At 44.9% G+C, this 143,888-nt stretch overlaps 1 protein-coding gene across 7 annotated transcripts; it reads left to right on the forward strand.

The window, feature by feature from the left end:
* The first annotated feature begins 14,519 nt into the window (after positions 1 to 14,519).
* Positions 14,520 to 117,060, forward strand: SUSD6 (sushi domain containing 6). 7 transcript variants are annotated; one of them, XM_049897333.1, is made up of 6 exons: positions 14,520 to 14,793; positions 64,157 to 64,361; positions 105,265 to 105,462; positions 106,500 to 106,638; positions 110,032 to 110,459; positions 112,902 to 117,060. In XM_049897333.1, the coding sequence occupies exons 2-6, from the start codon at positions 64,241 to 64,243 to the stop codon at positions 112,925 to 112,927; spliced, it is 912 nt and encodes a 303-aa protein (XP_049753290.1). In that variant the 5' UTR covers positions 14,520 to 14,793; positions 64,157 to 64,240; the 3' UTR covers positions 112,928 to 117,060. The 7 variants fall into 7 exon arrangements, with proteins under 7 accessions (XP_049753290.1, XP_049753287.1, XP_049753284.1 ...); XM_049897330.1 differs by lacking the exon at positions 112,902 to 117,060 and adding an exon at positions 19,695 to 19,823 and having other exon boundaries at positions 110,032 to 112,883; XM_049897327.1 differs by lacking the exon at positions 112,902 to 117,060 and having other exon boundaries at positions 14,520 to 14,881; positions 110,032 to 112,883.
* Positions 117,061 to 143,888: the final 26,828 nt, after the last annotated feature.

Genomic DNA, 143,888 nt, shown 5'->3' on the forward strand with positions numbered 1-143,888 from the left:
ATGTTGTCACTCATGTATCACTAATACTCCTATTATCTTTTAAAAGTAATAAAATATTTTTAAAGGCAAAAGGTTTATATTCTAGTATCTTTAGTAGCATTTTTTTTCCCTGCTTTTTGAACAAGAACCCCTACATTTTCATTTTTCAGTGGGCTCTGCAAATTATGTGACCAGCCCTGCCTGCATGCCTTGAAGCCTATAAAATACATACAAACTTTTTATTTTTCATAATAAGTTTACTAAGCTGATTCACATAATATGACATATTTCCAAAGACTAAAAACTCAAAAGGAAATATAAAATGATATATACTAATTTTAATTGCCATAAAATCATATAAGCTTGGTATAATATATGACTATTACCTTGAGATTGACAGTGTACTTGTATTACATATGTACACAAACATCAAAGGACTTAGATAGTAGTGACAAAATGCTTTTTGATGCAAAATGTAGAGAAATGCAAGTATTGTGACTACTTCATCTAGACCTAATCTCTTTTACTCAAATAAATAGATTCAGTTATAGTCTGGGGTCAGTAAGTTTAAAATTAATTATAATAAAAATAGATTCTCCCTCTATTGGGTATTCCCTGAGTTATAAGTGGCTGCAAGTTTTCAGGTTCACAAGGAAACACGACAGTGGCTTTTCTTGACAAGTAAGAGTTGTATTCAAATTATAATATGGTACCATGTCATTGAGCCCTGGTGGCACCAAAACCCACAGTGGTTGGTTAAAAGGTTGGCAGTTCGAACCCACCCAGTGGCTGAACCTCCACAGGAGGAAGAGCTGGTAATCTGCTTCTATAAAGATTATGGCCTAGAAAACCCTATGGGGCAGTTCTATCCTGTCACATGGGGTCAACTATGAGTCGGAATAGACTCGATGGCACACCACCGCCACCACAACAACATATTCTTACTCTCTCTGTACAGCACTCCTAAAAAACTAGAAAATGAGATAATTAGTCACTGGTGAGACTCTGTTATACTGTCTCTAAATTTATTTGTGGTGCTCCTAAAGAGCACAATCTTTTCTCAACATTCAGCACCTTTCAGTTCTTTCTGGCAATCCCAAACCCCTCACTGCAGCCCCCTTCCCAGATCTGCTCTTAGTACCCCAGATTCCAGACCATTGCTGCCTCTAAATTAAAAGTTTAACTATCAGTTAGAAAGGTAACCAGATAATTCAAATCCGCCAACAAGTTAATGACCTATAAAGCCTCAACAGGTGGCCTCTCTGAGGTGGTTGTATTTGGAAAAAAAAAAAAAGACTTTAGGTACAAAAATGCAGTTCTAAGTACAGAATTCCAAGTAATAGGTATGATTAAATATTTTTATATGTGGTGGGTATAGGACTCTTTTTAAGAAAAATTTTGGTGAAAATATACACATCAGAACATACATTCATTCAACAATTTCTCCACATACAATTCAATAACATTGGTTACGCTGTTTGCGCTGTGTTAACCATTCTCGGCGTCTCTACCCATATTGTTTTACCGCCATGGACTTAGACTCGCTTTCACCTAAACTTCACATCTATGCTTTAAAGTTATGTTGTCAATTTGATTTGGACACTTACATTTTAAGATTTCCTCTAGGCTCTAAAGCAGTGGTTCTCAACCAGGGGTGATTTTGCCACCCAAGGGACATGTGGCAATGTCCAGAGACACTTGTCACAAATTGATGCTACTGGCATCTACTGGGTAGAGGCTAGGGATGCTGCTAAACATCCTACAATGCACAAGATAGCCCACATAACACGGAATCCTCTGGTCTAAAATATCAACAGTGCCAAGGCTGAGAAACCTTGCTCTTGAGGCTCATACGAAAAGCGAAAAGCAAGGTCCTTGGACTCGCAGAACAGCATCCCTGGTGAGTTGTTTGAAATGCAGACTCTCAGGCCCCAACCCAGACCTGCTAAATCAGAACCTGCATTTTAAAGAGACCCCCAGGTGATTTGTGTCCATAGGAAAGTTTGAAATGTACTGAGCTATAAAGGGTATGAATCCTTAAGGGCATTTCAGAAATGTGGAAGGGAGCCCTCCTCTGTCCCTTTAGCCAGACCATGTTAGGCAGCCTGTACGGACCCTAAGGACCATGTTGTCTTGTGACTTTCGTTATTATGTTTCTTGCTTCTCTCAAGCCTTCCCAGGCATGCGATGGGCAACCTGAGGCACCAGGACACTGGGCAGTGTCCAGCAGCACCTCGGCCCAGGTATTCACTCTGATTTTGAACTTATACCTCCGTCAAGCAAGGATGCAGTGAAGGAGAGCAGGGTGGTCTCAAATCTGGGTCCTTTAAGCTCTGGCCTGTCTGCCAGCTGGTCCCAGGCCTCCTTCTGCTGCAGGGGGCTTGAGGACTGTGTCACGTGACTCAGTGTGGGGTCCAGTCCTGGGCATGCCACTGCTTTCACAGCACGGGGGCTTCAAACGCACTGTTTTTTTCCGCCAGGATTGCCCTTCCCCAATTCCTCTTCCTCCTGCTGCTCTTTCAAGGCTCATTCAGCTGGCCCTCCTGCAAGCTTTGCGGTTTCCTCGGAGTTCCCATAGCTACCAGGAGAAGCATCTCTGATGGTGGCCCCAAGCTCCAGGGTCTGCCAGGGGAAGTAAATGAAGTCCAGGCGGGGCTGTGGCAAATGCAGGGCCCTGACCATGCAAACACAAACAGGCTCAATGTTTATAAAACTTTGGATTTTTCAAGAAAAGCAGGAAATCTCGACTTTTTATGTAAAATCTGATTTTCAAATATTGGCAACTGAATAATACATTAAAACAAACAAACCAACCAACCACAAGGCCAACCAAACCCCTCTCCGGGAGGCTGGAAACTGAGAGCCAATTTGCTCCTCTGGTCTATGTAAATACTTACTACGTTTCTTGTCATTATTTGTGGACACCTTTGTTGCCCATTCAGCCTGCTGGCAATTCGAAGGCGTAGGCTGGCACAAAGCCACCCTTGGTATATACTTGGTGAAGGTATGAATCAATGATGTTGCTGCTTGCCATATCTCTGATCATCCAGTGGGTTTAAAATTATGGTTAATAGGCCGTGCTGCGCCTTAGGGGATGTTTGGACATCTGTAGGGGTATTTGGAATTGTTACAATGACTGCTGGGCACCATCAGCATTTAGTGGTGGCAGGGGCCCAAACCCAAAACCAAACCAGTTGCCATCAGTCGATTCCAACTCAAGGCAACACTGTGTGTTGCAGAGTAGAACCACGCTCCTTAGGGTTTTCACGTTTGTGACCTTTAAGAAGCAGATTGCCCCGCCTTTCCTCTGAGGCACCTCTGGCTGGGTTGGAACCACCAACCTTTCAGTTAGTAGTCCAGCACTTAATCGTTTGTGCCACCTGGACTTCTGGGTGGTGATCAGAGTTGTAAAAATAACATCAAGAATTATTTTGTCCTTGCTGTGTGCCAGATGCTGTGGCATGCCCTTTATTGAAATGAACTCATTAATCTTTACAACAGCGTCATGAGGTAGGTACTGCCACCATCCTCAGTGCACAGATGAGGAAGCTAGCCAGTTTGCAATGTGCAGATAGATTGCTTGCAGTGTGCACAGCAAAGAAGCATCCTGTGTCCCCGAGACTAATGCCCTAAAACAACCTTGTAATTTGAAACTGAAGATACTCTCAGAGGCCACTTTTCAGCCAAGTAATAGACAGGGTATAAAATAAACAATAACACCTGTGAAGAATGTGTTCCTTAGAACCATCAACTATACAAGACCAAGAAGGCAACATTTGCCCCAAATCAAAAATGAGAAGGCAGGGAGGGGCAGGGAAACCTGACTAATGGAAACGGGGAACCTAGGGAGAAAGAGTGCTGACACATTACAGGAATTGCAACCAACGTCGCAGAACAATTTGTGTAAGAATCATTGATGGAAAAGCTGTCAAGGACTGAATTATGTCCCCTAAAAATGTGTGTCAACTTGGCTAGGCTATCATGCCCAGTATTGTGTGATTGTCCTCCATTTTGTGAGCTGATATACTTAACCCAAGTGTTATAAATCCTAACCTTTATGATGTTAATGAGGCAGGATTAGAGGCAGTTATGTTAATGAGGCAGGACTCAATCTACAGGGTTAGGTTGTATTTTGAGTCAATCTCTTTTGAGATATAAAAGAGAAAAGCCAGCAGAGAGGGGTGGGATCTCACGCCACCAAGAAAGCACCAGGAGCAGAGCATATCCTTTGGGCCCAGGGTCCCTGTGCTGAGAAGCTCCTCGACCAGGGCAAGATTGATGACAAGGACCTTGCCCCAGAGCCGATAGAGAGAGAGAGAAAGCCTTCCCCTGGAGCCGGCACCCTGAATTTGGACTTCTAGCCTCCTAGACTGTGAGAGAATAACCTTCTGCTTGTTACAGTCATCCTCTTGTGGTATTTCTGTTATAATAGCACTAGATGACTAAGACAAAAGCTAATTTGCTATGTAAACATTCACTTAAATCACAATCAAATGTAAAAAAAAAAAGAAACATACATGCGGTCCCCATGAATTGGAACTGAAAAAAAGAATCATCCTGTCTTCTACAGATCACCAAGTGTCCCACTGGGTATTTATGTAGGAAGGAAAAAAAAAAAAAAAAAGACCTGTTTATAATTATAGCTGCCATGAAAATTGCAGGAAAAGTGTGCTTAATTTGCTCAGCGCTGTACCCAGAATTCACCATTTCAGAAAAATCATGAAACAGGCATCAGCATTGCTCAAGGCATGTGAGTCACTAAAACCACACACCTACATCTGTTTGCATCTGTAGCTGCCTCAGCCATGGTAATTCAAGGTACAAGCAGCTTTTTCTTTCTCCTTTATATGATAGTTAGGACATTGTACTGATGGATTATTTTTTCATAAATGTTTTATTGACATGATTACATACTTCAAAAAAGTGAATGAATCCTAAGTCTACAGCTCTCCGACCTTTTGCAAAATGAACACAGCTGCATGAGCAGCACCCAGATCAAGAGAATGAACGTTTGGAGCCCCCAGAAGCCCCCTCGGGCCCCCTTCCAGTCACAATCCCTCCTAAAACTACTATCCTGACTTCTAACATTTTTAATTAGTTTTGCCTGTCTTTGAACAGACCAATTGGATCAAAGAGCGTGTACTTTTTTGTGTGCCTGGCTTCTTTCAACCAGCGTTATATTTGTGAGGTTCACGCACATTGTGTGAGTTGGAGGTGCGTTCATTATTCTCGTTACTCTGTAGTATTCCGTCGTGTGGACGTACCACACGTATTTATCCATTTACTGTAGATGGCCGTTTCTGTTGTTTTCAGTTTTGAGCTGTTGAGAATAATGCTGGTGTGAAAATATATGTATTTATTTATATTTTGTATTTTTTAAATTTATATTTTGGAATTATTTGTGTAGGCAGATCTATGATTCTATCTACCTCTCTCTCTCTATCTAATCTATATGATTTTCATTTCATGGTGGTAAAATCCAAAAAAGTTAAACCAGTTCCTTTGGAGTTGACTCTGCCTCGTAGTGACCCTGTAGGACAGAGTAGAACAGCCTCATAGGATTTCTGAAGAGCAGCTCGTAGATTCGAACTGCCCACCTTTTGGTTAGCAGTCAGACTCTTTACCACTGTGCCACCAGGGCCCCATGGTATTAAGGGAGGTGTTAAAAAATACTTGCTATTTAAAGGAAGGAGCCCTAGTGGTGCAGTGGTTAAGTGATAAGGCTACTAACCAAAAGGTCGGCAGTTCGAATCCACCAGCCGCTCCTTGCAAACCCTACGGGGCAGTCCTACCCCTATAGGGTCGCTGTGGGTCGGAATCAACTCGACGGCAATGGGTTTATTTAAAAGAAATGTAGGTTCTGAGAGAATGGTTAACACTCAGATTTGAAGCAGGTTTTGCCGCTCATGGTCCATCTGTCTATCTCACAAGGATTGCCCCTGTTGTCCCGTGACGCATGCGGGGGGCACCGTGACCGGGCATTGTGGAGTGGGAGAAATTGAGAATCTTCCATAAAGTCGAGGGCAGAGGCCTGCATTCTCACTCTGACCACCAGAGGTCAGGCCTTCACAAGGGCGAAACGCTGCCTCTTCTTCCAGGCAGGATCCCTACCTCTATCGGGCTCCTGTCTCTTCTACCTTGGTAACTGGGAATGCAACTCAGAGGTTCATAGGCGCTGTGGACTCATAGCGACCCCATGTGACAAAGTAGAACTGCCCATTGGCAGGGGCGGATTATCCAATGGCACGGTGCTTACCTTGCTGACCATATGATCTGTACTGAACAATTCCACGTTTTTTCATCACATCAACGATTCTGCTTCTAGGTATGGCTGCCATCGGTCTCTCTCCCAGCCCCTCAGCGCCTCCCTCAAAGCCTCTTTTCAAATGTACAATCCCTGACAGGGACAGATTACCCAATAAACAAGTTAAAATGGGCTTACTTGTGTGTGCTTACTAATCCATAGTGACCAGTTTCAAAGATGTGCTGAAATCCATGTGAAATTGGTCACCACAGATTAGTAAATACGCAGAAGTAAGCCTGTGCTTACTTTTCTTATTGGGTAATCTGCCCCAGCCCATAGGGTTTTCTTGGCTGTAATCTTTATGGAAGCAAATCGACAAGTTTTTCTCCTGCAGTGCTATTGGGTGGGTTCAAACAGTCAATTTTTAGATTAGCAGCTGAGCACTTAACAGTTGTGCCACCAAACCAACCAAACCCATTGCTGTTGAGTTGATTCTGACTCACAGTGACCCTGTGGGACAGAGTAGAACCGCCCCAGGGCTTCCAAAGCTGCAGTCTTTACAGGAGCAGACTGCCACGTCTTTCTCCTGTGAGGCACGGTTTGGTTAGCAGCAGAGTGCTTAACCACCAGGGCTCCTTAATCCAACTTTACCGGGGGAAAAAAATCTTCGCGGTGTGCCTCCTTGGAGGTTGCCGAAACAGATGGACGTTTTGGGCATCAAACATTTCTCACCAGGTCTGTGGCCCCACTTTCCCTGCCAAATGGAGACTCATTAGGGTCTGGCTGCCTCCAAGGGATACTAGACATGATCCTGACCCTCACTCACTCAACTGACTTCGCTGGTGGGCTTATCCAGCCCAGGGGCATGCATGCTGGCTTCACCTCCCCAAGGCTTCCTGCAACTGGCTTCTGCAGACACCTGTGATAGTTAATGATTAACAGCTAGTTCTGTTGCTGGGGCCTGATTTGTAGCACTCGCTAATTTCCTGGGAGTAAATGCCTTCGCCATAGCTAATTTCAAGCCACCGATGTCATGTTACTGAATGTGGAGTTGGGAAGAGATGCTCACTAGCCAATAATTTCATATAGTATTTCCACCATACAGATACAGTAGCTAAATAGCTCTGAGAATAAAATGTAGCAAAATAAGCAGGAAGTGATAAGGTTTGGGTACTTATCATTTTAAAATGTAATCTATTTAATTTTAAATGTATATAATTTCATTTTTAGTAATGGCTGTATTTAACAGCTGCCTCACAAAAATCCTGGAAATTTAACAATTGGCTCTCCTGAGACAGTATGGGAAACCCTGGTGGCATAGTGGTTAAGAGCTATGGCTGCTAACCAAAAGGTCAGCAGTTCTTGGAAACCTTATCGGTCAGTTCTACTCCGTCCTATGGGGTTGTTCTCATTCGGAAATGACTTAGCGGCAACAGGAGATAATACTGCACATACCTATTCTGGTCCTCTTTTAGCGATCACATTTGCCCTTTGCAGTGCCAATTGCATTTGTATTCTGCAAGAGGCAGGCAGATCTGGCCTTGCAACTTAGTAACTGTGACCTTGTGGCTTTATTGGTTAACTTCTCTGTGTCTCAGTTTCCTTGTCTTCAAAATGGAGACAGTAGTACTAATACCTGCTTCACAGGTTACTGCAAGGCTTAAATGAGATCATGTATGTATTAGCACAGTCCCTCATAGACAGTACATGCTCAGTGAATTGCAGCTTTTTGGGTGGTGGATTAACGTGCCAAGGGGATAAAGCTGTCCCTTGGGTTCTGTCTCCAGCACCTTCAAAATACCCTGAGTATGGCCTGACCAGCCTAAAGATGACCTGACTGTACTGAGCCAGCCAACAAGCCCTGGAGCTAGGAACCCTTCTGACCTCCCCAGACAGTCTGAAGGAGGGGGCCCCAGCATTCCTCCATCCACCCGCATCAAAGAGCTAGCAGAGCCAATTTACAGCCCTCTCCTCTCACCATTAAATCATGCGAAAATGAGCCATCAGGGAGGCCCTGAGGAGACAAGGCACTGAGAGAATGCAGCCTCAAGTGACTGGGAATAGCAGGGTGGGGCTTGTGGGCTGGTTGTGTGTCGAAGCACTTGCCTCTAGTCCCTTCCTCCTTCCCTCCTGGCTGCCACCCAGAGTCACTGCCTGGGCATTTGGGCAAAGGGCAGGAAGGAGAAACAGGTAATCATGCTGGGTGGCACCTGGGGGTCCGGGGGGAATCTGGGCATTCTTCTTCCATTGGGTTACCATCTGGGGACATAAGCAGTTAGAAGCTCCCTTTTCTACCTTGATTTTTCCTTGTGCATAAAATGGTGCCAACACTTTTACCCAGCTTCACTGGTCTGTGTGTGTCAGGGACAAAATTATGCCAAAGATTTGTCAGTGCTTCAGAAAAGCAGGAGGGGCTGGCTGCCCTCTCATGCATACCTGCTGACTGGGCAGCCTCAGGTGTGCATTTTCTAGGGCTGGAGTCCAGGGTAGGGTGGGCAGAGAATCAGAGTTGCTGCTCTGGGTAGCCCCGCTCTTAGCTCTGAGCTGTGACCTCCGCCAAGCCCCCTCAAGCCAAGAAAGGTTGGGCCACTAGGCCTGGTCTTACAAGTCCTGACATGCTGTAAGGAAGGCTGCCCCAGGTGATGGCACAGGCTCTTGTATTCAGGCAACCGCCTAAGCTCAGGATCTTCTCTTGGAGCGAGAGCAGCCCCTCAGCTCTTGCTGGTCCAGCCCCGCCTGGCCCACCCATCTTGGACTCTGACCTCTTGTGATGAAGGTGGCCTGGATACTTCTATCTTCTCTAGGGTTAAGCAGGTTTACTGTCACAGGACTCTGAAGACTGCCTGAGGAATTTTGAATTGAAATAGGAAGCCCCATACTACTTCCTGTATGAGGTTAGACACACCAGGAATCTGCCCTGTGCCTCAACTTCCTTACAGGTAAAATGGGATATAATAATGTCTCTTCATTTTATAGGGATGTTGCGAGGATAAAGTGAGCTAGTGTGCAAAAAAGCACTTTAAAAAAAGATCAAGAGATACATAAAGGCGATTTGGGTCATTGTTACTGCTGTTGTTGTTGTTGGCATTGAGTCAGTTCCAACTCAGAAACCCTAGGTACAACGGAATGAAATGCTGCCTTTTCCTGTGCCATCCTCACAGTTGTGGTTATCCCTGAGCCCATTGTTGCAGCCACTGTGTCAATCCATCTTGTTGAGGATCTTCCTCTTTTTCACTGACCCTCTACTTTACCAAGCGTTTGGGTCATTATTATTTGTTATTATTATTGGAGGGGCCCTGGTGGCGCTCCTCCAATAATAATAACAAATAATAATGACCCAAATGTAGGAGGGACTATATGCTTTATTCAGAAAAGTGTGACCTTTGGAACAAAAAAGAATGAATTCCAGTTTTGAACATTAATGCTATGTGGTTTTTGATATGTCATTAAAAATAAAAATCTCTCTGTGCCTCAGTTTCCTCATAGGTAAAATGATGGTAATGATAATGAATTTGCAGGACTGTTGTCAAAATTAGAGGTTATGTATATAAAGTCCCTACCTGGTACCTGGCACATAAACCTGTTGTGGTTGTGTCGATTCCAATTCATAGTGACTCTATAGGACAGAATAGAACTGCCCCACAGAGTTTCCAAGGAGCAGCTGGTGGATTCAGACTGCCAATCTTTTGGTTAGCTCTTAACTTCTGTGCCACCAGGGATCCACGTGGCACATAGTAAAGGAAAAGCTAAACCGGTTGCCGTTGAGTCAGTTCCGTCTCCTGGGGACCCCATTTGTTTCAGCGTAGAATTCTGCTCCATAGAGTTTTCAATGGCTGTGATCTTGTGGAAATAGATCACCAGGACTTTCTTTCAAAGTGCCTCTGGATGGATTTGAACCGCCAACTTATTGGTTAGTAGCCATAGCAGGTGTTCAATAAATGGCAGCTATCATTACCGCTATTATAAATAATAATGATAGCAACCAAGATACCATTCACTTATTTGAGCCTTTTCTGTCCCTCATTTTCAGGGAGCCAAACTCTATCCTACCCTGTAAGTGGTAAAGGCACAGCCTCTTGTTAGATTCCTGGGATAGTGAGAAGGAATACCATGCACCATGACCAGTGGGTGACTAACTCGTCCTGGTTTGCCAGGGACTGTTGTGGTTTTGCACTGATGTTCCACATCCCAGGAACCCCTTAGTCCCAGGCAAACTGGCCACTCTACTCCCCACCAACCTGGGCTAGTCTAACTCCCATGCCATTTTCCAGTGCCTAGATTTAGAGTACCTAGGTGGTTTGTACTGGAAATCTGGAAAGGCTCAGGAATATTAGCTCCATGAGCCATTTGAAGTCCTTTAGAACAGGTAGGATCTGAATAAATAAGTGAAAAGAAAAAAAATGAGCTCTGGCCTTAAAATTCACTGTGCTATGTGTAAGATACAAAAAATCAATTATGAAAACCACATATTGTATGATCCCATTAAGTGAAATATCCAGAGTAGGCAAATCTATAGAGACAGTAAGTAAATTAGTGGTTGCCTAGCACTGTGAGAAACTGTCCTAATTCTCCTGGAACCCAGATTTCTGGGTCCCTGGAGTTGAGGTGACCAACCCAGGCCATCCACTCTTAGGTGTACTTTTGAACCTTGAGACTTTAAGGAGCTGTTTTCATAAAGTCATCTTCAAGTCAAACAATAACCTAGTTAGCAGCTTAGTGGAGATCATTTTGTCTTAGGCATTGGGCTCTTTTGGAGAATTACAATGACCTTCAGTAGACTATCCTCCTGGGACCCCACCTACGTAACCTGCTTTCACTATTGGAATGCTTTCCTGATACCTTTGGGTTGACAGGGCTACCCTAATTCGAATGGGACCTACTCACAATAAATATGTTCTGTTACCCTAACACATTGTGTTTCTCTGCGCATTTAGGTTTTTGACAGCTGGAAGGGGGCTTGGGGGAAAATGGGGAGTGACCGCTAATGGGTACAGAGTTCTTTTTGGGATGGTAAATGTGTTCTAAAATTGATTGCGGTGATGGTTGCACAACTCTGTGAATACACTAAAAACCATTGAATTGTACACATTAAATGAGTGAATTATATGGTGTGTGAATTCTATCTCCATAATCTATTAAAATTAACAACTCTTTAAAAAAAAAATTAATAGCTCCTCCCCTTTGAGAATATCTAAATTAAAATTGTTCTTGACCCTCATCTTGGGGATTCTGTCTTCAATAACATGAAAATAATACTTAAACCTAGCCAGGAAGTCCCCATTTTGTAGGTGAGAAGAGGAAAGTCCATGAGGCGAAATAACAAGAGCTTTTGCTCAGCTCTACTAAGGACTGGGAAACCCTGGTAGCATAGTGGTTAAGAGCTATGTCTGCTAACAAAAAGGTTAGCAGTTCGAATCCACCAGGTGCTCCTTGGAAACTCTACGGGGCAGCTCTACTCTGTCCTATAGGGTCGCTATGAGTTGCAGTCGACTCAACGGCAATGGGCTTGGCTTTTGGGTACTGAGGATTGATGCCTTTAATTTATGGTGTTGGTGAAGAATATTGAATATACCACGGACTGTCAGAAGAATGAACAAATCTGTCTTGGAAGAAGTACAGCCAGAATGCTCCTTAGACACAAGGATGGTGAGACTTCATCTCACATACTTTGGACATGTTATCAGGAGGGACCAGTCCCTGGAGAAGGACATCATGCTTGGTAAAGTAGAAGGTAACAGAGAGGAAGACCCTCAAGGAAATGGATTAACACAGTGGCTGCAACAATGGGCTCAAGTGTAGCAACAATTGTGAGGATGCGGCAGGACCCGGCAGTGTATTGTTCTGTTGTGTAAAGGGTCGCTATGAGTTGGAACCAACTTAATGGCACCTAACAGCAACAACAACTGATGAGGCAGTAGAAAATTCAGGTAGGAGGGTGAGGGGGCAGAAGAGTGGCCGGGGAGCCAGCATTTATTCACAAAGGGAGAAAAGAGACGAATCCTGATCTTGGCAATATAAAACAGAAGGAACTAAATGCTAAACTGAGGCTCAACCAAAGTGCCACAGAATGGCAAGAAAAGGAGCTATTGATACCCACGAGGGGCTCTGGAAAGGATGCAAAAAGTAAGTCTGGAGGGCATTCCAGGTAGAGGGAACAGCATGGGGACAGGCTCTGAGATGTGAAAGCAGGTGGCTTATTAGAGGCTGTCTGGTGGTGTGGAGGAATGGAGAGGGTTTGGGCCAGGTCGTGGAGAGCACTGGACACAGTCCTGGCTTGGCAGTTTGGATTTCATTCTGCGGATGCTTGGAATCTAGGGAGGATGTTTAAGTATGACTCACACATCAGTAACACACAACTGAGTGATAGATCTGTATAGGGTCTCAGAAGCCATTTTACAGATGTGAGCGTCTCGTACGAGGTCACTGAGTGGGTTAATGGCCAAGCTACCTGTAATGCAGAGCCTCCCAACCTGTCTTCCACTACACCAACCTGCCTTCATGGATGATCTGACCTGTGTGTGTATGCCACCTTCTTCCCTTTCCTCTCTTCTTTCATCCTTCTCTCCATTTATCTTCTCCAATTCCTGCCTACCATTTCCCTTGCTTCCTTCCCTGTTGTCCCCTTTCTGAGCTTTGGGTCTGCCTGGGGTGTTTCTTCTGCCCACACAGGTGTTTCTGAGCTCTGCTGCTGTCCCAGGCAGTTCTGGAGATTGCTCTCCAACCCTCTGGTGGCCTGAGCAGTGAGCCCAGAATGGGGGGGGGGGATGGGGGAGAGATGAGCAAGGAGGTTTTGGGGCTTGGGGCATGCATGGGCTGTGTTCTTCTCAGGTGAATCTGGACTCAGCCAGTCAAGGAAGAAAGAATGATGAGCAAGGATAGGCTTACAGAAAACGTAGCAACATGCCATACATTCTGTGGGGCAGGGTAGCGGGGAGGGTTCTCTTGGCGATCGCTGTGTGCGCATGCGGGAGGGGCACCCTGCTTACCTTGTTTGAGCTACCTCAAGGACAGGCCCTGTAGATTCACAGCACTTTTACAGAGAACCTATTTTTTTTTTTTTTCTATTAGAGCTAGGTCTGGTGAGAGGCCCTGAGGTGTGCATTCTTGTCCAAAGAGCAGCTGGGAGGAGGGGCCTGCCAGACTCTAGCTTCAGGAAGGCAGGAGTGTGTGGGTCTAAAAGCAGACTGGGCTACTGATTTTCAAGTAGGAGTGCCTCAACATTTATGGAGCACCTGTGAGGCAAGCAGTGTGCAAGGTCCTGGGGCACAGAGATAAAACCAGAGTAACTGCCATCAAGGAGCCGCAGGCTCTGCAGACATGTAAACCAAGGACTTATCTCTTAGGCCACAGTGAGAGATCTCCAGTAAATGATGTAGCCGTAAACGCGCACACTGCTCACAAAGTATATACTGGAAAATAGCTCCAATGAGCCAAGGCTCAGGATGGGAAATAAGGTTAGGAGGGTGGCGGGGTTCTAGCCTAGGCTCTGCCAGTCCTAGCTCTCAACTTCAGTTTTCTCATCCTTGAGGTCGGAGGTGTGCTTTTAGGGCCTCAAGAATCACTTTGGAATGCTCCTTGGAAAGAAAGATTGCAGAGTAGAGTGACCCCACTGTGCAGAGGAGAACTGCTCCACAGGGTGTCAAGGCTGTAACCTTTTGGAAGCAGATCGCCAGTCTCAAGACTTACTGAATCAGAAAAGCTGGAGGTATGGCCCCGAATCTGCATTTTTACACACACTCCCCGGGGCAATTTTGAGGTTGGTAGGGTATTTTTTTAGGATACATACTGTAGTTTGAGAAGTACACTGTACTGCTTAACAGGGAGACTATGAGCTGCTTCGGAGATAAGACCTGGCGAGTGATTCAAGAGCTCATAAAGTCACAAGCGTGAAAAAAAAAAAAAATTTTTTTTTGTAAACCAGAGAACAATCCAATTCTTTATACTGAGGACCTAATAATAATAATAATAATAATAATAATAATAATAATAATAATAATAATAATAATAATAATAATAATAATGAACAAAATAATAGTAGTAGAAGTGGAACCGCTCTGCGAACGCACAGCACCCCGAGCAGGTTCCACGGCCCCGTCGCTCCAGCACAGTCAGCGCGACTGTCCCTTTAAAGCCCCCCCCGCAGCCTCCCGCGGGGCGTGCGGCCCGGCCAGCGGCGCGTGCGTGCTGACTGCCGGTCGACCGGCGGGGCCTCCCAGCGGGGCGGTCGCGGCGGCGAGACGCCGGCGCTTGTTGCGTGTGTGCCTCGCCCCGCCTCTTTCCCCACCCCTCCCCCTCCCCCTGCGGGGCCCTCCCCTTTCCGCGCGTTACAGCTGGGCAAGTGACGCGGGCGCCGCCGACGCGTTCCATTCTCCGAAGCCGGCGACGGTCTCGCCCCCTCCCTCGCCTGCGCCTTCTCTCCCGCAGGGCCGGCCAACACGAGCCAGACAAGGGCACGCGGGGCCTCGCTTAGACCCGGGAGGGCTGCGGGCGCGTGTAGGCGACGGAGCGGATCTCGGCGCCGCGGAAGCTGCGAGCGCCCCCTTCCCGGAGGTCGCCGCGCCGTTCACCGGGTGAGTTGTCACCGCGGCCGGGGGGCGGCGAGGACCAGCATTGTGTCACTTGCGCGCCCGGCCGGCTGTCAGGGGCTCGGGGACGGAGGTCAGTGTGCACTGCCCCGGTGGGGATGCCGGCCGGGGATCCGGCCTGTAGCGGCTGCTCCACCCGCCGGCCCCGCTGTCACCCGGACGCCCGGCCGCGAGCACCGCCGCCGGGTGCCCTGCGGTGGCCGGGCGGGGCGCGGGGCTGGGAGGGCGGCCGGCCGGCCGGCAGGCAGACGGTGTGGGATGTGCGGAGGCCGGGAGGAGGAATGGACGGCAGGTCGGCGGCCGGGAGCTCCAGGGCGCGCTGTCCCGCGTCACTGCCCGGGCAGAGTCGGAAGAGCCGGGCGTGTAGGGCCGCGGTTCCTACCTGGAAGTTAAGGTGGAAACCGCACTGTGCGGTCGGCGGAGAGGAGGAGGGACGGAGGTAGGCAGAGGCCCTCTTTATTACTGTTAGTTTGCACCCTCCAGCCGAGCAAAGCGCGCAGGTCCCGCGCTGGGGCAGCGCTGGTTTAGCGATGGTGGATTTCCTGAGGAAGCCGTGGAGCCGGTGTGTGCGCGCCTGAGTTTTCTGGAGCCCCCGCGCCTTGTCTGCTCTTTAGTCTCAAAAACTTTTCTTATTATCTGAGCTGCAACTCATCGAAACCACTTCCTGTTTTACATAGAGAGACAGACTTTCTTTTTTACTCCTGGTGTTGAGACTTCAAACATTAGTGTAGGTCTGACCCCCACCAGAGTGGTGACTGTGGGGCTGCAGAAGTGGAAAAAGTTACCTGTGAAGGGATTAGGAGGGGGAGGCGTTTATGGGAACAGCAAGGCCCAAGAGAAAAGAGGCGTCAGAATCAAGTCGCTGACGGGTTAGAGCGAAGTTCACGTTTCAACAAAGAGGCCTAATGCTGTTTCAACAGAATTTTCTCTCGTGGCAGCCAGCATGCTGGGCTGTGTTGCTCTTGCTCACGGGGGTTGTGTGTGCTCTGTTATGGAGGTGCAGCGAGTAAAATTACCCAGTTCAGTTAAACTACAGGTACTCCAGGTGTATACTCCCCAGACCTACAGTGGTGGGAGGAATGTCTTTTCACTCTTCGCAGTAGTTCATTTCTTGTTGCTTTCGTGTTTGTATGTATACAAATGCATACATATACATATATAATTTTTTGGTGTAGAATGGATTCTGACTCATGGCAACCCCCTAGGTGTCACAGTAGAACTACGTTCCACAGGGTTTTTGATGGCTAATTTTTTGGAAGTAGATCACCAGGTCGTTCTTCCAGCATGCCTCTGGGTGGACTCCAGCCTTCCCCGAATTCGTTAACCCTTTGCACCACTCCGAGTCTATGAATATACACACAGGTACACATATTAACATATATATATTATAAGTGTGTATATATAACCCACGAACCTATCGCTAGATAGGATAGAGTAGAATTGCCCCATAGAGTTTCCAGGGCTGTAATCCTCATGGAAGTAGACTGCAGAGCCGCTGGTGGGTTTGAATGGCTGACCTTTCGGTTAGTAGCTGAGCGCTTAACCACTGTACCGCCAAACCAAAAAACCAAATCCCTTGCCATTGAGTCAATTCTGACTCATAGCGACCCTATAGGACACAGTAGAACTGCCCCATAGAGTTTCTAAGGAGTGCCTGGTGGATTTGAACTGCCGACCGTTAGCAGCCGTAGCTCTTGATCATTATGCTACCAGGGTTTCCACTGCACCACCAGGGCTCTTTAAACATGTTTATATCTGTGAATGTAACGCACGTACACACCTTTACACACCTTTTCTGTTTTGGGAATTCCACACCCAGATTGTAACCATCAGTGGAGGTTAGAAGAGACATGTGCTCAGCATTGAGTTCTGACTTTGCTGGGTTTTGGGTTTTTAGCTAGAGGTGCATTCAGCCAGAAGTGAAAATTTTTGCATAGTTGGGGCGGGGTATGTCTGCTCCTCAGTAAAGGAGGTATTTAATAAAGTAGCAATAGTAGCAGCACCCTTTGCTGTTGAATAGATTCTGACTCATAGCGACCCTATAGGATGGTGTAGAACTGCCCCTAGGGTTTCCAAGGATCAGCTGGTGGATCCAAACTGCCGACCCTTTGGTTAGCAGCTCAGCTCTTAACCACTGCTCCACCAGGGCTCCAGTAATAACAAGAATAGGGAAACATTCTTGAGAACTTACTGTGTATAAACCTTTGTGCTGAGAACTTTACTTTCTTGATCTCGTTTAATAAACAAACTTAAGGTACATATTGTTGTTAACCCTATTTTTCCAGTTGAGACCAAGCCTAGACAAGTTAGATAACTTGCCCAGGGTCACACAGTTTGTTCATTACACTGTTAGTTTCTAGTGTGTTTACCTTTTGGTAAAATTGAAACCAGATTCTTTCTGGAACCTTCTCAAAGCATTATACTTCCTCAGCCTGTCAGATCACGAGCCCTGGTGGTGCAGTGGTTAAGAGCTCAGCTACTAACCAAAAGGTTGGCAGTTTGAATCCACCAGCCACTCTTTGGAAACTCTATTGGGGAAGTTCTTCTCTGTCCCATAGGGTCGCTATGAGTAGGAATTGACTGGACGGCAGTGAATTTTTTGGTTTGAGCATTTCCAACTCTTCCTCCCAGATACACACTTCTAGTATGTTTGCACAACCTTCATTTATCCTTCCTTCCTTTCATCTTTCCATTTAGTTTGTGATACAAAATGTGTGTCGGGTGCTGTGCTAGGCATTGAGGATACTGCAATGAGTAAGAACCCAGCCATGCTCTCATGGAGTTCCTAGTCCAAGTCAATTTATTTTGGTTTATGTTGTTAGCTTTAAGGAACTTAAAGCTAGTTGCTGCTTAAGGAACTTCTGTCCAGTTAGTTAAGCAGATGACACTACTGGTGTGAGCCCTAATAGATAGGACTTCCTGTCTGCAGGGTGACTTTTTGGATCCCGTAGTAGAAATGGCAGATGAAAACACATTCTTACTGACAACCAGATGGGGACAGGTCCCTGGGTGCTCAGAGCAGCGCTTGCCCAGCCTCTGCCCTGCAGTGTTTAAACTCTTGAGTGCAAGCTTACTGTCCAATGGCAGAGTTTGACTTATTTGCTGAGGCCAGAATTTGGGTGGATTAAAAGAAGAGGAAGGAAGGTAGAATGAGGTGTTACAGATGCGGGCTGGCGGGTGAAGAGACCTCAGCACTTTGTCTCCTTTCCTGGCGGCCTCCACTGTGTGGTGAAGGAACTTGGGCTCTTATGTAATGATGTGTCTCCTGGCAGGGAATTTCCTCCTTTGCTGCCGCTGGGGCAGCAGTTCTTCCCGCTCCCCTTCCCCTCCATGCACGCACGTGCACCTTCCAGAGGTAATAATTCTCCTGGCTTCTTCAAAGACCTTCTTTTAAGTTTATAGCTACTAAGTACTCTTACACTCCCTCCATGACTTTCCACCCACCCACCCCCAAAACTTGCATTTTGTTTCAGACCTTTCCTTGTGCTCTTTTTCTGTATCCTTAGCTCTTCTGACAACCAGCTTACTTCTGGTATCCTTTGTGACCTCAGAGAATTACAATATCTTAAAAAAAAATGAGTGAGCCACATAATCTTCCTGATTTTCGTACCGAAACAGAAGTGAGCCAGGAGGATGTCTGAAGCAGAACCGATTGCCAGCAGTGAAGGAAGGCCAGAGAACACACGCACTTGTCTTTCCTCTCTGGGCTTCCAGTTGTTGTTGTTGGGTGTGCTCAGCCGATTTTAAACTCATAGTGACTCATAATCTTTATGAAAGCGAATCACCAGGTCTTTCTCCCACAAAGCTGCTGGGTAGGTTTGAACGGCCAACCTTTTAGTTAGCAGCTGAGCACTTAACTGTTGCACCACCAGGGAGAATCTCACTGGGAGGCATGTTATGGAATGGGCCCCTTGTAGCCTGAACGTCAGCGGATTCATGGGGTAGATTGTGTAATTGCCATGCATGAAGCATTTTACTCACCTTCTGAATTGACATACGATGTCCTAGTTGAGGCTAACAAGCGGGATTCATTTTCCATCCTCTTTCTGTCTGGACAGTAGGGAAACCTTGTTTTGGGGGCATTTTTTGGTGGTAGTGGTCTGAAGTTCAGGCAGTAGGAGAAAGATGAGAAGGAACAAATAGAGGAAGGAGGCCTGTGTCTTTTTTTTTTTTTTTTTATTTATTTTAAACTTTGAAAGGCCTTGCTTACCAGTCAGGGCCAGAAGTTAACTTGCTAGAAAAATACTGCTCTCTTGCAGACTCAGTACTGAGGATTAAGATAACTTGGGTTAAGGGTGAGCATTGGGACAAATGCATATGTGATCATAGAAACTCTTTTCCCCTAGTTTCTCCTCAAGATGGCTTCAATCTAAGGGTCACCCACATATCTCTTCTTAGTGAGATTTCATTTCAGGAATGATTTTTTAAAAAATTAACGTTTTAAAGTTATGTTGCCACATTGCAGAAAATCTGGAAACGAGCAGTGAGAAATATCACCTGTAATGTGGGAGGGCTGTTTCCGTGTTAGTGGGAGTGAAAGCTAGAGCTTGAGGTTGGGCGGGTGAGGGACTTTGTCATGGGAATTTGAAGCTGCTAACAGATGTGGACCTGAGACCCATGAAACAATTTCAAGTACCCTTGAGCACCAAGTTCTGTTCACTGCCACCCTGGCCTGGCTTTAAGGCAATAGCCTTGTCCCCTTGGGTGATTTTCAGTTCATGAGTGTCTGTAAAAACCTTTCATCTGAAAACTAGAGATGCTGGGGAGCAAGATACCTCTTACAAGGCTTAGGTTGTAGTGGCAGAGCCTCTCAGGCACCTGTAGGTGCGTCCTTCTACTTGTGCTCATGCCTGTCTGCGACGGTGTCCTTTTTCTTTCCTTCTTAGTTTGTCGGCCTAGAAACAAGCAGCACTCCTCCATCTGCTCTCTCATCCTCTTGGTTCTTACCTGAGTATGGACGTCTTCATTCTGCTGGTAGACCTCGCAGTGGTGCTGGGCTGGATCAGCTGTGAAAGGTGACCTGTGCCACTGTTGGGGCAGGGGGACAGCCAGTCGCTGTGAAGGTATTGGGGATAGCAACAGCAGGAAGGCAGCAACTTCAGCGAGAACTGAAGCGGGTTTCGCAGACACTGGTGTGGCCCGTGTTGTACCCTCCCTCCTGGATTCTTATATCTCGAAAAGGAAAATAGCCACCCTTGAAACATCTGAAGGCTGCATGCCAAGAATCCATGCTGTACTCCAGAAACAGGATATTACTGAAGCATTTGTCTCAAGCAGAAACAGATGTAGTTCCCTGTTACTGTGGCCAGTGTTAGTAGATCTTTAAAATTACCTGATAGCAATGTCCATTACATGTTCTCTTTCCCATCCCCTCCACATATGCACATACATAAACCTTATAATTTTTGGGGGGTGGGGGTAGGCCTGGCCCTATTGCCAGACTTGGAGGAAGTTAGCCTGGGATTCCTGATGACAGTAATAGGTTCTCATGTGGTTTGCAGATGGCAGAGGTGGTGACTGACAGTTCATTAATCAGAAGAAGGTCTTCTGTGGTGAAAAGTTAAATGATTCGGGATTCTTATTCTCCTCCAGCTGGAGATTGAACACAATACCATAGAGAAGAGATGCGAATAGGGACTCCTTCTCAGCCTCCCCACTTTTTACCATTCTTTCTTAAGGAGGAGGAACATTTAATCTTTCCAAATCCAGCCTACTGCCAACAGTGACTTGCCTTCACCCACAGAACTTTAAGACCAGAGTGTGGAATTGTCCTTTGTGTAAACTGTCCTTGCTGAAATTTTGGTTGACTAGATTAGGGTTTGGCTTCTGACAAAGCCAGTAAAATGAAACTGGCACCTTGGAATGGATTAACCCCAAAACCCTTTGCCGTTGAGTCGGTTCCGACCCATAGCGACCCTATAGGACAGAGTAGAACTGCCCCGTAGGGTTTCCAGGGAGCGCCTGGTGGATTTGAACTGCCGACTTTTTAGTTAGCAGCCGTAGCTCTGAACCACTATGCCACCAGGGTTTCTGGGAATGGAATAGGAGGCTGTTTATCCAACTCGTCCCTCTTTGGGTTGTTCTCAGTAAACTAAGCGGGTAGAAGGTTCCCATCAGTTGAAAAGGGGAACAACGTGGTTTTGCTTATTTTGCATTTTAAATCGTAGTAGCCTAGGCAAACTGTCTAATACAGGAAGGCTGAGGGGAATTTTTTTTCTTTTTCTTAAATTGTCAGTACATCAGGACAAGATTACAGAAAGCTTGGAAAATAGAAGGGGAAAATCACTGATTCAACCACCCTAACACAAAGCCATTTCCATGTATTCCCTTTTTTCTTTTAGTTGGCAATTCCTGTAATTCAATTTTGTATTCTGTTTTTTTCCATTTAGCATTATACTATAAATATTTTCCTATGATGATATATAACCTTTATAGTTATTTTTAATGGCTTCGTGATGTTCCATTGAATAAGTGCTCTTAGATTTAGAGATCCTTCATACATGTAGATTATTTCTAGTTTTGCTCAAGGAGATTTTTTTTTTTTTTATATTTTGTTGTCTTTTTTTTTAACAGCTTAATTGAGATGTAATTTACATATTCACCCATTGAATGTGTACAATCCATTACCATAATCTAATTTTTTATTGTGGTTATACATGTGTATATATATAAAACAAATCATTTGCCAATTCAACATTTTTTATATGTACTATTTAGTGACATTAATTAAGTTAATTATATTGTGCAACTATCACCACTACCCAAGCTATTCCACCACCATTAACAGAAACACAGTGTGCCCTAAGTGGAGCCTTCCTCTTTCCCCTTCTCTCCCACCCCTGATAACTACTAATCAACTTTGGTCTCTGTACATGTGCCTGTTTCATATAAGTGAAACTGTACAATGTTTGTCCTTTTATAATTGCCTTATTTCACTCAGCATAACCTTTTTAAGGCTAATCTATGTTGTAGCATGTGTCAGGACTTCATTTCTCTTTATGGCTGAGTAATATATCATTGTATGTATCTGCCACATTTTGTTGTTGTCTGTTGATGGACATTTAGGCCATTTCTACCTTTTGGCTCTTGTGAACAGTGCTGCAGTGAGCATTGGTGTACAAGATTCAGTTTGAGTTCCTTCTTTCAGTTCTTTTGGGTATATACCTAGGATTGGAATTGCTGGGCCATATGGTAGTTCTGTGTTTAACTTTTTGAGGAACTGCCAAACTTTTTTAGAACACTTTTATTACCTGAAAAAGAAATCCTATTTGTAGTCATTCCCCATTCCTCCATAATCCCCTAGCCTAGCTGTAGGGAACCATTAATCTACTTTCTATCACTTTCGATTTGCCTATTTGGGCATTTCACTATAAATGGAATCATGTCATATGGGGTCTTTAGTGACTGACTTCTTTCACTTAACATAATGTTTTTGAGGTTTATCCATGTTGTAACATGTGTGAATTCTTCGTTCCATTTTATTGCCAAATAATATTCCATTGTATGGAGCCCTGGCGGCACAGTGGATAAGCACTCAACTGCTAACCAAAAGGTTGATGGTTCAAACTCACCAGCTACTCTGTAGGAGAAAGATGTAGCAGTTGGCTTCCGTAAAGATTACAGCCTTAGAAACCGTGTGGGGGCAGTTCTACTGTGTCCTGTAGGGTCACTATGAGTCGAAGTCAACTTGATGGCACTGGGTTTTTTGATGTACCACATTTTATTTATCCATTCATTAGTTAATGGATGTTTGAGTTGTTTCCAATTTTTGGTTTTTATTAATTATCCTTCTATGAAGATCCATGTACATGTTTTTGTGTGGAAATATGTTCTTATTTCTTAAGGAAATATTTTAAAAAGCTACATCAGTATTTCTGCTTTGGAATTAACAGTCTATTTGGCTGTACAGTTTGAGGAAGAACGGTGTTTAGCAAAATCTGTTGGTCCTTTGGTGTTGAGGATGTTGCCCTGAGTCAAGAAAAGATGCCCCACTGTCCCCTACATTTTGTGTTTATGAAGTTTGAACTCTCCAATGGCATTGTTTCCAAATCTTTGGTGCAGAACTTTAAACAGTGGTAAGAGTTCACAGATGCTGTAGTGCCTAAATTCAGTGCACATGTGCTGTTTCTTTAAAAAAAGGATTTTCACGGTGAAGCCTCAGTTCTAAATTGAGTCATCGTGTTTTATGGAGAGAACTTTACTGTGAATCCCACAGAGCCCTTCTTATCAGATTTAATTTATAGTTCTCAGAAGCTTTTCCGTTCCTTGTGAAAAATTCCATGCACTGGATTGGAGGCTTCTGCTAGGCTGGGAAATGGAATCCTTACTGAATAGAGAGTCAACCAGCAAGGCAGGGAGGAGGGAGAGGGGCTGTGAGTGTGGGTAAAATGTAGGTCTGAGAAAGAAAGCGGTTTAGAACAGCTCTCACAGGGCTCTTACAGGTGGACCTTGGTTACATCCGATGTTAAAAATATAGATCATGCCAGACACAAAAAAGAACAGATGGTGCTGCTGGGAGTGTCATTTCCTCTACAGAACCTACCCCAGGGTGGTTTTACATCATGCCAGCCATAATACTGAAACAATGCAACAGCATGTCTCCTTTTGCCCTTGCCCTAATTGGAACTACTACCATTTGTGATCAACAGCTGGTCTTGCTTTCCCTGTTCCTGGGTCCTTACCACAAGTTCTTCAAGGTGTGCTAATTGCTTTATCAGAGGGTCAAGGTGATTCCACCCTAGAGAGAGAATTGGGATAGGGCATATGCCCTTTGTCCAACAAAAACCCGTTGCCGTTGAGTCGATGCCAACTCATAGTGACCCTACAGGACAGAGCAGAACTGCCCCCATAGGGTTTTCAAGGCTGTAGATCTTTTAAGGAAGCGAACTGCTATGTCTTTCTCCCACAGAGCGGCTGGTGGGTTCGAACTGCCGACCTTTTGCTTAGCAGCCTAGAGCTTAACCACTGCACCACCAGGGCTCCTTCTTGTCTAACAAGCTGCACAAAAACAAGAACTTGGATTGTTTTCTCTAAGTTCCCGTACCTACACCCAAGCCAGGGACCAGTCCTTGAAAGTTCTTTCCTCTGTGTGTGTAAATTATGTGAATGCAGCCATAACTTCCCTACCAAAATTCACCGTCCAGCGTTTGGGATTTGTGGCAGCTCTGTCAGTGCAAATTGTATTCCCAGATCCTGAGAGTCAGATAAGGCAAGACCCTTATTTGACGATTCGACTTCTTGACTGTGGATATAAAAAAAAGCCCTGTTGCCACTGAGTCCATTCAACTCATAGCAACCCGAAGGACAGAGTAGTATGCCCACAGGGTTTCCAAGGAGTGGCTGGTGAATTCGAACTGCCGACCTTTCGGTTAGCAGCCGAACTTTTAACCATGGAGCCACCAAAACTCCTTCCACAATAAACCAAACATGAGAAGAGAGAAACTCTGTAGGTCATGAAATTTTTGAATTGGAAAGATGGGACTTCGGAGATATCTCATCCTATCTCCTGTTTTACAGAAAGGAAAATTGGGAAATGAATGCGAAGAGCTGACTTGCTTTGGGTGGTGAAAAGGCCAGGGGAGAAGCCAGGACTCCTGGCTCCTAGTCTAGTGCTTTTTCTACCCTGGTGTGATCAATTTTTCTTCTCCTCTGTCCTATCCTAGGAACGGGGGTGGGGTTCTAAATGGAGCGAGCAGAGTGTGTGGTTCATGTTGTTAGAAACAAATTCATGTTCCTTCTGTGATTGTGGTTTTGAGTCTAATAGTGAAATTAATTACAAAGGGGAATTAGTCCCTAAGTACAGTTTTTCTGAGAAAAAACTGTTCTTAACCCTTTAATGGGCCAATTATTACTTTTGGGGGGAGGAGTTTTTTTAATGATGCCACGTTTTTTTCACTGATGAAATGGATGCGAAATCATTGTTTATTAATAGTTTTTCATTATTTGAGAAAATGGGGTGCCTGTTGTAAGTGGGCCATGTTGGTACCATGTTACATGAAGCACATCACACAAGCGGTACATATTGGTACTATCGCCCAGGAAGTGCATCACACTTCCTGGTTACACTTGAGCCATAAAATATCTTACTCAACTTTCAAAAAATACACACAAGATACTAAGTAAACATTGTGCTTGCTGCACATAATTGTTATCAGTTTGATTTAGAGTGGGCCATATCAGTACCATGTTCCATGAAGCACATCGCACATGCGGTACGTATCGGTCCCACGGCCCAGGAAGTGCACCACAAACTGTTTTCACCCCTAAAATAACTCATTTACTTGAATATTCCCAAATACCAGTAACCGTACCTTCCCAATAACACAAAGAAAATAGTAAACATACTTGCAAGCCTTATCTTGCTGTACAGAAGCCAAAACACACAGAAGTTTCACGCAGTCACTCCTCTAGGAAGCATCCCCTCTTACAATGGCTCTCTACACTCAAATATGGCACAGACGAACTTCACTGTTTTTTAGACAGTTGCACCAGTATCTGCCACAATGCCAGAACATACCAAAGTGGCTTGGATGCCTGCAAACACACCTCCGGGGGTGGAAAATATGAGTGGGAGGCTTATCTACCCTTAACCATTAAAGGGTTTAAAAATGGTTTCAGCTGTGCTTAGACTGGGCCTGCTTACCTATTTTATTTCTGTGTCGTTCTTTGCAATTCAAAAATGCCACCTGACCCCAGGCCAGTAAGATGTGTTCTCTGAGTCATTTCCCTTTGTGTTCCCACTGCACCAGATGGGGCCAGTGGCAGGTGCTGGTAGCATCCTCCATGTAGGAGGATTCACTGATGATTGAGAACATGCTGTCTGGGAGGGCTGATCCCCCCCAACCCCACCCCATAAGCAGGCCAGACCCCTGCACAGCTGTGGTTCTAACTTCCTCAGGCCCATTTTATGCAGGATCAGCCCACCATGGAAATGCAGTGTGAATGGGCATCTCTAACTGTGTGTCTCTAACCAGCCAGGAAGGAAACAAGCTCTCTCTGGGGCTGAGGTTATACGTGCTGGCTTTCCCATCCCAGGAAGTCAGAGAGGAGTTTTTTTTGTGGGTGCTGCTGTTTCAGTTGGCATGCTCACAACATTTCTAGAGAATGAACAAATGGTATGTTGGCTGGTCCACAGCTTTTTATCAATCCTTGATTTCCCATCCACCAGGTAGAAACTCTGCCATGGAAAGGCCATCTACCTCTTTGTTTCAGTTGTGTGGAGATTTCATTTGTTACATAGCAGGGTGGCAAGAAAAACAGGTTTCGGTTTCATAAGAGCTCACTGGTCAACTTTTTCTCCCTTTACACCTGATAACCTGGTTGGTTTGTGATGTCAAGCTAGTGGGAGATGGATAGATGTTTGCTGCAGAAACTAAAAGGAAGTAAATCTCATCGTTTGTTTGGCAAGTATTTATTGAATGATTGTACTTGGCTAGGTGCTAGGTATACAGTTGTGGACAAAGAATAAAGAACAAAATAGACATAATACTTGTCTTCACGGAGTTAACAGTCCAGGGGAACACCCATGAATTACAGGCAGTCCCCGGATTATGAATGAGTTCTATTCCTAAGCCTTTATATTGAATTTGTACCCAACCCCAGTGCTGTCGAGTTGAAAAACTTATGTATGGTTTATATCTAACGTCAGTTACTCAAACGTTTATCTTAGCATATAGTGTACCTTTCTATGTGTAAAACATTAAAGAAACACTTCCAGATACACTAAAACATCTTTAAAATAATAATACGGTAATAATAATAATAGTGTTTTGATGTGTGTTGCAAAGTAGCACCCATTTGTTATTACAAACCATTGTATGTACCTCAAATTTTTAATATAGGCATTATGGGGGTTGGTTCGTAACTACAGGTTGTACGCAAGTCAGATGTTTGTAACCCGGGGACTGCCTCTTAATTTGAGAGTAGTTTTGGAGGAATCTGTTCTACTTGGAAGGAGTCGCTTTGGCTTTTTCATTGACATCTGCGCACCAAACCAACAGTCACCCTGGAAGGGAAGAAGGAGGCTTGAGAAATATCCTTGGAGAATTCTCCTGGCCTCTTAGCAAGAGAAGCAAATTGCCTTTCTCTGCAGAGTGAGCTAGGTCTAGGAGTTTGGTCTGGTGTGAGGATTTCTGTTTTCTACCTTCGGTTAGTCTGTCAGTCTTTAATATGGAAATGTTTCCAACCCTGAAATATCCTTTTTTTTTTTTTTAAATTAGGAGAGGAAAACAGTTGTTGGTTCAACACTGAGAAGAGGAATAGACTGGCATAGTGGACTGAATCCTTAGGGAACCTTTATCTTCCCATCTTCCCCAAGCCTCAATTTTGGAAGTAAATGTTGACTTGTAATACCTCTTTTTCTGATACATCAGTGGCTTTATAACCTGCCGGGGGAAGAAAAGGACCTAGTACAATACTGGCACAAATAAGGCTCCAGTAAAGAATATGTCCCTCATGTATTTTACTCTATTGTTGTTAGTTGCCATCAAGTCAATTCCGACTCATGGTGACCCCATGTGTGCAGAGTAGAACTGTGCTTCCTGGGGTTTTTAAGGCTGTGACCTTTCAGAAGCAGATTGGCAGACCTGTCTTCCAACGGGTGGGTTCAGACTGCCAGCCTTTCAGCTAATAGTTGAGTGCTTATCTATTTGCCACCCAGGGAGTCCTATGGGTAGCCATCTCTGCGTGAAGGCTCAAGCTGCAGGCTAAGATGGAAAGTTCTCTGAGGTCAGCGATCATGTCTTCTACTTCTTTGTACCCAGATTCTGGAATAATTGGTTAGTTAGCGCGTAAGTGATTGACCAGGTGTAGTGCATTAAAATAAAAAGGGTGGGAGGGCAAAATGTCTTTGAAGGTGTGAGCCTTGATGACAAGGAAGAGTGTATCATTGATGAAAGGAGGTGCAAGCAGTTTGTGATTGGCTGCTAACCTAAAGGTTGGCAGTTTGAACCACCCAGTGGCTCCACAGAAGAAAAACCTGTTGCTGTTGAGGCGGTTCTGACTCTATATAGGACAGAGTAGAACTGCCCCCATAGGGTTTCCAAGGAACAACTTGTGGATTTGAACAGCTGAGAGCTTAATGACTCCACCACTAGGGCTCCCCCATGAAAGAAAGGCCTGGGTGAACTGCTTCCAGCCTAGAAAATCCTATGGAGCAGTTCTACTCTGTAGCACATGGGGTCGCCATGAATCAGGAGCTGATTGGAGGGAAGCTAACAATATAACAACAACATCATCATTGATGAAATCCTAAAAACTGAGCCATTTGGAGAGAGGCCTGGTTCAAGTGGAAAACAAATATAAACAAGATGATAAAAACTGCTAACATTCACTGAGTTCCTGGTGGCAGGAAAAGAACACAGCTCAGGAACCATGGAGGTGGAGTAGGGAGAAGGAAAGAGGGAGTATTAGAGGTTGTCCAGAATGTTTCAGCAAAGCCAGTCGGAAGCAGACTATGGGGTCCCTTAAGAATTGTCATTGAAGAGCAGAGTCATCCCTGCTAAATTTCAGGAGCAGGTCTTTGTTTCCAGAGCTCTGTCATTTTAAAAACCTCAGGAGGCATCAGTCACGCCCTGAAACCAACTTACACATGTGCCTCTGCGGTCCAGCCATATTTATTTATTTATTTATAGCATCCACTGTGGATCAGGTTGCAAGAAAAGAAGAAGTTAACACAGGGTGGCTTGTTTCTGTTTGTTCTCAGAATTGATCTCTTTTGGGGGTGATTTTATTACCTCTGTAATTATAAAAAATAAGTCTGTTGGTCATCTTATTTGAAGTCTGTGCATTGCTGTTTTGAAAGCACATCTTTGAAAGAAGGGCTGCTCTGTACAAATGCTGAAGTGCTTTTCTTGGGATGTATGCGAGTGAGCAGCGGTAGAATAAACATTTCAGAGCCTTTGGTGTTAGCCTAACTTTCTGTGAATGGTGAAGATACTAAGTCCGCTGCCATCAAGTTGATTCTGACTCATAATGACTCTATAAGACCGAGTAGAACTGCCCCATAGAGCATTCAAGGCTGCAAATCTCTATAGAAACAGACTGCCACATCTTTCTTCCGTGGAGTGGCTACTGGGTTCACACCACCAACCTTTCAATATCAGTCGATCACTTAACCACTTAACCACTGCTTCACCAGGGCTCCTTGGTGAAGGTATGTGTTGTTGTGTGCCATCCGGTCGGTTCTGACTCATAAAAACAAAAAAATTCGATGTCGAGTCGATTCCAACTTACAATAACCCTTAGGGCAGAGGAAAACTGTCCCATAGGGTTTCCAAGGCTGTAAATCTTTACAGAAGCAGACTGCCACAACTTTTCTCCTGTGGAGCGGCTGGCGGGTTTGAACTGCCAACCTTTCAGTTAGCAGCCCAACACTTAACCACTGAGCCTCCAGGGCTCTTAACAACCCTGTGTTTGTTGTTAGGTTAAGGCACCAAGGTGAAGTAGTTTTCAAGCAACACATCTGCACTCATTCATTAATTGAACAACTACTTATTTTTAAATGAAGATAGAGTTGCCAGGCACTTTCCCATACAATTACTTCTCTGCACGAATTCTTTGCAGAGCATTGTTTAACACTTCATTATTCATTTTTTGAATTATTCTCCAGTTTTTATTTAGTCTTTTCTCCCTGTAGATTTCAAATCCCTTGTGGATGGAGGGGCTGGTGTGAGCTTCCTGTGTTTACTAGCAGTAAGGATTTCCTATTTTACAAAGTGTTTTTACATAAGACATATTGTATGATACTGCAAGGAAGGTTTCTGTCTGATTTTATAAATGGGAAAGCCAAGGCCTTTGGTCGCCAGTTGGCATTTAGCAGCGACTCTACTTGTATATATAATAGTGATGCTGAGTCAGCTGGGGCTCAAAGGCAAAATCAAACATTGATAGCTTATGCTGGGAAATAGACAACCTCCGAGGATTGCAGACTTGATAAGTGTTAACTTGCCAATGAAAAGCAACATTACATCCCCTTTCTGTGTCCCCACCCTCAACCTCAGCACAGGTACCCTCAAGGTCAGTATGTGCAGTATATTTCTGTGTACTGATGGGACAGAAATGTGAAAGTGTTCATAATTTTAAAGGGCAGCTTTCATCTCTTAGGAAAAACCGTGCCCATATAGTCTGAGGGGCTTTATTTTTACTTTTTGGAGGAGCAGGTAGGCCACAGGGACAAAACTCTGGTATTTAGAAATCCATGCAGTTGATGAGTTATTAGAGGATCTAGGTGGAAGTAAGCCCAAACAGAAATTCTGAGTTACTTAGGAGCTAAGGATTCTGTGATGGGGTTTTTAGCAGCTCTGTAAGCCTACCCCGTATCAGGCATTGTTGGAATCTTCATTCTAACTGTCCTTCTGAAGGCCCATTCTGACTCTAGGCAACAGTGGTGGGTCCAGGGTCTCTCTGAGGTATCCCTCTTGTTGTGTCTGAGGGGTGCTGTGTTTACCTCAGAACTTACGAGGGCTCCTGAAGGAGCTTTCTTCCTTCCGCTGATGACATGAGGAGCCCAGCATCTCATGTGGGCGAGGCTTAACTTCCTCTTCCCTGTCTTCGAATCCTGTATTTGTTTTCAGAGGCTGACTATGAATGAGTCTGTGTGGGCAGTGAGGAGGTTGGAGATGAAGGCCCCACCTTGCCCATACACTTAAATTTAAGGAATGTAAAGTAGTGCTAATGTTCTTGGGGCTGCCTTGTCTGTTTTTTTTCCATGTGGTAGTTGGGAGAGTGGAGGAGGAAAATTGGCTGTGTCCCAGACACAGTTTTTCCCCTTCAATATGGTGAATGAAAATGGGCAATTGTTTTAAGAAGTGTGTTCTGAGTGGGAGGCAGTGAAGTATTGGAACCAGACTGACCCTGGTTTGAGGCAGAGCTTGACTACTTGCCAGCTGCATGACCTTGAGTAGATTTAACCTCTCTGATCCTCATTTTTATCATTTATAAAATGGAGACGATAGTGTTAATAATAGCTGTCCCCAGAAAGATAGCCATCAAAATATGAACAATTGCCTGGGGTGGTGGGATTCTGGGATGGTGAGGAGTAAAGGGAAGCTATAACTTCTTAAACTTTCACTGTCATTTAAGTTTTTTCACTATTGGCATGTGTTATGGATTGAATTGTGTCCCCAAAAATGTATGTCAACTTGGCTAGGCCATGATTCCCAGCATTTTGTGGTTGTCCTCCATTTTGTGATCTGATGTAATTGTCCTGTGTGTTGAAATCCTAATCTCTGCTTGTGGTTAATGAGGCAAGATTGTTGTTGTTAGGTGCCGTACAGTCAGTTCCAACTCATAGCGACCCTATGTACAATGGAATGAGACACTGCCTGGTCCTGTGCCATGCCCACAATCGTTGTTATGCTGAGCCCATTGTTGCAGCCACTGTGTCAATCCATATCATTGAGGGTCTTCCTCTTTTTCATTGACCCTGTACTTTACCAAACATGATGTCCTTCTCCGGGGATGGATCTCTCCCGACAACATCTCCAAAGTATGTAAGACATAGTCTCGCCAGCCTTGCTTCTAAGGAGCATTCTGATGGTACTTCTTCCAAGACAGATTTGTTTGTTCTTTTGGAAGCCCAAGTTACATTGAATCTTCTTTGCTAATAGCACAATTCAAAGGTATCAATTCTTCTTCTGTCCTCCTTATTTATTGTCCAGCTTTCCCATGCATATGATGGGATTGAAAACGCTGGGGCTTGGGTCAGGCGCACTTTAGTCTTCAAGGTGACATCTTTGCTTTTCAACACTCTGAAGAGATCTTTTGCAGCAGATTGGCCCAATGCAATGGATCTTTTGATTTCTTGACTGCTCCTTCTGTGGGTGTTGATTGTGGATCCAAGTAAAATGAAATCCTTGACAACTTTAGTCAGTCTTCTCAGGCAAGGTTAGATTATGTTAAAGAGGATTAGGATGGGATGTAACACCCTTACTCCGGTCACAGCCCTGATCCCATGTAAGAGGAGTTTCTCTGGGTGTGGCCTGTGTCACCTTTTATCTTAAAAGGGGTAAAGGAGAGAGAAGCAGCCCTCCTACCACAAAAAAAGAAGAGCTGGGAAGGGAGTGTGTCCCTTGGACCCTGGGTTCCTGTGCAGAGAAGCCCCTAGACCCAGGGGAAAATTGATGACAAGAACCTTCCACCAGAGCCGACAGAGAGAGAAAGCCTTTCCCTGGAGTTGGTGCCCTGAATTCGGATTTCCTAGCCTCCTAAACTGTGAGAGAATAAATTTGTTTGTTAAAGCCATCCACTTGTGGTATTTCTGTTATAGCAGCACTGGATAACTAGGATAGCATGTATAACTTGAATACTTTATAAAATTATTTTAAAAGTTACTCTCCTTATAGGATTATTAGGAAAATTAAATGAAATGGGATATTTGAAACACTATGTACAGTACCTGATGACTAAAAGATACTCAAATGACAGTTGGGGAGAGAAGTGATGCTAACAACTAACTCTTGCTTGAGTAGTGATAACTTTTCTTTCTGGCTATGTGGTTTTATGTAAGCCTCTTAACTTTGTCAAACCCAGCTTAGTCAATTGAAAATGAGGTTTAATAATAGTATGTACTACACATGGGTTGTGAGGATTAAATGAGACATGTAAAGCTGTTAGCCTGGTATCTGACATGTTGTAAGTGCTCAGTAAATATTAACAGTTATCAGGTATTGTCCTCATAACAAATATGCTTGAAGTGAGGTGGGAGTTATGCCCTCTTACAGTTACAGAAAGTGAGGCACAGAGTAATTAGGTGACTTGTCTTAAGGTCAGACACTGGGTTAGCAGCAGAAACGGAACTGCGTCGTCTCACTTGTATTTCAGTGCTTGCTCTTCCAGCCGTAGCAAACCACGGAGGTCTTGGCAGGTGGGCAGACATGAAGCACTGGCCAGGACTGGGGGATGAGAAATATAGCTGAGCACTAGTGGTCTGGATGGAGAGGTTTAGCCAGAGTAAATTTGAGGAGGATATCAAGGGGGAGACGCTAGCTTAGGACCACATCCTTTTTCAAATTTCCAAAGCAGTTGGACCCTATCCAGAATGACAAAAGATAGGGGCTTGTTTCCTTGCTGTCCGTTTTCTTCCATTTCCTCTTGGTTTTGGCAAGTGGCATAGACTCCTTGTTGTAAGTTCAATTCTCTGACTCTGTCAGGTTCAGAAAATTAAGGTCTGGCTTTCTCTGTTAGACTGGCCCTGCTGCTGGAGTCTACACTGACAGCCACACAGCCTGAGTCTGCTCATTTTGTCTCTCTCTCATCCTGAAAGGCCTGCCCAAGAATGGGCTCAGCTTCTCTGGAGATGGCCTCGCTCTTCATACCACTTTTGTACCGCCCATGGCTTCCTATCTGCCTTGTTTGTGGGACTGAATGTTTGCATTGAAGCCAGCCTCGGTGGGAAGGAAGTTTTGAGATGTGATGTGGGTTCCTGTGCAGGATAGTCACATTTTGAGAGGGAAAAACCCTAGACAACTGAGTGATTTCTGCCCAAGACTGTTTCTAGGCTATGAGAGGTTCTTGCCCCCAAACACAGCCCTCTAGCCCGGGCTGATTACCCCCCAGTGTCCCACTTTGGGTTTTATGGTATGCTTCTAACTAACCCTTTCCCTTCCCTCTTTGTCAGACTTTTCTACATTTGCCCTGCTCACTTCTTCACAGGGGTCATGAGCTACTTATTAATTGGTGGAAAATATAGGTAATGCAATGTCAAAAGTTTTACCAATCTAAGTTTCCGTGATGGACTAGAAGAAAAAGTATGCATATTCATACAAACTCTTGCGTTGGATAGTTGTTGAATTACTTTCATGTGTTTCAAATATACCCTTTTCCAAATTGGCATTTAGGGGTGGCTGGTTGTTGGCATACACAGGGAGCCCTGGTGGCACAGTGGTTAAGAGCTTTCTTTGGTTTCCAGTTAGAATCTACCAGCTGCTCCTTGGAAACCCTATGGGGCAGTTCTGCTCTGTTCTGTACGGTTGCTATGAGTCGGAATCGACTGGATGACAAGTTTTTTTGTATACACTGGATGGCACAATGGTTAAGAGCTCTCCTGCTAACCATAAAGGTTGACAGTATGAATCCACCAGGTGCTCCTTGGAAACCCTGTGGGGACAGTTGTCCGTTCTATAGGATGCTATGAGTCAAAATTGACTCAGCAGTAATGGATTTGGGCATACCCTGTAGTCCATTTTTTTTCCTTTGGAATATCTCCTTGCTGTAGGTATTGGTTAGCAGCTGTAGCACTTAATTCAACGGCCCTGGGTGGGTTGTAGGTATTGGGCTCACCTCTAATATTAGAGGCACACCCCTTTTCATCACTGTAGCTCCTTCGACAAGCCTGCTCTGACTCCCATCCTGGTTTTCTTTTCTGTATTTATGGCACCCTGAAGGCCTTCAGTTAGTTAGGTAATGCACCAGAGTGCTTCCTGTTGACTTGGCAGTTATCTGTTTTCCTAGGAGGATCTTAAGGACCTTGTGGAAAGTATCCTTTTACGCTTTGCCACCTCCTTTTTTTTTTTTTGTAAAAGCCTCCGTCTAAAACACAGGTTGTTCAGGACCTTTCCTCACCTTTCTCTGGCATTTACTTGGTTTTTGAATATAGACTTGCTTAAACTAATTCTGGTTTTAAAGGTGATGATTGGAAATTTTGGGGAAAGTAATTATAGAAAAACCTGGCCCTGGATTTATTTCAGGCCTAATCATGAATTTGCAAGAACAGCTTCAGGGTGCCAGGAAAGAGGAATGGCATGTTGCCTTGGAGCTGTCGTCTAGGATGTCACCTTTTAGACACCGTATAAATTTTTTATTGTACACAGCCCCTGCCCTATGTAAAGTCATGCCTGGGCCTTATCAGAAATGAACCAGATGGTGTTTCTAGTAAAACTGGCAGATATTCTTGCTGTCAGAATTAATTAAAAACTTTTTACATGTAAATGTGGAGTTGTGGAAATCTTCCTTTTAGGGTTTTAGATGCGTATGGAGGGGCTTCCCTTACATTCCAGGGAGCTTTATTTATCCCTTGCGCCTTGCCAAAAGTGACGCTTAACGGTACTTTTTATCAGCAGATGGGCCACTTGGGATGGGGAATTTTAAGCAACCAGTTCCCTCTCTGTAATTTGCCCAGTGTCAAAGAGAAAAATTAATAACAGACATCTTACTTTGATTTTAGGGTTTTTCTTACCCACGAAACCAAATATTAATATAATAATTTCTGACCAAATCCTGCTGGGGGCTTTACTCAATTTAAATTTCAAAAGATATCAAGGCTGCAAGTAGGGGGAGGGCCAGAGACCAAGTATTGACCAGATATCAGTTGATCTGTTTTAGTAAAAGGGGGCACGCAGGGCTCAGTCAATCATGTTAGGATTAGCCACTAGCTGATCTTCTCTTCTCCCTCCTCTTCTCTTTATAAGCCTCCTTGTAATTAGCCTATTTCTAGCCATTTGCTTTTTTTTGGAATCAGAATGGTCTCCCTACGTACATATAGAATAACTGCTTGGAATAAACCTTATGTTTAGTTTTTTTTGAGTTTTGATTATCTTTGACATCAGAACGTGCCTGCTGTAGAGGTACCATTGGTGACAAAAGTGTTCATCATTCAGGTCACTTCTTTGGGTTAAGACATTTGGATTTAGCTGGTATGATACCCAGAAACAGTGACTTTATCAGAGCAGTCCTAAAGAAAGAAGACGAAAAATTTCTTCAGGAGTGGGACAAGACAGGAAGATTTGAATGCATGCTCAGCCAGGCACTGTTAGGGCTTTACCTTGGTCAGTTTACCTTCTATTTATAGATCAGAAAACCAGGCTCCGAAAAGTTAAGTACTGTAAATTTACTTTGTTGGAGCTAGAGCCAAAGTAGGGGTGATTGCAAAACTTGTGTTTTTTTTTTTTTTCATGGTGGGTAAAATATATGTGGATTAGGAAGTTAGGGAGCAAATCCCTGGAGAGAGGAGGGCAGGCCAGGTTGGAGCCGAAGTGGAGTGGGATGGTTCTGGTGAAGAGTATGGAAAGGAGAGGTTGGTTAACAAGAAATCAAAGTGGATCAGAAAAAGAGGTTAGGGTACCACTTGTGGGGTAGTGGGGTGCTATTGAATGATGGCAGCTCTTCCCTGAGGGAGGTTCCTGGTGGTTTGTTTGGGTCCTGGAGGCCCAGATAGCCTCTGTATTTAGGCAGGTGGCAGTTGGGCCCTGCAGGAAGCCTTTTAATCCTGGTATTTATAGACTGGCCCGCACTCTACTGGAAGGCAGCTTCCATTTCCTTTAGCAAAGGCAGCATTATCTGCTTTGAAACACTGTGTTTATAGATCCCCGTTTGGCCCAACAGGAGGGGCTTGGGTAATGCCCTGTTATATTATCCTGATTCCCTGCTGCCTCAGAGGTTGTGCAGGGACAGTCCTGCCATTTCCCTCTAAGTCACCTCCGGCTGCTCCCCTTCTGCACATGCTCCTTTTCCTCCTGGAATAAGTTGAGTTAGGACTGGGCAAGGTGGCTTCTTGTCTCTGCATTCAAGAACGTCCCAGAGTGATGGATTCTGATTCATCCCGGAGCTCCTCAACATGAGGCTGAGGTTCTTCTGTTTACATCATGGCAACCCTACAGTCAATCCAATTCAACACTGATTGAGCACCTGCTCTTGTGTGTGTGGAGGTGGGGGGGATACAGAGATGAATGAGGGCCTTTGACCTCCTTGTGAGGGAGACTGATATGTAAATGACCGTGATGGCTGGGCTGGTTCCTTTTCCTTTAGCAGGAAGTGTCCTTAAGCTTTCAGTGATCTCTAAAATGGAGTAATAATTCCGGTTTTGTAGAGCTTACATGGCTATTGTGAGGATTGAATGTACTTACAATGAATGGAAACTGCTATGAACAGCATTCAGCTCTGGATTCATGCAAAACTCTCAGTATTATATGGTAGGCTGATTTGATAGTAATAGCTAACATGTATTGAATGCTTTTTATGTGCCAGGCACTGTTCTGAGTGCTTTGAATGCATTAGTTTATTTAATCCTCACAGCTATTCTGAAGTAGGTTGCTTATATTATACCCATTTTACAGTTGTGGAGATTGATGCCAGAAGAGGATCAAAAACTTGCCTAGGGTGGCACAGCTGGTAAGCATTGGAACCAGGCAGCTTGAGCTCTTGGCCACACATTGTGTGGCCTCTGTAGGGTAAAGACACTGTGGAAGTCAGGGAATAGAGGAGGTCCCACCGCAAGGGGAGGCCACAGCCAGGAACCCTCCGAGACAGAAAAGGGAAAAAAGGGAAGAGGTCAGGCTGGTGCCCAAGAAAGCATCAGCATTTTTGCACAACTTAATTAAATTATTGAAACTGTTTCCGAGCTTTGAGCCATCTTTCTTGGGTAGTAATACAATTGAAATAGATAATTTAAGCCAAGAGGAAGGACTGAATTGGTGAGCTCACATTGGTACTCTCTGAGGAAAACACAGAAAGTCAAAAGCTTCAAGTAAATGCATCTTTATTCAACATACAAACAACTGGAAAGGCCTAGGGAACATGCTTGGTGTTGGCACTTTTAAAGGGCACACATTGTTTAAAAGGAACTCTTCTCAGCCTTTTCCACTGAAGAAGTTTTTATTAGTAGGATATCTGAATTTGATCATTAACATGCAGTGTATCTGTCTTGGGCAGTTTTTTTTTCCCATAGAAATCAGTGTCTTTTTTGAGGCAAATTCTAGCCAGGTTATTTCAGATGGGAAGGATTGGGGGCAAATATACGTGCAGGTCATGGAAAAGGCGGTCCTGTAGTCAGATGCACGTGTGTGTGAGACCTCTCAGTGGTAACGTCTCAGAATTCCCATTTCACTCCACTCCATTCTGTCAATAGCTTTCTTAACATGCGGTGCCTATGACCGAAAGTGATTGTCCCATTAGCAGTGCAGGGGAATTAGCCATCACCATCTAGTGGTCTGTGTTCCCAGACCTTGCAGTGGCTTCAGAAGTATCCTAGAATGCCCCCAAACAGGACTTGTCAAAATGGGCTTGAGAATCATTTGGCCCACCCTGTTGTTAGTTAGGTGTCAGTTTCGATTCATAGCGACCCTGTGTACCGCAGAACGAAACACTGCCCAGTCCTGCGCTATCCTCACAATCATTGCTATGTTGGAGCCCATTGTTACAGCTAGTGTGTCAGTCCATCTTGTTGAGGGTCTTTCTGTCTTTTGCTGACCCTCTACCAAGCATGACGTCCTTCTCCAGGGACTGGCCCCTCCTGATTACACGCCCAAAGTACGTGAGATGAAGTTTCGCCATCCTTGCTTCTGAGGAGCATTCTGGCTGTACTTCTTCCAAGATAGATTTGTTTGTTCTTCCGGCAGTCCGTGGTATATTCGGTATTCTTTGCCAACACTGTAACTCAAAGGCGTCAAGTAGATTCCGACTCATACCAAAACCAACCAAAACCATTGCCGTCAAGTCTATTCCGACTCATAGCGACCCTATAAAATCAGTTCCCTTGTTTCCCTTGTGGGCGGGGCGCTGGTATCTGCATCTTAAGTTTCCTTCTGCTGCGGTTCTGAAGTGACCTTGGGAAACCAGGTCCCATCCCCATCTCAAGAAGGTGTATCCATGCAAGCAACCGTGTGAATGAACAGTCTTCAAAGCCTCTTATTTTCTTTTTATAATGGATAGAAATTTTGTGTCCTATTCCATAATACAGAGCCCTGGTGGTGCAGTGGTTAAGAGCTCAGCTTTTAACCAAAAAGATTGGCAGTTTGAATCCACTAGCTGCTCCTTGGAAACCTTCTGGGGCAGTTCTACTCTGTCCTCTAGGGTCGCTATGAGTCAGAATCAACTCGATGGCAACAGGCTTGGCTTTTTTGGTTTATTCCATAATACATCCAGGATAATTTTAATATTAAAATTAATTACATTATATAATATGGAGTAAATTTGAACCTCTAGTAAGAGTATAGGCTTTCAGGTCAGACTCCTTAGTTTGAAACCTTGGCCCATCACTTATTTGTGTGACCATGGCTAGGTTATTTAGCCTCTCTGTGCCTCAGTTTCCTCGTCTAAAAATGAAGATAGTAATAGTATCTACTTTTTAAGGTTGTTGTGAAGATTAGATGGGATATTAAATGTAAAATGCTTAGTCCCATGCACAGTGACTGAGCACTCAGATGCCAGTTAGTAATAAAGATTTATCATTATTTTTATTATCCTGAAGACTAATGTTAACAGGAGTATGACCACCATCCCTCAGCATGATAAAATGTCCCCCTCTTTACTGACACATTGTTTAAGACTGTTTGCCATCTATGGGATGCCTAACACGAAGCACTGGGAAGATGTTTGAGGATGGACAGATATTCTCAGGATTTAGGTCACGTCTGTAGTTTTAATCCTCTGAGGCCCTTGTGTGGCTGTTCTTGAGTAGCCAGAGTCTATCCCAGGTGAGAGGGAAGTACTTGTTTAGAAAATGCCCACCAGGTTGTGAAAACCAGCGACTGTTTGTTCTTCCTTCAATCTTTTTTCTTTTTTTTCCTTCCTGTTCTTATTTTGTGGTTAGGAAAAAGGGCTAAATTGCACTTTTCCTTTGTAAAGATGTACATCTCAAATTCGTTCCCCCCATTAACTTACTCATTTAAAAAAAAAATTCAGAAACCACAAATTATACTTGTTTCTTACAGATTAGGAAATATAGGTTAATAGCAATATAAGGGGGAAAATCACCTGTAATTTCCCTTTCAGAAATCACACTTTTCACCATGCTGTAGTTGTGCTGCTTATATCTCTAGTCTAGAATGGCGAAGGGATGACAGTGTCCAGCAGGCTGTTGGGGTTCCAAGGGAGGAGCTGTTACCAAGCACAGTAGGTCCGCTGCTTGTACTCTTGTTAAGAATAAGAGTCAAGTGGATTTAAAGCAGGCACAGTTTAATTATACGAGTAGCAGACAGGGAGATCACTCTCAAACCACAGTTTCCCAGAACAGAGGGCTGGGAGAAGTTTTATACTATGCAGTAACAGGGAAATTATACATATTCATTACACTTCTGAGAAATAGCATGCATATTTTTAAAAAAAGGGGCTGGGCCAAGACTTAGGAAGGAAGTGGGTGTGGACTTTTCCTTTAGGACTTTTCATTTCTGAATTAGGTTCCGCTTTTTTTTGAGGGGGGGCGGTTAGTTTCCTGACACAAGTTTCTTGGTTCCTAGGCAGGACTCATTATGGGATGGGGACATCCAGTGGTCAAATCGTTTTTTTGTGCCTGTATGGGATTCTGGTTTTAGTTGGTTTGTCTGAAAAACAATCCTAAGAGGAAGTGTTAAGGGAAGTCTGGTTGCTTATCGTTTAAAATTTAGCCTCAGATTGAGATGCTGGTTTCCTTATGTCTGGCCTACACCATGTCATGTTTGCTTTGGAGTGTTTTTTTACAGCCTTTGTTCACAGGAGGGTTAATTTTACCTCAGGACCCCACACCTGTCTCAGTCTCATTTCTGGGAACCAGGCTGGCCCTTCTGCGGCTCATAGCCATACACCAGATGGCCCTACTTTGGGGCAAGCACTTGGCAACACCCCTGTCCCCATGCAGAGTCATCATGGAACACAGACTACTCGTTTCCTGTGACGCTGCCTACCCAGAAGCAGAGTTTGGTCCCATTAATGTTGATTCTGCATTCCTGGCTTTGTGCTCACTTTTTACATAGCCAGGTGGTGAGGAGCCTTGGGCTCTCTTCTCTGTAGGAACTGGTACTGGCTCTCAGGGTTGATACTTTCTGGTCTTATCCCTCCCCCCTCACCAAATGCAGTTGGGAAGGCTCCACCTAGAAGGGGAAGACTCATTGTGAAAGGAGAACACTGCCTCAGTCCTTTAAAATGTAATGCTTCCTTCTCCTTTTCTCCTCTTTCCAGAATAAGATCTGCCAGTCAAACTTTAGTGCAGGACTGTTCAGATTTATTTAACACATTGTGATGGACAAACGAATTGTCAACTCCACCTTATCTTCGTATCGATCGCCCCACCCCCTTGTAAATTACAGGAAATCATAGCTAGCATAAAAAACTGCGGGCAGATAGGAAGGGTGCAATGTAAAACCCTCATTCCCAGAAACAGGCAGAATGGCTGAGCTGACTGACCTTAGTATTTGGTGTTCACTGAGCCAAAGCATCGCCTAAGATAATGGCGCCATCTGGGAATTGAAAACCCAGCCTTCCTCCTTTCTGACTTCTGTGTTGTCAAAGAGTTCTCTCTTCTGGGCTCCTCCCATTAAGTCAGTAACCAGCCCTTGCCAAGTCATTCTTTTCCAGGTTCCTACACCACCACCCTGGCCAGACCTCATCATCTCTCATTTGGCCTCCCAGGCTGCTTTAGCCTCTCTTGCTAGCTTCATCTCCTGTGAACACTGTACATGTCTCAAGTAAGATTAAGTAAGATTAGGTGAGAGAATAAAGCCCTACGTGAATCAAATGCACTGCCGTCTTCCGACTCATAGCTACCCTATAGGACAGGGTAGAACTCTGCCCCATAGGGTTTCCAAGAGTGTATAGGAAGTAGTATTACCATCCTTTCCTGTGGTGGGGGTGCTCCTTCAGGGCGAGGACCAAGTGTTCTGGTACCTTTCACATAGCAGGCCTTTAGTAAATCCTTGTTGAATTGAATTAGGTCATGTTTTCTTGTTCGCAAACATTGGTTGACTCCCCGCTACATACTGATCCAAGGCTAAATTTCTCTGCCTATTTTTCATGGCTGTGCAAACTGGGGAGCCCTGGTGTCTCAGTGCTGTTACCCAAAAGGTTGGCAGTGGGAATCCATCAGCCGCTCCTTGGAAACCCTATGGGGTGGGCAGTTCTACTCTGTCCTGTAGGGTTGCTATGAGTCAGAATCAACCCAAAGCAATGGGTTTGGTTTTTGGTTTTTTGGTGTAAACTGGCATAACCTTAAGTATTCAGCTGAATACTTAACAGTTTGTGGAGTAAACAGAATCTCATATATGATAGCCACTTGAGAAACCAGTAAGAATTGTCCCTTGCCCTGAAGGATCTCAAAATGGAATTTATTTTCTGCTCTTTCCTGATCTTTGGCTTCTTTTCTCCTCCTTTCCCTATCCCCTTCATCTATCATGCTCACCTCAGAATTCCTGCCCCAGAAATTCCTTTTCTTTCTCTATACCTATTCAGTCCTCAAGCCTTTCAGGTCAAATCTCCCTTCCTTTGTAAGGCTTTGACTGTCATGGTTCAGATCCATTTTTCCCTTCTCTATTTTTCCCTTATTTTTGTCTATAACTCATAATTAGCTGTTACTCATTCTGCCTTATTTTCTGATTATTCAAGCCTCATTTTATTGCATCCACATAGAATGCTGAAATAGATACTCCTGCATTATCGTGTGTCTTGATTATTTGCTCTCTGGGTGTGCAGCCTCCCCAACTCTATTGAAAGCTCCTAGTGGCCTGGGGACTGTGCCTTCTGTGCTTTTTGCAAGTCTGTGTAGAGGACTATCAGGAAGTATTCAGGGGTACATGGGGCGGCGAAAGGTGAATGAACCATTGGAGGTGAAAGGAGATCTGACAGTGCTTTGGGAGTGTGGTTCCTCACAGAATCTTTGGTGGCATGGAGCAGATTAGGGCTGGAGGCCAAGAGACTATCCAGGACTCTGGGAATCAAGACCTGAGAGGAAGTGGAAAGGGTAAAAGGGTCAGACTTACCCTTTAAGAGTTCATTCCATTCTAAGTGAAGTTGGTTCTTGAAACTCTGGTTCATGAGGAAAATGTGTTCATCCCAGAAGTTGACCAGGGTTCCTGGGGAATTGTAGTGAGGCCAGGAGCCTCTGTGTGACCCAGGTTCTCTGAATGGCAAATCCCCTCCCATTTCATTTCTCAAATCTACCTAGGACTATGAAACAGGTTGGCAACATCTGTGGGCTGGGACTATCTAAAGCCAGCTACATTCTCTGTGATCCGGTTTCCATCTCTGGGGCACATCTAAACTTCTTGGAATTCTAGGTAGGAAGTGTGATTGCAAAGGCAAGCCCATGTCATTGTAACTTGTATGAAAATAAAACCATCTTGAATTTTCCTCTCAAAAACTTCTTTTAGATCTTTTATTTTTGGCTAATGGGTTTCGGGGTGGCAATCCCGCTACTACTATGATGGAGGGGTACAATAATACAGTGGGCAGTTTCCCAATGTCTGGAGCCTTTGAACAATGCTGGGCCAGGCAGCCTGTCCAGATTTATACTTTCTTCTCCTTTCAATTCTCAACTAGTAAATGCTGTGACATCATCTGCCTGAAAAGATATATTGTTGTAGTGTGCCATCAAGTCGATTCCAACTCATGGCAACCCCACACGACAGAGTAGAACTGCCCCGTAGGGTTTCCTAGGCTGTAATCTTTGTGGGAGCAGATCACCAGGTCTTTTCTTCCACAAAACCGCTGGGTGGGTTTGACTTGCTGAACTTTGGTTAACAGCTGAGTTAGCAGCTGAGCGCTTAACCAGTGTACCACCAGGTTCCATCACAAAGGTAATGGCTTGCTTGAATTTGTCTAAACATCTGTAGCAGTTTGGTAATGAAGTTTAGTCCGTTAATGATGGTGATGATGATGATGATAGACACCCAGAGGCAGGTACACTGGTGGAGTTCAAGCTGGTTTTTCCTAAGGCTCCCGGAAAGAAAATTGCTTAACTCACTTGTATGTAAAGGTTTTGTAGAGGAGGAAGCAGCCCTGGAGTGTAGAGAAGTCCTCAGCTCAAAGGTTACACTTTAAAGAAGAACTCTGAATAAAGTTGTGTGTTCTCTGTTTGAAATGGGGTGTGTGGCTTCTTTTGAGAAGGCCTTTTTTACTGTATTATAATGGTTCCTCTGGAACTCATAGCAACATTCTTTTTCCACCCTCTTGTATTTACAGCTGCTTTTTCCCTAGGGGAGCATTCATCTGTTTTAAGAAGCTGAGAGAAAACAAGAAGTTCTCTCAAACAGTGAGGTTTGGAAGTCAGAACCTCATTTGCCTCCCAGAAGGGCAAGTTCTAAAGGACTGTGGTTTGGGTGGAAGAGAAGGGCGTCTGGTTACACTGTCCACTCCCCACCCCCCCAAGCACTCCTCCACCTAGGGCTTCCTCTGGCAGATGTGAAGGAGTTTAGAACACAGGGCGCCCATACTGGTCCCTTTGTTGAATTAAACCAACATTGCTTTTCAGCCTCTCAATAAGTCAGCTTTTCTGACAGCCACCCTCTTGTCCTGAATATCCATGTCTAGGGTCCTGAAGGCCAGGGTCAGCCTATGGGATTGCACTTGAGTGTGCAGTCAGAGAGGCAGCATCCCAGGGCATTGAGGACAGGAGACATTTCTGACCATTAGGATGTTTTCATCACAGTGATGCTTCAAGTACTGGGGAACTGAGAATCCCCAGACATCAAGGGGAGGCTAGTAAATGGATTTAACCCCAGCACCCCTTAGCCTCTTTTCTGCTCAGTTACAGCCAGTTCCATGGTGTTCACATGCACCTTTGTTTTGTTATGAAAGAAGGTGGAGTTTTCCTTTGGCATTTGGATAACTGTGCTAACGAGCACTTCTTCCAGTATGGACACTCTGATTTGGAGTGGGCGGCAGGCTGAAGGCTGGTGGACCACAACAGAGCAGGTGCTCTTGAAGAAGGAGATTGGGGTGACAATAAGGGCAGCTCGCCCCTTAAATTCCAGTGGTTCAGCCCCCAGCTGATGGTCTAGGACTAGGCCAAGAAGACTGCCTTTGGCTTCCCTGAAATGTCTGCTTCTCACATCTAGGTTAGTGTGACCAGCAGGGGAGGGGGTGGGCTTCCTGGGGAAGAGGATGGGAGAGTCTTAATTAAGCCTGCCCGGTTTGGCAAAGCCTCAGAGTCGCCTGTTTTGTATTAGCTGATGATTTCCCTTAGTCCTGAGAACAGCGCTTCTTCATTTCCAAGGGAGACCCATTTTTGCTAACACAAACACAAAAAACCTACTTTGAGGATTGCTGTGTGTGCCTTTTGTCTTCTTTCCAGAAGAGGCAGGTAGACAGGTGTGCCCTCTTGTTGTCTTATGAACTGCTCCTGCCACGTTGCAGTCCCTGGAGACTGATGCAGCTGGATTTCCTAATCTGGCAGAGGCCTGGCTGTGAGCCATTCCCTGAGTCAGAACGGACAGAGCTCAGTGGAGAGCAGCCCTGGAGCTGGCACCCTGTCCGAGAGGGCTCAGCGGTCAGGTTCGGATTGGAGGATATGGAGGGAACTTTACTTACTGAAGAGTTTAGAGAACTGAGTTCTAGTTCAGCCATTAACAAGCCCTGTGTCCCTGGACTAGTCATGTTCCCCTTTCTAGGCTTCAGTTTCCACCTCTTAAAAAGGCAGTTTAGACTTTATAAGATGATCCCATGACAAATTCCTGAGTTGGCTCTGGTAAAGATGACCAGAAGCAGCACAGACTGGGACAGGACAATTTGCAGTTTCCAGTTCCCTTTTGCCGACAGGCTTTTTTGTATATGCTGTTCCCTCTCCTTGGAATGCCCCTTCTTCCCTTTACCCTGCTCTTTCTGCTCTGCCTGGCCAACGCCTTCCTAAAGTCAGGTCTCAGCTTGCTTGCCTGCATATCAATGTGAGTGTCCCTCCTGTGCTGCCATATCACCCTGTGTTCTGCACTTACCCCGTTGTATTACCCTCAGTTTCCTTGTTCTTCCTGACTCTACTGTGAATTTCATGAGAGCAGAGACTGTGTCTCCTACCACTGCCATATCCCCAGTTGCTGGCACAATGCCTGGAATGTGGAATACACACAGTAAATGTTGCATGATTGAATGACACGTCCTGGGCCAGCTGCTCTATGGGAGCTTTTCTGGCTCTTGCCCCTCCCCATGCCGCCTTCCCCAGTCCAGGGCTCTGTCTTTCTGAGGAGCTTTCCATGCCAGATAACCTTGGATAATGCTGAAAGTTGCTTTTGAGCTGCATCTCATTGTGGGAAAGCATTGGGTGGTGTTGCCATTCCATGCCCAGGACACTCTTGCAAGGTGTTGCTTCCACCAGAAGTTGGCCTTTGCCCTGCTCTCCTCCATCCCCAGCCCTGGATGACAGACAGGCAGATTGCTGTCCTCTGCCAGCTGCTGGGGCAGGGCCATCTGCTGCCTATGACAGCAGGTAGGGTGAGAGGGATAAGCAGCCCATGCAGGAGAGGGAGTTGAGCAGAAACCCAGTCTTCCCTGCACTGACTGCATGGTATTGTCCAGCCCCACCCCATCTCCCTATATTCTGTCCTCTGATCCAGTGCCCTGTTATGCTACACTTCATCGAGGTCTTGTTTTCCAGCTGCCGCCCCCCAAACCCACGCTGCGTTTTTGTTTCCTCTGTGTGTGCACCCGCTTTGCCCTTTTATCCATGCCCCCAAGAATCTTTATGTAATGTAAGACAGCAGCAAGAAAACAAAACCAAAAAAACCTTTAGAAATGAAACTTTGGGCCACCTGTTGGTCTCTGTTCAGATGCTAATGATGAGCCTCTTCCCATCAGAGTTTGTGCCTTTGGGTTCACCATCCATCCTGGAGAATGTTTGAACTGCGGGGGTGGATCGAATAACCTGGTCTGAAGAGCTCTTCTCATTTTGCCTGTGTGTTTTTAAGGCTTGCCCCTTCCTGGCCTTGTATGGACAGAGGAAAGATGCAAGGAGAAAGTAACCTACCGCCATCACTCTTGTTGACTCTGGGTTTGGAGGCTCTGAATTGGGGTGTGTGTGTGCACGTACGTGTGCATGTGTGTGCACGTATGTGTGCATGTGTGTGCACGTATGTGTGCATGTGCGTGCGTATGCATGAGGTGTGCCAGGAGGTGGGATTGGGGAGAGTGTGGACAGAGTCTTAAAAGTCACCTTTACCAAGTGAGGAGGTGACTAATCAGGGAAAGGAAGGGCAGTATATCCTAAGCCCTAAACCCTAAACTTTAATGTGCGTATGAATCACCTGTGAAACCTTATTAAAATGCAGATTCTGATTCAATAGGTCTGGGGGTTAAGAAAGGAGCCCTGGTGATGCAGTGGCTAAGCACTCCGCAGCTAACTAACGGAAAGGTTGGTGGTTCAAACCTGCCAGCTGCTCTGGGGGAGAAAGACTTGGCAGTCTGTTTCTGTAAAGATTTACAGCGTTGGAAACCCTGTGCGGTTCTGCCCTGTCCTATAGGGTTGTTATGAGTTGGAATTGACTCTAGGGCAGTGAGTTTGGTTTGGTTTGGTGGGGGGTTGAGATTCAGCATTTCCAACCAGCTCCTAGATGATGCCTGTGCTGCTGCTATGTGGACCATACTTTGAATATCAAGACCCTAGCCTCCTTCAACTTCAGCTTGAGGAAGGCAAGAGGGAGGCTAGTAAAGACCTTCACATTTTAAAGCTGAGAGCCTGGGTGGGCCTATCTGCCAATGTTTATAGAGCTTTTTCCTGGGTGCCTCACACTCTGGAGCTCCCCTTCGTCCAGCTTGCCTTCCACAGTGTAAGAGCTGCCCTTCACAGTATGTGTGCATACTCACAAGACCGGATTCTACTCCTTTCTCTTTGACTCATTGTAAAGAGATAAGGCCAAACATAGGCATTTAGAATGGAGTTTTAGAGCTGTAAGTACTCTAGATCATCTTTCCCAATGTCTCTATTTTATCCGGGTAGCGTAGTGGTTAAGAGCTACGGCTGCTAACCAAAAGGTTGGCAGTTCGAATCCACCAGGCACTCCTTGGAAACTCTATGGGGCAGTTCTACCCTGACCTATAGGGTTGCTTTGAGTCAGAATCGACTCGATGGCAGTGGGTTTTTGGTCTATTTTACTGAAGAGGAAATGGACCAGAAAAGTTACATGACATGTCTATAATCATTCAGCTAGCAGGAGATCTGGGTTAAGAAGCCAGACATTGGAGGATCAAAACGTTGCTCTGGGGGTGGTGAGACAAAAGGCTTCCCAGTGATGTGAGGGAGTTTTGCACTACATGTACAACTAAAGTAGAATTATTGGCATTGCTGCAGCTCAACATTTATCATTTAGGCCAGAGGTTTTCATTCTCAGCATTATTGACATTTTGGGCCAAATAATTCTTTGTGGTGGGGGTTGTCCCTGCATTGTAAGATGTTTAGTGGAATCCCTGGCTCCTATACGTTATATGTCAGTAGCAACCTTCCCAAGTTGTGACAGCCAAAAATGCCTCCAAATATTGCCAGATATTCTATAGAGGGTAAAACTGCCCCCAGTTGAGATCCTCTGATTCAGCTAACAGGTGTTTTGGGGAGGAGGATCCCTCTTAGGCGTGCACAGTGGGGTTTTTTTGGGAGTGTGTTGGTCTCAGGATTATAAAGGAAGCATAAAGGCGATAGGACCCAAGCCTTCTGGGAGCTTACAGTTTATAGTTTAGTGGGGAAATGAGACCAACATGCCTGGAACAAATTAATTGCCATCTTAATGGCTCCTGCAGGATGCAGAGCCCCGCGCTGGACTCTGAAGATGGGGTGCCAGCTTCGGGTACTTAATGAGGAGGAGATTTGGCTGCCCTGTGCTGGATTGCCTAGCTAAGAATTGACTGACTGTCACTCATTTCCTGAGTTACTCTTACCTGTTTCTGCTTAGAACTTCCAACCGGTTAATTTCACTTCAAACCCCTGCTGAGAATTTGCATTTCCACCCCAGATATACTGAATCGGAACCTGCATTTTAACAGGATTCCCAGGTAATTCTTACATATAATTAATTTTGAGACCCACTGCTTTAGTGGAGCCCTGGTGGCGCAGTGGTTAAGAACTACAGCTGCTAACCAAAAGGTTGGAAGTTCGAATCTACCAGCCACTCCTTGTGGGGCACTTCTGCTGTGTCCGGTAGGATCACTATGAGTCAGAATCAGTTTGGTGGCAGCAGATTTGGTTTTGGCTCTACTAGTGGTTCTCAGAATTGGTCCCTAACCAGCAGCATTAGCATCGGATGCAAACTTGTTAGAAATGAAAGCCAGAATGAACTGGTTCAAAGCCCTGCTTCTGCTCAGGCAGCATTCTTCCATTCTAAAAAAAAAAAAAAAAAAATTACCTGAAGCTGCAGAGGCCAATCAGACACATTAACCAAAGATGTGTACACTTGAAGGGAGGAAGAGCTACTCAGGCCTGACACTGGAGGGCTAGTTCATTCCTTAATAGACTTATTTATTTATTTTTAACTTGATTTTTCTCCTGTTGTGGGACGAATCCTCTGGTAGACCTTTACTATCTCTTTTTCAGTGTGTTAAGCAATACTGACATAAGACTAGAAGTTAGGCTTCAGTCAGTAATGTTCTGAGTACCAACACCCAAACTAAACCCACTGCCATCGAGTCAATACTGACTCATAGTGATCCTAGAGGACAGAGTACAGCTGCCCTCATAGGGTTTCCAAGGCTATACTCTTTATGGAAGCAGGCTGCTGCTTTCTTACATGGAGTGGCTGGTGGGCTCTAATGGTCGACCTTTCAGTTAGCAACCCAGCACTTAACTACTGTGCCACCAGGGTGCCTGTTCTGAGTACCTAGGTATAAAATATGGGTAAATGCCCATTTGCGTGAGCCTAAAAAAGGGTCTTTATCCTTTTTCACTTTTCAGCAGGTATGGTACTTGTAAATATTTTTAGGGCCACTGACCAAGCTCAGCATTAAGCCTGCCTAACAACTATTACTACCCCAGAGTACAAAAAGCATTGATGGGAACATCGTAGTTCTTGACAACTTTTCCTTATCCAGTGTCAGATCCTTTTTTTTCAGTTTAAAGCTTCTCCATTGTTTTCTGGCATGCATGCTTTCTGACAATAAGTCAGCCTTAATTCCTATTTTTGTTCCTTTGTATGCAGTGTGTCTTTTTTTTCCCCTATGGCTGCTTTTAAGGTTTTCTCTTTATCACTGGTTTTTGGCTTTTTGAGTATGATGTGCCTCGTTTGTGTGTGTGTGTGTGTGTATGTGTGTTTGGGGGCTTTCCGTGTTTCAGTGAGTTTCTTGGATCTGTGGATTTATTGTTTTTATCAAATTTGAAAAAATCTGGCCATTATTAAAATGTTTTTTCTGTGCCTCCCTATCTTTTTTCCCCCTTGCGACTCCAATTATACATATGTTAAGCTGCTTGATATTGTCCCACAGCTCACTGATGCTCTGTGTTCATTTTTTTTCCCCCAGCCTCTTTCTCTGTTTATATCATTTTTGGATAGTTTCTATTGCTATATTTTCAAGTTTACTATTTGTTTCTTCTACAGTGTATAATCTGTTATTAGTCCTATCCCATGTATTTTTCATTTCAGATATTTTTATTTTTCTCTCTGAAAATTCAGTTTGGGTTTTCTTTATATCTTCTGTTTCTCTCTTCATCGTGCTCATATCTTCATCTATTCTCTGGAACACCTGGAGTATATTTATGATAGTGGTTTGAACATCCCTGTCCACTAAATCTATCGTTTGTGTCTCTTTTGTTGTTTAATTGTCTCCTAATTATGGGTCATATTTTTCGGCTTCTTTGCATGTCTGTTAAATTTTTAGTGTAAACCAGACATAGGGAATTTTATGTTGCTAGATGCTGGAACTTTTTTGGCTTTGTTCTCAGAAGCAGTTTAATTACTTGCACTCAGTTTGATCCTTTCAAGCCTGGCTTTAAGCTTTGTTAAGGTAGATCTAGAACAATTTTTAGCCTAGGACTAAGACTGTTACACTATTGAGGCAAAACCCTTCTGAAGACTCTGTCTGATGCCCTGTGTTTTAGGAGATTTTTTCACTTTTGCTGGTAGGAATATGAATTATTTCAGGCTCTGTGTGAGCTCTGGGGGTTGTACTGCGTACTTCTTTCCTGTTGTTCTTTACTCAGCCTTGGTAGTTTCCTCACATGCATGCATAGTTTGGTACTCAGCCAAAAACTCAAGGGGATCTCTCTGCAGACTCTGGAACTTTTTCCCTTTGATATTCCCTCCTCTCAGTCACTTTGCCCTGCAAATTCTAGTCACCTCAGCTTCTCAAATTCCCAACTCTCTCTCTTCAACTCAGCAAGATTGCTGAACTCTTTCAGGTTCACCTCCCTATCCTGTGGCTATTAGTATGGTATGAGTTACCATACTAATAGGGCTCACTGCATTTCTTTCCCTTCTCACAAGGATCACTGTCCTGTGCTGACTGTTGTCCAGTGTCTGAAACCATTGTTTCATATATTTCTAGTTGTTTAAGGAAGGAAGGTAAATTTAGTTCCTATTATTCTATCATGGCTAGAGGCAGAAGTCCCTTAGACTATCACCTCAGATCAATTTTTAGTCTTAGATGTCATTTTCCTCCTGTGTTTATTGAAAAATAGATCCATTTAGACAATTTGTATTGAGAATTCAACCAGGTTCATATCATGTCTATTTCTGCAACATTTATTGAACACCTACTATGTTCAAAAGAATAGCATGGCCCAGTATCAGGCTTAGCATAGTATAATCTGAAATTTGTATTTTAATGCTGTACTTTCTAGTAGAAGGGTGGGTGTGTGCATCCAGCTGTTGTCCTGGCATGAATGTGTACACATAGACATTTTGAACCTTCTTCCTGTACCTACTGACCATAGTCCCTTTAAACCCAGGCAACCAGTTGAACTAGCAAGTCACATTTGATCAGCAAACAGCAGGTGCTCAGCTGTCTGCCTATCCTCGAGTTAGGCCCAGACAGCCATGTGAGGGGAGAGGCATTAAACCCCAATGTGCGATTGGCTTCTCCATCTCACCTGGCCTTAACAGAGCTCCAGGACTGAGGATGTACAGGTGTCCATTTTTTTTTTAAATAATTTTTATTGTGCTTTAAGTGAAAGTTTACAAATCAAGTCAGTCTGTCACATACAAGCTTATATACACCTTACTACATACTCCCATTTACTCTCCCCCTAATGAGTCAGCCTGCTCGCTTCTTCCAGTCTCTCCTTTTGTGACCGTTTTGCCAGTTTCTAACCCTCTCTACCCTCCCATCTCCCCTCCAGACAGGAGACGCCAATACAGTCTCAAGTGTCCACCCGATACAAGTAGCTGACTCTTCATCAGCATCTCTCTCCAGCCCATTGTCCAGTCCCTTCCATGTCTGATGAGTAGTTTTCGGGAATGGTTCCTGTCCTGGGCCAACAGAAGGTTTGGGGACCATGACTGCCGGGATTCTTCTAGTCTTAGTCAGACTATTAAGTCTGGTCTTTTTATGAGAATTTGGGGTCTGCATCCCACAGGTGTCCATTCTTAATAATTATTATTCGTTACTCTATGCTGGAATGCTACATTGAACCCTTCAAACCGTGTGTGGATCATTGACTTTTCACAGTCTTATGATGCAGCTATTGTTACCCCAATTTTATATGTGACAAAACAGAGGCTCACAGCAATGAAGTAGCATGCCTAGGCCCTATGAGAAGCGAGAGACAGAGCCAGAATTTGAACTCCCTTTTGTGTGACTCTAATATACATGCACTACTCACTAGACCACGTAGAGCCCCTAATTATCTGTTTCAGTTCCCTTTTCTGGGCTCCAGTTCACCTCCCTGTGTTATTTTTGACACTTGATCTATGTATCTCCCACGTCTTTTCACTTTCTATATTGTAGTTGTTTGTATACATGTTTCATCTCCCCTAGGAGACTGTGAACTCTTTAAAGGCACATACTCCCTACCCCCTCTTTGTACCTCTTATGGAGCCCAGTATATGTAGGTGCCCAATAAATGTGTTAGATGAAGTCAGTGAGTTCCTTAAGAAGGATGAGTGGATTGGCCACTGTGCTATCTTTTAGGACTGCTCTAAGGAGCTGGGAAAGTTGTTTATACAGTTAAAAATGAGGTAGGTGAAGTCAGACTGTGCTGGCCCAGGAAGGCACTTGTCCTTAGTGCTCATAGGAATACAGTGTGTTGTGGGTAAGCTTGTTGCATGCTGTGGGTTTAATGCAGGAAATAGGCAAGACTTTTCAATTGGTGAGAGTAATACTTACTGGTAGATTTCTTAATTGTATAAAGGCTGAGGATGTGTTTGTAACTGTCATGCTTTGCTAAGTTTATCACCCTCTGCCACCGGCCAGCCCCCTGAGAAATGACTTAGTCATAGGATTTTGGAGCCAGGGTTGCTTTTCAAGTCGGGATCATCTAGCCCAACCCCCTTACATTTTCAGTCGCTAATAACAGTTTTTTTTTTTTTTTAATAACAGTAGTGATGATAGATGGTAATGATTTAATAACAACTGCCATTTCTGAGGATTCACTAAGTGCCAGGCACCTATATTAAGGGCTTTATGTACATTTTCCCCATATAATACTTACAAGATTCCTGTGAGGTAGGTAATATTAGGGCCATTTTATAGATAGGGAAACTGAGGCCCAGCAAGGTTTGATAACTTGCCCAAGAGCGAAGAAGCTCATAAGGGTGGGTTTGGAATTTGAACCCAAGCTGCCTGACTCCACTGCACTAGGGTTAAGAGTATGCTGACACAGCTATTGTGCAGGGAAATGAAGCACCTGCACCTGGCTTGTTCAAGGTCAAGTTTTCCAGTTAGAGGCAGAACAGGAGTAGAATCCAATTCTCCTGATCTTGAACTCAGCACAAATTTTTTGTTTTGACCTAAGGACTCATTCTCTGTGGTCTTTTTTGTCTCATTTCTCGCTCTAGTCCTTCTAATTTCAGTGAAATTGAATGAAGTAGAGGGAAGGGTGGTTTAGGGTTGGGGTTTTTGGTGAGTTTTTAAAGTTTATTTTTAAATAGGCAGCCTTCCCAGACTGACTGGGAATGTAGCAGAAGGCCTGAGAACCAGGAAGTGACACAGACCTGTTTATACCATCCCACTTGGGGACCTTTGGAAAGCAATCCAGGGAGATGGTAAAAAGTAAACATAACTGCATCAGCCAGTTCTCTTGGGTTTGCTATTTCTGACCTGGAGGAGGTGTCGCCTGCACAGCTACTGAGTCCTTTGAAAACCAGAATCTAACTTCTAAACATTCCCTTCATGTGAGAATATATGGACACATAACTTTATTTCTTGTTACCACACAACAGCATCCAGTGGGTCTTGGCAGAGAAAATTGTCGGTTTTCGTTCCCTTTCTTGCCATCTTTCTGGTGAATTATTCTTCCATTTCTTTATCTTTTTTTTTTGGTTTGTTTGCAAGTAACACTATGTCTGCAACACTGTGCTCAGGCCCCACTAAATGTGTGTGTGATCTTAAGTTCCAGCAAAAAGCTTTCTTTTTCACCTCCTCCCCAACCCCCATCAGAAGTCTTTGTTCCTACCTCCTCTGTGTTCCCAGAGCGCTTTTCATTTTCACTGGGCCCTAGTAGCAATCTGACAGTGTTACAGTTAAACACATGTAGTTCCTCTCACATAGACTGGAAATTCCTTGAGAATAAGAACTGTGCCCCGCTTCAACTCTGTGATCGTCCAAACCTTGCACAGAAGACAGTAAATATTTGCTGAATTGCAGTGTAGTTACTGGAAACACAGAACCCTAAGAAGTCAGATTTAGCAAATCAGTTTCCTGGACTTTATTTGCCAAGTGGATATTGAAGCCTGCTCCACTCAGCTTTGATGGGAACCAGAGCAGAGGGGTGTGATGACACATAAGATGTATCTCTGGGGTCTAGGAACCAACTATAGCAGCTTCCGCCAAGCATCTGTTTTGCTACCTGGCCAAAACTTTAGAATTTATGTCCCTTTTCCCTCCTGTTTCATATCTGCTGCTACTTTGCCATCTTGTATTTTCTACACAGCTTGTCTTTTTTCTCCTTTTGTCAACTAATATTCGTTGAGCACTTTGGGGACAGAGAGCAGCAGAGTTGGTGGTCCCTGCAGAAATTTTCTACCTGCGGTAAATGCAGCACATACCGGTTAAGTAACTGTGAGTGGCCCTTGGGGAGGGGTACCACCGGTTGTCCCATTTGTGGTCCAGGCAGTGATGCTAGGGGTTCAGAAGTGCCGTAAATGCCTGTGGGCGGAATTGATGAGCAGTCTTCCCAGAAGAGGTGGACTAAGCTTGGCCTGGTATTTGGAAAACAAAGGAGCAGAGAGCCCTTTTCAGTAGGAATGCAGGTGAAGGTACTTTGGGTTCCATTTATCTGTAAAGTGGGAGGAATGCCACACCAGTGGTTAAGAGCTCAGCTGCTAACTGAGAGGTTGGCAGTTTGAACCTACCATTCGCTGCTTGGAAACGCAGCTGTGCTCTGTCCTTTTGGTTTGCTATGAGTTGGAATGGACTCCATGGCAACGAGTTTGGTTTTGGTTTTGGTTTTTCATGAGGTAGAGTTATTAGTTGTATTCCTTCCTCTTCCAGCTTTGTGCTCAGCCTCCCTATTTTTTAAAAAAAAAGAACAAAAAAGCAAACTTGTTGTCAAGTGGATTTCAATTCCTGGCGACCGCATGTGTGAAGAGTAAAACTGCTCCATAGGGTTTTCAAGGTGATTTTTGGAAGCAAATCTCCAGGCCTGTTGTCTGAGGCACCGCTGGGTGGGTCTGAACCACCAGCTTTTCGGCTATTAGTTAAGCAAGCACTTAACCGTTTGTAAGGTAAGGAGTATATATGTGGGAGCTAAACACATGTAAGCTCTCTGCCCTTTCCTGTAACATATTGAAGCTGGAAAATTCTCTGGGTCCCTCGGTCACTAATATAACTTCAGTATAGTCACAAATGTAATTAATTTTTTTGGGTGGGCGAGAGAGTGCTATAAAACAAAACAAAAAGTTTTTTTTAAAGGTTGATGGGACAGAGCCGTGGAAATTCACTTGTTTAGTCTGTTGACTCTTCTTTTGTCTAAACTTTGTATTTTGACCCTAGTCTCAGGGGATGTTCCAGTCCAGCTGAAATGGTGCTTTCTGGGGGCCTGTTAGAGCAGGAAGGGACCTTAGCCAACACTAATTTGAGTGCCCACTCCTTTTCAGACATCCTAGGTCCACACGGCAAACCAGTGAGGTGGGTATTCATTTATCCAGTTTACAAATGGAAGCTGTAAGAGTCACTTGACCTAGACCACCCAACTATTAATCTGAGTCTATCAGAATTTTTCCACAGGTCTAGCCTCCCAGATTAGTTGGACCCTTCGATTTTACTGATGAGGACATGGAGGCATAGGGAAGTGAAGTGACTTGTCCTAGGCCAGCCCATAAGTCATTGGCGAAGCTGGGACTAGAGAAAAGGTGATTCCTGCCTTTAGGGTTAGAACTTCATAGCCTAAGCAGCCTTGCTTACATTCTGCCTCCTCTCTGCTTTTTTCTCTGCTGTCTTGAGTCTGTTTTGTTCTCTTCTTCTGCCCTTCTCTCTTACATCTTTTTTCTCTCTGTCCGGGCCCCTATAGCTCTGCAAGGATCCTTGTATGTGCAGAGGTTGGGTTTTTTTTTGTTGTTGTTATTTTTGGAAAGCACTTTAGGAACACTCTGTACAGATAGCCTATACAACTCTGCTGATGGATTGATTAAGGTCTACATGGGAAAGTAGAAGCTCCTGGGTTTGCTGTAATGCAGAAGTAGATAGACGCTACGATAGGTTTTGGTAGGTGTGAGAAGGACTGCTCATGCAGAACAAAGAGGCTAGATTTAACGTTTCTCTCTTCCAGTCAGAGCTTCTTTTGAGGAAACTTCTGAGTCCTGCCTATTCTCTAGAAGACATTCAGGATTCCTGAGAACTGAAAGGGCCTTTGGGGATCACCCAGGCCTATCACTTTCCCACCGCCAAGGCGAGGAAGAATGATTGATTTGCATGAGACCAGACCATAGCTTAGTGGCGTAGCTGGGACTGCAGTCTTCCTGCTGTTTGGCTCTAGAAGGAAGATGTTGGAGACTTAGAGAACGTTTAGAAATGGGTAGGTAGTCTGTTGGTGTTCCTGCTGTCTCAAGCTTGAGGAGTGTTATGAATTCAATTGTGTTCCCCCCCAAATATGTTGGAATCCTATCTCCCATACTTGTGAACGTAATCCTATTTGGGAATAGCATTTTCTTTGTTATGTTAATGAACTCATAGCAGTGTCACTTTTGAAACATAAAAAGAGCAGATTAGGCACGGAGACAAGGAAGCGCAGATGGGGGAAGATGGGTGCCACACCACATGAAGATCTCCAAGGAACTGAAGCTGGAAAGAAACAAGGACGACCTTCGCCCAGAGCCGCCGGAGAGAAAGCCTTCCCCTAGTGCCAGCGCCCTGAGTTTGGACTTCTAGCCTCATAAGCTGTGAGAAAATAGATTTGTTTGTTTAAGCCACCCACTCGTATTTCTGTTATAGCAGCACCAAGAACCTAAGGCAAGGAGCAAGGAGTAATGTAGGGGGAAAATGTGACACTCAGAGAGTGTGTTGAGCAGCTCTTGGGGAGCAAGACAAGGATGTGTTTCTCCAGGAATATCAACGCAATTAAAAAAAAAATCCTCTAACACCCTATAGTGGCTTAGATGGCATAAGAGCAAAGCTGGGGGGTTATTTTTTGTGATTTGGGAGGAAGTGAAATTTTAACAGGAGTTTGACATTTGTGTCTTGAGGGCTAGAAGCTAGGGATTAAAAAGAGTTAGATAAGGTAACATTCTGGCCCTCCAGGATCTCACAGTCCAATAGAAGAATGTGTGGCTGTTGAAGCAGTCAGATGTTAGTGGCACAAAGGAAAGTAGGGTGGAGAGGTGGAGGGGTGGGGGGGATTAAAGATTAGCAAGACTGGAAGGAGCCATTCATCTATAGGGGTAAAAAATAAACTGAAGGTGCCTAGAAGTAATTTAGTCTTGTGGGGGATTGGGAGGTATTGAGATCCATTTAACGTTTTTAGATGTCTTTTGATGCTATAATACAGCCATTTCAGGGTGAGTGAGAGTGAAGAGGGGAGATGGTGAAGGGAATAAAAGACACTAAGGGAGAACTTTGTACCTTTCCTGTTGGTGTGTGTTACTTCTCTTATCACACTCCTCTAGGAAACTTTGGACTTCAAGTGTTAGGCGTTCTTATCATTATACCCTGAACTACAATTACTTGGTTTAACTCTGGTTCACACTTTTTGAACTGTTCTTTGTCCTCCCCTATCACATGGCAGCAGCATCATTGCTAAAGATGGTTAATGAGAGGAATAAAGTCTCTTGTTCTAGATTCTTACCCCTCCCTCCCCCTTTCTGGAGGCAAGAAGAGGATTTATGTTGGTTTTATCTACCCAGTTTCCTCTCCCAGCTAATGGACAGATGGGCCATGGTTTAGGAAGTAATTTGTCCTGAAAATGACATATGATTGTAATTTATATGGCTTCACAGAGACGTAGCGAAAGCTACTCAGCACCTGGGAGCCAAGCTTGACTGAGTTAGGACCCTTTGGCCTCCACAGGGGAGAGATCCATAGAGTGTGATACGACCTTCAGCTACCAGCAGGAGGACTATGGCGCTCTCTGCAGTGGCAGGCCCCAAGGCAGCCAGTTGTGGGTTGAGGAGATCTAGGCCCTGGGTAGCCTCGGGGTCAGGATGTCCTGGCTGTTCCATGGCACCTGCTCCTGTACCTCCCAAGGCCATGAACCATTTTTGAAGGTGACTCCTAGGGCACTGCTAATCTTGACAGGCTCTTGGGTTAACTGAAAGCATTTATGGCAACAGCAGGCAAGCAAACCATGTGAACTTCGAACTCATGTTGCAGGTTCTTCCCAACACCAGGACTCTGCTTTGCTTGTCATTGTCATTTTTATAAGCTGTTTCTCAGATAGCCCTCTGCTGTCTTGGCTTCTAAGACTGTAAATAGAAGACCTTGGATCTTTCCACTTGTAGAGCATGTATTTCCTTGTACTTTGTCCTTTTGAGACTCACCAGAGCGAGCTAGTCAGAGCGAGCAACACCGCCATTTTGCAGATGAGGAAACAGGCAGAGATAAGGTAAGTGACTTCTCCAAAGTCAGGGCCATGGCTTGAGGGCTTCTTTGGAGGATCATCCTGGACAGGAAATGAGTGTCCATGATATCATAGTCATGAAGCACAGTCACCCAGCTTTTGATATTCTCGGTTCACAGAGGCCAGGCCCTGCCCTTAAGGGGCTGACGTCTAGCTCTAGGGGCCTCCTGCTACCACATGGTATTGGGGTAGCAGTACCAGTCCCAAGAAATAAAATCAGAAGGGTAAATGCAGATTTTCCTTGACTCCTTACAGTGTGATGGGTCAGTTTTTTACTGTCTTTCCCACCATGGTCTTGTTATTCCCACCAAATGATTGGGTGGGACTATTCAGATAAGGTGCTTTATAGCCCACCGAGGGGATTGGATAGCTTGCTAATAATGCAAATAAGGTGCATGGCATCCTTGTGGGGCATGGGACCATGCAAATAAGGGTTCCGGAACCCTTATTTGGGGATTGGTCAGTTTTGCCATCCTGCTAGCTTAAAATGAGCCATCCCAGAGGCAGACAGGGGAACTTCATTATCACCAAGAAGAGGAGATGGGATTGGAACCTGTCCCTTGGACTTGGGGTCCCTGCGCGGAGAATCTCCTAGACCCAGGAGACAGTTGTAACACTGGAGTTGGCACAAGACCACAAGAAACGGCAGCAAGTACAGCAAAGAACCCACAGCAGCAAAACCAGGAGACCAGCAGGAGGCAACGTGGTGGGCTTCTTTGCCCATGAAACGAGAAAGCTGAGCACCTTTGGGCAGGAGGTTTACTGGCGGAGGAGGGGGACTTGTTGGTGGGGCTAGACTTGCTGACCCACAGAGCTAGAGAGCTGAGTGCCTTCGGGCCAAGGCTTATTGGTTGGGTGGAGCTAAAGAGCTTTGTAACACTTGCCTGACAGAGGCTCGGCCAGCCTGAGCGGCGTGCCAGTGGGCACAGCTGAGAAGAGGCTGTCCGGATTGAAGAACTGTATCCTGAGTTGTTCCAGATTTTGAATTATAACCTGTTACTTCTCTAATAAACCCCATAACTGTGAGTATTGTCTGTGAGTTCTGGGTGGCCATTGTCAAACCCAGCAGAGAAGCAAAGAGTGCGGTGGAAGAGATGGCTGGTGTCAGAACTGGTAAACAGTTGGAGGTTGGAGGCATGTCTGACCTCCACGTCATAGCAGTCAGCTTTGGACTGTTCATGCTGATCGTGACTGTCCTCACCCTTGTGAAGTTAGAGGAGGAGGTCCAAGGAAGGCTCCGCTACACCATTTTTACACTCCTCCTCAACCTGTGTTTTGGAAGGAAAGCTGGCTGCTGGAGGAAGAGACGTGTTAACACAGAGAGACGCTCAGGAGCTGTGGAGAATTCTATAGCTGAGAGAGACCTCAGAGCCTTTTTCACATGTAGAAACTGAAGCCCCAAGAGGCTTTTTGGCTGGCCAGCTGGTTGGTAGCAGAAGGGGGACTAACTCATAATCCCAGACCCTCTCCTCTCTTCTCACCTCTAAGTTTAAAGGTTGTATTCCTTGTGAAGGTAGGTGAGTGTTGGCTTTGAAAATGAGGTTAGGTCCCATGTTCCTCTTTAATCGTAATTTTTTTAATTAGAAGAAACGGCCATTAACATTCAAAAGGAATACTGAAGTGGAACAGATTTTTTTTTTTTGGTTAAAGTTAAAGCCTCTGTGTTTCTGTGGGGATAATGAATAGCTAGTCCTGTAGAGTCACTATGAGTCGGAATCGACTCGATGGCAGTGGGTTTTAGTCTTAATTTGTTGTCAAGCATTTTCAAGGATAGTTTAAAAAAAAAAAAATTCTGTGTTCAAAGCAGATCCTCCCTTAAGATGATTAGCTTGACAGTGTGCCCCTTACAGTAGCTGGGCTCTCCCATTCTGGATGATACTCAGGTTCTGGGGGCCAGCTTTCTACTATAATATTTCTGAAGCAGTAATCCCTGACCCTACACACTACAGTGACTACCCTCCATTCATCTTTTTTCTTTGCAAAGCCCCCATTTCCATCACCCTGTCTGTTTTGCGCTTAGTCAGGCCTTAAGCTTCATGGAGGAATTGGTCCTTTTGCTTGAGTAATAAGGAAGGAGCCAACTATTAAAACCAATAAACAACCAGAAGCTTATATGTGAACATCCCCTTCCCAATTCCATACTGACTTTCTCTCCACAGTATTCATGAATTTGTCAGGTGCCAGGCCCTGTGCTGGATTTTGAAGATTTCAAGTGGAGTGATTCACAGCTCTGGCCTGCAAGGAACTCTTGCCTACACTAAGGCTGGGACAGATAAACAGACAGATGTAACAGCCTGTTACAGGTGCGGCCCCAAGGCACTTAGGGGTTAAGAAGGAGGCCAGTTCTACTGGGGTTAGGGGTAGTGTAAAGTGTCAGAAATGAATTCCTCAAGGACATAATTCTTGTGCTGAGTGCTGAAAGTGACCGTATCACTGGCAGAGGGAGAAGTCAGGTTCTTGAGGTTTATTTTAATATAAACCCATTCGTTGAGGAAGGAGACAGGCAGTCTACAGGAAGGCCTTGCTATATTAATTTAATTTTATATTTTTATCTGTTTGAATAGGTAATGCATACAAAAGGCTCAAAACTCAAGATTAAAAGGGAATATAGACAATAAAAAAGGAGTTTCCTTCCTTTTCTGTCAACCACTCAGTTCTGCTCCCTGAAGATGATCGCTTGTTAGCAACTTCTTGTGCATTATTCCAAAGATTTTCAGTGTATGTAAGTGTTGTGTGTGTGTGTAGTCTTTAAAAATATACACATACACATATGGTTTTCTTCACTTACTAATTGTAGAAATCATTCCATATTAGTACAGATTGAGCTGCCCCATTCTTTTAAAGCACTGTGTAATATTCTGTTGTACAGCTTTACTCTTGTTTAACTAGTTCCCCTTTGATGAACTTTTAGGTTGCCCCAGTCTTTTGCCATTACAAATAAGGCAGTGGATATCCTTACATATATCATTGCACACATGATTTCCAAAGATGGATTCTAGAAGTACAATTGGTGGGTCAGAGAATGTGTGCATTTTTTGGGCCGGTATTGGCAAATTGCTCTCCATTGATCATGAAATACTAAATTTAAGGTTCTTTACCACTTGGCCACCACAGCTCACCTTCTTCTCTAAATCCTCTACCATCACACTGGAGTAATCTTCCTAAATGTGTTTGGTCTTTAACTTCCTTGTAGGGAGCCCTGGTGGTGCAATTGTTAAGCTCTCAGCTGTGAACTGAAAGGTTGGTGGTTTGAACCCACCCAGCAGCTCCACAGAAGAGTGAGCTGGTGATCTGCTCCCACAAAGATTACAGCCTGGAAAACCCTATGGGGCAGTTCTGCTCTGTCACATGGGGTCGCTATGAGTTGAAAATTGGCTCAATTGCACACAACAACAACAACTTCCTTGTTTATAATCCTTGCGAGTTCCACATGGTTTTCAGGATAAAGTTTAAACTCCTCAATGTAGTCCCCTCCTCTAGCCTCACCTGTGACTCCTTCTACAGGAGTACAGTGCTCCCACTTATGTTAATACTTCTTCTTTTTCACTAGACACATCCTTTAGGACCCAGCCTCACCTCCTCTGGGTAGACATACCTGACTACCTGCACTCCTGCATCTCAGCACCACCCTGGTCTAGCCTCATCCATTCACTACTTAAATATTTATTGTACACGTGCTGTGATGTGGCACAAACAGGTATCATTCTTGATGATCCACTGGTTGTTGCCTTGAGGGGATGATGACTGGCTGGTAGGCTTATCTGGTGTGGCTGCATCTAAAATGACAGCACCAGAGGGCCCATTGCCAACTCTAATCAGCTGGTGGCCCTGGGCGTATCCTTTAATCTCTTTGGACCTTGGTTTTGGCATCTGTCAAATGAGGAGGTGGAACTTGGTGATCTCCAAGGTCCCTGCTAGCCCAGGTCTTATTAATAATTACAAGAGCAGCAGCAGCCAGTGTTTACTGAGGACTCACCAGGTGCCAGGCACTGTGCGAAGTGCTCTGATCCTAATCCTTACGCCAATCCTATGAAGACAGTGTGGTTATATCCTCATTTTACAGGTGAGGCAACTGAGGCTTAGGGTTATGTGACTTGGCCATAAAGTCATAATGAAGGAAACAGATTTGAATTCAGGCATTCTAACTGCCATTCTTAGCTACATAAAGGTACACACATTTATACCTGGCAGTTTTGTATACTGTTTTGGGCTACTCACAGGCCCCACCCCCAGGCTAGATGAAAGCTAGAGACAGGAGACTGTTACTGTCACAACTGTTAGGGGGAACTGGGAGTGGCTAGCTAGCTCTGTTCTTGAACCCCAGGCTAATGCTTATTGAAGGCCCCATGGCTGTTCTTCCTTTGACTGAGGTAGCTCATGTTGCTATTTGCAGTAGCCCTCTTTAGGAGGGAAACATAGGCCTCAGTCAAGGCTTCAGGCATGGATTAATATTAGTTCTGGTTAATATCCCTGGCAGTCTCTGGGGCATCTTTTATTAGGGTTGGAGATGGCATGCTTCCTTATCTGTGTACATGACGTCTTATTAGTGGGGAAGGGGGGTGTGTGGAATAAAGAAAAGCAGGAAGTATAACCTTATTATTGTTATAATACTTGTTATAAACCAGGATAAATGAGTAACTGGCAAATGAAATGAGTTAACTAAAATGTAATAGACCTGCAACAATGTATCATCAACCCAGCAGCTTCCTTATAAAAAAAAAAAGCTTCCTTATGGCATGTAGGAAAAAAAAAAATTAAAGTCTTGACCTCTGAATTTTTGAAAGACACTGGCTCCTACTCTTCTGAAGTCTTTGTCTGAACTAGAATGGGTTGTGGGGCTAATTAACAATTACAGCCTGTCTTCCACCCCCCACTCTGGGGTGTGGGGGCAGCCACAGAGCGTGGCCTCTCAGGTTCCAGGTGTGTCGGGTGAGCCAGATTAATTAGTCCATTTTTGAGATTCACGGCTGTCTAGTTCAGATCCTCAGGGCCTCATCCAGCCTCTGGTGGTTTCACAGGCCTAGCCAGCGCCCTGGGCTCTGGTTGCAGCATTCCTTCTCTAGGCGGTATGTTTCTCCCTTTAAGACACGTGTTCTCTGTATTTTTTTTTTCTTTCTGTTAGCTGAACTTGCTTTGAGTCCAAGTGGCAAAAGCAAAGCCTGACTCAGGGTGTAGCAGCTCTGTGTCAACAGCTGCCTCTCTCCTCCTCTGCAGGAGCCTCTGAGGTGGTGGGGCAGAGCTGGGGCAGTTTCTGAGAGCTCTGCCATGCCTGACAGATGTCCAGGTGAGACAGAGCTTGTCTCCTTGTCCTATTGCAAGGACCCAGCTGGCTTCCAGAAGCTGACAGCAGCTTGCTACAGGCCTTGGCTTTGCCCCAGGGAGGAGTTGAAAAGCCGCTTAGGTGCTTGTCTCTGCTCCTGGCAGCACAGATTGAATGCTGCTAGAATTCTTTCAGCTTTGTATGTGATTATGTGTTCCTTACCAAAGTGCTTGCCTCTAACTTCTGGCTGAAGTTGTCACTGTACTTATGGCCTTGTTTTGTTTGTTTTTTTATAGGTCAATCTACCTCTGGTTGACTGTAGGATTTTTACTTCTGGCTTTCAAATTTTTCTTTTTAAAAAAAACTTGGACGGATAAAAGATGTGCTATGGCAGGATAGCACCAAAGAGCACCTCAGCGTTTGCCGTGGCCTCTGTGGGGCATGGAGTGTTCCTTCCGCTGGTGATCCTGAGCACCCTGCTTGGAGACGGACTTGCGTCAGGTGAGTCCCCACCTGCCTTCTGTGTGTGGGGAGGGAAAAGACTTAATACCATTGTTTTTCCTGAAGGCCGTGAGAGCAGACCGTCTCTCTGGCAGTTATTCGTGCCTTCTGGGGTCCCTGCAGGAAGAGCAGAGGATGGGGGCTTTTGTGCTGTGGTGCAGCAGAGAGCCAGTCCTCTTGGGGGCACGGCACCAAGGGGCCTGGTGAACCACTGGAGAAATGTATGGAACTTGCTGGTGGTAACATTATCACCCCCCAGCCATAACTGTTTTCAGACAGGATGGAGGTATAGCATGCAGCATGATGTGCAGGTAAGTCTGCAGGTTTCAGAATCAGACTGCCTGTGTTCAGAGCCCAGATCTACTACTTGCTGGTTTTGGGACCCCTAAGCAAGTTTTTATGTCTGTAAGCCTCAGTTTCCTCAGCTGCAAAATGGGATAATAATATTACCTACCTTATAGGGTGGTTATGAAGATTGAAAGATATAATGCAATAAACAGTAATTATTAGCTATTTTTGTTTTTTTCTTGTATTTCTGTGATTTTTCTCAGAACGAGTACGTAGTTGAGGTATTATAATTTAGTGAAAGCGGGGCCTGGTTGCTGATACTACACTATACTTTGTGATCTTGTGCCAGTCATTTAACCATTCTGTGGCTCAGTTTCTCTACCTGTTAAATGAATGGTTAGCCTGGAAGACGTTTAAGGTGATTTCCAGCTCCTTAAGCCTGTGCTTTCATGATTCTAAGAACTTTCCAGTTGAAGATGGTAAGCTATAGGAGCCCTAATGGGCTAGCAATGCAGCAGTGAGCCTTTTTGAGTTTGTATGGTGCTTGCTTTGTTGGAAACATGTGTATGACAGTTTCTTCAGACAGCATTCCATGGAAGGATATCTCAGAGCTAGGGCCTGAAGGGGCTTGGCAGGGTTATATTGAAGCTTTAGAGCCCCCATAGCTCAATGCTGTCTCTTTTATTCCTTTTCCATCAACTCCCACCACCCACTTACCCAGTACATAGAGATAACAATACAATCTCATCTAGTCTTATTTTTTTCTTCGAATTGTTGGGAGAAACAGTTACAGTTTTTCTTTCCATCAGACCCTTCTGACATTTAACCCAAGCCTTTCCCATAAGCCTGAGACCTTCTTGGCTGTGAGGAGCACCTCACATGGCCTAGGGGACCGTTGATGGTTGGGACTCCACAGTGTGGGCATCATGATTGTGTGAGGTTCCACAGGAAAAGAAGGCCTGACTACACCAATGTGCAACAAAATGAAGGAGTGAGTACATTCACAGGGCTGTTACAAAGCCAGAAGATGCCTCCAGAAGTGGTATCACAGAATTAGGGAGGATAGAGACCCTTTTATTTATCACTGTATCTCTAGTGCAGAGGTTGGCAAATTAAGGCCCATCTGCTTTTGCATGACCTGCAAGCTAAGAGTGGTTTTTACATTTTAAAATGGTTTAAAAAAGGGAAGAAGAAGAATACTATTTCGTGACAGATGTAAATTATATGAAATTCAAATTTCAGTGTCTGTAAGTAAAGTTTTATTAAACATAGTAACCCTCATTCATTTACATATTGTCTGTGGCTACTTTTGTGGTCCCGAGAGAGATGAATAGTTGCAACAGAGATCATGTGGCCCACATAGGACTTTAGAGGTTTTGCACTTGCCCAGGGTCTTATGGTCAGCTAAGGGTGGATCCAGGCCCAGAACCTGGCATAGTGCCTGGCACACTACTGCTGCCTGCCTCTGCCAAGGCTCCTCTGGGGAAGCTGTTCCAGCATGTTCCACAGTGGTATTAGTGGTAGAGTATCTGAAAAGTCTAGCTGCTTTAGTTCCATTAATCCATCCCACCCACCCCCTCCCTCCATTATGACAGCCCCACTCTGCCTTCTTCCATTCTCCACCCCTGTTTTCTAACTACCCACACCTTCTTACTTTCCACTCAGTGTCTGAAATCAATTATCAGGGACTGATGGTTCCAGACTGGCTGGATAAAGGGATTATTATTCTCCAATGTGGAAAAATATGTCTGTTTGGTAGTGTGGCTCAGACCAGGATGGGAAAGTTGGCCTTGTTGGTTTCTTTCCCCTCCCCCATCTGCAAAGAATCCTCACTCCCCCCCCATGCCCCCTCCCAAGTCATTCCTACTCCCCATAAAACGAGTATTGGCACCAGCAGGGTACAGGCAGGGAGGGGAAGGGGTTTCACAATTACTTAGATCCAGTGCACCAAGTTACTGCCAATGTTTTTCCCTTTCTCTGGAGCGGCTCCTGGGAGAGGGAGGTGCTTGCTTCTTGGCCTGAAACCCAGAGCACACCTGTATGGCCGTGCCTGCCATGAGCAGCATGCCAGGCAAGCTTGCCAAGAAATCGGGACTCAGATATGCTGAAGCCGAGGAAAGGCAGTTCAGTTCAGAAAAGGACCCCTCTTCTCCTACCTGTGTTTTTTACCTGCTCCTGGAACACCTATTCCAGAGGCATTACCTGATTTTGAAATGGGGCACCTTATAAACTACTCAGCCGTGTTACCCACTGGGCTCTAATAGACCCTGAATATGCTTGTGTGTACATTATATTCATGACTGTGAGAATCCTGCTATACGTAATGAAATGGACATCCTCTGGTGGGGGGTGGGATTTATCTTCATGGTTTCTGGTCATAAATACCACAACTACCCCCTAGTCTTAGTCATAATAGCTCAGGTTTAGAAGAAAAGAATCTTGTATGAAGAGGCACTTGAGAGTTCTGGGGTAGTTATGTCATGTTTGGGGTTTAGTTTTACATCCTGATTTTTCTAACCAAAGAAGGTATTGGAGAGGAATTGGGTCCCACTCTTCCTTGGTCATTCCTTCAGCAGAGATGGGGAGAATTCTTGAAAAGTTCCCCTTTCAGGAGTAGCAAACAAAGGCATATCTTATTTTTCACATATAGTCACACCATGCAGTAGGAAGACCAGTTGTGCACAGGCAGAATTAAAAATAGGAGCCGTGGTGGCAGAGTGGTTCAGTGCTTGTCTGCCAACCAAAAGGTCATTGGTTCAAACCCACCTAGCAGCCTCATGGGAGAAAGACCTGGCGGTCTGCTTGCATAAAGATTACAGCCTTGAAAACCCTATGGGGCAGTTCTTCTCTGTCCTACAGAGCTGCTATGAGTCGGAATGAACTCCACAGCACACAGCAACAACATGTCTGTGTTACCCAGTTTACCTTTCTTCTTGGGCTAGAGTTCGAAATGAGGATCCTAAATGTTAGCAGCCTTTCCCAGGTTTCGTAATCCTTCTCTTATGAACTTAAGAAATTCGTTGTATGACCTTAGGCAAATCACTTGTCTTCTTTGTGTTTCCTATAAAACAGAAACAACAATCCTTAAGAATGTTAAGGTCATTGCTGTTGTGTAGACTAACAAAAATGGTTGCAAGGCACTTGGCATATAAAATGAACCATATTATTCCCAAATAATAATAATAGAGTTGGTATGTGACGTGCTGTTGAGTCATGTTGGGCAAGAGACTTTATGCAAATGATTTCCTTGCTGTCTTTAAGAAACGAAACTGAAGATGCATGGTGCAGTGTGATGAATCACTTTTATATGGCCTTTCTCACCATAGTTTTGTAACTCCCACCAGATGACTGGGTGGGACTATGCAAATGAGGTGCTTTTGGCCCAACCAGGGGATTGGATAGCTTGCTGATAATGAAAATAAGGTGCATGGCACCCTTGTGGGGGTGGAACCATTTAGATAAGGTGTGTGGAACCCTAATGAAGGGATTGGTCAATTTTTTCATCCTGCAAGGCTTAAAAGAGAGTCAATCCTAGATCAGAGGCCCAGGTGGGGGCGCCTCACTAGCATCAAGAAGAAGAGACAGGAGCAAAGCGTATCCCTGCTCTGAGAACCTCCTAGACCTGGAAGACAGACAGAGCTGTGATACTGGACACGGTGGGAAGTAGCGGCAGAGGAACAGCAGCAACAGAACCAAGAGACCAGCAGGAGATAGTGTGGTGGGCTTCTCAGCCCATGGAGGGAGTAAGAAAGCTGAACACTTTCGGGCAGGAGCCTTGCTGATGGAGTGGGGTGCCCTCAGGCACTTGTCAGTGGAGCTAGGCCTGCCGACCCACAGAGCCAGAGAGCTGAGCACCTTTGGATTGAGGTTTACTATCAGAATTAGATGCCTCTGGGCCTTATCAGTGGAGCTAAAGAGCTTTGTAACACTTGCCTAAGCAGGGCAGAGGCCAAGAGAGAGGCCTGCCTTGGGAGCATGGCTGAGACGAAGCTGTCCTGATCAAAGAACTGTATCCTGAGTCGTTTCTGATCCTGAATTGTAACTTGTTACTTCCCCAGTAAACCCCATAATCATGAGTATTGACTGCGAGCTCTCGGTGGCCATTGTACCGAATTATCAAACCCAGCAGAGAAGTGGAGAGTGCTGTGGGAGGGACAGTTGGTGTTAGAATTGGTAAAAAGTTTGGAGGGTGGGCTTATGTCTGACCTCGAACCCATAGCAGTCAGCCTTGGGGTGCTGATGCCGAAATGACTCTCCCCTCTCAGTGAAGGTGGAGGAGGTCAGAGGCCCCACCATGCCATTTTTACACATTTACACATTTGTGGTTCCCAGCAAATACGATGGGCAACAGAGTCAGACAGACTGGGTATAAATCCCAGCCAGCTTCACCATTTACAGTGGTCTGTCTCTGAGCAACTTACCTAACTGCTCTCTGCCTCAGTTTCTCATTTGTAAAATGGTTATATGACCACCATGTTTGGGGTGGGGAATAAGGGATTGGGAGGAGGCGTCAAACTTTATCAGTTGAGGAATTGGCTACTTCAAGCATCTTTGCCCTCCAGAAAGCTCATGTTTACATAGTTTAATGTCCTTAACCCAATTGGTTTGCTGAGTTGTGTAAAAAGCTTTTAGTTCTCATTCTCCCCCTTTCCTGAGCATATTTACTGAACATATTCAGTTTTTGTTTCTGCTGCTTTTTTTCCTTAAAATGTTGTCATGTTAAACATAACACAAAAACCTAAAGCAATTTTAAAATAACAGGAAAAATAGCCATCTGCATTTCTATGCAGCAGAGTGGGAAAGCCAGGCAGTTAGTTTTCACTGAAGATGGAAAATGTTGAGAACCAGGCTCTCTGGGAGATGACATGGCTTTGGCCCTCAACATTGCATGGCAGAGAGATGTTGGCCTGTGGCCTTGGCTCACCTCACCATCTGTGAAAGGACCTGGATCAGGGATAATGTACACTGAGTTGAGAGGACAGGACAGATAGGAAACCGACATTTATGTCAGGCTTTGTGGTGTCATCCCATTTAAAGCTCTCAGAACGCCTGTGAGCTAGGTGGTCATATAACCATTTTACAAATGAGAAACTGAGGCAGAGAGCAGTTAGGTAAGTTGCTCAGAGACAGACCACTGTAAATGGTGAAGCTGGCTGGGATTTATACCCAGTCTGTCTGACTCTGTTGCCCATCGTATTTGCTGGGAACCACACTACCTGTACTGAGTGGCAGGCTTCTCCAAGACCTGTTTCTTGTGTTTCCTTATGGGAACACCCAGATTTGCCATCAGAGGATTAGCCTGACAGAGGAAGAAAGACACCAGTCTGAGTTCTCTCCCCCTGGATAAAGGATGCGGAGGGTCATCTGGGGTTACCACGTTCCCCTCTGGTTGTTTCTGTTCTCATCTATAGTGGCCCTTCATTGTTTAGTTCCCATTTTAGGCACAAGGTTTGCCAAGGCGTTCTATTCTTGGAAAAAAACAATAGGCACCGTAGCAAATTGTTTACTAAATGAGGGTGTAGTTCCCAAAACATCCACAGAGCATCTTCCTGTCAGCTGCAGACCCTGCTGATAGAAGTGATGTAATCTCTCCATGGTGTAATTACCTGTGACTATAAAAAGACTTGGGGATTGTGGTAGGAGGTAGGAAGGGTCATTACAGGGCGTGTTGAACACTGACGTCATGAAAAGACATTGAGAAATTACCCTCTGCAGACTAATTGTGCCATGTTTAGAACGTTGCAGATACTTGGTACCAACCTTGCAGTGTAACTTTCTAACAAAAGAATGCAGGAGTTCACCAAACTGAATGCTGAACTCGGTCTTCACTGAGCTAAAACCCTTATTAAATACAAATTCTGTGTGCTAAGCAAAGATACCCTACTACCCCGGCCTAACTTACCAGCTTGGGGGTTATGCTTCTTACCTGTCCAACTCTTTCTGCAAAAGCACGTCACAGGGTACTAACAAAAATGTTAGGATTAGCACCCAAGGTCCTTAATTATTCTAGGTAGATTTCCAAAAGTTGAAGTCGTTTCAGCACCTCTTACCTCCTGGGAGATTCCTTTCCTCTTGTGTCACTCATGAGCCAGAGGCTGCAGAAGGTATGAGCAGCCCTCACGTTCCAGGTGGCTTGTGCTGGTATGGCGGGCTGCCTGGACTGTGGCCAGATCAGGAGAGACCTTGACCCTCCTCATATATATCTCTGGGCCCAGAGGGACAGTAGCCTTCAGAGACAGCTCCTTTCCATGGTGCACTGGGAGCGAGGAGCTCACTGGCTCATGACCCTCCCCAGCCTTGTTCACCCACCTTACCTTAAAAAAAAAACCCATTGCTGTCGAGTCGATTCCGACTCCTAGCAACCCTATAGGACAGAGTAGAACTGCCTCATAGGGTTTCCAAGGAATGGCTGGTGGATTCGAACTGTTCACCATTTTTGGTTAGCAGCCAAACTCTTTACCACAAGCTAATACACAGAAACCTGAATTCACTTGAAGATGAGGGTAAGATTATAACTTTTTGAAAAAAGGATTGTCCTAAAATATCTTCAAATGGCTGTCTCTTGTTAGGTGGAATAGAAATCAACTCAAACATACCTTAAATAGCAGACCCCACCTGCGACTCTTATAAAGCCGCGGAGATCACTGGTACAGCTGTTGTTATGTCCCAGCTCCGCACCTGGTATTTAGAAGGGCAGTGTAGCATGATAAAAACATGGACCCCGGAGCTAGAATGCCTGGGTGTGAATACTGTCTCCACTACTTGCTCCCTGTGTTACCTTGGGCAGTTTTCCTGATCTTGCTTGCCAGTATTTTCCCAGAATGGGAATGATAAGGGTGCCTACTCCATAACAGTGTAGAAGAGTGAGTGAAGATTAAAGAAGACAGTATACGTAAAGCATTTGGAACAGGGCCTGGCTTACAAAGAGACCGGATTCAAACACCAGTTGATACCAGCCTATACTTCTTGTTTTTATGAAGCCATAGCTAATTAGTTCAGATGGATTCGAAATTAGAAGGCACTCTTTGTTTTTTCAGTATCTCTTTGATTCTGTTTAATTCAATTCAGTACATCCTGCAGAGAGTTAGATCCCTGATATTCATTAGGAATAAATCTTGAGATATTCTTAAGTCCCTGAATTCTCAGATGCCACATGTGGGTATCGTAGACGTGAAGACAAGTAGAACACAGCCCCTTTGAGGTGTTGCTGCTAGAGGGTTAGCTAGGTAATCTCACGGTGAGCCTTTCTCTTCAATGAGGCTGTCCTGCTAGCGTTGCATTGCATTTCTTGCTAACATTTTGTGGACTTCCTCCAAGCTGCTGTTTGTTAGGAACTTTTGGAGTCATTTTTGAAACCTTATATATTAAGTTTGAGAATGCCAAGGGTCTGTTCTTTTTAAAATCTATCTCATTTCATCAGTGCAGTAATGTGATTGAAGCCTTATATTTTAAAAGATTCCAAAACATGTTTGGGAGAATACATTAGTATTAAAAAATAAAAAAACACGTATCCTCTCTCCATTTGGTAGTCCTTTTGCCTCCTCCTTGCTTTCTTAGCTTTATTTGAAAACCTGTCTTTTTCTAAGAGCCTTTTTCTACCTAGATTCATTTGCTTCCCTAGCGATGGATACTGCCCCCTTGTTTAACTTCTTTGACCTGTTAGCTTTGCCAGTAGCCAAGTCTTTTAAAGCACAATTGTTTAATCATTCAAAATTCTAGAAAGTAGTGCAGGGAAGATAAACAGATTCTCTCCAAGATTCTTCTTTGCTGAGCTTTTTTGTTTGTTTTCCTTTTTAAATTAACTGAAGTATTTTCAACCCACAGGAGAAAATGTATTTCAGGACGTTATGATCAAGCACAAGCAGGGTTATAAAGTAAATCTGCTGTAGCCTTTGTTATTCTGAGTAACAAGTGACACTTGATGAAATACAAAGGGTCTATGAGTTCTTCACATGTAGTAGACACATTTCTCCTTGGGAGAGGGCAGGACCTGTGTGTTTATTGTTACTGGCTTGAGTTCTGACAAGAGTTTGGCCTTGTTGACTCTGGCGATGGTGGGAGGCAGAAGTGTGTTGTTGAGATTGTTGCACACCAGATGAGGACTGAGTGGGCATGAGGAGCCACCTCTCAGTGCTTATTGAACACTGCTAGGCCCACAGAAGTGGGGGCAGACAGGAGAGAAGCTTTGGATATTTCAGCTTCCCAGGATGTCCCATCAGCAGGCATCAACCTAGCCACACACAAAGACTGATGGAGAAGCTAGAGAGGCTCTGCCAAGATGCTGTTGGGGCCTGCAGTTCTCTTTTCTTAGGCTCTTCCTTTAGCCTCTCTCTGCCTGTTAAAAAGGGCTGACAGTTCTTTGAGCTCAGATATTTATGGTTGATGTCAGATATGGGCACTTTAAAAATTCTGCCATGATGGGAAATATTTTGGCCAACCATTGTCTTGACATGGATAGGCAAAGTAACCTTTAGAAGGACTTTCTCGCTATGTTGTCCCCAGAAGTGGTCTAATGTCATTTTTCCCATTTACAGACAGAGCATTGAAAACACGGGTGGCTTTTTATAAGGTTATGTCCAAGATTGATAGCAGAATAGGGAATGATAGAGTCATAGCTGCCAAAGACATATAGAGAGCCCAACAGGTGTTGTCTTAGGTTTTTCTACAGAAACAGAACCAGTGAGATACATACATAAACACATGCACACTTACACCCACACGGATTGATTTACTTCAAGGGTTTAGCTCATGCAATTATGAGGGCCAGCAAGTCCAAAATCTGTAGGTCAGGTGACAGGCTGGAGACTTCTATTGAGTCGTGGGATTGTAGGGGGTGGCAAGTCCAAAATTTGTAGGTCAGGCAGCAGGCTGGAGACTTCTACAGATTGGTATGTTCGAAGAGTACAGAGTTGAGAGAGATTGACTTCCGTCAAAATACCTATTTATAGCCTGAAGGCAGACCGCACCCTAAAGAACTTCTCTTTCAGCTGATTGAATGACCACATTACATTTTGGAAGGTGATTACATTACCTATACCCTTTGCCATCCAGTTGATTCCAACTCATAGCGACCCTGTAGGACAGTGTATAACAGCCCCATAGAGTTTCCAAGGGTGTAATCTTTATGGAAGCAGACTGCCACATCTTTCTCCTGCAGAGTGGCTGGTGGGTTCGAACTGCCGACCTTTCAGTTAGCAGCTGAGTGCTTAATGACTGTCCCACCAGGGCTTCTTGGTCACATTACATAGCATTAGATTACATTATGGAACAGCAACCAGCCTAGTATTTGGCAAAACCACTGGGAACCATAGCACACAAAATTAACTATCATAGGCACCTACTCTGTGTTGGGGCAGTTGTGACAACTGAGGGAGCCTGAAGTAGGTTTAGTGTCTTACCTAAGGTTATCCACTGGGGCAAGAGCAGAGCTGGGTATAGAACCAGGACTGTTGATTTCTAGTCTAGCACTCTTTCTACTCACCTTGTGTTCCAGTTTTTTGCCTAACTTTGAAGCTTTGCAGCTTCTTTACAAATAGTTGTCTTTGATTATGGAAGTATGAACTTCTTATTTCTGTTTCACTTATCTATTGCTGTGTAAGAAACCACCCCAAACTTAGTGACTTAAAATAGTAAACATAATTTCTCACAATTCTTGAGTCAGGAATTCAAACAGGGCACAGTGGGGATGACTTCTCTCTGCTTCTTCTGATGTCTGCTGGGACAGCAATGTTCAAGATGGCTTCTCCACTTACATTTGGCACCTCAGCTAGGATGTTTTGAATGGTTGGGGGTTGGCGAGAATGATTTTACTGGGGCCATATGCTTGGGGCCTCAGTTGCCCTCTTTGTAGTCTCAGGGACTCTCCCTCTCCATGGGGCCTCTCCACAAGCCTTACCAGCAGTGTAGCCAGCCTTCTTCTGTGGCAGCTGATGGCTCTCAAGAGCCTCAAGGTAGAAGCTATTGGGCCTTCTTAAGGCCTAAGCCCAGAGCTGGCAGAGCATCACTTCTGCTGCATTCTGTTAGTTAAAACAAATTGCAGGGCCAGCCCAGATTCAGTGTGGGAAGGGACTACACAAGCACATGAAAACCAGGAGGTATAGTTCGTTGGGGGTCACCTTTGGAGCCTAGTTACTACAGTTTCTAAAGGTAAATACGTGAAGGTTAGTGCAGAGGGAAGATCTGAATGCCCTTTGCTGAATGCCAGCCCAGCTTAATTGTTGATCTCATACTTTAGAGGACAGATAGCAAAGGACCAGTCGTGTCCTATGCCAGCGCAGCCCCTCTAAGACTCCTTGATAACCATGCAGGGTTGTTCAAAATTGGTGATCAATTGTTGACTTTAGTAGGCTGTGTGACTCTGCTTTATATCCCACACAGTAGACCTCTTCAGTCCTTGAGCTTCAAGGTCTTCTACATGTGTCTCTTGGCCTTAGCCATTTTTGTTTAGTTCCTTGTTCTTGATATTGCGTGAGTTTTTACATAAGTTACTTGAATGCAGGGACAAGGCCCTTTATACTTTGGTCCTTTGCTATAACTAGGTAATAATTATCCCAAGTGGACCCAGTGAGCACATCCCCGGGGAGGTCAGGTTGTGCACAGAAGGATTGTGCACCGCCTATCCTGTATATGAGGACAAGCAGGACTAAGTTTAGTGCCCTGTTAGCAGTAGCAGCCTGGAGGGGCCTCCCCACTGATTCATGGTTCCCCACAGAATTTTATCCCAGCCTTAGAGAGAGTTGAGAAGCATGTGAAAGTGTCTTCGTGCTACAGGGAATGCAGGTGATGGGGCTCTTCTGGAGGAAAGGAGTGGAGCTAGGCAGGCTGCCCAGAAGACTTAATCACAAAGTATGCTAACTTTCAGCATGGGTGAGGATCTTTGATCCCGGTGTGGGTTCTCTTAGGTGATAAGGAGGGAAAAAAGAGCAGACTTTGACTACTTGAGGGGAGTTAAGGTCAGGTGGAACAATGTATTTGAAAATTATGCTGAATGTAAAACGTTATCCTGACATTAGAAATGGGCTGGGAATGGCAGCTTGAATGGGTTTGACTTCCCTTCACCACTCACTGCCTTTGTAGCCACAGTTCCCGTACATGTGTCCCTAGGGGTTAAGGCTAAGAGGACTGCTCCTTACTCTCTCCCTGAATGTTAGCACCTTCAAGCCTCTTATTCTCACACTGTTCTTCCCTGTGGCTAGAATCTCCCCTCCTCTTCTCCCCCTCACACTTCTCTTCATCTTTCAAGATCCAGTTCAAAGCCACCTCTGTAAGACACCACCCATTCCATTACCAGTAGAATTAGGGCCTAGAGGAAGGAGGGAAGCCGTGGTGGCATAGTAGTTAAGTACTAAGGCTGCTAACCATGAGGCCAGCAGTTTGAATCTGCCAGGCGCTCCTTGGAAACTCTATGGGGCAGTTCTACTCTGTCCTATAGGGTCGCTATGAGTCTGAATTGACTCGACAGCAGTAGGTTTGGTTTTTGGTTAGAGGAAGGAGGGAAACCCTGGTGGCATAATGGTTAAGAGCTACAGCTGCTAACCAAAAGGTCAGTAGTTCAAATCTACCAGGTGCTCCTTGGAAACCCTATGGGGCAGTTGGAATCGACTAAATGGCAAAGGGATTTTGGTTTGGAGGAAGGAGAGCAGGCTTTGTGTGTATTTCTTCAACTGAATTAGCAGGAGCTCCTGCTCTCAGGCTTTTCTGTGAGCAGAATTCCAGCTCCTAGAGTCTTGACTATCTTTTATTCGAAGGGATTGGACAGCTCATTAAGACTCTAGGAGTTGCAATTTTGGGTTTTGGGAACCCTTTGTTCTACAGACCATGGTACACAAACCCTATAGACTTGCTTCAGATCCTAATAACCCTACTGTGAGGGTTCCCTGAGTAATGTATGTGGGAGAGTCTTGGTTTGGTATTTTCATTAGTGGCGTTAACCCATTCAGCAAGTATGTGCTGGCGTAAGGGTGGGCAAGGAGGACACCAGGAGATAAGTAATGCCACGCAGGGCCTTTTGGGGACCAGGCACTGGACTGGATCTTGACGGAAGTTATCACCAGTAGTTCGGTCCTCACTGTAAGCCTGTGAGAGGAGGGCTACTGCAGCCAGGAACAGTGCTGTGCACTGGGGGAATGCAGAGCTTAGGGTTTAGCACTTTGCTTTCTTCCACAAGTACTTGCTGAGCTCATGCTAAGTGCCAAGACTGTGCCAGCTACTAAAAATACAACAGCTCAGTGTGATACATGCCACGATCGGGAGTCATTGCACTCACTGGAGGACACACAGGGGCTCCTTGACGGAGAGTGAGGTGGTTGGGGAGGGGTTCTCTGAGAGAGAAAAGTCTAAGCCAAGACCTGAGGGGAGCAGGAGTTAGCAAGTAGGGGAGTAGTAGTAAGGTTAAGAATGTAGCCTCTAGGGCCAGATGGGCTGGTATGAATCGTAGTTCTGCCACTGACAAACAGTATTATGTAATTTTGGGTAAGTTTCTCAGACTCTGCCTCTCTTTTCGTATCTGTAAAATTAGAATGATAACATAATTATATAGGGTTGTGAAGAGGAAGCATTGTTGCCATTACCATTGTTGTTATTATGGGGCACCTTACCGGTAGCAGGGAGGGCTAGCATGTTGGGGGAAATCTGGAGGGAGAGAGTTAGTATAGTGGCTGTGCTGTGCACCTTGGCACTGCCTTCAGAGCTTGACATTTCACCTCTGTTGTAACTTTGGAAGTCCAATCTACTGTATCCCCACACTGGTTTGCCCCTTACACTGGTGGAGGAATGAGTGGTCTCCTCCACTTCTGTGGAGTACATTTGGAATCCGGAGTTTCAAAAAAGAAAAAAAAAAAAAAAAAAGTCTAGCCTTAGCCTGAGAGTTCAGAAATTTCTGTTGGACATCGCCAAAAGCACAGTTTGGGGGAAACACACAGAGGGGTGTGGTGCTGCTGAGAGAAGCAGGTTGCCTTTCCTAGCTGAGTTGTCATAGTTGTGGAGGAGGGCAGAAGAGGAGGAGGAAGCACTGTGTTGGAGGGTCCTATGGATCAAAGGGTTAAACAAAACAAAAAACCCCACCAGTTAATAGATTAGGGAGATAAAAAGGGTTGGAAGAGGGTGTCAATTTTAGGTGTGGCGGGAGAAAATTGAGGGTAAGAAGAATAGCGGTCGGGATCCTCTTCGCCCGTCCTAACAGGAAGCAACTGGCTAAGTGAGGCTGCCTTGCCAGCCTGCTTGAGAGGAGGAGGCTTCCAGAGTCCATGTGTCTCACCTGTCATCCTGTGCCTCAGCCCAGCCAACCCGGGGGAGGCATGTCTGACAAACCCATTTCATAGCAACCCTATAGGACAGAGTAGAACTGCCCCCATAGTATCTCCAAGGCTGTCAGTCTTTTTCCCATGGAGCAGGTGGTGGGTTCGAACCACCGACCTTTTGGTTGGCAGTCAAGGGCCTCTTATTTCAGCAAGTTTGATGTACTGGGTCTCATGTGGGTCTTGGCTAGAGTCAGGGATTCCATGGGGAGGCTGGAGGAAGTAGGAGTTCTTAATTGTTTGGGAAAGGGATAAGAGTGGAGGAGCAGCTGGCTCTGCGGAGTGTGGATGTTATTTCAGAATTTGTCATCTTGGATCAGATTGGGTTAATTGAAGAAGTTGGGGTGAGGACTGTCTGTGATTTGATTTTTGTTTGGGGTGCTGAGAACTGTTGCAACTTCCAGAACTGTGTCTCAGGTTTCTTTAGAGAGGCTCTCAGCAAAGGAACCCTTCCTTCCTGCTATTGTTCTCAGTACCTTGTTGTTAGGCAGTTTAGAGGCTTTCCGGCTCAACTGGCCTCTCTCTCTGACATTCAGAAAATCCGTTACCAGCAATGGCAGACCCTGGCCTTGCAAGAATAATTAAGGTTGTGAATAACAGGATTAAGTGAGATAATATATGTAGAAGTGCCGGGTAAACAATAAAAGTTTATGTCAGTGGAAGGGATTACCATAATGCCATGTTTTTTCAGTCAGTGTCTCCTTTTTGAATTGCTCAAAAGCACTTAGGTAACACTAATTGGTTAATTCGCCATCCACTCCTGGGTGGGAGACTGGGGTTTAATAGCCCCCTTTGTATACAAGAGCAGACTAATGTTATCTGACAGAGCCCCAAATCTTGAGTTTGAAACCCAGATCTATGGAGTCTAAATCGAGAGCGTGAGCTCCAGAAATTGTGCTGCCTCATTCCTTGTAGTAAAGGTGATAGGAGAAAAGGAGTTGTTTAAAACCTTTTTTTTTTTTTTTCTCTTTTTCACAGACACTTGTCATGTCAAACAAGGATCTGGGTGTTGTAGTTAGGATTTTGAGTGACCTGGAAGTTTGACACCTACTTTCCTGTGAGAAACTAGAGAAACAGAAGGTTATTAGGGACAAAGAACAGGGAGGCAGCGAGGGAGCTGGACGATTTCCTATTAGTCTGTGGTTGGTGGTACCTGAGATGCCAGATCCTGCACAAATTCCCGGCACACAGTAGAAATCACCTCTCCCTTCTGATGTGTCCCGAGAAGTATCATGCAGAGACCCATAGGAAGTGCTTGTTGTGTTCTGCAGGTCCCATGATGAAATGCCATGGGAGTGAGTTCAGGAAGCTCTCTGAGTGTCCAGCCCAGGTCAGTTTTACTGTAGAACAAGTACTGCAGTCCACATTTGGCAGGATGGAATCTGGGCAGATTGGGCTGGTGGAGCTCGGGTCAACCCTCTAGGCAGGGAGAGGCCTAGGCCCATTGGCCCACCTTTGTCTCCTCTGAAGGCTGGTCTTAACAGCCTAGAGCTGGTGAAGATAGGTCCTGTTTTGATCATATTATGTGGTTAGGTCCTTCAGTGTCATCAGGCCCTTTTCTCCCTAAGCCCATGATTTCTTGCACTTCCATCTTCACTTTGTGTGCTCTCTTGCATGAGGTCTTGAACTCTGAAAGTGAAAGAAGAATATGCTGAGCTGGGAATCTCCTCCTTCCAACAGCAGCTTCTTGGGCTCGCAGGCTTGAAATTCTAGAGAAGGTCATTCAGGTGTGTCAGTTAAGGGGCACATACTTGTGAAAGAACCAACAGGTGGGACCCTGTAGATTATTTTCACCAAATGGTCTTAAATTTGAACATGGATCAGAATCCCCTGGAAGATTTGTTAAACACAGATTGCTGGGCCCCACCCTGAGTTTCTGATTCAGTAGGTCTGGGATGGGGCCTGAGAATTTGCATTTGTAACAAGTTCCCACATGCTACTGCTGGTGTAGGGACCACACTTTGAGAACCATTGATTTATACCTGGGGTGAACAAGCCATCTGGCCCTTTCAGAGCAGTTTTTAGTAAGGTGGGGACAGAGGGGTAGAAAAGTTGTTTGGAAATAAGGTGCTGCAGGTAGAGCAACTTAATTTTAAAACTGGGGAAAGATGACATAATTCAGGGAGGACACTAGTAGGTCTCCCTTCCATCTTTTCCAGGCTGGCTCTGGTCCTTGCAGACTATCCCCCAGAGAGAGGAACCAGACCCGGTGAGCCCCTGGGCTGGGCCACCTTGGACATCTCCTTCCCTCCATTCGGTCCTCTTGGGCAGCGGTGAGCTCTAAAAGTCTGCATTTTAGGAAGGCTTGCCTCACCTTGGTCTCTATGGTGTGAAGAGCAGAGCTCTGAGCTGGGGGTTCCAGGTAACAGTCCTAGCACCGGCTCTAACGGTCAGTAACTGAAGGCATCTCACTTTCCGCTAGTGTGTGTAGGCGGGGCTAACTCTCCAGAGCCCCTTGAGCTCTCATAACCCTGGATTCTGTAATGATGGCTTCCTCCCTCAAGGTCAGGAACTTCTGCTTGCCTGTTACTTTAAAAAACATTTTTTTTTTTTTTGAATGTGTGTGAAGACTTATGTTGCTAAGCAGAACTTAATCAGAATCCCTTCCAGAGACTTACTTGTCAAAAGTAAAACTAGAGAAAAGCTTGGGGAACTGGAGACATTAACTTTTTGTTTTTTTAAAGAGTCTCTGGCGTGTGCAGTTACGTCCCTTCCTTAAGATCTGCCTCTGGGGAGGAGTGAACTGGCATCCGTGTTCCTGACCCCCTGACTCCAGATCATCACACTTCAGCGGGGCTTCACAAGATCAGTTCTGAGATCTGGTGCTCAGGATTGGTATCCACGTTCTCCACGGCCTGGCACAGTGCTTGGCTCTTGGTAAAAACCAGTTCTTGTGAAGTCAATGCCAACTCACAGTGACCCCATATTTTCAGAGTAGAACTGCTTCATAAAGTTTTCAATGACTGTGACCTTTTGGAAGTAGATTGCCAGACCTTTCTTCAGAGGCACCTCTGGGCAGATTCGAACCGCCAACCTTAGCTCATGGTGTACCCATTGCTGTCTAGTTGATTCTGACTCATAATGACCCTATAGAAAGAGTAGAACTGCTCCCATGGGGTTTCCAAGGCTGTAATCTTTATGGAAGCAGACTACCACATCTTTCTCCCACAGAGCGGCTGATGGGTTTGAATTAACTGCCAACAGTTCGGTTAGCAGCCGAGTGCTTACCCACTGCACGCCAGGGCTCCTGTTGGTTCATGGTAGGTTTGTGTAGGTATTTGTTAGGTGGATGAAATAGGGAGTTGTATCCAAGTATCTCTACCTTCCCTTCTTCCTAGTTAAGAGTTATTTTCCTATCCCTCTTTCTCTTCCTTCCCCTTTCCCTCTCCTTCCTCTGAACTTATTTTAACTCCTCCTCACTCTAGCAGAGCTGGACATCAGTGTTTGTGTGTTGAGCGTGTTAGGGGTGGAGGCATGCGAGGAGATCACAAAAGACCCTATTTAAACTATCTGTGTGAGGGGCACATCCCAAGCTCCCCAATCTTCTTCCTCTCCCCTTGCCTCTTCTGCCTACTTTGCCTTGGGTAGCCATGAGTTACAGAATATTTCAGACTGAATTTGACACCCTGCTTTCAGCCTCTGTTTCCCACCAGAGCCTGATGGTGTTTGTATTGGCAGGCCAGAGGACTCCCGGCTTGAAGAGAACGAGCATGTCTTGCCTCAGACCTGTTGTCTGACCCTGTCACTCCATCATCTGTCCAGAGGGGCAAAAGGAAGATTGCCCGGCCTTGGTTGTTTCTTTGCCCCTCTGATCCAGCCTGGGCAGCTTCTAGGCAGCTCAAGTACTGGCTAACCTGAGGTCTCCATTGAAACAGGGGAAGATTGAGGCCAATTTAACTTCATTTTAAGTAAAATCACCAGCCTTTTGATGATTTCATAAACTTCCTCCCTTCTGAACTTTCTCCTGTTAGCAGTACTTGAAAATCCTGACTCTGTTTCTCATTTTCCCCTACCACCCTGCTTTAATTTGAGGCAGCTGGATACAGCACTCTGCTTTTTCATTTACTGGAAGGGCAATTTGAAGATGATTTTAATGACTGCCTTTGACAGTGTTTCCAAAGGCTGAGACTGTTACTGTGCTTATTAAGTTCACACCCGCTTGGGGGCTTCAGTCTTGCTCATCTTGCCTCCATCACATTCTCCTTAGTTCTTGGTGTGCAGGTGGGGAAGTTTCCCCATGAGACATTCTCTTGTCCCAGACAGTAAATGCAAGCTTTTCATTACTCGTTTTCATCACTCAACATTTATAGACCTCTTGGGATGCGCCAGGTAGTGTTCTAGTTATTGAGTGTCCCCCGTACCTCTTCCCTACCCTAGTGGAAGGTCAGAGGGCTAAAATAGACGGGTTTCTAGCAGGGTTGTGTCTACAGGCAGTCCTCGGGAATCATAGTCTCTGGGGCTTTCTTTTTCTGTGTGTTTTTATGGTTGCAACTCCTGTTTCTATGCTTTCCCTTTCTTGATTCTAAAGAGGAATAAATACTATAAACCACCTCTTGAGAACTTAGAAATAGTGGGTAACAATAGGATAATTGCTAACCACTGTCGGAAGTTGACAAGGTGTAAAGCACTTTCCCCACCATGCGTCTGTCAGTTTGTTGTACTGTGGTGGCTTGCATGTTGCTGTGATGCTGGAAGGTACACCACCAGTATTTCAAATACCAGCAGGGTCACCCGTGGTGGACAGGTTTCCCCAGAGCTTCCAGACTAAGACAGACTATGAATGTGTAAAGAACTGGAGTTAGAAAACCAAAAGGGAAGAACATGCTTTGCATTTCTCAAGTCGAAAGAACCGAAGAAAAAATTCAAGCCTCAAGTTACAATATTGAAGGATTCTATGGTCAAAATGTTGAATGACATAGGAAGCATCAGAAGAAGATGGAAGGAATACCCAGAGTCACTGCACCAAAAAGAATTGGTTGACGTTCAGTCATTTCGAGGGGTAGCATATGATCAAGAACTGATGGTATTGAAGGAAGAAGTCCAAGCTGCACTGAAGGCAGTGATAAAAAACAAGGTTCCAGGAGTTGATGGAATATTGGTTGAGATATTTCAGCAAATGGATGCAGTGCTGGTGGTGCTCATTCATCTATGCCAAGAAATTTGGAAGACAGCTCCTTGGCCAACCAACTGGAAGAGATCCATATTTGTGCCCATTCCAAAGAAAGGTGATCCAATGAATGCAGAGATTACCGAACAATATCACTAATATCACACGCAAGTAAAATTTTGCTGAATACCATTCAAAATCGGTTGCTGCCAGAAATTCAAGCCTGATTCAGAAGAGGACGTGGAATGAGGTATATCACTGCTGATGTCAGATGGATCTTGACTGAAAGCAGAGAATACCAGATGTTTACCTGTGTTTAATTGACTATGCAAAGACATTTTGATATGCCGATCATAACAAATTATGGATAACATTGCGAAGAATGGGACTTCCAAAACAGTTGTGTTCATGTGGAATCTGTACATAGACCAAGAGGCAGTCGTTCGAACAGAACAAGGGGATACTATGTGGTTTAAAATCAAGAAAGGTGTTCCTCAGAGTTGTATTTTTTCCCCATACTTATTCAATCCATATGCTGAGCAAATAATCCGAGAAGCTGGACTATATGAAGAAAAACACGGCATCAGGATTGGAGAAAGACTGATGAACAACCTGCGATATGCAGACAACACAGCCTTGCTTGCTGAAAGCTAAGAGGACCTGAAGCACTTACCGATGAAGATCAAAGGCCATAGCCTTCAGCATGGATTACACCTCAACATAAAGGAAACAAAATCCTCACAACTGAACCAATAAGCGACATCATGATAAATGGAAAAAAGTTTTAAGTTGTCAAACATTTCATTTTATTTAGATCCACAATCAACACCCATGGAAGCAGCAGTCAAGAAATCAAATGACATATTGCATTGGGCAAATCTGCTGCAAAAGCCCTCTTTAAAGTGTTAAAAAGCAAAGATGTCACTTTGAGGACTAAGGTGTGCCTGGTCCGAGTCAGGATATTTCAGTCATCTCACGTGCATGCGAAAGACTGAAAAAGAATTGATGCCTTTGAATTATGGTGTTGGCAAAAAATACTGAATATACTGCCAGAAGAATGGACAAGTCTGTCTTGGCAGAAATATAGCCAGTCTCCTCGGAAGGGAGAATGGTGAGAGTTTGGCTTACATATTTTGGACATGTTAGAGGAGGGACCAGTCCCTAGAGAAGGACATCATGCTTGTTAAGGTAGAGGATCAGCGAAAAAGAGGAAAACCCTCACTGAGATGGATTGACACAGTGGCTGCAACAATGGCCTCAAACATAGCAACAGCTGTGAGGATGCCTGAGACTGGGGAATACAGAGAAGGCAGTGAGATTTTGTTCTTTCATCAGACTTAGAAAACCAACATCCTTTGGGGTGATGCTTCTCCAACTTTACTATGCTTTTAAAATCAGATTCCAACACGCCATGCCCACAAAGATGTTTTATTAGGTCTAGAGTGTAGCCCAGCAATCTGCATTCTTTGGAAGTTTTTTAATGTGAAACAGTCTCCCAGGCCTTCAGTTCTCTGTGTTTTTGTACTTTTGTATTCCTAAGCAATATAGAAAAGAAGCCAAGGATAGGGGTTTTGTTTGTTCTCTCCCAGGGACAGTAACTGTTAACCACCTGCCTCTGTAGATAGTTCTATTGCAGGTGGTGAGGGTGGCCCATACTTTAAGAAACACTGTAACCTAAGGGAGTTCTAGTGCCCTTCATTGTTAACAGGAAGTGTCAGGGATGGAGATGCCCCATTCCTGAGGACTGAGAGTGTTTAGGATGATGAAACCAAGGAGGAAGGAGAGGAGTTGCTATTAAATGATGTAAATTGACTCTGACAGCAACTGGGTCAGTCTAGCTGCTGCTTTGACTTGAAGGCAGGTGATCAGGCCATGAGGCTGAGCACCATTAAAACAGTGTTCTTGGCCTGCTCAGGGTTACTCTGACTGTTAAGAAAAGCATTTTTACAGGCCCCGTTTGGTAGCTTAGCTTTCACAGGTGTGTGTTTTGGGGAGGGGGCGGGGTGGAGGGTGCTCAGCTCTGGGATTCAGGGCAGCATCTGGAGAACGTAATCTTATATCTTGCATAGGATTTAACAGTCTCTGGATCTTGGCCATTCTGCCTGTATTTGGGGACCAAATGGGACCAAGGGTGGTCGTGAAGATTAGAAAACAGTTACCAAATACCCTGTTAAGAAATAATATGCCTTAGTTTGAGGTTTTGTAGAATACTGTAGATGAAAGAAATTAACACTTAAATGTGTAATATGTTCCAAGTGATAGCCATTTTAAATCTATTTCCTCATTTTTATTTTTTCAATGAAAAATTCCAACATTTAAAAAAAAATAGAGAATGATATAATCATACCTGAGTACCTTCTGTCCAGATTTAATATTTTGCCATATTTGCTTCATACCCTTTCCTCTAGCGTTAACTGGTATCCTGAGTTGATGGCATCCTTCCAACCATATTTCTGTGATTTTTCTACTTCTGTATTCCTAAGCAATACAGAGTTTTGTTTTATATGTTTTAAAACGTAGGTAACCTTCCATAGCCTTCTGCACTCAACATTGTTCTTGAGATTTAGCCATGGCGATGTGCCTGTTTTTACTATACCCATAAAAAAAAAACCTATTGCCGTCAAGTCAATTCTGACTCATAGCGACCCTATAGGACAGAGTAGAACTGCCCCATAGACTTTCCAAGGAGCGCCTGGCAGATTTGAACTGCTGACCCTTTGGTTAGCAGCCGTAGCTACTACACCACCAGGGTTTCCGTTTTTACTATAGTATTATATAATATACAAAAATATTTTTAACTAATCTCTTGATGGATATATATATGTGTGTGTGTGTGACTTCAGTTTTTCACTATTGCAAACAGTGCTGCAGGGAACATCCTGTATGTGTCTGGCATGAGTACAGGGGTTCTCTGGCATACACACCTAGCTAGTGGAGCCCTGGTGACACAGTGGTTGAGAGTTACGGCTGCTGATCAAAAGGTTGGCAGTTCAAATCTACCAGCCGCTCCTTGGAAACCTTCTGGGGCAATTCTGCTCTGTCCTGTAGGGTCGCTAGGAGTTGGAATCAGCTCAACGGCAGTGGGTTTGTTTGTTTTTTTTTAGTGGAGTTTCTAGATTGTTGGAAATGCGTATCTTCAACTTTCTACATATTGCTGAATAGCTCTCCAAAGTAGTTGTGCCAGTTTATACCACTAGAAATGTATAAAAAAATTCTTATTTCTCTAAATCTTTTCCAAAAGTTGGTCTTTTTAGACATTAATTTTTGCCAGTCTGATGGGATGTGAAATAAAATCTTCGTGTGGCTTTAGTTTTGCGTTTCCTTGATTATCTGTCCCTGCTTTGTAGATTATTTTAACTTTCTCTGTGGCAGTGGCTCTCAGGGATCCCTGAGACTATTCAGTGACGTTCTTGCCTTTTTCACATTCATTCTTTCACAGGTGGGTAGTGGTTTCCAGAGGCTACAATGACTTGCATTGACGTGATCACACTGATAGTAACATGTAATTGATATTTTGTTGTTTTTCAGTGAATTTATAAATATTTAATTTTTTTTTCCCGTTTTATTTTCAAATATGGTTGATAGCCATAGATGTAACACACAAACAACTTTGGAGATCCTCAGTAATTTTTGAGAGTGTAAAGGGACCTGAGAATAAAGAGTTTGAGAACCACTGCTGTTTTACAGAGTCAATTTATTAATGTTTTTTCTCTTTTATGGAATTTTTTTTTTTGTCTTGATTAAGAAATTGTTTTGTATCCCAATTTCATAGAGGTGATTTCCTACATTTTCATTTAGAAGTTTTGAAAATTTTTTTTCTGGATGGCATCTGCTATCTCCCAGGCCCTTCAGCCTCTGAAAATGGTATTTTAATTTTACACCTTCTCAAAAACACTTCTGCAGCCTGAGTGGAACACTTTCCACATGCATCCTTATAATAGAACTTTTCTGAGTTTTGTTTGGTTTGGCTTTTTTGAAGGGGGGTGAAGTGGTAGACAGGAATTCAGACCCTTTTTGTTCAAGAGAGCCTCCTAGCATTTTGCAGAGTCAAGCAGTCTCCCCTTAAGCTGATACGTACTTATTTTGGATCCTCACGTTTGTTGGTTTTGCAGCTTGTTTGTCCAGAATCCACCGGTGATAGAGATTCTGGCAGCAAATCTTCTCAAAGCGCCCAGTTTCCACCGGGCACTTGAGTTTCTGTTAGCATACAGGCACCCGTGCTCTTCTTCCTGGTTTTGTCTGTGTGGAGGTGGGTGGATGGGGGCAGTGGGCGGGTGGGGCAGCCCGTGAGATAACTGCAGTCAGGTGTGTAAACAATGGCCCCCTCCAAGGGGAGAAAAAAAAAAAGATTACTGACATCTAAGGCCTTATCATCTCTCACCAGAACTCTTAAGGGTTTCCCTGTCTCCCCCTACCTCCTAAATTCCATCCTCTACCTTGCTGCCGGAAGGAGCCTTGGTGGCACAAACAGTTAAGCCCTTGGCTGTTAACTGAAAGACTGGCGGTTCTAAACCACCCAGTGGCTCTGCAGGAGAAAGACCCAGCAATCTGTTTCTGTAAAGATTACAGCCAAGAAAACCCTACGGGCAGTTCTGCTCTGACACCTGGGTCACAGTGAGTTGATATCAGCTAGACAGCACTTAACAGCAACAACAACCCTGTTGCCAGAGTGACTAAAAATCTGACTTGGCATGATATCCCTCTGCTTAAAACAAACAAACCAAAAGAAAAGAAACCTCAGGGCTGTCTATAAGGCTTATAGTAAGGCCCATACTCCTTAGCAACGTAACTCCCATCTGTGCTTTCAGCTTGCTCTCCGTCCACTTCCTGTCCTGTGCCCTGCCCTGAGCCCTCACCAGGCATTTCATTGTGCCCATAATACACCCTGTAACGTGCCCCAGTGCCTTACTTATGCTCTTCCCTCTGCCTCAAATGTTGCTCCCCATTTGTCTGCTGGAGGAGATTGTATTTGATTCTCAAAACTCAACAAGCATGAACTCTAAGAGAATGATTCCTTGTTCATCTTAGTGTCCCCTGCTGACTCACCTTGCTAATTCAAATAAAGACTGAGTTAATTTTCATTAGTTTTTGTTTCTCTTGTGGCTTTGTTGGGGGGAGCTGGTACATCTTTGTCCCTTCCCCGCAAGTTCCTTCCTAGTAAATTCTGTTTACAAGCTTGGACACCGTCATTTTGCAGCCCAGTTCTTTAGTAGCTCCAAGGGGAGAGAATTTCTTTTTTGTGGTTAAGGAGCTGATGCAGACATCCTGAGATGTCGTCTTCCAGCTTATCTTGCCTACAGCAAAGTAATGCACTAAATAAAACGAAACCAAACCCTTTGGGGTTTGGGTCGATTCTGGATTCTGAGTCACAGCCACCCTATAGAACAGAGTAAAACTGCCCCATAGGGTTTCCAAGGCTGTAAATCTTTACAGAAGTAGACTTCCACATCCTTCTCCTGTGGAGTGGCTGGTGGGTTCGAACTGCCAACCTTTTGGTTAGTAGCTGAGTGCTTTAACTACTGTGTCACCAGGGCTCCTTATGCATTAAATAGATGGGTGGAAACATCTAGTGTCCCCCGCCCTTCATCCCCACCACCAATTCAGTTATTGCCCATTTTGCAAAATAATAAATTGGCAACTGGCATATTTAAAAATTTGGCACGTGAGTTGTGTGTATCCTCTAATGAATGCTGCCTGCAGAAAGGGTCTGCTCAGGAAAAGAATTCTGGATGGCTCTCTGTTTTTTCCATTTAGCCACACCCAGCCCCCTGCCTCCCCTTCAGTAGCTTAAAAAAAAATTTCATAAACCCTGGAAATCTGTTGGAGATGCAAATTAGACAGATTTACTTTTTCAAAGAGCTTTATAGCCGGAGCCCAGATGGGTAAAGAGAAAGGGGCCCTCTCTGCTTGAAAGATGGCAGGCTTCAGTGGCCTGCAATAAGAGGGTTGTGGTGGGGGGAAGAGAAGGGGAGGACCCTGCAGGGAGGACAAAAGTAGGTAACTAAGATTGCTGGGACCCTCTTCACATTGTTGTTATTTCTGAAAGAGCTCGTTGGCAGTTTATGACTTGTTAATTCTCAAGAACAAGTAAGACAGAAAATGGGGGAAAAGTTAGTTCCTTGGCTCATGTTGCTGATTGATCAGAGCAAAGCTAGGATTTGATCTATCTCACACTGCCTCCTGGTCCATGCAGAGAGGCTGTGTGGATGTGAATTTTCCAGTCCAGAAGATAGGTTTATGCCAGAGAAGTGTGGCCTGAATACTCAAAAATGCTGTTAACCAGGTATGGGACCATTAGGTCTTCATATGGACATGTACCTGAAGGAATCCAGAGGTACAGAGAGAAGTTTCCTTTGTGGGTGATGCTTTTCTTTCTTCTTGCTTAAAGAGTGCTGCTAATGTTGCTTAGTAATAGTTTTACAAGTGAAATCTGAGTAGTTACACAAGCCATGCAGATAGATAAAGCAGAATGATACGAATTTTCTCCCTCTATCCTAGCTTACTTATGTCCTCTCCCCAAAAACACAGACATTCTGGAATATGAGAAAACAGTCTTTATAACCAAACAGAGTATATGAAATATAAATTATCTCCCACCAAAAGATTAAAACACAGAGAGAGAGAGATAAAAGTAAGGGGAATCCCAGTGGTGCCTTGGGCAGTATCAGATGAAGCATTAGGTTGGGCCTTGAACTCTGAGAACTGCTGAGTTTCACATCTGACTATGAGGAGTTTTTTTCTCCTGTTTCATGTACAATAAGTTCCTTTGCCAAGGATGAAGAGCCTGGATGTCAAATCCTTTCCCTCTGCCCTGGCAGGGAAGCTGTTCTATTTGTTTTCCAAGAAGCACTTGGGAATTTTTTTCTTCCCTTTTGTGGGAAGTTGCTTCGTCATTTCCCAAAAGTATACTGCACCCCTTGTTTAAACAGGGTGCCCTTGATACGCATTGGAGCCTGAGGGGCGGGCGGCATTGTGAAATCCTTTGTTCGCTGCTTTGATGCCAGCAGGAATGATGGCCATCTGCAGGCAAAAGTTTCGGAGTTTGCCAGACTAGGTTGTGGGTAGGGTGTGGGAGGAGACTTGCTGGGAAGCAAGAGCTGGAGCCTTTCCTCCTTTTTCCATTTCTTTTGTCTATGTTGTAAGAGGTATCAGCACTTTTAGACAGAGGCACCATGCAGTATTTGTCCAGTGCCTTAAATGTGCCCAGGATGGCCTCTCTACCTTTTTGAGGAGCTCATGGTATCCAGGAGAGGCAGTACCAACTCAGATTTAGCAATGGTGAACAAAATGGTGTGTAGTTGTGTGCTAGATTTTTTAGACATGGGTGCTTTAGTTCAGAGAGGAAGGACTTTCCTGAAGAAGAGAGCACGAAGATCAGGCCTTGCATGGTGGGTTGGGTTTGAGTAGATGGAGGGGAAAAAAAGAAGTATATTGAGGGAGAAGGGAAGGAATTGAGGAGAAGAGCCAGGAGGCTGAGCTGAGCTGAGGCCAGAGCTGAGGCTGTAACCATGGGACCATGAGGAGACAGACCCACCTGGTCAGGGAGGCCAGTGGGAGGTAACCTTGGGGGACTTGATGTTGGAGGAATGGGATGAGCCAAATTATAGAGAGCTTTGTGTATCCAACAGGGACATTTAGACTTGTAGAAAGAAATTGGCAGCCTTTGAAAGATTTCTGAAAGGACAGTATCATGAGGAGAAACGTGTTTTTGGAAGATTATCTTAGCTGGGCAAGCTAAGCTGGGCAGCAGGAGGGAGCCCTAACTTTGCCCATAGTTCTTGGAAGGAATTTGTGCTGTTAGGTACTAGGAGGGAGAAATGATTTGGTAGAAGCAGTAATCTTTGGCCAATCCCATTCTAAAACAGCCAGCCGGAAGTGTGAAATCTGCTATGCATTATGCCTGGCCCCACTGGGCCCATTAAAGAACATCACCTTTGTATCAAGTATATCTGGTCAAAGCTTTACTCAGGGTGGTGCCCAACAGCTGGTCCTACCCAACTCACGACAACGTTCTTATGGCCTCAGCTGTCAGCCCTGCCAGGGAGCTTCAGAGGGCCAAGAGGCCACAGGCACCACAATGGGACCATGCTCAAGCAAGACAAAAAAAAAAAAAAAAAAAGGCTTCTACCAAATCAGGTAGGGTGTAATTAGGCATTTTATGGTCTCTTTTTGGCTTTCTGAGTTCTTATAATAGGTAAATAATAGTAATAGATCTCATAGTAGGGTTGATGTTGGGGGATCCTTAAAGGGAAGTGGGGGGACTACCTGTAACCAGATCCTGATGTGGCTGAGAGCAATGCAAAAACAAAACCCTCTTTGTAAGTGTGAAATGTCCTGCCAAACTGTGAGCACCTGTTGTCTGGAATACATTACATATTGACCTAGCCTCTGATGTATTAATGCCTTCTCCCCTGCATTGTGCTCATTTATATGCTAATTTATGTTATCTTTATTCCGCTTAGATACGTTTAACCTATGATTTTAAGCTCTCAGATGGGCTTTTCTTTAAAAGGTGAGGTTGTATGCAAACATTCCCAGCCTTCTCTAGCATGGGTAAGTCCCAAGTTTAGGGAATTAAGAGAAGAATAACCACAATAAGTAAACCAGCAGCTAGACTGCAAACTTTTTCATACTCTTCAGTCTTAGTCCTTAACTTGGTGGGTATAGAGTTGTTTTATGTCTATGCTTTAAACAACAAAGTTTTTGAGGAAAAGTAACCAGCATCCACGTCAGGGTACCATCATAATAGAAAAGGGAAAAATCACCCTAACGATAGCGGTATTGTGGGCTTCTACCATGCCTGGCTGGCCGTGGCATGGAGTTGATAAGCATACGGTGTCTTTCATACTTTCTGTTACAACATGTTAATTAAGGGAATTCAGCTGTGGTACCAGCTGGGGAGTGTGGCAGATTGCAATTAGATGTTTTATTTTCTGTTTTCTTTTTCCCCTTTCAACTTTGGTGGAATGCCTTTGAGTAGGGGCTTTTACTCTCAGTGGTATAAATACTTTAATGTGCCTAATTATGTAATCATACAGTTATACTCCTCTGTGTACACACACATCGTTTTATGGATTTTTATTCCCTTTTCTAGTACAGGAAACATCTAGCCTGTTTTTTGGTTGGCGTAGCCAGACTCCTGTGCATTGGGCAGGAAGTGGAGGGGGACCAGAGACATTTTATGACTTTCCTGATTTGCCTCTCTCCTCTGTGCCATCCCGGGCCCAGCCCCCTTGACCTTCTATTGGGCAAGTCTTTTATCTCCCAAATAATTAGCATCTCAGTAGTTTCCTAGCAAAGTCAAGACAATTTAAATAAAATTGGATTTTATAATACTATATCTCCCCATTAATTTTCAAATGCAACCTTTCAAAGTGTGTTGTGTTATTTTTCCCAGTCCTCTATTCCAGGCAGGCATAGGGCATGAGCCTGGACATGAGAGCTCACGCATGCAGGCACAATGGAATCCATTGATTCCTGGCATTCAGCTTTTGCAGAGAGGTCCTGTGACCCCAGCTGTTAGAACCAGGACCTGGGAGCAGCTGCTTTCTGGGATCCAGCCCTCCAGGGATAGGCCATCTGCTGCCCTGTGAGAGAACCCTAGGAAGGAAATTGGTCACAAGATATCTTTGTATTCATTTTCTCTGCTCCAGCCCCTCCAGCTCTCTCTGGTCCCCTCGCACTTGGACAAACTTGAGAAGCATGATGAGTCTGCGCTGGAAAACTCACACAGTTTTTCCCTCTGTCCTTCCTCTTTCCCCATGCCACGGCATCAGCACACCCACTCTGTTGGAAAATAGTTTCCGGAGGAGGTAGGCAGATTTATATAGCCGGCTTCCTCAGCTGGGTTGGTACTATAGAGCCCCAAGCAGATGTTGATTTTATAATGAATAACATGGCTTCGCATTTTAAGACTGGCAGGGTTCTTAAAAATCTCATTTTATGGAAGAGGAACCCAAGATTTCGTATTTCTTAGCCTTTCATTTGGGGACCTCTATTCTGGCACCAGCCTGATTTTCTAAATCTCTAGCTATCTCCTGCTAAACCTGGAAACATTTCCGCGTCCTTTACACACACCACCTCTTCTTGCTTCTCTGCCCTTGCTCGAGCCCTTTTCTCTCCCTAGAATGCTCTTCCCGCTCTCCTTTATCCCTGTCACAATCCCTATGCTCCCCACTCCCCCGAAGTCCTAGCTTTCATACCATTTCTTCTCTCTCTGATGTCTTCCCCCCCTGAATTAATCCTTCTTTGGAACCTCCTGTAACCCGTATTGATTTCTGACGTGTGTATATTATGGTCATTTATTAGACAATAAGCTCCACGGAGTCTTTTTATCTTCCCAGGTCCCCATCCCCACTCCCAATTGCCTGCCACAGTGCTTTGGTAGTTAGTAAAAACTTGTTGAAAGGACGAATGGATAAAAGTAATCCTTACATGAACTCTGGGAGATAAACAGAGTAGATACTACTAGTATTATAATCTTGTTGAGGCTCCTTATCTGTCTGTATCCACAAAGAGACTTAAGTCTCCTCGAGGACAGAGCCATATGTTATTTGCACTTGAATTTCTAGCACCAAGTCTAGAACCTGGCACATTGTAGGTGCTCAGAGATATTTGCTTAATTAATGAATGAATTCCTATTAAAAACTGAAACTCAGAGAGAATAAGTATCAAAACAACTTTTTTACTCTCTTCTGGGTAAAAGTTATTAAACCTACTATTTGGAAGACAAGAAATTTTTCTGCTCACTGATGTGCCGTTTTGGGCATAATTGTCTACTGACATGCAGAGTGGGTGAGGCTGCACCAGGCAGCTTCTTCAAATTTTGGTCATTCAAAAGTGGCTTGCAAGAGTCAAGAGTCCAAAGACCAAGAGAGGCCAGAGGAGGCAGCCGGCGCATGGGCCTTAGCCTAACAAATGAAAACACAGTTGAGGCTCTACTCTTGATTCTGACCTCCCCACTGGTGTCTGGTCTGTGCCCAAGCTTCATTAATCTGTACTTTGAAGCCATTCTGTTTAACGATCAAGGTGCCCCGACAATGTACTGGAGCCAGGCTGATAAACACACAGGCTAAAACTGAAGGGAGACGAGTCCCAGACATGTGGGAAAGCATCTTGAGGGCCACGTGCCCTACTTCGGACCTCACAACAGGTTTGAATGAGTTCCTGTCATTTTAGAAGGTTTTTGAGGAGATTTTGCTTCTTCAGGGAGCAGCGTATGGGAAGGATGCATAGGTGAGTGACTCTCCTGTCTTCCCTGCTGGCTGGGGAGCAGGAAAGGGATCTGCTTACCCTGGGCTAAGTAACCCCTTAATTCATCCCCATGGCTTCTCCTGGCCCAGGCTTTAGAAAGACCCAAAAGTTGGAAGCAGGGAAGAGTAAGAAAACACCCTGGGCAGGTGGCAGATGGTGGTATGTTCCCCTTCTAGAAGGTGCAAAAGGAAACCAAGAAGGCATGACAAGCTGCTTTTCCTGTGGTGGCCCTGTGAGAGAGGGTAGTTTAAGATTTTGTGGTTCATTGTTAAAGAAGAGCCCTGGTGGCGCAGTGGTTAAGAGCTTGGCTGCTGGCCAAAAAGTCAGCAGTTCAAATCCACCAGCTGCTCCTTGGAAACCCTATAGGTCAGTTCTACTCTGTCCTGTAGGGTTGCTATGAGTTGGAATCAACTCCACAGCAACGTTTTTGGTGGTTTGGTTTAAAGAAGGGAGCCCCACCCCCAACAGGAGGAAGAATATCCAGATCAGCGGTCTTTGTAACTGTTGACCACAAGTACTCGTGCATATTCATTACAGCATTCCTTGTACTTGTTGGTTCAGAGGTGATAAAGGCAAGACCCATCACCCTGAAAGCTTCTTTCTACCCCCCACCCTTTCCCCCAGAAAAAGAAACTTTATTTGTCCTTTTCTGTTTTTTTCTGGTGCCTCTGTTGTGGTGGGACCAGGCCGGACACTAGCCTCCGCAGAGCGTACAGGCCTACTTCCTTATATACCTGAGACGCGGGGTCTGGTTTAGACCTCGTTTGTTACAAGAGGATGCGGTCTCATTGCTTTCGTCAGAAAGGACCATCCAGACCTTTACCCCTCGGTTAGTAATGTGTGACTCAAAGGGAGTCCCTGGGGGGCACAAATGGGTAATGTGCTCAACTCCTAACTGAAAGGTTGGAAGTTCGAGTCTACCCAGAGATGCCTTGGAAGAAAGGCCTGGTGACCTACTTCTGGAAAATCAGTCATTGAAAACCGTGTGGAGCACAGTTCTGCTGTGGCACACATGGGGCTGTCATGAGTCAGGGTTGCCATGAGTCAAGGTTGACTCAACAGCAGCTGGTTTTCTTTGAAGACCTGCGGTGGTTTGCTGGTTTAGGCCACTGTCTCAGCTGCTTTCTGCTGCCATTTGTAATTAGGGTTTACGGATTGTCTTCTTTCATTCTTTGCAGTTGGCTAGGTCTCAGTGAGTAGCAGTGGCCTGTTGAGCACCTGGGGGAAGCAAAACGCTGCCTGACTCCCTGTTTGGTGGTACAGGACAAAGGCTGTTTATTTTGGGTGTTGGCAGAGCTGCCCCAGTGGCCCTGTGTGTTCTGGGCGGCTGGCAGAAAGGTAGCCACCTATCTAATTCTAGGTCACATCCCCATTCTGCATTTAGTGACAACTTCCTTTCACGTTTCCCTCTTGAAGACTTGTGTTCTTAACTGAAAATGTCCCTATACCTTCTTCCACTTGCAGCTTTGGTATCTGTGGCTCTTAAATAGCTCCATTGTTTGTAGCAGCTCAGAGATTAGCGAAGTCAACTGTCTTACCTTTCCCCCCACTTCTCTGGAAAAACGTGGCCCCACTTGAGATACGAGCCGAGTCCTCTGGGTACAAGTAAACTCACCAGTCCACATTCTTCTCTAAACAGGAATTCAACTTTTGTTCAGAGGTACTCTCCCACCCCCATGCTGTACTTTGTAACTCATGGTGTAAATTTTTCCTGTGGCATCCTGTAATCAAGGAGCTTTCCTATAATAGGAGATGGGCAAACCTGAGTTTGAATCCAGACTCCAACACTTAATAAGTCGTGTTACCTCAGGCCAGTTACTAAATTTTTCAGAGCTTCAGTTTCTTCATTTGAACAAATAGGGTGTTAATACCACTTTCCTCACAGGGGGTGAGAATTAAATAGTATAACAACTTAAAAAGAGCTCAGTGTAGTGCCAGGCAGTAAATGTTTATTCTCTTCCTCACTTCTACCCGGTTGGGCAACTAAGACCATTTAAATTTATTCAGTGTTTCTTAAAGGTCTGCTGTGTGTTCCTGGCACTGGACTGGCATTCATTCAGAGTTACCATTAGGTGGTAGAATTAGAAATAAAACCACAACTCTGACCTTTGACCCAAGAGTCCAACCCTGTTGTGTACCCTAAGCCAGATTCCTAAATAATTATCACCTGCGCATTAATTACCCTTCGAAGATCGGACAGTGCCTGAAGCAGCTGACTGGGGCCTTCCCTGAGAGGACCGGCCTGCTGCACAGGCAGGGAATTCCAAAGGGAAGGGAGGGAACACACTGTGTAGCTTAGTTAGATGATGGGGTGATGGGGATGAGGCCCAGTAGCAGCAAGTGCCAGTGAGGAAAAGTTAACATCATCTGCTGTCTTTTGACCCCCAACTACCCCTCGGCCCGTTAACCACACTCTCCAGGGGACAGAGTAACCTGCTTTAATACAGGCCTTTGAACGAGTTCATTCTGGTCTGAGCCTCTGCTGAGAATTTGCCTTTCTAACAAGGTCCCAGGCTTGCTAATGCTGCTGGTTAGGGGTCAGTTCTGAGAACCCCTAGTAGAGCAGTGCTTCTCAAAATTTATCATACATGAGAGTCACCTGGGGATCTTCTTAAACTAAAGATTCTGATTCAGTGTATCTGGGGCGAAAATGCAAATTCTCATCGGGGATTAATCGGAACCGGAACAAACTGGTTCAAAGCCCTGATTTGTATACATGGACTAGCCTGGCTCTGTAGCTCTGCTGTCCTCCCACTACCCTGGGAGTGGGGTGGAGGACAGCTGTGGGCTCCGTTCTGCGGCTTACTGCTCTGCTGAGGGGAGGTGGGGGACGCTAGGGCACTGAGCAGCCCAGGCCGGGAGCAGCAGGAGGAAGGGGAGTGGTCCTTCTGCCCAGCCCTTTTTCAGCAGTCATAACAGTTGGAAGGGGAGTGGGGGGCCCAGTCCCAGCTGGCAGCTTATTCCCCTCGGGTTTCTGAACTGTGAGAACAAGAAGAGGTGAAAGGGTGACAGGCCATATGGAGGCCATTTGTCAGTGAAGAGCAGCCTGGGCTGTTCCGCTGAGAAAGGGAAGTGATAAAGGGGCTTGCTTATTACTGAGCTGGAGTGAGGGTAGCGCAAAGAGAGACTCCCCCCGCCCCCTGCCCCCCGCAGCCGCCCAGGTGTTCATCTTGCTCCGTTCTCCGCCTGCTACCCCTCCAAATATTCAGAAATTTCTGAAATAGTCCTTTCTTTTTTCTTTGCCAAAGTCTTTGCCCTGCCCCATTCCAAAATCAAGAGATAAGGGTTTAGTTTGCTACATGAAAATAAGTTAAATGTATCAGTGCCTGATATGTGCCAGGCATGTTGCAAGACACTTTCAGGTATGCAGTTTTAGTAGTCCTTTCAAAACCCCCGTGAAGCTGGATGTTGGTTGTTAAGGAGTAAGCTTGGAAGAGCTAAGGCAGTTGACAAGGTTGCAGAGCAGGCCCCCGAGTCAAACCTGATTTCATCTGTCTGACACCCAAGACCATGCTCTCCCCCCTTCCCATGTACTCCTGATTCTGTTAGGATATGATCTACCATGAAGAGGGATTCTCTCTGCTGTTAAGTGTTCCTGACTCAGCTGATATCAGAAACCATTGTGGTACTGCCTTAAAATGTGGGCACATTTTGCAAGCCAGTTCAGTTTAACAAACAACTACTATCTGACAGATTCTGTGCCAGGCACTGGGGATACAAAAATGAGCAGAACCAAGCTCCTGTCCTACAGCTTGGGGAGTTGAGGGGAGAGGGGTTAATAGGGAGATGGGGAAAAGACTGACCTGTGAGAAAGTAACCCCAGTGATAACAGTGCAGATTTATAGAAAGGAGTGAAGAAGATGTCAAAGGAGCAGAGGAGGAATAGTAAAGCTATAGTTTACTGAGCACTTAGTGTGGGCTGGGCCCAGTACCAGGCACTTTACCTGCATAATCATGATTAATCTGCCTAGCAGCTCTACGAGGGAGATACCTTTAGTACCCCCATTTTACAAATGACGAAACTGAGGAAAGGAAGATGTGCCCAAGACCACACAGTGGGAACGGTACACAGACCAGACAGTCTAATTCAGAGCCCGTGTTGGTAAGCACTACGCCTTGCTGTTTGCTTCTCTCCAACAAGACCAGGGAGGATTTCCTGGAGCAGGTAATCTTGGAACCAAGTCCTGAACAGAAAGAGAGGTGGGGTTCCAGCTGACTGTGTGCGCTTTCAGGTCAGGATTTCCAGGAGGAGGGGAGAAGTAGCGCTTCTCCTTTATGAATGGCTAAGGATTTTGGTAACTGCTTCCAGGTGACAAGAGTTTTTGTGTTTGGGGCAAGGAAAATGCTGGCTTCCAGTCAGCTGGCTAGTTTTTTGTGTGTGTGTGTGAGGCAGGGGAGAGAGCACTGGGCTCTGAGGCTAAGCCATGAGAGGCTTCTCCCTGTGTTCTCCCACTTCAGTTGTGGTGCCACTCCCTGGGAAAGGTGTGAGCTACCACAGGCCTGCCTTCCCCAGGGTGTGGGAAATTCTCATGAGGAAAGGAGTCCTGGCTGGACAATGGGCTTCCTGTCTGACTGCTGGGAAGGTTTGTCTCATAGGAGAGGAAGATTGCAAATGGCATGAGAAATTGTCTCTCTTCCCTCTCACTGCAGCCTATTTCAGACTTTTTACTCTTTGAGTTGGGGGCCAGGAAGGCAGAAAGCCAGGAGGAGCCCTGGACAGAAGCAGCTGTTGAGTAGCTCTTGAGTGATTGAACTCCGTCTGGCCTGTTGGCCTGGTCCCACCAAAAGCCTGAGGCGCAGGAATCTGCGCTGTTCTGTATTCACCTTCTACTTTTGTCTCTCTCTGCTCCTAATAAACCCCTGAGGGCTAGAAGTAAAAATTATAACTTCATGTATCAAGAAAGGGTTTTGAGAGCAGGCACATAAATAGAGCTTGTCTAAATAAAATGAAGGGACCCTCGTGTGAAATGCCTGTCTTCTTTCCACATCTGTCGTTTAACCTATTTCATGCCCCATACTCATTGCCACTGAGCTGATTCCGGCTCACAGTGACCCTATAGGACAGAGTAGATTCCAAGGAGAGGCTGGGGGATTTGCACTGCCAGGTTTTTGGTTAGCAGCCGAGCTCTTAAGCACTGTGCCGCCAGGGCTTCTTCATGTCCCATGTTGTGGTTCTAAACCCTATTTTCCCATCCCCAGATGTATCTTCTGACTCTTAACCAGGGTCTCCTCTTTGTGAAAATCTGTGCTGCCCAGTAGGCCCGTGTGGCTCTTGAGAACTAGAAATGTGGTGAGTCTGATTTGTGTCCTTTCTAGATTGTAAGGTTTTTGAGGGCATGGTCCTGTCATGTTTACCTTTGTGCCCCTTATGGAGAGTCTTGGCTGTAGAGGGCCTACTCTAATTGTTCTATGGTGTTAAAACCAAATTGGGATTAGCTGAATAACAGATTGATGCATAGAATAAACAGTATTACCTGTGAATAGTGAGCTCCTTTAAGAGAATCATCTGCGTGAGACCAAATGGTCAAAAATTAGTCTGAAGCAAAGATGAGAAGGTAAGGAGGCAGGGAAGCTAGACTACTAGAAATTGTACAACCAGAATGGGATGAATGAGAATGATGACACATTGTGAAAAAATGCAGCCAATGTCATTGAATAATTTGCGTAGAAATTGTTAAACGGGAACCTATTTGCTTTGTAAACTTTCCCCTTAAGCACAATAAAATATTAAAAAAAAAAAAGCACCAACTAGGAAAATGTACAATGTTGCCTCAGCTGTGTTCCTGGTGATTACATCTGCAGAGTTGGTTTGTTGTGCTTGAAGAAACCTCTTTTCTCTTCAGGAGAAAGACCTTGTGATCTGCTTCCGTAAGATTACAGCCTAGGAAACCCTATGGGGCAGTTCTGCTCTGTCACCTGGGTAGCTATGAGTTGAAATCGACTCCATGGCACCTAACAACAACAGTCTTTTACAGGAGCGGATCACCAGATCGTTCTCCCTAGGAGCCGCTGGGTGGTTTTGAACCGGCAGTCTTTTGGTTAGCAGCTGAGCACTACTTGCATTAGATGTGTAATATCTGCTTCCCCTACTCAGGAAACCCTGGTGGCCTAGTGGTTAAGAGCTGTGGCTGCTAACTACAAGGTCAGCAGTTTGAATTCACCAGGTACTCCTTGGGAACTCTGTGGGGCAGTTCTGTCCTGTTGTTGTTGTTGTTAGGTGCCGTTGAGTCGGTTCCGACTCATAGCGACCCTGTGCACAACAGAACGAAACACTGCCCGGTCCTGAGCCATCCTTACAATTGTTGTTATGTTTGAGCTCATTGATGCAGCCACTGTGTCAGTCCACCTCGTTGAGAGTCTTCCTCTTTTCCGCTGACCCTGTACTCTGCCAAGCATGATGTCCTTCTCCAGGGACTGATCCCTCCTGACAACATGTCCAAAGTATGTAAGACACAGTCTCGCCATCCTTGCTTCTAAGGAGCATTCTGGCCGCACTTCTTCCAAGACAGATTTGTTCATTCTTTTGGCAGTCCATGGTATATTCAGTATTCTTCGCTCTGTCCTGTAGGGTTGCTATTAGTTGGAGTCGACTTAACGGTACCTGGTTTGGTTTTCCCTACTCAGCTCTAATCCCTTTGAGGCTCCTGGGCATGCCATGCAGACCTTTACTCCCTATACCTTAGAAACCGAGAACCAAACCCACTGCTGTGAAGTCAGTTCCGACTTATAGCGACCCTATGGGACAGAGTAGAACTGCCCCCATAGAGTTTCCAAGGAGCGCCTGGTGGATTCAAACTGCCGACCCTTTGGTTAGCAGCCGTAGCACTTAACCACTACGCCACCAGGGTTTCCGTACCTTAAAGGGCTTGAGTATTTGTTCAGTTTCGTAAACTGAGTGGTTAGGCCCCAGGGCCTTTGCCAGAGCTTGTTTTGACTTGTTTGTTAAGGAATTTTATAAAAGTTTGTTTTAATTCACCTCTTCCTGCTGACAAACCCTGATGGTAAGAGCAGCTTGGCTGCTAACCAAAAGGTCAGCAGTTCCAATCCACCAGCCTCTCCTTGGAAACCTTGTAGTGCAGTTCTACTCTGTTCTACACGGTCACTATGAGCCGGAATAGACTCAACGGCAATGGGTTTGGTTTTTTTTTTTTTTTCTACTGAAAGGCTGGCCCTTAAAACAACAAAAGCAAAACACATTTACAAGGGCTGACTGAGTGATCTTATGTGACTTCCACTAAGAGCTTTAGGCTGAGGTGACTCTGAGGTGAAAGGGTCAGCCAGATCGTTCTGCTTTTCCTCCGTCTGCATCCTCTCCAGCTGGTTGGAAATGGACACTCACTGAGTGCCTGCTGCGTGCTGGAGCTCTGGCTTCCCGTGCTCACAGGAGGCTGAATGGTGTGGGAGATGATGGAGAGCAGAGGAAGCTAAGGAGAGTTAATTGATTTTTTTTTCCAGTAAATTTTCTATCTTCTGACCCCCCGCCCCCCTTCTTTAAATTGTGCAGCATTGCCAAATCAGATGAGTTCATTGCCTTCCTGGGGTTTTATCAGAGTTTGAAACTTCCTCTGCGACCTGGGGTTGTCAGGTAGAGAGGCCTGGTGCGCAGATTAGGTCAGCCTCTTCACCCAGAACCACAGCTTCCACGAACCATGGGGAGATTGATCTGTCTAGTGGGTTTTGCTCTTCCTTGATGTCCCTCCCTTTCTTGTTAACCCCAGGCAGCACTGACTGGGTCCCTCCAAACACTTGCCCTCTGTCAGAACCTTCTCACCCTGCTCTTTGTCAAGACAAGAGGGCCAGATTTTTCTCTTGTGCTCTGCCTTAAACTGGGGGCAGCCTCTTAGCAATGCTGACCTTGACATACTTCAGCTTTTTTCCTTTGTGAAACCTTCAAAAATAAACATAAAAGAATTTTTTTGTACTGGATTTATTTTACTGTACTAGGCTTGCTATACTATTGACATAACCTAAGGCGTCTGTCTGGCTCTACTTCATCTTATACCAAATTTAGATCTTCTTGTGATGGTGCCCTTCTCAAGAACCTTCCAGGCTCCCCTCTTCCTTTGGATACGGTATAAAATCCTCTTGTTGGATTCAAGGCCCTCTACAAAATGGTTTCATTGCCCTTCACATTTTTTTTTTTTTCATCCAGATTTTCCTCATTATGTTATTGCAACCTGGCTAACCTGGACTACTTGACTTTCTCTGGGTTTGACGTACGCTTTCTTGCCTCAGTGCCTTTGCCTCAGACTGCTACCTCCCTTCCTGATGAGTAAAGCTCCGTCTGAAGTGCTGCTTCCTCTGTGGAGCCTTAGTCTCCCCACACAAGATGTGATCGCGCCACTTTGAGCTTCCTTTCTTGTGGCACTAATGGCATTCTTTGACATAACATAGAAAAAATCCGCATGTAGTGAATCTCTGGAAGAATACAGAAGGAACTGGTGCAGCACCTTTGGGGAGAGGAACTGAGTGACTAGAGTACAGGAGAGGGGCTTACTTTTTTCTGTCTACCCTTCTTCCTTTTTGAATTTTATACCATGTACATATGTTTCTTATACAAAAAAAGTATTATTTAAATAACAAACCCCAATTCATAAAACACAAGAAAGAAATAGAGTATGTTTATAACCTCGGAGTAGGGACGGTATCCCCAAACAAGATGGAAAACCCCAAAGCCATACAGAAAACTAATTTTTAAATTGTGTATGCTTATTTGTCATATCCCTATTTGGCTCCAGTATTTCAAGTACTTTTTTTTATACCTTTTTAGAGCTTAGCACAGTAATCAATAAATATTAGTTGAATTGAAATTAAATTGATTGCAAGATACTTCTCTCTCGACCTCACTTTTTCACCTATAAAAATGAGTGCTAGATGACCTCCAGGGTCCCTCTCAGAGACTCTGTGCAGATGTGGGTTTTATGGGCAGAAAACCCCAGCAAAGCAGGGAGTGACTTTTGAACCACTTACTCTTCCTCTGGACCATCTTTCCCAGCTTAGTGGGCCCATGTGTGGTGCTGCCCACTTTCAGAAGTTGCTCTGCAGTGCTCAGCATTCGCTGTGTGGAGGAAACAAGCCAATTAGACAGAGCCCAAGGGGATCCAGGGAATAAGTCAAGGGGATCTGTGGCTGTCCTGTACCCTGAACAAGAGAGAGAAAGTGAAAGGACGAAGCAGCTTGCTGAGGTTTCTTGGGACATCCAGCTGGCCAGCTCTTTGAACTACTTGGTCACAGGTTAAAAAGGCACCAGAAGGAATGTTTATGCCTGTCTCCTTCCTGTTCCAGACATTAGGCAAAGGTGGGCAGTGTAGGGAGAAGATGTGTCCTCAGAAGGGGGTTTTTTGGGCCCATCTACTGGTCTCAGAGGAGCTTCCCAGACTTCTCTGGATCCCTGTGGCACCTACTCCGCTTTGTTTTAGCAGCTTTTTTTTTTTTTTTTTTAATGGAGTCCTTTTTTCCCATCTCAATTATAAGCAGCTTGAAGGTAGGAGGACATCATGTCTTTTTGACTTGATATCCCCCTCAGCCTGGCTGGCAGTCAGCTCGCTTGATGGCTATTTGTAGATGGAAGGGAAGTGGTATTCGGTGCTCAAGGCTGTGTGTCTCAGGGTGCATCTGCATGAGCAGGCACTCAGCCTTATGAATGGGAAACACCTTATGTTGGGCCATCCCAGGCATAGTGGTGTGACTCCCAGGCACTCCAGTCCTGTTAGAGGAAGTAAAAAAAAGAAACCGACAGTCCTTATTCTCACAGAGATGTCCTTATTATATTCACGATGAGGGGTAGGGCTGCAAGAGGGTATTTGTCAGCAAAATCGAGATTCCTTTGGAAAACTTTTGGTCTCGTATTAGCCAGGCTTTTGAAAAGGTGAAATTAGTGGGAGCCTGGCCATCCTGTCAGCATGTCTTTTCCTCCTGCCCAGTCTTCCGAACACTGGTCCCCCACTGTGTCCCTCCTGTGTGGACTGGGCACACCCAGCAACCTGGTGCCTGGGGGATTGAATTCTGCAGTGTCTGACTATGGTTGGAAGAGCAGGCTGTGGGATCAGAGGCTGCCCTTCTCCCTAGGGCTGCTCAGTCCTCCCAGCTCCTCTGACTTCTCATCATTGCAACTTCATTAGGCTGCACTTAGGCACCCCACCCCCATCTCCCTAACTGACCTGTTTCAAGGGGAGGTACCTTGACACTTATACCCCTCCTTAAAGCCCACTCCGCTCACGGGACAGAAGCAGTATCTGCCGGTGGAAAGAGCACAAGTTTTTGAATCAGACTTGACTCTGATTCCAGGTCTGGCATTTACCTCGCCTTAATTTCATTGGACCTATCTTCATGAGGAGTAATGGTAGTATGTAAAGGTATTTTTAAACCTAGACAGTCCTACCTGAACAAAAAATGTGGGGTTTACTATGAGGTAGAGTGACACCAGTGACTAGTCAGTAAATGGAGGATGCACAGAGGACCAGGGAAACCTCCCAAGGAGTACATCCGAAATTCCCTCTGAGACTGAGAACACACATTTTTATTATACCATGGAATCCCTTTGTGGCATTGATATTGGAAAAAAGGCTAACATTTCCCCCTCACAGGTTAACAGTATTTTACAGCCTTTCACTGTGTTCATGATGTGTTTGGGGAAGTTTTATTAAGACCATATTATGTTCAGTTCTCTATAGATCAAGAAGTTGTCAGAGTCTATTGCTCAATTATGGATGTAATTCTCTTCAGGCATGGGGGGGGGCGGGGGGAGAGGAGAGGTGCTGCAAGCAGCCAGACTTCCCCTATTGCCAGCTAGTGGACTTTCCCCTCTGTCAGCGGAAACCTGAATCTCCAGGGTCTGGCCAACAGCTGTTCCAAGGAAATGGCTCTTTGTCCTGTGTTTCCAGGTGAGGCCTTTGGCGCTGTCTCCCTCTATGTAACTGGACAACCTCACAGTGTACCATTGCTCTCTTTGTCTTTGCAGTGTGTCCCCGGCCTCCAGAGCCAGAGAATGGTGGCTATATCTGCCACCCCCGGCCCTGCAGAGACCCCCTGACGGCGGGCAGTGTCATTGAGTACCTGTGTGCTGAAGGCTACATGTTGAAGGGGGATTACAAGTACCTGACGTGTAAGAATGGCGAGTGGAAACCAGCCATGGAGATTAGCTGCCATCTCAATGAGGGTCAGTCTAGCAGATGGGAAAGGGATGCTGTGGGGGTTCTGCTTTCTTTTCACTCGTGGGAAGTGACACACGCTTCCTCAGAGCACCCTTTGCTATGGAGCAGTATACCCTGTTTGGTGGCCTTCAGCCTCCCTTCCTTTGAGATTCTTTATCTTTGTGAAGGACATTTGGGGTTGCTGGTGTGTGTCCCATTGCGTTTCAGCTGAGCCGCAGGGCAGCTCAGTGACTTCACTGAGGCATCTACCCTCCTGTGTAAAATCCCTTTGATGCTCAGGATCTCTTGTCTGCCTAGCTAAGTGCTGACGATCTTTGACCGGTCTTCTAATGCAGTGAGCACAATGCTAACACCTTCTCTGGTTTCTCTTTTTATTATTTTTCCTTGAATGGAAATATGGACTGTTTTGTTACGGGGCTACAGTCCAGCTGGACAGAGACCTCTTCCCCTCCTGTCTTCTCCTGTCTTGCACAACAGGAAAACCCAGCTGCCTGCTGGAAAGTGTGTCATACAGACATTTTTGTGCTTCACATTCAGGCTTCGAGACCAGAGCATGTGATACCCCAAAGAAGGCCCTAAGCCTGGAATTTACAACTGAAACTCCAGGACCTTAGCGGGCAGGGGCTTATTATAGCCCAATCTTTTAGACTCACATGGCGAGAAACATGGGTGGAACTTTTAAGATGGTCGAATGACGCACCCACTTAAATGGTGGTTGTTTACCAGCCTGGTGCTGAGGACAGGATCAGAAGTGTTTTATGAAGGTAAGATCTCTAGGGTTAAATGAGTTTGGGTGTCACGTGGATCTCAAAGGCCAGAAGTGAAGGGATTTTTTTATTTAGGAGACAGGATAGGGAAGTGTGGACCCTTTCCAGAAGCACCATGTGTGCGTGGACTGCTCTACACTGTTATTCCTGAAATGGCCCGGGTTGTAGGATGTCTCTGTATGGCACCATGCAAGTGGACGTTTGACAAGATCTATGCAGCTCATGTTTCATGTGTCTGGATAAAAAATGCCTCTGATGATGGTTTGTTTCCATAGACAAAGATGCCCACACGTCACTTGGGGCCCCCACACTGTCCATAGTGGCATCCACTGCCAGCTCCGTGGCGCTCATTCTCCTCCTTGTGGTGCTGTTTGTGCTGCTGCAGCCGAAGCTGAAGTCTTTCCATCACAGCAGGTGAGCCTTGCAGGCATAGTTGGGGGCTGGCCTTTGACTGGCAGAGGGTTGTTGGTGGGCCCGCCAGCCTCTGCTGGTCTGTGTGTGCCCAGGGGAAGGGGAGAGCCCTGCCATGGACTCAACTTCTGCACGTGCCTGGGACTGCGTTCTTTGTTTTGTATACATTATCTTAACCCCCACAGGAACATTGCTGATAAGGAAACTGAGGCTCAGAGAGGCTGAGCACTCACCTAAGGTCATATCTTTAGATGATGGCAGAACGGAAATTTGAACCCAAATCTCTGTAACTCTTAAGCCACTTCATCAGTGGTTCTCAAAGTGTGGTACCCACATCGGCAGTATCAGCATCATCTAGGAACGCACGTCCTCAGGCTCCATCCCAGAGCTGCTGAAGGAGAGCCTCTGGAGGCCCGGCAGTAGGTTTTCACAGACACTTTGGATGATTCTGATGCACGCTCATGTTCGAGAACCACTGCCTGTACCCCTTGTTCTCAATCCTGGCTGCACATAGAGGCACCTGGGGGAATTGAAAACAAATACCAACACCTGGGCCTCCATCCTCAACATTCTGATTTATTTGGTTTGGAAAATAAGGATTTGTTCAAAAGCTTCCCAGGTGGCTCTATTGTGCAGCCAGGTTTGAGATCCACTGCACGACACTGTACTGGGAATAGAAGAAGTGAGTTTTCCTGCTGTCTTTGTCACTTTGTGCATTAGCCACAAATCATCCCAGGCTGGGATGGGTGCAGTGGGGGGCAGGTGGTGGGGACCTGGCCCAGAGTACCTCCCTTATGATGGACTTCTCTCCTAGCTCATCGTGGCTTCTGGAATTGCTTGGGTTGTCCTCATTCCCTCAGGAGTTTTATATTCACTCACAGTCTCGCATGTCCTGCTCATCAGTCACTGTCATAACACACAGGCACGAAGTACCAAACTAAAACACATTAAATAACATGCTTCTGTTTGGAATTTAAATGCAAGGGCCAAGCTCCAGTTAGTCTCCGTGTGCAATGTGCGATCTCTCTGTTTTTAGGGTAGCAGTTATTTTTGAAGGTTGGTAAACAATAGAGTGAAGAGGATTTGAAGTGGACTCTTTACTTGAAAGAATTAGCTATTCCCACATAAATTCAAACTGATCTGCTTTGTATTTTATCTAAGTTAGGAAACCTTCCCCTTCTTACCCCCTGTAGTTAACTAGTAAGTCTATTAAAAGTAACTGGTTGATTTTGACTTAAACTTGAGTAAAAGGGAGATTTGGTTTTCAGTATTTACCTTGTTTAAGTTTTGTATCATATACACATGTTACTTTTTAAACAACAACAAATATTTTGAATAATAATGTTTGTGCATGCCAGTATGCACACCGCTTTCCGTGCCACCTTGCCGTCGACGCTTCCCTTCCTTCCAGAGATTGCTGAGCACTGCTGTGGTGCCACTTCTCTCATCTTCACAGTGTATACACCATTTGAGTTGGGTAGTAGAGATTTTATTTCCAAGAACAGATGAGGAAATTGAGAACTAATAACAATAACCTAGCAATAACAATAAACAACAATATGGTCTAGCAATAGACTCCATGGATCTTCTGATGTGATGCACCAAAGAACATCACCTGTGTAATGTTCTTGGCAAAAATCAGTCTCACAGTAGCCAAAAGGTGGAAACAACCCAGTGTTCATCGACAGATGAAAGGATAAACAAAATGTGGTCTGTACATACAACTGAATGTTATTCCACTGTAAAAAGGGTTGAAGTTCTAACACGTGAGGCGACAGGGATGAACCGTGAAACTGTTATACTAAGTAAAATCAGTCAGACGCTAAAAGACAAATATCGTATGATCCCATTTATATGAAATATTTAGAACAGATAAATGCATAGAGACAGAAAGTGAATCAGTGGTTACTTTGGGCTGAGAGAAAGGGAATGAGAAGTTACTGCGTAATGGGTACAGAGTTGTGTTTGGGGAGATGAAAAGTTTTAGAAACAAATAGTGGCCATGGTTGCACAACATTGTGAGTGTGATTAATACCACAGAATCGTATACTTGAAAATGGTTAAAATGGCACATTTTATATCATGTATATTTGACCACAATTAAAAATAACAAGTGAAAATCTAGGGGGAAAATTAACCCAAATCTAATTTTTTTAATCCTGAGGACACTTTCAGACAAATACAAATTGTGGGAGATTCTATGAGACAACCAGCCTGGACACTTCAAAAAATGTAAATGTCATGAAAGAAAAAAAAAAAAAAGTGGACTGTTCTTGATTAAAGGAGATGAAAACAGATATGATAACTAAATGCAGCACGTGATCCTTAATTGGGTCCAGAATTGAAGCAAAGGAGACAGCAGCTGAAATGGGTATATTTTTGGACAGTAGGGAAATTTCGTATTATAGTATGATTACACCAATGTTAAATTTTTCAGGTGTGATAATGTAGTTATACAGAAGAAGAATTTCCTTGTTCTTAGAAAATGCATGCTAAGTAATGTCTTCAACTTCAAATTATTCAGAAAAAGGTGTGTGTGTATAGGTGTGTATATACACACACACACACACGCAGAGATCCAAAAAGGTGTCTGCATGAATAAATCTTAAAAACATAATGTTGAGCAAAAGAAGCAAGATACATGCACACACACATTTACTGTATGAGCCCATTCATATAAAGATAAAACATGCAGGACTAAACTGTAATGTTTAGGTAGTAACACTGTTAAAATAAAAAAACAGAGAAGTGATTTCCATGAAAATCAGGCAAGTGGTTACTTTTAGGGGTGAGGAGTGATTGGGGCAGGTTCAGGGACGTCTAAGGTGCTGGCAGAGTTCTGTTCCTTGACCTGGGTAGGAGTTACACAGCAGTGTTACCTTTGGGTTAAATCAGTGAGCTGTGCATTTTTCTGTGTGTACTTTTCCATCTCTGTGTTATAATTCACATGTAGTTTTAAAATAGTTTAACAAGTTAAAAAAAACAGTGGCCAAGTCAAAAGAGCAAATTTCTTCTCATTTCCAGTCCAGTATCCCATTTCAAGACCACAGTGCGTCCCTCACTTTCCTATCCTAGCTGTGCTGAATGAATAGCTTTCTTTCCAGGTATCTAGGTTCCTAGTTTTGCACAGAACCAAGTGCTGTGTATACAGAGGCTAAGCACACAGTCTCTGGAATTAGGGGGAGCTGCACTTGAATCCCAGCTCCATCCCTTACCAGCTGTGTGACTGTGGGCAAGTTACTTAACGTTTCTGGACCTCATCTGCTATCTTGGTGAATCTCTATCTCTAAGGCCTCAGGTGAGGATTCAGTGTAATAAAGCGTGTAAAGCACTTAGTGCTATTATCTGTGGTATTTATTCTAAGTCTTCTTTTGTCTTTTCCTTCTCTGGATCCAGGCGTGACCAGGGGGTGTCTGGAGACCAGGTCTCCATTATGGTGGATGGCGTCCAGGTTGCACTGCCGTCGTATGAAGAGGCCGTGTATGGCTGTTCCGGTCACTGTGTGCCACCCGCTGACCCCAGAGTGCAGATTGTGCTTTCAGAAGGGTCTGAGCCGAGCGGGAGGAGCATGCCGAGGGAGCAGCAGCTGCAGGACCAGGGCGCCTGCTCATTTGCAGGTGGAGAGGACGAGGCCCCAGGCCACTCTGGACTATGTGAAGCCTGGGGCTCTCGGGGCTCAGAGACTGTGATGGTGCATCAGGCAACCACCTCTTCCTGGGTGGCCGGCTCAGGAAACAGCCACCCCACACACAAAGAAGCCCCAGACTCTGAGAGCAGTGATATACAAAGCCTTTTATCCCTCACGTCAGAGGAGTACACAGATGGTAGGTGGCCTGTGCTGATTGGAAATTGTGAGCTGCTCAGGGTCCTTGCAGACAGTGTGGAAGGATCATGAGCCTCTCTAATAATGACCCCCCACTGACTTCATTGGGGCAAAGAAAAATAGCACCTGGGGCGGGAAAAATGGTCTCTCTCTCTTCCTACAAAATAGGATCTTCCCCTCAGAACTCCGGGGAGGGCTATGGGCCCTTTGTAGGGAGACCGTTCATTGTTGCCGGTGAATTTTGATAGTTTGGAGCCTAAGAGACTGTTCATGGCCACAGAGCTGCGCCAAACCAAAGGGTGGACAGCTGGTCGGGGACAGGGGCTCCTGTCCCCTTATACTTTTTTGTTCCCTAAAGGCCAGGAGTAACAAGGAGACTTGGGATCATATTACAGAGAATACAGGAGCCTTGTTTCTCTTTCAGATGAGACAGCTACTTCACTTTAAATAGGAATAGGTGCCAGGTACCGTGCTAACTGGTTTTCTTGCAGTATCTCAGTTAAACGTGACAGTGATCCTGCAACGTAGGTGTTGTTGTTGTCGTTGTTACCTTTGTGTTATTTTTGAGCCATTGATTCAGTTCCTACTCACAGTGACCGTATGTACAGGAGAACGAAACACTGCTCAGACCTGCGCCATCCTCACAAACATTGCCATATTCGAGTCCACTGTTGCAGCCACTGTGTCATTCCATCTCACGGAGGGTCTTCCTCTTTTTCTCTGACCCTCTACTTTACCAAGCATGATGTCCTTCTCCAGGGACTGGTCCCTTCTGATAACATGTCCAAAGTGTATAAAATGAAGTCTCACCATTCTCGCTTCTAATGAGAATTCTGGCTGTACTTCTTCCAAGACAGATTTGTTCGTTCTTCTGGGAGTCCATGGTATATTCAGTATTGTTTGCCAGTACCTTAATTCAAATGCATCAGTTCTTCTTTGGTCTTCCTTTGTCATTGTCCAGCTTTCGCATGCATATGAGGCAATTGAAAATACCATGGCCTGGGTCAGGCACACCTTAGTCCTCAAGGTGACATCTTTGCTTTCTAACACTTTAAAGAGCTATCATTACCATCCCCATTTTACATATAAGGGAACTGAGGCTCAGAGAGAGTAAGTCACTTGCCTACTGGTAAGTGGCTGAGCTGAAATTTGAAGCCAGACAGGTCTGGCTCCAAAGCCTGTATTTATAACCCCATGGTGCCTTGCTGCCTTCCAGGAGGTTCCAGCTCCTTTCTGGCAAAAAAGCCATAGAATAGAAATGTAGCCCGCTGAAGCCTGGAGAGTTTAACTTTGGGATTGGCATTGTCTCTTTTAAAAATACCTTTTAAGTGGAATCCCAGTATGGTTCAGGCTGCAGAATAAAGCTAGATGCTTCCTTTTCACCTTTGAGGATGCCTGCATTCATAAAGTACCCCTAAAACAGCAGTAGAGGAAACTTCATACTTACTGGGAATCTTGGCACAGCCAGTGTCAAAAGTTTAGAATATCTGAAAGCAAAGAGTTAGAAGTCTGGAATGCAGATCAGTTTATGGAGTTCCCTGATTACCAGCAGTGTGCATTCTTTTTCTTGGTTGGATACAGAGATAGGGAGGGCCCATTTACTAGTTGACCCAGGTTTGAATGTGGAAGCCAGCGACCCCCGTGGAGAGCCAACCACACGTACTGTAGATATGCCCAAGCGCAAGTCTCAACCCTTCTACTCCCTAAAGAGCCAAGCCGGTCCCCTGCCCTTTCCCTTTCCCTCCTCCTCAGATTGCTTTGTTCTGTACCGAACAAGCGTTTTTGAGAGCCCGTCAGGTGCTGGGTTAGGTTTCAAGGATGATGCAGAGAAATAAGAAACACACTCTCTGTCAGTCAGTTGGGAAGATGAGAGATAATGAGCCAGGAATTGTAGCATCTGTGTCAAAATGAAAGGTTCAGAAAACAAGACACGTGTGTTGGAAAAAATCGAGCTTGTTGCAGGCCATGCCTGAGCTGTCTGGGACCAAGGGAACCATAGGGAGGCAGGACCTTGAGGCATCAGCCTAATCCCTATTGACATAGGAGGAGACTGAGACCCAGAGAGGGGGTGTGGTTTATCCAAGGTCACACAGCTGGCAGACGGCTTTAAGGAGGAGGTAGGACTTGAGCAGGACTTCATGGCCATGTAGGATGGGATTGAGGAGAGAAGGGTAAGTGACCAGCCAGTCTGGCTAGAGCAGAGAGGAGGGTTCAGGTTGGTGAACCCTGGTCAGAAGGGGTTTGGGTATCAGGCTGAATATTCAGATTTAAACACACAGGCAGTGTGAAAGATGAGTGAGAAAGACCTAGAAAGAGGAGGGGGGTTTAAGCTATCTAGAAGTGTGTGTAAGGGGCTGTGTGGGGACCCTTGCAATGGGATCCTGTGTGCTGTAGAGAGACCCACGTGGGATAACTGCTGTTCTCTCTTTCTCTCTTCCTGCAGATATTCCACTGTTGAAAGAAGCGTGAGGGCTGCTGCCGGCCCCTCCCCTCTCTGCAATGGTCCTCTGCCCTCCCTCCCTCCCTGTGGGTTTGAGCACCCTGTGCTCTCCAGCCACCTTGCCTGGATACCTGAGTACCACCCGTGTATCTGAGTATCTCCAAGGGCCTGCAGCCCTCCTAGCTGGAAACCCAAGGAAGATTCTCACCATCTGTCTGCTGGACAGCTGGAGGAGCTGGCTTTCTGCCTGGCCCTGCCCTTGCATCTGTGTTAGGGACATATTTGAATGTGCTGGATTGAACCCTTCCTTTCCCTAAGCCGTCTGGGTCCCCTCCAGCCAGCTCTTTGGCGGCAGCCCCCAGCAGCCCACTTGGGCCTTAGCGCCGCTGTGTTTACTTGTGCCTTCCCCTATCCCGTCCAGTTCCCCCATCACACAGGCTTTTTGCTCTCCTGCAAGCCTTCGTGGCTGTACTGCTGCCCCTTGCCATATAGGAGGCTGGGCCTGGGTCTAGCCTGTTTCCTTTGAGGGCTGGCACTGCTGTCCTGGGCAGGAGCAGATCTAAGATGAGAGCTCTGGAGTCAAGTGGCTCTAATTGGGACAGTTGTTAGGGCCAGAAGCCTGGGTCCCTGGGCTCGCCCTGGGCTGACACTGGCGGTGCATTGCCTTGGCTGAGGATGGAGGATTTGGAAAATCATGGCCGCACCGTCTTAGCTCCCAGCAATCCAGCTCAGAGGCTTAGGCCCCTGGCTCTGTTGGGTTGAGAAGATCCCGAGGGAGGGAAGGAAGATGAATAATCATGATTGTCTTCCTAATATGCAACTTCTCATTCCTATTTCAAGCATCACCCTTCCTAGCCTCGGTTTTTTCTGTTTCCCTGGAGTGTAAGGGGAAGTAGCATGCTGCCTCCTGGGTTTTATCTTGGGCAGCTCTGGCTTCCATGCTCCCCACAGAGGCCTGAGACAAGCCATCCCTGGGACGGGAGAGTTGCTGAGATGCCGTGAAATGCCCATCTGGTCACTGGCAGTTTGGGCAAGTTGCCCCTTTCTGGGTTTGTGGTGACGGAAGGGAGCCTGAGAGGCACGGGCCGTGCGACGGGTAGCTGCCGGCAGCTCTGAGCCCTGGTCCTGAGCATCCTCCTCACCATGGTCACGTGCCTTAGTAACTGTGCCCGAGAAGTGGCTGCTGCTTGCTGCCCCGCTGCTTTTCCTACTTCTGGCCTTTCTTGCTCACCCCTCCACATGTCCTGGCTGACAGATGACTCCCTCCTGTGCCCTAGCACCCTGGGGAAGGGCTGAGGAACAGTCCACACACATTTCCCAACCTTACTGGCCTGAGGTGGGTGAATGGTTGTGAAGCTGCTGGACTCTGAGGCACCTTTAGACCAAAGCCTGGGGCACAGGGCCCTTGGAGGAGCCCCAGTGTTGAGGGAGGGGGCTTGGTGCTCCAGGTACTTCTGCTGGGGGCCTGCCTTAGCCCTCTGCTGATTGCTGACAAGGCAGATGGAAAAGCTCGACCAGGCTGCTGTCATCTTCGAAAGATGTGGCATTAGGGAATGTTTGTTTTTCCTTTGATTTTGAAGCGCCGGGGCCGGGACCCTTTGAAGCTGACCGTGTGCTGCACCTGTTCTCCTCCTCCTTGGAGCCTCCATGTTTGGGATGGTAAAAACAGTGAAAACCCCAGGAAAATTTCAGTAGCCGACCTAGCAGGGTCAGCTTCAGGCATGGGTGGCCTTGAAGATTAGGGGACTGGCCTTCTCTCAACCAGCCTCCTGCCTCCACTCACACAACGCACTTTACTCCCCACCATCCCCTGGCTTCTGGCACCCACATGCAGTCTTCCTTCCTCTCAGGGTGAGGGCAGCGCCTGCTGTGCCTCTTTAACCACTCCCACGCATTTCTCCCCATCCACCAGGGAGCCCTCTCAGGCTGTGCTCAAAGCCCAGGCAAGAGATGAACAGGTTGGTGAAGGTGCTGGAACACAGCAGCCATTTGAGGGAGATGAGACATACTAGAGAGGGGCCTGTCCTTGGCCTCAGAAGAGGCCATTTCCAGGGATGTGCCTGCCAGCAACTGCTGGCACTGGGCCCATCTGGAGGGTGGGGTCCTTGACAACCCCCAAAACCCCAACTGCCTCACCACGCATGGCTCTCCACCCACGGGGGCCCTTGTCTTCCTCCAAAAAAGAACGCAGAGACAAACGAGGGGGAGCTTAAGTCTCATTGCTGAGCCTTCAGCTTTAATTCTCCAAGCTTCCAAAGCCTGAACTCTAGCATATAAAAAAATGGAAGCTCTTGCCTTTTTATCTTTTTACTCTGATTTTTTCCCCTTAAGAGATTGCACTTTTTGTTTTGGGTTTATTCAGCTTTCCTTCTCCTGAAGCCCCTTTCCACCTCACCCTCCATTAATGCAGCCCTGGGGTCGACAAGCCCAGACTTGCCTACCTGGTAGGAAAGAAAGAAGTTAGAAAAGCTCTGAGCCTCAGCCACCTCCTCCCCGCTTGTCACTGGCTTTGCTGTGTCCCACCTCCCCGAGGCTCCGGTGAGCCTGCGGATGCAGGAGCTGACGTCCCGAGTTGCTGCTGAGGTCTAGGCCAGCTTCCCGTGGCTGTTTCTCCTTCCCCCAAAGCAGTTTCTTAACCGGCAGCCATGCACTGCTGTTTTTCGAGCTTCTGGGCTTTGTCCCTTGCAGAGGGATTAGGGACTCCGCAGCTGCTTTGTGGTGGGGCCTGGCTGAGAGACAAAGGCAGGTGGCAGGCCTCTTAGGAAGGACGCTGCTCAGGATCCTAGGTGGGGGAAAAACTGGCCACAACTCGGCTTTCCCAGGCTGACCTCTAGGGGAGTCCAGAGAAGGCTTTGTCCAGGAGAAAAGGTCAGCACCAAAGGACTCTTAAAAAAATTCTTTTTTGCACACTTGAGCTGACTCAATGCAGGTTTTATATCCTGGTGACTTGCGGTCGCTTGCTAGCGACTTTGAAGGGCCAGTATACGGTGAAAATCACTTAAAGTTTCCGTCCTTTTCAATGCCTTAGTTTAGGAGGTCGGCTCTATCTTTGACCATTTCTGTGTTTTGTGTCTGTGCTCCCATTTCACTAGGTAGGAACTGTGAAATGGACTGAGTCCTGGCCACTTTGTGAGTTTGTTTGGTTTTATAAGGCATTTCAATGTACATTCTACAAACACTCCGTTTTAAAATAAAACCTAAACTAATAGTGTCTTCCCCATTCACCTCGCCCTCCTCCTTCCACCCCCAGCTTTAAAGTTCCGTGGAGAAGCTAGCTGGCAAAGAGACAAAGGTATACTCTTCCTGCTTCGTTAGTGGTAGCACAAGGGTAGATAGCACCGGCCTTTCTTCCTCTCCCAATCCCAGCTGAGCTCTCAAACCACTTGCTTCCTATATAACAATTTCGCCTCTGTTTCCAGGGAACATCCCTGCATAGAGAATGGAATATGCTGCAAACATTTCTACATCCTTGGCTCCCCCTCCCCACCCCAAAGAGAAAAAAGGACCTAGAAGGGGAGTGGCATACAAATTTCACAGCTTGATTTCAGGCGTGCTTGCCAAGGACAGTGAGGCTGGGAGCATCTCTCCAGGGATCTGGCTGCCAGCTTAGGGGCAGTCATTACTGGTGCCCCAGTGAAGGGCTTAGAGAGTATTTTGCTTGGCAGATGTTTGGGCTGAGTGGTACAGTAGCTGGTTCCCCAGAGGGAGAGGCAGCAGGCCCAGCTTTGCTGGGAAGCAGCAGCTCTTAATTTTCAGTTGAAAACCTAGTGGAATTTTGAATGAAAACCCTTAGATGGAAGCCTCTGCCAAGCAGCAGAGCTAGCTGGAGGGGGCATAGGGGCAAAGCACGCAGATTGGCATACAGGGAGAAGAGATGAGCAAGCCCACTGCACCCTGCCCTGGTTTCTTTCTGTTGCACCACTATGAATCCTCTGCAGAATGGTACTCGTCTATAATGGTTTAAAACAACACATGCATAATTGACTCTGTGCAGGATGTCACACAATCAGTTTGGGTTTGCTTTATTTTATTTTATATATATATATTTTTTGGTATCCTGTACATTGCAGTGGTTGTGAAGATAGTATTTTAATATTTGTATAAAGTTTAATTTAATTTTAATTGTTCTATGTATATAACTGCATTTCTAAATAATAATAATAAAAAAAAAAATTCTTACGAAGGCTGTTTTGGGAAATGTGATCCTTCCAGAAAGCTTTTGCTGAAACCCCACATTGAAAAGAGCTTATGTGGGTAGGGGCTCATGAAAGAATGAAGCACTAACTCTTTGGGCGAGGGAGGTGCTTGGAAAGAGATGGAGAAGACAGGACAGGGAGGTAGTCTGTGATGCAAGGTAGAGAGACAACAACACACTTGAAAATATATTGCTTCTCCTAGTTGTTCCCCTTTTTTTTTTTTGTTGATTCAGTCATTCAACAAACATTTTCTAAGCATTCTCAGTGTGCCAACCACTGCTCAGAGCTGAGATTCAATAGTGGACAAAACAAAAGTGGTTTAGCCTGCCTGGAATTTCTAGTGTGCTGGGAAGGCAGACGGAATAATATGCAGTCATTGGCATGATCAGGGAAATGTAAGGCATGGTGGGAGGCAGTCAGAAAACACCTTTTGGATGAAATAGCATCTGAGAAGTGAAGGGCTGGTAAAGCTAGGCTAATAAGAGACAGGACACCACGTGTGTAGGTACAGAGACAGCAGAAAGTTTGAGAAACTGAAAGAAGTCCAGCATAGCATAGAGTCTAGCATGGCTACACGGCATTACTGAAGGGAGAGTGCTTCAGGATGAGCCGAGATAGGCAGGCAGAGGCTAGATCATAGAGGCCCTCGCAAGCTGAGTTGAGAAGTTTGCCCTTCATCCAGAAGGCAATAGTTTTAAGTAACAGAGTGACTAAGATCTTTCTTTTTTTTTGGTTGGAGGAAGAGTCCATTTGTGGAAAATGGATTTAGGGTCATAAAGCGTACTGTACCTAGAGACCATCCGTGTAAGAGGTTGTTGGTCTTGTCTAAGTGCACTAGGATGATGGCAGTGGGAATGGAGAGAAGTTGGTGGAATCAAAAGGTATTTATTAAGAAGGTATCAACAGGGTTTGGTGACTGATTGGTTATAACGAAGAAGGAATCAAGATTACCCACCCTCTCTGTTGAGCAGCTGGGTGACTAGAAACAATCAGATGGGGAAATGGAAGAGACAGTTTGGGAGAAGGGGAAATGACAGGCTCAGTTTTGGACTGGCTGCATTTGAGGTGCCGAAATAACCTCCTGAAACCCTGGTGGTGTGGTTAAGAGCTATGGCTGCTAATCAAAAGGTTGGTATTTTGAATCCACTAGGTGCTCTTTGGAAACCCTATGGGGCTGTAATGGATTGAATTATATCCCCCCCAAAATGTGTGTATCAATTTGGCTGGGCCATGAGTTCCAGTATTGTATGGTTGTCCTCCATTTTGTGACTGTAATTTTATGTCATAGAGGATTAGGGTGGGATTGTAACACCCTTTCCCAGGTCACATTCCTGAGCCAATGTAAAGGGAGTTTCCCTGGGGTGTGGCCTGTACCACATTTTATCTCTCAAGAGATAAAAAGGAGAGGGAAGCAAGTAGAGAGGGGGGACCTCATACCACCAAGAAAGCAGTGCTGGGAGCAGGGCTCGTCCTTTGGACTTGAGGTTCCTGTGCTGAGATGCTCCAAGACCAAGGGAAGACTGATGACAAGGACCTTCCTCCAGAGCCGACAGAGGGAGAAAGCCTTCCCTTGGAGCTGGCACCCTGAATTTGGACTTGTAGCCTACTAGACTGTGAGAGAATAAACTTCTCTTTGTTAAAGCCACCCACTTGTGGTATTTCTGTTATAGCAGCACTAGGTGACTAAGAGGGGCAGTTCTACTCTGTCTGATAGGGTTGCTATGAGTCAGACTCGCTGGCAACGGGTTTGGTTTTTGGTTTTTAAGTAACATCGGTTGGAGATGTGCACCAGGTAGTTGGGTATTTGCACCTAGAGCGCAGAAGAGAGACCTGACAGATACAAATGGATGATAATTAAAACATCATGGGAGCAGCCCCCAGACACCCTTTTAGCTCAGTAGTTAAGTCACTCCTGAGGTTCACAGTTCAGCCAAAGATTAGATAGGCCCATAAAACAAAACAAGACTAGAGGGGTACACCAGCCCAGGGTCAAGGACTAGAAGGCAGGGGAGACAGGAAAGGTGGTAATAGGGAACCCAAGGTCGAGAAGGAAGTGTTGACATGTTGTGGGGCTGTTACCCAGGGTCATAAAACAGTAAGTGTACTAACTGTTTAATGAGAAACTAGTTTGTTGTGTAAACCTTCATCTAAAGTACAATAAAAAAAAATTCTTAAAAATTGTAATGAGGGTTTGGGGCAGAATCGTTAAAAAAAAAAAAAAGCGTGGGAGTAGATGGGAAACTGTTTGAGGGAGAAGATAAAAAGGAATGGAAGAGGAAGAAGAGAAGTAGGATGTGTCTGGAAGCCAAGAGAAGGAAGGACTTCTTGATAATAGTGACAAATGCTGCTGAGATAGGAGGTTATTGGATTTAGAAATGTGTAGATGTTTGATGACTTTAACGAAAGCTGTGTCAGCTGACTGGTGGGAACATTCCAGGTAGGAAGTGGGGCCCTTAAAGAAAGGGAGGAGAGAAATAAAGGGTTGAAAGGGGGCTTTTTGTTTATGGTATTTAATGGGAAGTTTTGAACATGTCTAAATACCAATATAGAGGAGAGAGGTTGAAGGTTGTGGCTGGGGGAGGGGGGCCGGGGGACTGGGCAGGGGAAAGGTGGTAGTTGGGGGTAGGATCTTATTCTGTCACAGGTGCTGTGTAAGGGTTATAAAGACAAGACTCTGAAACCAGACATCCTAGGTTTGAATCCCAGCCCTGGTTACAAGCTATAGGGTCTTGAGCGAGTTACTTAACTTCTAGGTCTCAGTTTTCTCATCTGTAAAATGGAGAAAATAGTACTTATAAAGTGCTTACCATCTGCTGGGTTCTGGTCTAAGTGCTTTAACTTATTTAGTCCTCACAACAATCAGGCTCAGTGCTCAGGAAAGAGATACAAAGATGAAAAGACAGAGAACCTACAGGTGACGAGGTAGTTGAAAGGTGGGCGAGATCAACAGTAATCAAGCAGTTACAAACAACAGAGTGTAAGGGTGTGAGGAGAGGTATGTGCAGGGTGCTTTGGAATAAAAAAACCAAACCACCCTTAACCTTGTCCTGGGGTTGTATTTCTCTAATGTGCAGTGTTATATGGGAAAGTGTTTTAAGGTCACCTGTGTCAAAAACCCAATCTTAACCTCAGCACTAGTCCTCAGTAGGGTCTGGCCAACCATCACTGCCATTAGTTTGGAGGAGGGTGAGAGGATGAAACCCATCGTTTACTGAACACTTTACCAACTTTTCAGAATAATGGTAATAATACTAATGAGTGCTTGCTATGTACCAGGCACGGTTCTAAGCACTTTGTATATGTAAACTCAAGGAATCCACACAGCAACTCTACAAGGTAGCTGGCATTATTGGTGGTAGCTGCATAGTGCAGATAATGAAATTTGAGGCATAAAGAGGTGGTATAACTTGCTCAAGGTCATACAGCCAGTGGTGGAGGCAGGATTCAATTCAAACCCAGGTCATTCGGCTGTAAACACCTCTCCCCATGTTTAATCCATCAGATACTGCCTGCTTCTGAAGCCCTCTTCACAAGGCCCTCACAGAGCAGGCATTGCCACTTTCATTTTGAGGAAAAACTGCTTGCAGAAGAGAAATGGCATGCTTTTCACTAGGGTAAAAAACTACTCATCTCAAAGAATGGGACATGCTCAGGGTGGTGTCACAGGAAGAATCATTAAACTGTGCAGACCATGATGTGAAATAAGTTCACAGAGCCCAGGAATTGCACCTCTACAAGAGAAACCTGTGGAAAGGAAAGACTTTGTTTCAGTGATAAGCCTCTGTCACTGGAAAAGAAGGGCCGAAACGTGTTCCATCAGGTAAGGAATGCTGGGCCCCGACACAGTGGGTGTCGAGAGAGCCTGGGAAAGGAAGACATGTCAACAAGATAGCCAGATGAGGGTTTTGCAGCTCTCTTGATGATAAGTGAGAGGCAAAGGTGACAAACCCCACAAAACCAGAGCTGCTGAGGAAAGGCACCATCTTTGAAGTGGTTGCTTCAGGTTGTGAAAAGGTGGGTGAGAGGAGAGAAAGGGAATTTCCTGCCCTGCTGCTGAACCCCCAGCCCCTAGTTTGGAAAGTTGAGGCCCCTAGAAAACAAGGGAAGTAGTCTCTCAGGTGGGTCTTAGATTACTTTCAAATATCTTTAAATACACACAAGTAACACATGTTCATTTCATAAAATTTAAACAAACTTAGAAAAAAAAAAAAGAATCACCCATAATACTACCACCTACTGGTAATGTTGTATATACTTTCTGTCTTTTTTCTATGCCTGTTTTTTTTGTATATATTACCTTTAAAAAATGATCACTTTGTAATAGTATTTTATCTGCTTTTAAAAAAACTTTACAACCTGTTGAAATCTCATACAACATTCTTCTACATCTTTTTTAATGCATAATTTTCTACCAAATTGGTAGGTTGAACTTTTAGGTTGCCAAAAAATTTGTAACTGTTATGACCAATGCTTTGATAGCATTCTTAATTATTTCCTTAAGATAAATTACTAGAAATGGAATTGTTGGGTCAAAAGAAATGTACATTTTAATGGCTTTTGATATATTCCAAATTGCCCATCAAGAAAATTATTCCAAATTATACTCCCATTGGCAGAGAGTTCATTTTTCCCACAGCCTCACCAGCGCTGGGAATTATCATCTAAGAAAACATGCCAGTTGAAAGATAGGAAAATGGTGTTTTTATTTACATTTGTTTAATTGTTCTTGTGGTTGAATTTTGTAAATTTTTTTCTTACCTTTTATAACAAAGGCATCTTAAAAACAGAGGAAGAGTCTAAGTTTAAAGTGAAAAGTCAAAGCAATGACTCCCCCTCCAAATGAAACATGTACAGTATATTTATAATAAATGTTGTTATCAGGTGCCATCGACTTGCTTTTAACTCGTGACCCCATGTGACAGAGTAGAACTGCGCCATAGGGTTTTCTAGGCTGAAATCTTTACCGAAGCATGTCACTAGGTCTTTACCCTGCAGAGCCACTGGGTGGATTTGAACTGCCAACCTTCCAGTTAGTAGCCAAGCACTTAGCTGTTTGTGCCATCAGGGTTCTGTTTATAGTAAATATATTTATATAAAACATGTAAGCTGCAGAGACTATGGGAAATATTACCACTAGGGCTTGAGACAGAATTCCTCATTATTAATAAAGTTTCCCTGGTAGGTTTTCATTCCTACTTGAGAGGCAAACATTATGACTTGGATGTTAAGAAAGCACTTGGCACAGTCTTGAGAAATTTTCTTTGGAAAATCAGCTGCGATTGATTTGGATTAATAAAATAAACAGATGTGGTCACCAAGGCTTAAGTGGACGTGTGTCGGTGGGGTGTTGGTGTTTGGGCATAAAAAGAAGCAGCAACAAAGGGAGACCAGCTAGGGAGCAAGCCCTAGGGCTTCAGTGTTGTTAGGAGGGTCTATGAGCTCCTGGAAGGAGTGGTTTGGATTATATTTCTGGCAAGGACAGACTTCTGAGAGCAACACTGAAGAAATAAGGAACTATGGTGGTAACTTTGAAAACTAGCAGTCTAGGGAAGAAGGCAATGAAAGCTGAGATAAGGGAAACAGTCCACCTAAAGGGGAGAAACTCTGTCCTGCAGGCATTGCAGGCATTCAACAGAGAGATGAGGAGGACAGGAACACAGCAGTTAGGGAAGCCAAAAGCAAAAGATAGTTGGCAACGTAAACTGACTGATTTTGATGACAACCAGTGTCTGTTGAGTGCTTATGTACCAGGTGTTCTTCTAGACTGTTGGCATGTAGTAACTCCTTCAGTCCTCACAACCACATTGTGGATGATTAGCCTTATTTTATAGATGAAAAAAAGGAGGCTCCAAAAAGTGAAGTAAAACTTTATTATAAGGTCACACAGCTCTGAAGTGATAGAAGGTAGAATTCAAGCCCAGTTCTGTCTCACAGCCCAGTCTTTTACTTACCATCTGCCTCAAAGAACACTAGTACCCACAACACTCAGGTTTCTTTATGCCACAAGAACAGAAAACCCAATTTCAACCGGCTTAAACCACAAATGGAATTTATAGACTCGTGTAACTCAACAGCCCAGGGAAATGGCTCCAAGTGTGTCTTAAACAAGGCCTGGACAATGGGGCCAGGACTCAGTCCCGCTCTCTCCATTACTTGGCTATGCTCCCTCCAGGTCGATGTCACTCCTAGGCAAGTGCTTCCTTCCCCTTCGTGGTCCTGGAGGCTGCTGCCAGGAGCTCCCAGGGCTCCCTTCCTTGTTCACTTCCTCAGAACCAGAGCGAGTCTCTATAAGTAGTGACACGCAAGAAAGAAGAGGAGGTATTCCCCAGAACCCCAGCAGACAAGTCATCTTCTTGGATTGGAAGAGCCAATTACCATGTCCAGGGGATGAGCTCTGTTGATTGGTTTTAGCCAATCATAGTTGGCTAAGAAAGAGAGAAATTTCTTCCCACTGGGAAATCACGGTCCTGATGATGGGAAAAGGGGGTACTGCAGACCAGTGAGACAAAAAGTGAGACTTTCTGGGGAGCTCTCGGATCCTGCTGTTGGGAGAATGTCAGGCCTCACTTTGAAGGAGGCCTAGAAACTGGTTCCTGCTGTCCTTTTGGGTGTGAAATCTGACTGGAAAGTATCCAGGATAGAAGGGTGATTGGTCTTGGTTGGAAGCCGAGACCATGCCTTTCCCTATTACGTAGGAGGCCTTTGCTGGTTGCTGGAATGTCCTCTTTCACAAATGAGAAAAGTGAGACACAGGCAGATGAAGATACCAAGATGAAGTCAGATCTATAGCACAGGAGGTTTAGTTCCCAGTTCAGAGTTAGAGGAAGTGAGAGGAAACCACCTGACCCCAGAAATCAACTTCCTGACTGCGGTATGATGGATTGTTTTTATATGGCCTTTTTAGCCATGGTCTTGCAGCTATCATGAAATGATTGAGTGGGACTATGCAAATAATTGTGCTCATGTGAACCTGTACAGAGATCAAGAAGCAATCGTTCAAACAGAACAAGGGGATACTGTGTGGTTTAGAATCAGGAAATGTGTGCGTCAGGGTTGTATCCTTTCATCCTAATTATTCAGTCTGCATGCTGAGCAAATAATCTGAGAAACTGGGCTATATGAAGATGGCATCAGGATTGGAGGAAGACTCATTAACAACCTGCAATATGCAGATGACACAACCTTGCTTGCCAAAAGTGAAGAGGACCTGAAGCACTCACTGATAGAGATCAAAGATTATAGCCTTCAGCATGGATTATACCTCAACATAAAAAAACCAAAAATCCTTACAACTGGACCAATAAGCAACATTATGATAAACAGAGAAAATATTGACGTTGTCAAGGATTTCATTTTACTTGGATCTACTATCGTCCATGAAAGCAGCAGTCAAGAAATCAAACAACGTATTGCATCGTACAAATCTGCTGTAAAAGACTTCTTTAAAGTATTGAAAAGCAAAGATGTCACTTTGAGGACTATAGTACACCTGACCCAAGCCATGGTATTTTCCATTGCCTCATATGCATGCAAAAGCTGAACAATGAATAAGGAAGACTGAAGAAGAATTGATGCCTTTGAATTATGGTGTTGGCAAAGAGTATTGAGTATACCATGGACTGCCAGAAGAATGAACAAGTCTGCCTTGGAAAAAGTACAGCTTGAGTGGTTCTTGGAAGGGAGGATGGTAAGACTTTGTCTCACGTACTTTGAACATGTTATCAGGAGGGACCAGTCCCTGGAAAAGGACATCGTGTTTGGTAAGGTACAGGGTCAGCAAAAGAGAGGAAGGCCCTCAATGAGATGGATTAACACAGTGGCTGCAACAATGGGCTCAAACATAGCAAAAATTGTGAGGATAGTTGTAGGAATGGCCAGTGTATCATTGTATTGTACCTAGGTTGCTGTGTGTTGGAACCAACTCAATGGCACCTAACAATAGCAGCAGAACCAGGAGACTGGCATGAGGTGGTGCAGTGGACTTCTGTGCTGACCTATGGAGTGAGGGAGTTTAGCGCCTTTGGACCAAGGCTTATCGGTGGGGTGGGGTGCGCCAGGCACTTATTGGCAGAGCTAAAGAGCTTTGTAACACTTGCCCGAGCAGGGAAGAGGCCAGGCTGGCCCAAGAGGCCCAAGAAGTCCAAGGGGTCAAGGGCCAAGAGGCTGAGGGCCAGGGAGAGGCCTGCCTGTGGGCATGGCTGAGAAGAGGCTGTCCTGATCAAAGAACTGTATCATGAGACGTCCCTGTTCCTAAATTGTAACCTGTTACTTCCCTAACAAACCCCATAACTGTGAGTATGGTCTGTGAGTTCTGTGTGGCCACTGCAATAACTTGCTGAATCCTGCAGAGAAGTAGAGGGTGCCATGGGAGGGATGGTTGGTGTAAAAACGTTGGAGGGTGGAGGTATGTCTAACTTCTACCTCATATGAATCAGCCTTTGGCTGATGCCAATGGTGATTCTCTCTCCCCCCGGTGAAGTTAGAGGAAGTCAGACACTGCACCCATGTGCTATTTTTTACATTGACATGAACACTGACGTGATGAGTCTCTTGGCCAGATCTCTGATCTGTTCTCCTGGCAAACATCTTCCACTGACCCAACACCGAGCACACATTGTCCAGGCTCATTCTACCAAGACCATGACACTGTCTCTATGAGTCTTGCTTTATTGTTTATTTCAGGAAAGAAACAAAACAAAAGAAAAAACAAACCAGTGGTCATTTGTTTCAAATGTCCATTTTGACAGATGAGGAAACTTATGTGCATGGAAAATATACTGAGTTGTCCAAGGTCATACAGATGGTTGGTGGCAGAACTGGATTGAAATTTCAGGCCGCTTGATCAGGTGTGTGTCTCATTCCCATCCCTCCACCCTCCAGCAAGTCCACACTCTTCTGCTTGGTGTTCCAGCTTTGCCCCATCCTACTCCTCCAGCCCAACTTCCCTCTAGGTCCTGAGCTCATTGCTCCAGGAATGCCACATTCCCTGTGCCTTCACTGTGGCTCCCCAGACCCTGAATACTGCCTCTGGGGAGGTTGGAAGAAAGAATGAGACCTGAGGATCAACCTCCCAAGAGGCACTCTTGCCAAGTAAACAAATTTTCTCTCTAACACTGAGATGCTCTTCACTCCCTTCCTGGTCCCTTCAGACCAGAGCTAGGTAGGCGGTGAGAAGAGCCCCAGCATGAGTAGCAAATGCTTCCCAGAGTTCAAGACCTGGGGCTACACTTTCTTCTTTCTTCCTGTCTTTCATCTTCCAGCCTAGGTCTCTGAGCCACTGCTCACCCTCTCTGGGCCCAAGGCTGTGGTGATCTGCGAGCCTGGACTAGGGAAAGAAGGCGTTGGGGGTAAAGGAGCTTTTGAGATGTACTTTCTTTATCAGCCACTCCCATCCTCCTGGGTAACAGGTGCCTCTCTTTCCTGCATTGGGAGTACAGAGTCTTCTACTCCAAGATGGCAGAAGAGAAAGGAGCTCAGGAGCAAGGCGGGAGACTTTGCCACTTCTGCTCTGGCTGGTCAGAGGTCATGTAAATGGAATCATACAGTCTGTGTTCTTTTGTGTCTGGCTTCTTTTAGTCCACATTATATTTGAGAGATTCATCCATGTTGTTTCGTGTAGTAGCGGGTCATTTATTCTCAATCCTGTATATTAGCTCCACCAGCCTCTGAGTGGATTTGAACCACCAACATTTGGTTAGTAGCCAAGTGCTTAACTGTTTGTACCACCAGGGACTCCTCCAATGCCACATGAGTAATGAAGAATTGGACGAGCTGGGATTTGAATCCAGGTGTACTACCCCCAAACTCTTCACCCCACATTGCTATTTCCCTGGGTTCCTGGTCCTTACTTCCTGGATACATCTTCTCCAGAACCTGACTCCATCCTACCTCCTATCCTACCCAAGACTCCTTCACAGGCATGCCGAAAACCAGGATACCAGCTCATTTAGAAAAATGTGTCTCAGTGCTCAGCTCTGGTGGGCACCAACCCAAGGTTGAATTACCCAATAAAAAAGGTATGCACCAATCTGCAGTGACAATTTCACCTGTCCTTCACCATCTGTCAAAGATGTGAAACCCATGTGAAATTGCTCACCACAGATCAGCAAGTAAATTACAATTAAGCCTGTGAGTACCTTGCTCAATGCAAGCCAGTGCTTATAGTGCATACTGGGTAATCCATCCCTGCACGGACCTCTCTGTCCCAGCAATCGGGATGGATCCCATGTCCCTGGGAAGGCCAGGCAAAGCCATGAGACTTAGGTAGGTCCCATTTGTTCTCCGGGCCTCACTTGTGAAAGGGTCCTCTGCATTCTCAGGTCTTTCTGCTGAACCTCAGGAACTAGAACTGGAGAATTGGTATGCTTTTCTCTTTTAGCTGCTGAACAGGAAATTTCATCTGATTGTGAATCTGGGGGCAGACATGACAATTCTCATCGGACTGGGTCCCTCCCCCAAGCTGCCTGGTGGTAGAGGAGCATTACAGGGTATGGGGGTCATCCCATCCCACGCCCCAGAGGTGAACGAACAGCTGCTTGGCATTTCATAGTTCCCATGACGCCCCAGTACTCCCAGAAAAGGAAATTTCACAACAAAGGAATGTCCTGCGCAGACTGTCTGGGGCAGCTTGATCTGTTCCTGAGTGTGGGTAAGTAGAAGATTCTCAGCTTGGCGGGTAGTGCAAAGGGTTTGGCAAGTGTGGACTTCCCCATAGAGGATCTTCACTGTGGGGCCGGAGAGGGGTGGGAGGCAAGTAGCCTGTCCTCCAGCAAAGAGAGCTTGTTTGCAGATTAAACCTGGCAGCCAGGGCCGGGCATCTGGGGCGATTCGGGGTGTGTTAGGTAGTGCTCAACACAAACGCACCAAACACAAAGGCAACCCTCAAGGGTCCAAAGACTCTAAGAGACTTTTGGCACTGAAGTCAGTCTATGGGATAGGCAATTTGGCAAAAGCCATCACCATTACAATGCAGTTCCTCTTCTCTTCCCTTCTCTTCCTGATCATTCCACGCCTGTTTTAATCATTTGCTCATTCATTCAAAACACTTTTTTTTTTCTTTCAGGGTTTATTTTGCACAAAGATTGGGTATTAGGTTCCAGAGGCACAGTGGTGAATAAGACAGTCTTTGCCCTCAAAGAGTTTACAGACTAATGGGAGAGAAAGAGATGAAACAACTACCTAAAATTTAAGGCAGAACTTAAAGAAAATGCTCTAAGGGGCACCAGCAAAATGTCCAGGGGATGAGTAAAGATTCCCTAGAGAAGGTGCCTCTAGCTCTGGGTCTTGAAGGATGAACTGTATTTCATTAGCACAGGTAGAGATGTAAGTGAATGAAAGGGTGTGGAGTAGGAATGGGAAAAGAGGACTTTAAGGCTGTAGAGACTTACAGGAGCAAAAGTACCAACATATAAAAATATTAGACTGATCCATAGGAAATTGCCATTTTTTCAGGTTAAAAAAAAAACTGTTCAGATGTGGGCAATTTCAACCTAATATGTAACTGTTCTGAGACCTACCAAAATTAGGAATGCCTTTCTTCTCTGGGCTAGATTAAACTTTAATTTTTAAATTGAGGACACAAATAGACAAGTGTTCAGAGAGCCTTCCTAATCCAGGATCTATTCCCTACAAGAATACAACACTGAGCATAACTGATTTCCTGGTGACAACTCTCCTGCTCCTGCTCCTGCCTGCAGGGAAAGTCTTCAAAAATCATGTGAACGGCTCAAGTCTCCAGTTCTAGGTCAATTTACTTGATCTTTGGGGCAGAGGACAGAAGAGACGTCTACTACTTGCAACTAGTTGTCTGTCAACAACATGCGTGCTATCTAGGCACAGAGCGAATATTCACAAGGAATTCTGCAAATTTACATGATCATTAGGGGTCCCTGGGTGGTGCAAATGGTTATGCACTTTTGTTTATTAACTGAAAGGTTGGTGGTTCGAACCTACCCAGAGATGCCTTGGAAGAAAGGCCTGGTGGTCTGCTTCCGAAAGATCATAGCCTTGAAAACCCTAGGGAGTACAGTTCTACTGTGCAACACATGGGGTCACCATGAGTTAGAATTGACTTCACAGCAATGGTTTTTTTTTTTTAAATCTGATGTCTTGTAGTGTTAGGAATAAGTAATCTGTCTTCCAGGAAGGACACACAGATCTCTGCAGTGCTTTGCTTTAGAACAATAAACAATATTGCCAGTTATTTCCATCTGTGTTCCCTGAGAAAATAAAAATTATCTCTTGGGATCTTCGTCTCAAGATGGGGATCTGAGCTAAGGCTCTCTCCCACAACAGTGTATATCCACGGGATGGACAGGGGTCCAGTGTGGAGGGGGCTGGTGAGGGCAATAGCTAGAAAGGAAGACAGCACCCAACTGGAGCAGGACTTTGAATGCTGTACTTAGGATTTCACTGCCAGTCCATAGGCAACAGGGAGCCATTGAAAGATTTTGAAGAGTGATATGCTCTAAAAAATATATTAGAAAGAACTTGGTAGACAACGGGTTGGAGTGGAGACGCAACTAGGAGATAGCCACAGCCATCCTGGTGAGAAAGAAGGAGGAGCAGCCCTCTGATAACTAGAGCTGAAGGTGGGCTTGAGTTAGCTTGGAAGAAATGAGAGAATTGCTCATGAGTTTGGGAGATCAGTCAGGTTAAGGGGTCTAACCTTGTGGCCGACTGCATGGAGAGGAGTAGGAGAAACAGACAAAAGGGTCAAAAAGACTGTACATCTCTGTGGCAAGAAGGAGACAAGGGGGAGGGGCAAAGAAACGAATGAAGGACTTTGAGATGAAAAAGAGTGTGTAGACAGCCAGGGGAGAGGGTTGCGGAGTCTGGACTGAGAGCTACAGGTGACCCAGAGCCCAGGGAAGGATCCATCACCCCTGTTCAGGCAGAGGACCAACCCCGGTTTACGGAATTGCTTCTGGGGTGGAAATAGAAATGGTGGGCATTCCCCAGGAAGACATGAGGGAGGAAAGAGAGAAGAGGGTATCAAAAATGACTCACAGGGTTCCGAGTGTGGTTCTCTGTGGAACTTGAAGGACCGGAGGACAGCCCACCTGTGAGGGCAGAACCTGGGATGCAGCCATTGGCTCCTCCTATTTCTTCCCAAAGCCAGATCGTAGGGGCCCAGTGGCCACAACTCTGCAGGTCTCACCCAGGGCTAGTTATCACATCCCTGGGATGTAGAGTCACAATAATGCTGTAAACACATGCACTTCTGCCCTCATAGGTCTGCTCTGGCACACCAGTAATTAACAAGTATGTATTCAGCACATATTGTGTGCCAAACTCTGCTCTAGGCACTAGGAATGCAGAGGTGAACAAGACTGACATGGTCCCTGCATATGAGTACGGATCTGGTCAGCAGGATCCAAAAGAGCTCCCTTGAGGAAGTGATGGTTTAGACCATAAAATGAGCAGGAGTTAGCTAGGCAAAGAGGGTTCCAAGTAAAAGATAAAGCATGTCAGAAACCTTGAAATAGGAAGGGGCTTGTGACTGGAAGGAGAAGAATGAAAGGAGACGATGCTGGAGAGGTAGGTAGAGCCTTGCAAGTCATAATGAAGAATTGGGGATCATCCTAACAGTGACAGGAAGCCACTGGAGGAATTTAGCAGCAGAGTGGTAATCCGATGTGCCCTCGAAAGGTTCTTCTTGCTATGTGAAGAATGGACAGAGAAGGGCAAGAGTGGGGGTAGAGAGATGAGTTAGCCCTGTGTCTTAAGAACTCTGCCGTGCACATGAATTACCGTGTTACCATGTAGATTATGATTCAGCAGGTCTGAAATGGGGCCTGAGATTCTGCATTTCTTAAGGTTTCCTAGGTGATGCTGATGCTGTCAGTCCTTGGATCAAACTTTGAATAGCAAGGGGCTTGTCCAGGTGAGCAAGGGTGATGGCTTGGAAGAGGGGGTAGCAGGGAAGATGGGGAGAAGTGGACACATTCCAGAGGTACATCGGAGGTAGAATCTTCAGAACTTGGTGATGGGTTGGATACACAGGGAAAGAGAGAAGAAAGTATCAAAATGACAGGGAGCGTTCTAGGGTGTGATTCTCTTAAATGAGAAGGTTGGAGAAAGAGTTGATGAGTCTAATCAAGAGTTCAGACCTGGACATTAGCAGCTGAAGATGCCTGAGACATATTCAAGTGGAGATGTTAAGTTGGGAGTTGTAGGTACAGAGTCCCAGGAGTGGATCTACCACTGCCTCGCTTTCCCACAACAATTCCCTACACTGAGGTAGCCATCTTCACACCCATAAAGTCCCATTCCCAGCTTACCCCTGTAGCATCTGTGCTCACTGCCTTAGAGGGCATGGCTTGCTCTTTCTCACCCAGCCTGGCCACCCACCCATCTCCTGCAGCAGAGGGTAACAGGGGAAGCCATCTGTGGCAGGCAACTCAACCCAGGGTGCAAAGGGTAATCGGGATTGGCATGACAGTTTGCAGGCAAGAGGATCTGATTTCCTCTCTCTGACAGAACAAAAGCCATTTTCTCTGGAAAGAACTCAGCGAAGTTGGATGTCTGATCTTCATCTTGAATTTGGGAACTCAGCCAGGGGCGGATTAATCAGGACTCACGGTATGCGCTGGCTGGCATTTAGCAAGGTAAGCATAGGATTGATTGTATTGACTTGCTCTGTGGTGAGCAGCTCCACATGAATTTCGCACATCTGTGACGTGGTGGGGGACAGGTTGTGCACTGCAGATTGGTGGGAAGCCACCATTGGGCCCGTGCGTACCTGGTTTATTGGGTAATCTGACTCTGATTTCTCAGCCCATTGATGCCTTCCCTCAACCAAATCTCTTTAGCAACCTCCAGAAGCCCTGAAGCCCGGATAGGTCAGCCCGCTGGCGCCATCTAGCGTTGGGTCAAAAGATGGTCCTCCCCGGGACAGAGGGTAGGTTTAGGCCTGGTGGGACTGGCTGGCGAAGAGATTGTGGAAAGTTGAGGTCCAGCCTGCCTCAGAGTTCTGGGCAGCTGTGGGCTTCCGGGGAGGGGAATCGTGATCCAGGAGTCTCCGAAACGTGAATCATGGACTTCTGTTGTTCAACAAATGTTTTCTGAGCAGGAAAGTAACCAGGCCTGTGATGGGGGCTGAGCACCCCGAGGTGAATAAATGTATCGTGATGAGTCCGAATTGACTCGAATTGACCGGGCGGCATTTCATTTCGTTGTTCATGGGGGTCACCATGAGTCGGGGGCTGACTCAGTGGCAGCTAACGACAACTGTCCTTGAATTACCTGACAAACATGGGTTGTCATGAGTCGGAGTCGACTTGATGGCAACTTTTTTTTTTTTACTGTCCTTGAGGTGCTCATATATGACACTTTAACAGTGTCATCATGGATCTGTGGCCTCCTTGTTCACCTTTGACACTTCAGCACCTAGCACAGAGCTGGCCCTGATACCCTCAGAATGTCATTGAACTAGGAAGGAAGGACAGGAGAGAGGACAGGCTGTAGGAATGTTGAGGAGGGAGAAGACAAGGGAGAGAAAGAGGGGGTGTGGGACAGTTGGCTAGAGTTTTGTAGAGCAAGTGACTTTTGAGCTGGGTCTTGAATGAACATGAGTTTGACCAGAAAAGAGATGGGCAAGGGAAAGAGGTGGGCAAGTGGGAGAGGCCTTCTAGATGGAGTTAACAGCTTGAGCAATAGCCAAACCAAAACCAACCCGAACCCAGGGCCGTCGTGTCGATTCCAACTCATAGCAATCCAGAGTAGAACTGCCCCATAGAGTTTCCAAGGAGCACCTGGTGGATTTGAACTGCCGACCCTTTGGTTAGCAGCCATAGTACTTAACCACTACTCCACCAGGGTTTCCTAAACAACAGCCAGGAGGTGTGAAAGGGGCTGTGATGTTGGGAACATAGGGAGCTCAGTGTGGTTGGAAAACAGGGCGTGTGGGTGGGCGTGCTGCCAGAGGACGTTGACCTGGTGGCCATGGCTCTGTGCTGAAGGGTTCTGAGGGCCGTGCTTAGGGCTTTAAATATTATCTTGTGGGCACAGGGAGTCCTAGAAAGGTTTTAAATGGCATGACCTAGGTGTCATAATGGCCACAGGGTAGAGACCGGGAAGATATCCATGAAAAAAGTGTTCATGGAGGGCCTTGTGGGGAAAAATTTTTTAGTAACCTGAAAAAAAAATTCTCTTTAAGATGCATGATTAATCATAGACTTAAGCCAGAACTCAAATAACCTCATTTTCTTTTATTTGAAGAATGTCTTTTATTTTATTGCAAAACATTTCAATCATGCAAAATTGTAAGGAATCATATAATCACTCCTGTCTAACACCCAGCTTAACGTTTTGCCAGGTTTACCTCAGCATTAAAAAAAAAAAAAAATGTATTATAGATACAGTTGAACTCTCCTGTGCCTCTCTCCTTGAGTCTTTGTCCCACCCTCTCTCCCCAGAAATAATGATTATCATTAATTTGATATTTATTATTCCTATGAATGTTTTTATTCTACTATTAAATACGTATGTACTTTTAAACTTTATACTGTGCATCCAAAAAAAACAAAGCCCATTGCCACTGAGTTGATTCGGACTCATAGCAACCCTATAGGACAGAGTAGAACTGCCCCATAGGGTTTCCAAGGAGTGGCTGGTAGATTTGAACTGCTGACCTTTTGGTTAGCAGCTGAGCTCTAAACTACTGTGCCGCCAGGGCTCCTGTACTGTACATCACATCCTAAAATTTCCATTTCCTGCCTCAACATTATGTTTTTAAAGATGTATTCATTTTTTTTTTATTGTACTTTAGATGAAGGTTTACAGAACAAGCTGGCTTCTTATTAAATGGCACACATATTGTTTTATGACATTGGATACTGATCCCGTCGTATGTCAACACTCTCCCTTCTCGACCTTGGGTTCCCTATTACCAGCTTTTCTGTTCCCTTTTGCCTCCTAGTCCTTGCCCCTGGGCTGGTGTGCCCCTTTAGTCTTGTTTTGTTTCATGAGCCTGTCTGATAAAGATGTATCCATTTTTAAAGAGTTCTTAAACATTGGAAAAAAATGATTAAAAAAACCCAATGAATTCCCGAAGCCACCTCTTCAGACATGGATTGGACTGGACAATGGGTTGGAAAGGGATGCTGGTGAGGAGTGAGCTTCTTGGGGCAGGTGGACACTTGAGACTATGTTGGCATCTCCTGCCTGGAGGGGACATGAGAGGGTGGAGGGGGTTAGAAGCTGGCGAAATAGACACGAAAAGAGTGGAGGGAGAGAGCGGGCTGTCTCATTAGGGGGAGAGTAATTGGGAGTGTGTAGCAACGTGTATATGGGTTTTTGTGTGCGAGGCTGACTTGATTTGTAAAGTTTCACTTAAAGCACAATAAAAATTATTAAAAAAAAAAAACCCAATGAAAAAGTGGTGCTATATGAATAGACACACAAAAGAAGAAGTGTAATGGCCCTTAAACGTATGCAAAGATGTTCAACTTCACTCATAATACAAAAGAAGGAAGGCTTACCTACCTGATTCTCAAAAACCCAAAAGTTTGATGACACATCAAGTTGACAAGGCTGAGGAGAAATCAGCTTTCTCATGTATTGCTGGGAAATCCTAAATAGACAGCTCCTTCCAAGGGGAATTTGGCCATATCTAAAAAAACCACGTACGCATTTACCCTCTGGCCCAGCAAGCCCTTTTATAAGATGTTGTTGTGTGCCATCAAGTTGATTCCAACACATAGTGAACCCTATATCACAGAGTAAAATGTATCTCCACAAATATTAAGCAAGGTATTTACAAGATTATTCAACGAGATGTTATTTCTAAGAGCAAATTTGATCTCTGTCAAGATGAAATCAGACACACAAGAGACTCACAAGAGGAAGCTCTGTGAGGGGAAATGGGGAAGAGCCAGGGAGGCTGGGGAAGTTGTCAGGCTGAGATGCAGGCCTGACCCTTGTGAAAGAAAGAAGGAAGGAAAGGAGCTTGGGGGGCAGTTCCGAAGAAGGCTAATGCAGAGTCCTCAAGCGAAGTCATCGCTCAAAGGAGTCCTGCTTCTCCCAGGCATGGGCTTTGGTATCCCTGCTGGCTGGCTCATTGTTGGCCTGGAGCACCCATGGGAAGCATGGCAGAGTGCAATGCAATGATGGATTTCTGAGTACAGCAGCTGGGACCATTGGTCAATTGTGTTCCCCACAATCTGGGAGTGGTACATTTTCATGGTAGTCAAACAGCTCAAATAGCGTGGTGCAAACAGTTTATATTTATCTACTAACCTAAAGGTTGGAGGTTCAAATCCACCCAGAAGCACTATGGAAGAAAGGCCTGGCAATCTGCTTCTGTAAAAATTACAACCAAGAAAACCCTCTGGAGCAGTTCTACTCTACTCTAGTTCCACTGGGAGGTAATAAAACAAAAACAAAAAAACCCATTGATTCTGACTCATAGCAACCCTGTGGGAAGAGTAGAACTGCCCTATAGGGTTTTCAAGGTTGTAATCTTTAAGAAACAGACCACTACATCTTTGTCCCTCGAAGCAGCTGGTGGGTTCAAACCACTGACCTTTTGGTTGGCAGTCGAGTGCTTAATCGCTGCACCACCAAGGATCCTTGAGGCTATGGAATATCCTAATGGAATGCCAGGATGAAGGGGGTAGGGATAGGAGCAAAACTGTCTGATATGATTTTGACTTTTCAGCCACTTAAATGTTTTACATATTCAAACGATAACAAAATTAAAAAGAAAGAAAGAAAGAAAAAAAAAAAGTCAACCCCAGAAAATGAAAACAAATGAACCTAACTTGCAGTGTGATGGGTTGCTTTTGTGTGGGCTTTCTTGCCATGGTCTTGTAACTCCCACCCAAGTGATTGGGTGGGACTGTGCAAATAAGGTAATAGTGGCCCACCAAGGGGATTGGTCAATTTTGCCATCCTGTTAGGCTTAAAAGAGAGCCAATTCCAGGGCAGGGAGAGGATCCCACCACCACCAAGGAAGGATAGCCAGAGAAGCGGTAGCAGAGAAACAGCGGCAGGAGAGACTGGCAGGAGACCGCGCAGTGGGCTTCCTGGCCCATGGAGTGAGAAAGCTGAGCCCCCTTGGGCCGAGGTTTCCTAGTGAAGTGGGGCACCTCTGGGCACTTATTGGCAGAGCTAAAAGAGCTTTGTAGCACTTGCCTGAGCAAGGCAGAGGCCAAGAGCCAGGGAGAGGCCTGCATGGCTGGGACTAGACTGTCTTAATCGAAGGACTGTATCCTGAGCGTTCCTCGACCTGAATTGTAACCTGTTACTTTCCTAATAAATCCCATAATCATGAGCGTTGTCTATGAGTTCTGTGCAGCCATTGCAATGAGTTATCGAACCCAGGTGAGAAGTAGAGAATGCAGTGGGAGGGACGGTTTGTGTCAGAGGCGGTAAAGATGGCAGAGAGAGGAGGCAGGTCTGACCTCCACCTCATGGGAATCAGCCTTGGGCTGTTGATCTTGATTCTCCTTTTCCCTTGTGAAGTTAGAGGAGGGGGAAGTAGACACCGCCTCCAGGGTGTTTTAACAAACTATATATCAAATTTGTAACATAGCCACATAAAATATTCCAGAAGATTTTGAATAGGTTTTCACTTCTCTTGAGTAAATATCTAGGAATGGAATTGCTGGGCTGTATGATTAGTGCATGCCTAACTTCATAAGAAACTGTTAAACTGTTTTCCAAAGTGGTTATACTGTTGTGCATTAACACCAACAATGTATGAACGTTCCAGTTGATCTGCGTCCTCGTCAGCACTTACTGTTGTCAGGTTTTATTATATTTTAGCTCTTCTAAGAGATGTATCCCCCACGTGTCTGTCAGTTTGTCATACTGTGGGGGCTTGTGTGTTGCTGTGATGCTGGAAGTTATGCCACTGGTATTTAGATACCAGCAGGGTCACCCATGGAGGACAGGTTTCAACTGAACTTCCAGACTAAGACAGGCTAGGAAGAAGGACCTGGCAGTCTACTTCTGAAAAGCATTAGCCAGTGAAAACCTTATGAATAGCAGTGGAACATAGTCTGATATAGTGCTGGGAGATGAGCCCCCCCAGGTTGGAAGGCACTCAAAAGATGACTGGGGAAGTGCTGCCTCCTCAAAGTAGAGCTGACCTTAATGACATGGATGGAGTAAAGCTTTCAGGACCTTCATTCGCTGTTGTGGCACAACTCAAAATGAGAAGGAACAGCTGCAAACATACGCTACTAATCGGAACCTGGAATGTATAAAATATGAATCTAGGAAAATTGGACATCACCAAAAATGAAATGGAACGCATAAACATCGATATCCTAGGCATTACTGAACTGAAATGGACTGGTATTGGCCATTTTGAATCAGACAACCATATAGTCTACTATGCTGGGAATGACAACTCGAAGAGGAATGGTGTTGCATTCATCATCAAAAAGAATGTTTCAAGATCTATCCTGAAGTACAATGCTGTCAGTGATAGGATAATATCCATATGCCTACAAGGAAGACCAGTTAATACGACTATTATTCAAATTTACACACCAACCACTAGGGCCAAAGATGAAGAAACAGAAGATTTTTATCAACTGCTGCAGTCTGAAATTGATCCAACAGGCGATCAAGATGCATTGATAATTACTGGCGATTGGAATGCGAAAGTTGGAAACAAAGAAGAAGGATCAGTAGTTGGAAAATATGGCCTTGGTGATAGAAATAGTGTCGGAGATCGAATGATAGAATTTTGCAAGACCGATGACTTCTTCATTGCAAATACCTTCTTTCACCAACAAAAACAGCCACTATACACATGGACCTTGCCAGATGGGACACACAGAAATCAAATTGACTACATCTGTGGAAAGAGACGATGGAAAAGCTCAATATCATCAGTCAGAACAAGGCCAGGGGCTGACTATGGAACGGACCATCAATTGCTCTTATGAAAGTTCAAGCTGAAACTGAAGAAAATCAGAGCAAGTCCACGAGAGCCAAAGTATGACCTTGAGTATATCCCACCTGAATTTAGAGACCATCTCAAGAATAGATTTGACACATTGAACACTAGTGACTGAAGACCAGATGAGTTGTGTAATGACATCAAGGACGTCATCCATGAAGAAAGCAAGAGGTCACTGAGAAGACAGGAAAGAAAGAAAAGACCAAGATGGATGTCAGAGGAGACTCTGAAATTTGCTCTTGAGCATCGAGCAGCTAAAGCAAAAGGAAGAATTGATGAAGTAAAAGAACTGAACAGAAGATTTCAAAGAGCCTCTCAAGAAGACAAAGTAAAGTATTATAATGACATGTGCAAAGAGCTGGAGATGGAAAACTGAAAGGGAAGAACACGCTCGGTGTTTCTCAAGCTGAAAGAACTGAAGAAAAAATTCAAGCCTCGAGTTGCAATAGTGAAGGATTCCATTTGGAAAATATTAAATGATGCAGGAAGCATCAAAAGAAGATGGAAGGAATACACAGAGTCATTATACCAAAATGAATTAGTCGATATTCAACCATTTCAAGAGGTGGCATATGATCAGAAACCGATGGTACCAAAGGAAGAAGTCCAAGCTGCTTTGAAGGCATTGGCAAAAAACAGGACTCCAGGAATTGATGGAATACCAATTGAGATGTTTCAACAGACAGATGCAGTGCTGGAGGCGCTCACTCCTCTATGTCAAGAAATATAGAAGACAGCTTCCTGGCCAACTGACTGGAAGAGATCCATATTTATGCCTATTCCCAAGAAAGGTGATCCAACCTAATATGGAAATTATAGAACAATATCATTAATATCACACGCAAGCAAAATTTTGCTGAAGATCATTCAAAAATGGCTGCAGCAGTATATCGACAGGGAGCTGCCAGAAATTCAGGCTGGTTTCAGAAGAGGACGTGGAACCAGGGATATCGTTGCTGATGTCAGGTGGATCCTGGCTGAAAGCAGAGAATACCAGAAGGATGTTCATCTGTGTTTTATCAAGTATGCAAAGACATTCGACTGTGTGGATCATTACAAACTATGGATAACACTGCGAAGAATGGGAATTCCAGAACACTTAATTGTGCTCATGAGGACCCTTTACATAGATCAAAAGGCAGTCGTTCAGACAGAACAAGGGGATACTGATTGGTTTAAAGTCAAGAAAGGTGTGCGGCAGGGTTGTATTCTTTCACCATACGTATTTAATCTGTATGCTGAACAAATAATATGAGAAGCTGGGCTATATGAAGAAGAACAGGGCATCAGGACTGGAGGAAGACTCATTCACGACCTGCGTTATGCAGATGACACAACCTTGCTTGCTGAAAGTGAAGAGGACTTGAAGCACTTACTAATGAAGATCAAAGACCACAGCCTTCAGTATGGATTGCACCTGAGCATAAAGAAAACAAAAATCCTCACAACTGGACTAATGAGCAACATCATGATAAATGGAGAAAGATTGAAGTTGTCAAGGATTTCATTTGACTTGGATCCACAATCAACAGCCATGAAAGCAGCAGTCAAGAAATCAAAAGATGTGCTGCATCGGGCAAATCGGCTGCAAAGGACCTACCTCTTCAAAGTGTTGAAGAGCAAAGCTGTCACCCTGAAGACTAAGGTGCGCCTGACCCAAGCCATGGTATTTTCAATCTCATCACATGCATGTGAAAGCTGGACAATGAATAAGGAAGACCGAAGAAGAGTTGACGCCTTTGAATTGTGGTATTGGCAAAGAATATTGAATATACCATGGACTGCCAAAAGAACGAACAAATCTGTCTTGGAAGAAGTGCAGCCAGAATGTTCCTTAGAGGCAAGGATGGCGAGACTGTGTCTTACACACTTTGGACATGTTGTCAGGAGGGATCAGTCCCTGGAGAAGGACATCATGCTTGGCAGAGTACAGGGTCAGCGGAAAAGAGGGAGACCCTCAACGAGGTGGATTGACAAAGTGGCTGCAACAAGGAGCTCAAGCATAACAACAATTGTGGGGATGGCGCAGGACCAAGCAGTGTTTCGCTCTGTTGTGCACAGAGTCACTATGAATCGGAACCGACTCGACGGCACCTAACAACAACAGATGTATGTGGTGCCTAATTGTGTTTTTAGTTTATAAACCTAGTGACTAATAATGCCAACTGGCTTAGTTATCTAGTGCTGCCATAATAGAAATATAACAAGTGGATGCCTTTAAAAAAACGTTATTCTCTGACAGTCCAGTAGGCTAGAAGTCCAAATTCAGGGTGCCAGCTCCAGGGAAAGGCTTTCTCTCTCTGTCACCTCTGGAGGAAGGTCCTTATCATCAGTCTTCCCTTGGTCTGGGAGCATCTCAGCTCAGGAACCTCAGGTCCTAAGGATGCACTCTGCTCCTGGCACTGCTTTCTTAGTGGTATGAGGTCCATGGTCTCTCTGCTTGCATCTCTCTTTTATATCTCAAAAGAGATTAGCTTAAGACACTATCTAATCTTGTAGATGTCATTAATATAACTGCCATTAATCTGTCTCATTACGCCATAGTGATAGGATTTACAACACATAGGAAAATCACATCAGATGGCAAAATGGTAGGCAACCACACAATACTGGGAATCATGACTTAGCAAAGCTGACAGATATTTTGGGGGGACACAATTCAATCCATGACACCGATCTTTTCATGTGCTTATTTATCATACATTTATCTTCTTTGGCAAAGTGTGTGTTTAAATCTTTAGTGCGTTTTAAAAATTGAGCAGTTGTTTTCTAATTATTGAGTTTTGAGAGTCCTTTTCTAGTTACTAGTCCTTTGTCAGATAAATATTTTGCCAGTATTTTCTCCCAGTTTTTGCCTGTTTTACTTTTTCCCACTTTTTTAAAAAGTATGTTTGTGTATTAGTTTTTTTCTTTTTTTTAATTGTACTTTAGATGAACAAACTAGTTTCTCGTTAAACAGTACACATACTGTTTTATGACATTGGTTAATTTTCCCACTTTCTTAACAGCGTCTTTCAAAGAGCAGTACTTTTAAATTTAGGTGAATTTTAGTTTTTTTAAATCAGTTGTTTCAAATAACTAGTTCTGGGTTTAGTTGATGCCTCCTTTTCTACTATTTTTGTTGCTGTTGTTTCCCATTTCATTAATTTATTCTTTTATTTTAAAATTTTCTTCTTTAAACTTCTTTAGATTTATTCTCTACTCTCTCTAATCTCTATTATTCTCTAGATTTAGATTTAATTCTGAAGTTCTATAGATTTAGTTCTATATAGTTCCCTCTAAGTGAGTTGAACACATTTATTTATTTTCATTTGTTTTTAAGTACATGCATTTGAGGCTACAAATCTTCTAAATACCACTTCAGCTACATCACACAATATTTGATTAATAGTACTTCCCTTGTTCAGTTCTAAGTAATTGTAATTTCTCCTCTAACCATGCATTATTTGATAATAAAAGTTAAGTTTTCAAACATGGATTAAAAAATACTGTGTTTTAATTGTTAGTTTCTAATTTAATTATGTTGTGGTTAATAGATATAATATAGATTACTTGAAATGTCTTAGGATTTTTTTGTGACCTTATTTTTACCTCACCCATGTTTACAATGCTCCTTTCATATTTGAAATAATGCCTGTTCCCTGTTTTTTTGTACAAGTTCTGTACTCAAACAGAGAATTTAGAATGATGCCTGGCATATAATCTCTTAATAACTATTAGCTAGTAGTATCCTCTACCTTATATAGGATGAACCTGTACATAGACCAAGAGGCAGTCATTTGAACAGAGCAAGAGGATACTTCATAGTTTAAATTAGGAAAAGTGTGTGTCAGAATTGCATCCTTTCACCATACTTATTCAAACTGAAGACTGAGCAAATAACCGAGAAGCTGAGGAAGAACAAAACTTTGCCCAGTCCTGTGCCATCCTCACAATTGTTGCTATGCTTGAGTCCATTATTGCAGCCACTGGGTCAATCCATCTTCTTGAGGGTCTTCCTCTCTTTTGCTGACCCTCTACTTTACAAAGCATGGCGTCCTTTTCCATAAACTGGTCTCTTCTGATAATGTTATCATGACCACGGTATGTGAGACAAAGTCTCACCATCTTCACTTCTAACGAGCATTCTGGCTGTACTTCTTCCAACACAGATTTGTTCATTCTTCTGACCGTCCATGGTATAGCCAATATTCTTTACCAACACCATAATTCAAAGGTGTCAATTTTTCTTCTGTCTTCCTTATTCATCGCCCAGTTTTCATACGCATATGAGGTGATTGAAAACACCATGGCTTGGGTCAGGTGCACCTTAGTCCTCAAAGTGACGTCTTTGCTTTTCAACACTCTAAAAAGGTCTTTTGCAGCAGATTTGCCCAATAAACAATGCAATACGTCATTTGATTTCCTCATTGCTGCTTCCATGGGTGTTGATTGTGGATCCAAGTAAAATGAAATCCTCAACAATGTCACTCTTTTCTCCATTTATCACGATGTTGTTTATTGGTCCAGTCATAAGGATTTTTGGTTTCTTTATGTTGAGATGTAATCCATATTGAAGGCTGTAGTCTTTGATCTTCATCGGTAAGTGCTTCAAGTCCACTTAGCTTCAGCAAGCAAGGTTGTGTCATCTGCATGTCACAGGTTGTTAATGAATCTTCTACCAATCCTGATGCTGCATTCTTCTTCATATAGTCCAGCATCTCATATTATTTTCTCAGCTTACTGATTGAATAAGTATGGTGAAAGGATGCAACTCTGATGCACATCTTTCTTGATTTTAAACCATGCAGTATTCCCTAGCTCTGTTCCAACAACTGCCTCTTGGTCTATGTACAGGTTCTGCATGAGCACAATTAAGTGTTCTGGAATTCCTATTCTTTGCAATGTTTTCCATAATTTGTTATGATCTGCACAGTTGAATGCCATTGCATAGTCAATAAAACACAGTTAAACATCTTTCTGGTATTCTCTGCTTTCAGCCAAGATTCTTCCGACATCAGCAATGATATCCCTCCTTCCACACCCTCTTCTGAATCCGGCTTGAATTTCTGGCAGTTCCCTGTCAATGTATTGCTACAACAGATTTTGAATGATATTCAGCAAAGTTTTATTTGCATGTGATATTAATGATATTGTTCGATAATTTCCACATTCGGTTGGACCACCTTTCTTGGGAACAGGCACGAATACAGATCGCTTCCAATTGGTTGACCAGGTAGCTGTCTTGCGAATTTCTTGGCATAGATGGGCGAGCACGTGTAGTGTGGCTTCGGTTTGTTGAAACATCTTAGTTGGTATTCTGTCAATTCCTGGAGCCTTGTTTTTTGTCGGTACCTTCAGTGCAGCTTGGACTTCTTCCTTCAGTACCATCAGTTCTTGATCATATGCTACCTCCTGAGATGGTTGAATGTCAACCAATTCTTTTTGGTACAGTGACTCTGTGTATTCCTTCCATCTGCTTTTGATGCATAGAATCAATATTTTGCCCATAGAATCCTTCAGAACTGCTACTTGAGGCTTGAATTTTTTTCTTCAGTTCTTTCATCTTGAGAAATGCGGAGCATGTTCTTCCTGTTTTGTTTTCTCACTCCAGGTCTTTGTACATTTCATTATAATATTTTTACTTTGTCTTTTTGAGCTGCCCTTTGGAATCTTCCGTTTAGCTCTTTACTTCATCATTTCTTCCCTTTGCTTTAGCTACTCAGTGTTCAAGAACAAGTTTCAGAGTCCCTTCTGACATCCATTTTGGTCTTTTCTTTCTTTCTTGTCTTTTTAACGACCTCTTGCTTTCTTCATTTTTGATGTCTAATGGTTAACAGCTTTGCTCGGTCACAGGAGTATGGTAATATATCAAACTACATTTGTGGACTTGCCAGT

Source organism: Elephas maximus, chromosome 10 (assembly GCF_024166365.1).
Source record: "Elephas maximus indicus isolate mEleMax1 chromosome 10, mEleMax1 primary haplotype, whole genome shotgun sequence".
Classification (NCBI taxonomy): domain Eukaryota; kingdom Metazoa; phylum Chordata; class Mammalia; order Proboscidea; family Elephantidae; genus Elephas; species Elephas maximus.

Excerpts from the sequence above, each read along its gene's own strand:
- SUSD6 (XM_049897327.1), top strand. The coding sequence starts at position 64,241 with ATGTGCTATGGCAGGATAGCACCAAAGAGCACCTCAGCGTTTGCCGTG. Across the intron at positions 64,362-105,264 it reads TGGAGACGGACTTGCGTCAG|TGTGTCCCCGGCCTCCAGAG; the intron begins GTGAGTCCCCAC and ends TTGTCTTTGCAG. Across the intron at positions 106,639-110,031 it reads AAGTCTTTCCATCACAGCAG|GCGTGACCAGGGGGTGTCTG; the intron begins GTGAGCCTTGCA and ends CTCTGGATCCAG.